This window comes from Onychostoma macrolepis, chromosome 12, assembly GCF_012432095.1.
Source record: "Onychostoma macrolepis isolate SWU-2019 chromosome 12, ASM1243209v1, whole genome shotgun sequence".
Classification (NCBI taxonomy): Eukaryota; Metazoa; Chordata; class Actinopteri; order Cypriniformes; family Cyprinidae; genus Onychostoma; species Onychostoma macrolepis.
The window spans coordinates 28,877,005-29,021,183 of record NC_081166.1 but is presented as its reverse complement, the minus strand read 5'-3'; the positions used below and the strand labels follow the sequence as shown (position 1 = coordinate 29,021,183).

The 144,179-nt window shown below is 35.7% G+C and overlaps 1 protein-coding gene across 1 annotated transcript; it reads right to left on the bottom strand.

Annotated features, from left to right (window-relative positions):
- Window positions 1–32,131: 32,131 nt before the first annotated feature.
- LOC131550580 (ras-related protein Rab-26) lies at window positions 32,132–139,021 on the bottom strand. Its single transcript, XM_058792755.1, has 9 exons — window positions 138,446–139,021; window positions 135,141–135,251; window positions 87,350–87,391; window positions 83,472–83,538; window positions 75,405–75,457; window positions 37,138–37,203; window positions 36,939–36,995; window positions 35,718–35,794; window positions 32,132–34,155 (listed from the first exon to the last, which is right to left on the bottom strand). The coding sequence occupies exons 1-9, from the start codon at window positions 138,614–138,616 to the stop codon at window positions 34,053–34,055; spliced, it is 747 nt and encodes a 248-aa protein (XP_058648738.1). The 5' UTR covers window positions 138,617–139,021; the 3' UTR covers window positions 32,132–34,052.
- Between the last annotated feature and the right edge of the window lie 5,158 nt (window positions 139,022–144,179).

The window sequence follows — 144,179 nt, the reverse complement described above, 5'->3', positions numbered from 1 at the left end:
CTGTACGGATCCAATTACTTCCCACTGATCGGTCCATTGGGATCCGGCTCTCTAACACGCGTCTGTTAATATTGTGATGCAATTGGCACAGTGTGTGTCGTTATCAGCTGAATATACAGAGTAAGATGAGCTGTGTCACATAGAAGCAGAGTGTGTTTCTGACCCGCGTGTGAATCATCAACCACAGGTGGCACAGCTAACATGAGATATGGGTTGAGCCCAAACTGTTATTATCTCGCTGTCTGTGAGAGTCGCTTATGTTGTGTCTGAGTTACGGTTTTTACAGACTTCAGGCTTCATAGCTGTAATTTTGCAGAAGGTAAATGCACAGGTAACAGGATGAGACAAGACAGATGAGACGTGACAGAGAATAGAATTATTTTGGTCCTGGAAAAGTAAAGTACTTGCACTTTTTAAGCTATTGGCTCACTGACAAAAAAACATGCCTGTGGCAACATTTCTGTAAAATGGTATTTTGTTGTTCATTGCACGTTTTGTGATACTATTAAAAAGAAATGTCTAGTGAATGGCGTTAAAAACAAGTTGCTCAGAAATTAAATACACTAAACCCAACACTAAACTGCCAGTTAACAAAAGCAAACATGAGATAAAAACACATTTGCTCAGGCAGCCATGCCATTTTCTCTTGTTTCTACAAGTCGCTGAGCTCTTTTACCGTGACTGGTGTTTGACAGACTCGTACCCGAGCACTTCACATCACAAGTGCATTGCTGTACCGGGTGCGCTTCAGAGCAAGTTTACTGGGTCAGAAAAGACAAACATACCTGTATGAAGCTGGTTATGAGATACAAACATCAAAAAGTATTATTTAATCATGCACTACAGTAAAAGAGTTTTTTGGGCACATGACATAGTTTTGTGTGAAAATAAGTTTTTATTAATCAATAATGCGACACTAATTATAATCTGTGCAAAAAGCAGTAAGTGATGTTAGTGTTTTACTGCCACTAGTGTTCCTTTCAGCTGGAAACTGCAGTGAATTGTATGTATAGATGTTTTTGGAGTTTTGCATAAATGTAGGTAGAAGCACGTTTTCCCCAATGAGCCTGGGTCGCAAAAAATACAGAAGCTTGTTTCCAATGGGATTTTTTTATTAAATAAATAAATACAAAATTAAAAAGGGAATTGCAACTTTTTTCAAAAGTCAGACTTGTGAGAATTAAACTTAGAACTCTGAGCTTTTTTATCTAATTTTATTAGACAGTTTATATCTTGCAATTCTGACTTTACTGTACATCTCACAATTTTGTGAAAAAAGTGAGAAAAAAATCTGAATTTTGAGATATAAATTTAGAAATGCAATCTAAACAGTCTGTTTTGTGAGATTTTAAAAAATCACCATTACCATTTTTTTATTTATTTTTATCCTGTGATTTTTATTTAAAAAAGAAAAAATGTATGAAAAATACACAATTACTGAAAATAAACAAATCCTAAACAAGATAGCATACAGTTTTTCAATATAAATGCTTAAGTATACTTCGTTTTTGTATGCGTACGCTAGCATACATACAGTCGAACGTGTAGCCTTTCAAAGTATACTCCATTTGAAGTTGTACGCGAACGCAGGCGATCGACACATGCGCACTAGGAAGCTTCATTCATGTTCAGTGTCTGCTCTATTTTCCCCCGTTAAGTCATGACTGATAACAAATATTTTTGAACTCTTTTAAACCAAAGCTGAGCTGTCTCATACCCTCTCGCTCACAAGCCCTCATCACTGTGAGCGTCTGTTGTTGCAGTCGCCGCTGTTTTGTTGTCGTTGTCCGTCTCTTTAGTTTTGTTTTTTACTGTGAAACAACGGCCAGGGACAGTGTTGCCACCATGTGGGAAAACCTGATTACTGCAAAATAACTTCAGTGCATGTGCGACCTGAGCGTACAAAGTACGCGTGGTTACAAAAATCAGGTGGTGCGCGCACAGTAGGCGTGTACTGTTCTGATGATGCAATTCGCGTCACGCACACTGCACGCTGTCCCTTGCGTACGTGTAAAAAGTGAAGTATACTTTGGCCTTAACTATCACAGTCAGTTGTTGGAGTGCCCAGCTTAGCCACCAGAGAGCACTCTCTTTGAGTCATTGGTTTGGCTCCTGTGGATTATGTTTTTTGGACTCTGAAAATAAAACTGCAAATGGATCTTTTTGTGTGAGCATCCGTGACAGAATACTGACCCCATCTACAGATCCAGCAGCTAGATTTTAAACCATGGGCATTCAAATCCTTCCTTCAGCTTCAAAGAAGGAGCGGAAGGCTCGGCTCCAAATGTTGGCGGCTCTTCGTCAACAGGGGATGGGAGTAGGAGGTCTGGCACAAACTTTTTGGACTTTGGCAGTAGGACTAGAACTCTAGAACTTCTGAGCTCAGCAAGATTTTTAATGACTGTCTTGATAACCCTTTGCCTCCTTCGGAGATGAAGGGGCTTAGGTCTCTCGATTTTTGGGAGTTCATTGATTATCTCCGTTACTGCAATCTAGTAATGTCATGTCAGTCTGAGTCCATTGCAGTGCCCCCGGAGATGCCTGACCCTGCTCCAGTCGATAATGAACCTTCGCTGCCTCTGCCTCTGTCTCTGACCCGACTCTGGTTGTCTCAAGGTCCTGGAGGACCTGACTCTAGGAATCTCAAGTCCGGTGGTCCTGGAGGACCCGACTCTGGTGGTCCCAAGTCTGGTGGTCCTGGAGGACCCGACTCTCGTGGTCTCAAGTCTGGTGATCCTGGAGGACCCGACTCTGGTGGTCTCAAGTCCAGTGGTCTGGGAGGACCTGACTCCGGTGGTCTCAGAGGTCACCTCAGAGTTGCCCGACTTCACTGCTGCTGTCATAATCAAGAAGGCCTTTCACCTCATGGCTGCTCTGCATGAATGGGCCGCTTCAGAGTCCACTGCAGAGTCTGCTCCAGTCTGGAAGCCCTCAGAGTCCACTCCAGAGTCCGCTCCAGTCCGGGAGCCCTCAGATTTCGTTCCAGAGCCCATTCCAGTCCGGGAGCCCTCAGAGTCCACTTCAGAGTCCACTCCAGTCCATGAGTCCTCAGAATCCACTCCAGAGTTCGCTCCAGACTGTGAGTCTTCAGAATCCACTCCAGAGTTCGCTCCAGACCGTCAGTCCTCAGAGTCCACTCCAGAATCCACTCCATTCTGTGAGTTGTCAGAGTTCACTTCAGAGCACACTCCAATTGAGGAGTTCTCAGAATCCACTCCAGAGCCTGCTCCGATCCAGGAGAGATCAGAGTCCACTCCAGAGCCCGCTCCGATCCAGGAGAGATCAGAGTTAACTCCAGAGCTGACTCCACTCCAGGAGTCCTCAGAGTCCACTTCAGAGCCTGCTCCCATCCAGGAGCAATCAAAGTTCACTCCAGAGCCAACTCCAGTCTGTGAGTGCTCAGAGTCCACTCATGAACTGCTCTCACTGCTGTTGCCACACGAGTTCACTCCAGTCCAGGAGGACTCCGAGTCCACTCCTAAGTTCGCTCTAGTTCATGAGCCCTCAGAGTTCACTCAAGAGCTCGCGTCAGGCCGGAGGTTCTCCGAGTCCACTCCAGAGCCTGTTCCAGTCCGGGAGCTCTCTGAGCTCGTTCCAGTCTACGTGTCCACTCCAGAGCCTACTCAAGTCTACGAGTCCACTCCAGAGCCCACTCATGTCTATGAGTCCACTCCAGAGCTCAATCCAGTCCAGTAGTCCACTCCTGAGCCTGCTCCAGTTCCTCCCGAGGTGGCAGCTTCTGCTGCAGAACCTCCCGAGGCAGCGGTGTCCACTTCAGCTCCTCTCTGGGTGGTGACGCCCACTCCTGAACACTCAATCTGCACCTTATTTTCTCTACTCAGAATGGTGATAAAACACTAACTCAATCAAAAGACCACAACGATCTTTTGTATTAAGAACTGAAAGAGCTCTGTGTCACAACGTATGTTCGAGAGAAGCCTTGTGACGTCTCGTGAAGCAATGCATGGACTATGTTATATCCAAGCAATGATTAAATTAACTGACAGCCCTCCGGCCTGCAACCACAGGATCTGCAACATGACTGTCCCATGACTCGCTTACTGCTCTTCTGCGTTTTCAACTTTTCTCTTACAACAACTTACATAGAGGATCTCTAGAGACAATCATTTATTTAAACAGACTCTCTGAATAACTTCAAGCGCATCATCCTCCGCAGTCAAGGCAACTTACTTCCGAAGCTACTCCATAACCAGGCAAGAGTCAATCACCAGAGGGTTTTTCCCACAAGACGTCATCCGAACGACAGATCAGCAGCCAATCAGAAGCGCCACAATTCCCTCAACCAGGAAAGAAAACCAGCCGAAAGATCAGCTGGCAACTCAATCGCAAGTAAAACAAACAAAATCTCTATATCTTGCTGAACTGGTTGAATTAATCTTTAAGCAGTAAAGATAAGCTAGGAATCTCTGCTAATGATTTTTCTCGGGATAAAATTGAAAGAACGACCTAGCAAACTAGTGCCTAGTGCTAGACTTTTACTTTCTTCAAAATGCAGCAACTCATTTCCAGAACGTGTGTATGTGTGTGTTTTAGTTTAGTTTACTGTGCCGTAGAATAGCAAATAAACATAACTTTTAATTTTACAGAGCAGTGTTTGTGTTTTGTGCTTGATCAGTTACTGCCTTGCGCTGTCGATCCTTTGTTACCTTGCTCATAACAAATAAAATACTAGTTTTGTGCTAATTTCGTCGGCCACGAAATAAGCAGAATTACTAAGATACACTAAGTGCTAGACGCTGGATGGACTAGTTGATAAGGTGTAATTGTAAATTTTGAGTCAGATCAATTTAATCAAATCAGTGTCGAATCTTTAAGAATCGATTCCCCAAAAGCTAAAATAAGAGTCTTAATTGTTCTTACACCTTTGCTGCCTGCTCTGCCGGCTCCGCCCTGGCCTACATCTCTGCCGGCCTGTCCTGGCACTCCGCTCTGCCACTATCTCTAATCCCTCTTCCATTACATGGACCTGGCCCGCCATCCCTCCCCCTGATCCACCTCCGTTCCACCTCCCTCCTGAACTTTCTTGACTTTCTATGGAGCGTCTGGAAGCCGCTTTTTAGAGGGAGGGTAATGTCACAGTCAGTTGTTGGAGTGCCCAGTTTAGCCACCAGAGGGCACTCTCTTTGAGTCATTGTTTGTGTGTTCAGGACTGCGTTTCATTAACTCATTAGCCTCACCATACCTTGTTCATTTTGTCTTTAGTTGCGTCAGTATTGCATGTTTTTTGGACTCTGAAAATAAAAGTGCAAATGGATCTTTTTGTGTGAGCATCCGTGACAATAACAGTAGTGAATGAAAATTTGTGTTTATAATTGACAATCTAATCTCATCTACCATCTTAGATTTACTTTTTAATTGAGCCTTTTGTGCATTCTTGGTTTGATTTGTTTGTGAAAGGTACATGCAATGTTGCATTAAATCAAAGGACGATATCTTAAAAGTCTGCATATCTTTAGGAATGCATTTGTATGCCGCCTTCATAGACAGTTACTAGTACAGAGACAGACTGATGAAGATACTGTTTTCATTCATTCTCTTCTAAATAACTGTTTTCAACAATGAACAAGTGGAGCTGGAGTGGAGTTTTCTCTTGTTTATCTCATTCTACACTTATACTCTATGATTCAAGGTTGCTGTGGAAATGATGAGCGGTTCTGCCATGGTTACGGGGAAGAGTGCAAGCTGCTATCCTTAGGCATAACTAACATCAGCGACATCGCTCTTTATGAGATAAACAAAAATACATTTATAACCACAGCACATTAGCAAACAACTATGGGTCATAAAGAAATATATGGGGATATAAATGCACAAATCAAACTGCTCTTTGTAAATGCATGCTAATTTTCTGATGGTGAGAAGTGGAGTCTTTTTAAACAAAATTATGCTCTTCACACACATTAATCACATTAAATCAAACTTTTAAAAGCTTTCAGTAGCTCCTCTGCAACCATTATGCATAATCTGGATAACATCCAGCATGTTTCATGCCAACTTTAAATTACAATATGCATGTATATTAGAAGCTGAAAATGTGCACAGTAACAACAAACATAATACACACTCGCAGAGATTCTGTAATCACAACATAAATCATTCAACATGCCCCGACAACAGCCTATAAAAACAGATAAGGTTAGTCTTTTGTTATGAGATCAATAAATCTTCTCTTACAGACTCTTACAGATTTAGAAATATCTCAAGTTCACAAATAGATATTTTCATTCAATTTAACTTGAGCTGAGAACAGATTTGCCTGGGCTACTTAATGAAGTTAAATTATTGAAATGCAAAATACAAATGAGGATAAATAAGTAATTGTCTGGATTGTCACAGTCGACTGTTTATGAACACTTGAGATGATGCTACTCCTGCCAAGTTTCCGTTAATCTCTATTTTTGTAGTGTGTGAAATTGAGCAGATATCAGTGATGTAGATCTGCAGTCTCCAGTCTATTTCTGCAGCATGACTTCATTTTGGTCCCTTTTTACTTCAACAATAAAACGGCATTCTCTGAAGACAGTGATTCTCGGAAATGTCATTACTTTTGGTTTCCTCAACTTGCTGTGAAACAAAGTCAATATTTTTGAGGAATGCATTTACAATATATTATGGTATAGTTCAGCATCATTTAACAATAGGATCCACAGGAAAGTGCATTTGCAAAATGTGCCATCTGTGTTTCTGCTGTCCATTTCTCCATCTCTCCGGATTACAGTGTGCATATTTTCTTCCATTTTGTTCAACAACACCAGATAAGTCATTCTGGGGAAGGAACTTTGCCTGTCTCAAAGAAGGGAGGAAGACCAAGAAAACATTAGGAACTATAAAAAGCATTGTTTAAACATGACAGCAATCCTCCAGGTCTGACATCATACATTCTTCCGTTCTTTTTTTAAGCACAGCACTGCTAATTTGAAAATGTTGGCAAATTACATTCAAAAGTAGCATTGTGACCGATGCAAAATCTGTCATTGTATTAGATATTGGTTTAATTTGGTTAGTTTAATTTAGTCCCCAAAGTCTAATTCTTAGGTCATTTCTATTGGATGAATGCATTTTCAAAAACAACAACAAAAAATAAATAAATAAAATAGATTTTGGACTCATTTGAATTACAGATTCAGACAGTCGGCTCAAGCCTGGACTTATTAGGAGCTTTTTATCTGGGTTACACTCGTGTTTGCATGAAGAGAGAAACTGTTTTAGAAAGACAGAAAGGACATGTATGACCTGCTCAATAATGACTTTCTATGATTAATAGTTAACCTGCAGTGTTGTATTATGCTACAGTATATTAGTGAAATATTTTGACATATCATTGTGAAATGAGAGGGGGAAAAAATTATCTGGAAATTAAAAAAAATTCTCAGGAGATCTAGAAAAAAAAATATATACTTTCGTTGCACACTCACCCTGTGCAAGGTTTCACATTTTTGATGTAGACTTTTTCCCCTCATTTTTTTGCTGTCTCATGGTTCAGGGGATATAATGGTTACTTTGTCTCTATAGTCCTCATAAACCCTTTAGGAGAAAAAAAAGGGGGGGACAACTGCTGACATGCATTCACAATAGTTAAATCTTTTCAACTGGTGTACCATTTCAACAGTAAAAAACAAACAAACAAACAAACAAAAAAACATTATAAAATAAAAATAAAACATGACACAATTAAAGGAATAGTTCACCCAAATATGAACATTTGCTGAAAACTCACTCACCCTCAGGTCATCCAAGATGTAGATGAGTTTGTTTCTTCATCAGATTTGGAGAAATGTAGCATTGCATCACTTGCTCAACAGTGCATCCTCTGCAGTGAATGGGTGCCGTCAGAATGAGAGTCCAAACAGCTGATAAAAACATCACAATAATCCACATCAGTTAACATTTTGTGAAGCCAAAAGCTGAAACAAATCCATCATTAAGATGTTTTTAATAAGGTGACCAGACATCACACTTCCCAGGGACACGTTCTGCCCAGGATTTCTAAATTGCCTAAAGTAACCAGGTTTTGGTTGTTTGCGCCGCACCGATCGATTGTTGTATGACATTAAAGTACCGCGAGAGCAGACAGCTCTTGAGGTACTTTGTTATTTTAGGCAATTAGAAATGTCCCCGGGAAGTGGCACGTCTGGTCATGTTAGTTTTTAACTAAAATACAAGTCCATATTCCACAATAACACTTCCTCCGGTAAAAAAGTGTTCTGGTCTGAATCAGGAGAGAAATCTGCACAGATCAAGCACCGTTCACAAGCCAAAACAGCTCTAAATAAATATGTGGCTGGATTTTAATGTGAGAGACAACAGCAGATAGACTTTTTCACTGGAGGAAGCGTTATTATAGATTATGGACTCATTTTGTACCCAGAAGAGACTGTTTAAAGTTAAAAATGTCTAAATGAATTGTTTCAAGACGTTAACCGATGGATTGGAGTGGTGTGGGTTACTTGTGGATTATCGTGATGTTTTTATCAGCTGTTTGGACTCTCATTCTGACGGCACCCATTCAGGTTCTGATGAAGAAACAAAACTCATCTTCGTCTTGGATGGCCTGAGGGTGAATAACTTTTCAGCCCATTTTCATTTTTGGGTGAACTACTCCTTTAACTCACGGTCAACCATTTCATTATCAATAAAACAGTTTATTGTAATATAAGAAATGTTTCATACTCGTTTGTAATTCTCATCGACACTTGCTGTGCCAATATGTGTCATTATGTCAGTTTTTTGAAACATGGGATGATTATCTACGTAATACTAATCAGCGTTCTTGTAGACAAAGAGCAAATGTCACCAGAGATGAAGCTGGTAATTGCCAACCAGAATATATGAATAATGAGTTTCCTTATAAGCGAACAAGAGTCCAAGCAGTCGCAGGCAGAACGAGATGCGTGTGAATCTCAGAACCTCCCGCTATCAAACCGACATTCAGCACAGACAGCAAACAGACAGGTGCAAACGAATGATTGATTCACATTGGCCTTTTCATCACTACAAGAGCCCCTGATGAGCGCGATCACATCTCATTGTGTGCCGCAGATAACGGATCTCTGCCAGATTGAGCAGTTAAAAAAATCAGGGGCTACGGCTGTGAATCATCTCATCCCAATTGCGGCGCTTTGTATGAGTTTTCTGTCAAATTACGCACACAGTAAAGCACACAGACAGAAATACTGGGAGGGAAGAGACAAACTGCAAACATTTCTCAATGTCTTGATTGTATAGCATATATCATAATGTTCTGGATCAGATTTTGTTACAGTCATCAATTCATTACAGCTGTCTATGTATTAAACTTCATGTTTATTCAATGCACAATGCATGTGTGACATGAACAATAGTGCAAATTAAATGTTTTATTGAGAACAGTAGTGCTATTACTTTTCTATGTGATCAAATTTTCACCGGGTAGATGATAAAACAAGTGAAAAATCCTATAAATTTATATCTGAACCATATGCATGGACCAAAATATCCCATTAAAATCTCAAATTTTCTTCGGTAAAAGGTCAGAAGAGATCGACTCTCACCAGGCATCCACAAATAAAAACACATATTTCCCAAATATTAACAAACCTTCATATTTATTTTAACGGACAGTTATTTAGGTCACTTTTTTTCCCAATATTCAATGACTGCATACGTGAAGGTCCTAAAAATATCTGCAGAAATGAGTGGCCGGCTATATCTGATTCAGTGGTTTGAGTCAGGGATCGTTTGTTGAGCATATTTGATGATTTTTGTCCCCGTTCTCTGTTCCACACCAGCCGTAGTGACTCAAATCGCTGTGTTTCAGGACAAGGACATCTTGTGGTCTGAACTCCAATCAGCTGTCCTTCTGTTTTAGAACATGTTCCCTGGACGAGGTGCTGTATTCCCCACAGAGAAGAACTGATTCTGAGAGACGCATGCATTATGTTACTGTAGTACTTAGAGTCACATTGTCAGCATGCAATGTTTAGGAAAGATAACTCAGGAACGAACATTTCTGTGAGCAAATGTAAAACAGAAAATGAAGCAGCAAATCAAATTTTGTGAATGTTAAGTGCATTTTATGAATGGAGAAAAAAGCAAAGCCTTAGTTAACATGAGTCAGGTTTGACACTTGATTATAGATTGGAAAAATTAGCGTAGAAATATTTTTTTCAGACCTTGATAACAATTAGTTACAGCAATGTCAAAATTTCACATTTGTCTTGCTGCAAGAATTTTTTATTTTATTTTATTTTTTCAATCATGGCACATTAAGGCAGTGGTTTATTTAGTGTTTTTCATATGATGTAAGATCAGTGATTATTAATGCATATCTGTTTTTTTTTTTTTTTTTTATGTAAAATTAATTCCTAAACAATCTGGGAATTTAAAACTGTTCTTCACTTCACTTTGATGCTATTTTCTAGCACAATGCTAATTTCACAAATGCAGAAGTAACACATTAAATTTAAATGTGAAATTTTCAAGAAAAAAAAATGAAATGTATTTTTACATTTTATTTTATTTTAACTTCCTTTAATCTTAAAAAAGTTTTTTAATAGTGCTGATGTATAGTTATTTATTTATTTATTTATTTAAATTTGACATGCAATTCTGTAAAATGTTAACTGCTTCATGTCATCTTAAACTATCATAAACTATATATTAATACACAAAAACATTTGGCTATAACTACAGTATGCCTTCAGAAAGTTAACAGATCTGACAGATTTCAGAAAATATTATACAAATAATACTAGATCCTAAACCTAACAACCGCAGGACCCTAAAACCCCTCGGAACACCTTATAGCAACCAATAAATTGCAACAAGGTGGACTGATGTCTTTAATTAGTCACATTTAACATCAATCTGTGTCTGAAAGAGTGCATTCTTCAAGCACAGAACAATTCCAAACTCACAGATCGGCTCTAGATAGATTTTACTAAATGACACACCTGCTAATATTAAGCTGAACAAAAGACACAGGAACAAATGTCTTCGAGGAACAATGTGTGAAATCTGAGGAACTCATTCATGAGGTGTGTTCGATGCACTGAATGCTTTGATACAAAGAGGAAAGATTAATAAACAGAAGACTGAAACTTTCAGAGTTCTCCGGATGTTAAGATATGAAAGGAAATTCAGTTGTTGCAGGATCAATAGAGCAGAACTGTTTCTTTCATACTGGAGTGAAATAACATGCATATTATTCAGCACGAAAGCAGTCGGCAAACCCATGACATTCACCAGACGCTCTTGTTTATCAAACCTTTATCCCGCCCAATTCAAAATAGTGCTTTCATTTGGTAATGTAAATTCTGAATAAGTCAACAAATCCCATTCAACTTATGCAAGCCTATCAACAAAAGCAACGGCGTGTTTCTGCAGAAATCTCTCAGACTCTTCCTCCTGTCCACGTTGATTTTCCTGTCCGAGTGACTCACTTCTTTGAGAAGCACGCAGATGTTCTGCAGGACTGTGATACTCGCCCACTAATGTTTAGATGTGTTGCAGGATGTTTCTTATGTAACCCTTCCGATTACTGAAGCTCAAGGCCGCAGGCTTGTTCTCCTTGTCCCTTCACCTGCTTTACACACACACAAGCTAAATGAACTAATTATTTGCATAGCTGTAATTGCAGTGCATTCATCCTCCCACAGCATCAGCAGCGTAAGAACATCAGCCAGAAGATCCAACCATCATAAGAGTGTCTTTTGAAGCACATTGAGTCGATTATTTCTGTAAAGCAATAAGATATTAGAAATGTGCAAGACTTCTTTTAGCAATGGCTACTTTGTTTGCTGCGTGATTAACACTCCATTTACATATTAATAACTTGAGGATGGATTCAAATATTTCACTTCATGTTCTTTTGATTTAATTGGTGCATTAACAGCAATTATGCAATCAAATGAGTCTCATGTACTTCTGAAGCCACAAAATAAACAAATAAATAAAGTGTGTGTGTGTGTGCATTTTTGTGACAAATGAGGACACAAATTTGTATAATTACAAGGGTATGACAGGTATTACAAGGAGAAGGTGACTTTTCAGGACATTACTCCATGTCCCCACTTTTCAAAACGCTTATAAATCACACAGAATGGAGTGTATTGAAAACCTGAAATAGCAGACAGTCTCCTGTAAGGGGTAGGTTTAGGTGTAGGGTTGGTGTAGGACAATAGCACATACAGTTTGTACAGTATAAAAAACCATTACGCCTATGGAGAGTCCCCACTTTGCACAAAAACAAACGTGTGTTTGCTTTTACTTTTGAAAATGTATTATTTCAATTATTGAATATTGATGGATCAACACTTTGTGCTCAAATAAATGATGAAACAAGTTTGTTTTGATTAAAATGTATGTAGAATTAGGTTTAATTTGTTTAATAATGAAGTTATAATAATTTATTTACAAATATAATTAATATATTATATATATATGTGTGTGTGTGTGTGTGGATGTATGTATATATATATATATATATACATATACATATACATGTATATAAAATGTTTAATTAATTATAATACTCTTATTATGTTGTAACAAGGCATCCAATTGTCCATAATCATGACATTTTAATATTTGATTGAATAACTGGTGTCCAAAAATCCTAAAATTTTATTATATATTGCAAATGATAATATTTGTTTTCAGTTAACCCATTTTTCTTACATGCATCACATATTTTTATATATGAAATGTGTAACTACAAAAACAATCAAGTGAGATAAGAGTTTATGAATTTGTGTTCAGCAAATCTATGCATTAACTACGGTGGCCGAGAGAGCCCAGCGCGCTGCAACTTCAGAAAACACGTGCAGATAGAAATCAAGAAAACATCTTCATCAGTTTAAGAGCAGGTGCTGCAAATGCTCACAGCACAACCAAATAAAGAATTTTATTTGCAGTGCGTTTCTTTATTTGTTTGTGTTGTGAGCATTTGCAGCACGTGTGTTGTCAAATAGATGAAGCTGTTTTCTTGATTTGCAGGTGGTTCTTCTATTTGCGGCGGGTTGAGCTCTCTCAGCCACCGTAATTAACTCATTAAACAGAAATTAATTGAGTTTCAACAAAGCTGTCACATGTAAAAATGTAGTGCAGTTTTGGTCTTCGTTGCTATATTTATGTATATGTACCATCAACCAGGCATGGTCTATGCATATATTGCAGTATATTGAAAAACTAGTAGCTTCCCATATATGAAAATGTTTTATTTAATGTATTGCATATATATCTTCCAGTATATTCTCAAATATTTTTATTTAGTCCACTTTCACTTCTACTGGCTGATAAAATGTAGAAACAAATGAAACACTCTGACAAGAAAATATATGAATCTTGGGAACTTCCATATTTATGAAAAATGTGAATTAGGGAGTTTTAGAAAAGCCAAATATTGCTTATCAAAATAAAAAGCAGGCCGGTGTTGTTCTTCTGCCAATCTGTGACAGAACCTTGACATCTGACTGTTAGTCATGGTGTTTAAGTGATTACCCTCATGCACTCGACTGACGCAGAGCAACACAACTGAGCGAGATCTGATCCCAACACCATTAACGTCCCGGACTAGATCCTCAATAGCGCTGGTGTTCAGACGCAGGATCATGTCGAGTCAGATGAAACACGACTGACTGCATCAATTGTTTCCTCGTCCGTGACATTCGGCTTTCTGAGATCAAAACATCACGCAGCAGACTCTTTGGTGTTCGCTTGGTGTAAAATGTAGCGTTTCAAAATGATGATGAAGAACAGGGTATGACAGTACCATAGCAATGCATTATTGAGGGGTTGATGATGATGTTCAAAATCTCTGACCCGCAGATTGATTTGATCCGTGAGGTCATGCGCAGCGACCAGAGGTTATTCTGAGCACATTTCACTCAACGTATGTATAGTGTTACAGATAGATAGTAAAATCATTACATTTATTTTTTAGATAAAACATCTGCTTGTGTGAAAGCTACAACTCTGACTGTAAACTTGTTGGGGTTCTTATCATAAATAAAGGATCTATTGATAATAAGTGGTTGTCTTGAATAAATGTGTAACTAAATAAATTGATTTATTATATATGTGACCCTGGACCACAAAACCAGTCTTAAGCAGCACAGGTATATTTGTAGCAATAGCCAAAAATACACTGTATGGGTCAAAACTATCGATTTTTCTTTTATTCCAAAAATCAATAGGATTTTAAATAAAGATCATGTTCCATGAAGATATTTTGTAAATTTCTTACCATAAATATATCAAAAGTTCATTTTTGATTAGTAATATGCATAGCTAAGAATTCATCTGAACAACTTTAAAGGTGATTTTCTCAATATTTTGATTTTTTTGCACCCTCAGATTCCAGATTTTCAAATAGTTGTATCTCAGCCAAATATTGTCCGATCCTAACGAACCATACATCAATGGAAAGATTATTTATTCAGCTTTCAGAGGATGTATAAATCTCAATTTTGAAAAATTTACTCTTAAGACTGGTTTTGTGGTCCAAGGTCACATGTGTATGTGTGTGTGAGTGTGTGTGTGTGTGTGATGTGCAGTGTTGCCAGATTGGAAATGCCCAAGTATCATACCAGAAGCTCACAATTATCGTATTTGGAAGAAAATTTTCATACACGAGTCAAATGTACAGAATAGCCTGTTATTTATCTAGAGCAACAACTTTTTGACACGACCTGCAAATTACCATAATGGAAAAATAACTAGGAGTATAGTCTCACGTAGCCAGACTGGAATCTATGGTAGCTTTCATTGGCCAAGGCCCGCCCATGAGGCCGTTTGACCGACATGTCAAACAAAGTGTTTCCACTTTTGTGTGCCATAAGCATCAGACGTTTAGCCAACGTTCTGTGGGCGTGACATCTGAAGCCCCTTTCACGCTATAGCTGTGAGGGGCCGGCGATGAGGTCGCTAGTGGGCGTTCCCACTATTGGTTGCCTTGACAGCGAATCAGGTTTCTTGTGTGTGTATTATATTTTTATGTATATTGTATATATTTTATATTGTATTGTGTGTGTGTGTGTATATATATATATATATATATATATATATATATATATATATATATACAGTGAGGAAAATAAGTATTTGAACACCCTGCTATTTTGCAAGTTCTCCCACTTAGAAATCATGGAGGGGTCTGAAATTGTCATCGTAGGTGCATGTCCACTGTGAGAGACATAATCTAAAAAAAAAAAATCCAGAAATCACAATGTATGATTTTTTAACTATTTATTTGTATGATACAGCTGCAAATAAGTATTTGAACACCTGAGAAAATCAATGTTAATATTTGGTACAGTAGCCTTTGTTTGCAATTACAGAGGTCAAACGTTTCCTGTAGTTTTTCACCAGGTTTGCACACACTGCAGGAGGGATTTTGACCAAAAAGTTCTATTTTGGTCTCATCTGACCACATGACTTTCTCCCATGACTCCTCTGGATCATCCAAATGGTCATTGGCAAACTTAAGTCGGCCTGGACATGTGCTGGTTTAAGCAGGGGAACCTTCCGTGCCATGCATGATTTCAAACCATGACGTCTTAGTGTATTACCAACAGTAACCTTGGAAACGATGGTCCCAGCTCTTTTCAGGTCATTGACCAGCTCCTCCCGTGTAGTTCTGGGCTGATTTCTCACCTTTCTTAGGATCATTGAGACCCCACGAGGTGAGATCTTGCATGGAGCCCCAGTCCGAGGGAGATTGACAGTCATGTTTAGCTTCTTCCATTTTCTAATGATTGCTCCAACAGTGGACCTTTTTCACCAAGCTGCTTGGCAATTTCCCGTAGCCCTTTCCAGCCTTGTGGAGGTGTACAATTTTGTCTCTAGTGTCTTTGGACAGCTCTTTGGTCTTGGCCATGTTAGTAGTTGGATTCTTACTGATTGTATGGGGTGGACAGGTGTCTTTATGCAGCTAACGACCTCAAACAGGTGCATCTAATTTAGGATAATAAATGGAGTGGAGGTGGACATTTTAAAGGCAGACTAACAGGTCTTTGAGGTCAGAATTCTAGCTGATAGACAGGTGTTCAAATACTTATTTGCAGCTGTATCATACAAATAAATAGTTAAAAATCATACATTGTGATTTCTGGATTTTTTTAGATTATGTCTCTCACAGTGGACATGCACCTACGATGACAATTTCAGACCCCTCCATGATTTCTAAGTGGGAGAACTTGCAAAATAGCAGGGTGTTCAAATACTTATTTTCCTCACTGTATATATATATATATAGGCCTATATATTTGCCTATTTGCTTAAGTGATCATTTGGAAGAAATGTGTAACTAACTAAATTAATTAATTAATTAATTAAAGCAAAATGTGTGTAAATAGAACTTAAGTAATCTGTGTGATTTATTTGTTTTACCATTTAAAAAAACATTTTGAATAATTTTGTGATTTTTTTGTAAATAAAAAATGGGCGCAAAAATAGTTGAACCATCGATCAATATTCAATAAAAATATCTATCTATCTATAGTCATGTGAAAAAGTTAGGACACCCTATTGAATTCCATGGTTTTCTGTATCAGGACATAATAAAAAATTATCTGGTCCTTGGCAAGTCTTTTGGAAAATTTGGAAAACAAAACCTCAGATGAACAACATCACATGACATATCACACTGTGCCATTATTTATTTAACAAAAATAAATCCAAGATGGAAAAGCCATGTGTGACAAAGTTGGGACACCCTATGATTCAATTGCCTGTAGATCCACTTTTAGCAGCAATAACTTTAAGTATTAATTTTCTGTTTGACTCTCTCACATTCTTCTGGAGGAATTTTGGCCCACTCTTCTTTACAATGCTGCTCCTGTTTATTGAGGTTTGTGGGCATTTGTTTATGCACAGCTCTCACCACATGATTTCAGTCGGGATGAGGTCTGGACTATGACCGGGCCATTGCAGAACCTTGATTCTTTTCTTTTCAGCCGTTCTGTTGTAGATTTACTTGTGTGCTTGGGGATCATTGTCCTGTTGCATCACCCAATCTTGGCCAAGCTTTAGCTGTTGGACAGATGTCCTCACATTTGACTGTAGAATACATTGCAATACAGAGGAGTTCATGGTCGACTCAATGACTGTGAGGTGCCCAGGTCCTGTGGCTACAAAACAAGTTCAAAATCATCAGCCCTCCACCAGCATGTGGGACTTTTGGCACGAGGTGTTTGTGCTGATGTGCTCTTTAGGTTTTCACCAAATATGGCACAGTGCCAAACATCTCCACTCTGGTCTCGTCTGTTCAAAAGACATTGTTCTGGAAATCTAATAGCTTGTTCAGATGCAACTTTGCAAACCTAAAACATGCTGCTATGCTTTTTTAGATGGAAGAGGCTTTCTTCTGGCGAGCCTTCCAACCACACCATACTTGTCCCATACTTTTTTAATTGTCCTGTCATGAACTTTATCATTTAACATGTTAGCTGAGGCCTGTAGAGTCTGTGGTGTAGTAGTTCTTGGGTTGTTCGCCATTTCTCTGAGCGTTACATGGTCTGATCTTGGGGTGAATTTGGGAGGACTGGTGTCTGTTTTGAATGTCTTCCACTTGTGAATTAACTTTGTAGAATGATGGACTTCACATTGTTTGGAAATGTCCGTATTACTCTTCCCAGATTGATGGCAGCTTGCTTCTCTGAGATCATTGCTGATGTCTTACCTCCTTCTATCTATCTATCATGAAATTAATCAAAAACCTGTTTTACAATGTATTTGTAAACATTGATGCTGATATTTTTTCCCCCATATACTTCGGGATGAGGAAAATACGCCCTGTTTTAGCCTCCTTCAGCTACAGTAGAGCTAATAGATCATCCCATATGTTTCCACGCTCTTCAACTTGATCTGCAGAGTAAATGTGCCTCGATCATCAGCTCCATCTGCCACATACAGCAGTGAATACACAGTGACGAGCTGAACTCGCTGGAGCGTGTCTGACCGCAGCGGCCGGCGTGTCAATCACAGAACAGACCCAGCAACATCAGCACAGGTCTCTGAGGTGGAAACGTCTGGCTCGGAGCCAGAACAGCTGCTCTCAGGTTACACATGAACCACCGCTAGTGATCTTGTTTGCTAATAAACCAGCTCGGGAGAAAACCTCACATACAATAAATAGTCATAATATTATGATATGTACACAAAGCAGATCAGTCAACAGTGACGGTTCTTTAGTCTTTGAGCTTTGAACTACAAAGTGTATTTAATACTTCCTCATTACATATTGATTTAGAGAGCTGTTAATGAAGACACTTATGTAATATTGTGTACAACACATTCATTTTATGCATCTAAATGTTCTCATCCTATGCAGTTTAGTAGTTTCTGGTTTGTTGCATTAAAAACTGACCTCATGGCTTATGATTCCAACATCAGTCCTCAATGGTTTGTTCTAGATTTTCACCATAAAACCAACAAAGAACAAATTTAGCATCCCCACGCAATACAGTTCAGTGCTTACGTTATGAAAAGCATGGGAAAATCCCACAAACGCCTCGATTATTCTTCTGATAAATAAAGATTATTGCTGTACGATCATGAGATCCTCCCAAACCTTCCAGAACAAAAGGCAATCAACCGGTCTGGCATCTGTGCAAAAAAAAGTAGTTTTAAAACCCAATGTCTACTAAACATGGGCAGAGATACGTTACGAGCCAGAAATGTCTGAATATGAAAGAAAGTCTGTAAATGTTTGTGGTTATTAGATTGGATGCTTCTAGATTTTGACAAACTTAATAATCCTGGTTCTGATTCTGGACCCTTTAATGATTCTTTTAGCACTTTAGATGAATCATCTCAACCAAAAAAATAAAAAGTTCTTTATTTTAAAATATTCATTCATTCATTATATAGTGTGATTTATACCATTTAAAAAAACTGAGAATAATTTTGTGACATGATTTTAATCAAAAACATTCATTCATTCAATTAACAAATCTTTGAACATTATCTGAAGTAAAGAATCACTCAATACAGTGATTCAAATTAATGTGTAAATCAGACTTTACAGGTCCCTGAATTATTCTGAATTTGCTGCCAAAAACAATGCTTTGAGAAAAAAACCCCAGTTATATCTTTGTACTATATTATTTTATATATAAAATTATACATGTATCTTTTTTGTGATATATGTGTATTAATGTTTGTGATATACATTTATCACAGATTTAGAACCATAAATGTCTGAATGGATGACCATATGATGTTTCTTATACAAAGTAATAAAATGTAATTAAACCTTGTGAATCCTTTAAAAGTTTTGTCAAACTTAACAATCCTATCTTAACAATCCGATTCTGAATGATTTTTTTTAGCAATTAAAGGGGGGTAAAAATCACAATAAATAAATAAATAAATAAAAAATCATTACTATACAAATTTACGAAAAGCTATATTATTATTATTATATTTTCATTTGTAGTTGCTGCCAAAGGCAATGCTGTTGAAAATTGTCAGAATAACATTTATAAAATGATCTATAATAATATCCAATTATTGTAAAATATAACTCATATTAATTATAGAACATGTATAATTATAAAATATTATAACAATTATAGAGTAATTAAAAAAAACAAAAACCTTTGTTGACGTAATTATGATATTGATATCATTAAAGAATCATTCAGTTCCAGTATTTTTGAGTATGAACCAGTTTTCATTTCCACTGATTACAGGTCCAATCCTGCTTTCATAACCCGACGCCTCCCGAGTCACCAATTTTATCCTATTATCAGCTGAAATCCACCGCCGCCCACAAGCGGTTTGGTGTCCTTTGAGACGCCGGCCAGCAGATTCCTCTGCTTCATTCTCAAAGCCATTTACAGACGTTTGCATTGCGTGAGAGTTTCATAACTGCAGCTGTGTTTTATGCAAAGGTAATGGCAGCTTTGGCCTGTCGTGAACATCGTGAACCCGTGGTTAGGGTGATCACTACCTGTTTGAGGAACAGTCTGGATTTAGCACAGTGTAAAGTTGTCGGCCATGTGATTTAGGTGACATGGATAAAACTGGCCATCGGTGCTACTCTCTCCTTTGTTTATCCAGTCTGGCACACATGTTCTCTTAGTGCCTCCTAATAGAAACCAGCGGCTTAGGTGTTCCTGGAAATGCCAAACAGACTCCTGCTTCACTTTTCCCGCACATACTCCACACACATAGCAACAGCTGCCATCTCTCACTGCAGCACCTGACCAATCAACCTCGACTACGCTATACCTCCGACCTCACCTCAGGGTCAGCGGGTTTGACCGCAGCCGAGGCCAGAAACATAATACACTCATCGCTCATATCACAATAGTTAAAATTCAGTGTTTTTACTCCCAGTGTCCGCACTGACCCATACGAATACACCTCACCTACTTACAGCATCTGACTGAATGCATGATTCGGCTTAGAAAGTGGAGGCAAAATTAATCAATCTTCATTTCAAAAGAAATAAATATATATATATATATATATATATATATATATATATATATATTCCTTTACTAATTCCTTGTTTAAGAGTGCATTCACAACATGAATGACACATTCAGACAGGAACATAACTTGTGCATTTGCATCATTTAGAGAAGATGTTGTAATAATATGCTTATGTTATGCATATATCTGATTGATCATGCATTGGATGTGTTTAGGTGAGTTAATTAACTCAGTCATGTGGATCAATCCAATAATGACAGATTTTTTTTTGTCCTCAAAAGTGCATTGATAAAATCTTGAAGTGTTTTTCTAGCAGTATGTTTTCTTTTTTCTTTGTTTTTTTTATCACGATATGCATGTTCTTCTTCATTATCATGGGTCAAATCAACAAACCCTCGGCTAACAAACATTTTCACCAATAATTTTATTGAGGAGATTAAGATGATTCCCACTGAACACACTGCAACTGAAACTAAACTGATGCAGTTATATGGCTACAATTTATGATAAAGCAGGGTGTGCCAGTGTTTAAACAGGCTTAATTTTTGATTAACTTTGTCAGGAAGGGTCTCAATTAAGTGACAGGAAAAATCAATAGCCTATCAGTGACTTAGTGAAACATTCAGTTTATGTAATTAAAACACACACATCTAGTCTGTCGTAACTTTCTGTGCATCAGTGAGCAAATGCATGCAGCTAAACAGCAAAATACAGTTTCAATCAGCTATAGATTCTCTTTGTGTTTTTACTGGTTGCAAACAGGAAGAAATGAAGTCTTTGACCTTTGACCCTGAGGGAAACGTCTGTCAAATAAATACGCTGCTGAAATGATCATCTTATGTGACTCTGTGAAAGTCTGTGAGTGTATTTGCATTTGAAGTCCTTTAGATGAATCGTGTATTTTGATTGAGTGCATTACTGTTGGTTACGTCGGAAAAACAAATATTCTTAGCGGCTCATTCCACTGAGCACGATGACCTTTACTCAAGCCGAATAATGGAGAGGAAATATGCGATGCCGAAGTGGACTCTCTCTGTGTGTTTTTGGTTAAAACCTGAGCACTCACTGGAAGTAGAAGATACGGATTGTTGGGACAGAAAAGATGAAGCACCTGGAGACCAGTTCGTATGAACCAGTTAAAATTAAACAAACTTAAGACGGTTATATAGTCTGTTTCGATGGTTTAAGAGGCCACTTTAAACCGGTTAAGACCAGCAAGCCATCTTCAGAAGGGTTTTTTTCCAACAGGGTTATATAAGCAAGCAATATTAGCCGTGTAAGATAATGAGATTATGAGGCGGTGCTAGTAATGATTAACCTTCTGTACCAGCGAAACTATCAGCTTAAATGAGGTATTTACGCAGCACGCATCGTCGCACCACTGATGTTTTGCAACAGACAAACATATGACTTAGCAGAAGAAACGTGCAAGAGCTTTCTTATTTGCAATGGCTGACTTTAAAGTGCATGTGTGTGTGAGGAATAAAAACAAAGCGCACGTGATCAGAGGAAAGGCAAACAGTGGTGTGTTATGGAGATGGAGAGCTCTGTGGTCATGCAGGGCCGTAGATAAGACCTCCTCCTCCTCATCAACCTGAGCAAATAAACAAAGCCAGCGCCAGTCCGACAGACAGAGTGCCACGGCTCATGTGCAAACACGCACACATGCAGACACACACCAAATGAATTTAATGTAACATGTTTATGCTTATGCATCATTAAAACTGGGTATAAAACATGCATAAACACTTTTGAATCCATACAACAGCATAAATGTATTCACAAACTCACAAACATGGTTTTGCATGCCATGTCAAACACTTCTTGCACCAAACTACAGTGTAATAATGCAACTAAACTTTTACAGTTTGAATAATAAAGAAAGAAACAATGCTGAGTGTGCACATCTGTGAACAAATTTCTTATAATAGATCACAGTGTATTACAGGAATACGAGCCATGCTGCTGGTTGTGTGTGTGTTTTCGGTGAGTTTCATCATGACATATGAAAACGTGGAGCCTCACGTCAGTTTCTCACGTGTGTATGAGTGTATGTTTAAGATGATAAGCCTCTCTTTCCACCACAGAAACGCTTGTTTCACGTTACCAGACAGGTGTAGTAGGGCTCACACACAGTAACCGGCCTCTCAACAGTAACTGTAATCAAACCCAACCTGACTATTGACGATTATTTTTTTTTTATGTGTGTGTGTGTGTATAATACACACACACACACACACACACACACACACACATATATATATATATATATATATATATTAGGGATGCACCGATACCACTTTTTCCAGTACTTGCCCGATACCGATACTTTTATTTTTGGTACTTGTCGATACCTTGTACCTATACCGATATTTTCATTGCATTTGTACATTTTTTCAATATTGGGTACAGAAACCAAAGGAGTATGTATAATGTTAGTTGGTTAACTTCATTTATCAAATAGATAGTGAAACCAAAATTTATTCAGACACCAACATTTCTCACATTATCAGTTTATTCGCTATAGTTTAGAAAATGGTAATAAAATATAACAAGAACTCAGAGTTGAACTGTGTCAGAACAAATTCAGCTTGATAATGTCAGATAATTTTGATAGAAAGGTATATAATGGATTACAATCAACCAAAAATTATTCAGACAGCTGTTAGTATCACAATATTTATACAACGATCAATACTTTGTCAGGCAACCCTTAGCTTTAATGACAGCCTGTAGTCTCCTGGGCATGCTGTCGACCAGGTTCATGCAAACCTGAACTTCAGCTTTTCCCCAGACTCAGCCTGAATAATTTTTGGTCCCAAATTTGTATCAATTTTACTGGTGGTCCACTGTATGAAGAATTTTTGGTTATACTGTAATATTTCACAGTTTTCTTTATTTTGCTATCCTCACTTACTTAAATGAACTATAGTGTCCTGCACCAATAGTAAAAAAAAAAAAAAAAAATTATATCTGGTGTCTGAATGATATTTGGTTTGACTGTGTATCGGTTATTTTCACACTTAATTATGCCCATTAAAATGTATTTTACAAGTTTTTGTTACTTTCACTGTTAATTTTTTTCTTTCTTTGCTTAGCCCATCAGCTCGCGCACATCAGCTATACAGGCGTTAATACTGAATGTATTTAATGAATGTACTTAAATTCATTGCATACATATACTTCGTAGACATTCTTAATCTCTAATATCTCCATTCTGCTGTCTGTTGTTCTGTTGTCGGTGTTTCTTTGTCTGAATATGACACTTATCGTGTGGTATCGGCGTTTGGTATCGGGGCATTTTAACAAGTAGGAGTACAGGTGCAGGAGCTCAGTATCGGGCCGGATAGCAGTATCGGTATCGTTGCATCCCTAATATATAGGGTACAACGGGGCTAAAGGCTCACCTTAAGAAAAAATGTGCTATTCACTGCACGTAAAATGTATAATTGCAGAAAAAAATATATACTTGTATTGAACATTAATGGAGCAACAGATTTTGTGTGAAAATAAATCATTCAAGTTTTTTATTTTGTTTAAAAATCTTTGAAATGTATGAGGTGGCAACAGGGGCCTTTTACCCTCACACACAGGGTAAAAGGCCCACGGTATTGATATAAATACTTCAGCTAAAATAATGTTTTGTTTAATAATGATTTTTTTTGTTTAAGTTAATACTTGTTCAAAACAATCACTTTAGCAAAGTTTGTACTGTTTTCTGCTTAATTTGAAAAATATATATATATATTTTTTTTGTTCAATAAATACGCTGTCATTAAAATATGTTAATATAAAAAATATATTTTAAAATACAGAAACAAAATCATTTTAATAAGTAAAGATTCTGAAAGTATTGAAGGAGATCCAATAATAATTGAAAATATATTTACAGTACTAACAACAAAATATATTTTATTATATGATATGATTAATATCATGTTTTGAAATATGATGGTTTCATTCTAAACATGGTGATAATCTCTAATATGGACACATACATAATGTATATGATATTTATAACAACATAGCCTAATATATGATATTTAGCATCTGAATCTAACCATGTCATGTGAACAAATGGAAAAGTCAACTGCTCATGAAACCCTATGTGCTTTTTCCTCGTGAGTACAAACAAGAGGAAAACATCTCCGCGGTCAGGACTGTGCTTCATCCATCATGAGCAGAACGACACAGAGAAGGTCAGCGTTCAGAAGAACACGTGATGACCGTATATGGAAGGATCGCAGGTAAAAGTGAACTTGACCCTGATCTGCAGAACAACTGACCAGTAATAGCATCTCTATAATGTCACCAGACTCCTCTCTGTAGATTTGTTCTCAGTGTGGCAAGATAACTGCTAACATGAAGAGCTTAAAGAAATAGTTCACCCAGAAATGAAAATTAGCAACAAATTTGCACACCCTCAGGTCATCCAAGATGTAGATGAGTTTCTTCATCAGATTTGGAGAAATGTAGCATTGCATCACTTGATCAGCAATGGATGCTCTGCAGTGAATGGGTGCCGTCAGAATGAGAGTCCAAACAGCTGATAAAAACATCACAATAATCCACAAGCAGTCCACACCACTCCAGTCCATCAGTTAACATCTTGTGAAGACAAAAGAAATAAATCCATCAAGACATTTTTATCCAAAATATGGATCCATAATCCAAAAACTGCAGTGAAAAAGTTCCCTCCTCTGAATTAGGAGAGAAATATGCATAGATTGAGCAAGCAAAAGAGTTCTAAACAAATAGCTGTGTGTGGATTTATATGTGAGAGGACAACATTGAATTTTTCACTGGGAGGAAGCGTTATTATCTAAAGTCAGCCATCTATTAATTATCATGTTAATTACTGTGCGCCTTTAGCCCCAACAGCAGGGGCGCTTTTTACCCCAAATACCATACTTTTACATATTCTTTCGTTATTTAAAAACTGCCGCTTTAATTATCTTAAACAAAACTGAAAATTGAAAACTGAAAATTGTTAAGAAGACCTTTGTCTCAAAATATATGCATTAATTTTAGCGATTCTCATTTGCTACTTAAATCTACAACATTTTATATATATATTATTTAATATATATAATTTTATACATTTATTTATATATATATATATACATATATATATATATATATATATATATATATACATACACACACTATATTGCCAAAAGTATTGGGTCACCCCCTTCTAATGAACTGGTTTGACTACTTTAGTAATTTCCATGAGTACAAATCTTAATGTTTAAGCATATAATGATATTCTAGGGAATTGTGTGCTTCTAATTTTAAAGCAACAGTTTGGACAGGACCCTTTTCTATTCTAACATGACAATGCGTCTGTGTATAAGGCAAGGTTCAAAAAGAAATGATTGATTTAGTCAATGTGGAAGAACTTGACTGGTCTGCAGAAAGCCAAGTCCTGATCCAAGCTGAACACCTCTGGTGTGACTGTAAATGCAGATCTTGAGCCAAAAACTCTTTACCAAACACCAATGACTTGTACATATGAGTACAGTCATTTTAGACACTTCCAAAACTGTTGCAACAGAGATGGAAATACAATTTTTAAATACATGAATTATGTTTCCATCTTTGTTGCCACAGTTTTGGAAGTGCTTTTTTCTGTTCTAAAGAAGGGGGTGTCCCAATATGTTTGTCCATATAGTGTATGCACAAGTCATTAGTGTTTAGTAAAGAGTTTTTGGCTCAAGATCTGCATTTAAAGTCACACCAGAGGTGTTCAGCTTGGATCAGGACTTGGCGAAGGGGGTGACCCAATACTTTTGGCAATATAGTGTGTATATATATACACACATATATTGTATATTTAAGTCTCTTCTGCACACCAAGGCAGTTTTTATGTTATTAAAAATACTGGGAAAATCAGCAATATCGTGAAATATTATTATAATTTAAAATAACTGTTTTCTATATGAATATACTATAAAATGTATTTTATAACTGTGATCAAAGCTGAATTTTCAGCATCATTACTGCAGTCTTCAGTGTCACATGATCTTCAGAAATCATTCTAATATGCTGATTTGCTGCTCAAGAAACATTTCTGATTATTATCAATGTTGAAAACAGTTGTGCTGCCCAATATTTTTGAGGAAACTGTGATATTTTCTTTTTCACGATTCGCTGATGAATAGAAAGTTCAAAAGAACAGTATTTATTTGAAATAGAAACCCTTTGCAACATTAGAAACGCTTTACTGTCAATTAAATGCATTCAAGTGTCTTCCAGTCTTTTAAGAGCTCTCATGTCTTTATCTGTAGATGCTTACAGTATTTCTGGGCCTGTTTGAAATTAGAGGTAGTAGTTCAAGGACAGTTGTGATTATTGAGCAACACTGCCCTCCAGTGTTTAACTGAAATATCACTAACTATATATATTTTTAAAAACACCAAAATAAACAGAGGGCTAGTTAATACACTGCCTTGCAATGCTCTCATCACTATTCATGGGTAATTCTGCTTAGTTACACAACTTTGCTTGAAAAAAAGACAAAAGTCAGCTAGACCAAAGTAAAATGACCAAAGTATCTACTGTAACTGCAGTATATTAAAGTGGAGGTTTTTGAACTATTTGATGTCAATTATAGAAGCAGCGTCAAAGGTCAGGTCAGAGTTCACAGGCTACCAGAAACAATGTCAGAAACCCCTTGAAATCTGACAAAAAAGCTCTGAGATGCAATACAGGATTTGAAGCAGGAACCTCTTGCATCATAAATCTATACCAACAAACCCATATGTGCTGTTATCATACAACTTCTTGCATGCTGATATGGTACATTTTGATGATTAGCATTAATTATTTGATTTGATTTGTTCAAACTCAACTTTTAAATGGATAATTCATCCAAACACTGTGGACAAACAACATTGGGCCTATTAACTTTTATTGTATGGCCCAATAAGTAAATAAATAAATATCAGTTTTTTCTGTGTTTTGTTGAAATAAATAAATAAATAAATAACTACAGGCTTTAGAGTGTAATTTTATTTTTGAGTGAACTATCTCTTTAAGAGCTCTGATTCCCTTGATGTTTTCTAAGGAGCATCTCAAATTCATCAAATACAGGTATGCAATTAAATTTTTTCCCTTGAACAGCGCAGTGAGGAGGGCATTTATATAGGAATCTACATGAACAGAAATGCCTACCGTAATTTAATAATAATAATAATTTCCTGTAACAACATATCCATCAGCCACTCAGCTAAAGGAAGAGGATTTGGTGTATGAAGAGAACAGCCACACGTGACGACAGTGTGACCCTGATGGCAGTATTTTGATGACTAGCTCTGAAATCATTGCTTCTCAGTGTGACGTGCTCATGAAACCCTGTTTTTTTTTTTTTCTCGTGAGTACAAACAAGAGGAAAACATCTCCGCGGTCAGGACTGATTAAATGTGCTTCATCCATCATGTGCAGAACGACACAGAGAAGGTCAGCGTTCAGAAGAACACGTGATGACCGTATATGGAAGGATCGCAGGTAAAAGTGAACTTGACCCTGATCTGCAGAACAACTGACCAGTAATAGCATCTCTATAATGTCACCAGACTCCTCTCTGTAGATTTGTTCTCAGTGTGGCAAGATAACTGCTAACATGAAGAGCTTAAAGAAATAGTTCACCCAGAAATGACTATTTGCTTAAAATGTGCTCATCCTCTGGCCATCCAAGATGTAGATGAGTTTGTTTCTTCAGCAGATTTGGAGAAATGTAGCATTGCATCAGTGTCTCAGCAACAGATCCTCTGCAGTGAATGGGTGCCGTCAGAATGAGAGTCCAAACAGCTGATAAAAACATCACAATAATCCACACCACTCCAGTCCATCAGTTAACATCTTGTGAAGCCAAAATAAATAAATCCATCAAGACATTTTTATCCAAAATATGGATCCATAATCCAAAACTGCAGTGAAAAAGTTCCCTCCTCTGAATTAGGAGAGAAATATGCACAGATTGAGCAAGCAAAAGAGTTCTAAACAAATAGCTGTGTGTGGATTTACAGTATCTCACAGAAGTGAGTACACCCCTCACATTTTTGTAAATATTTTATTATATCTTTTCATGTGACAACACTGAAGAAATGACACGTTGCTACAATGTAAAGTAGTGAGTGTAACAGTGTAAATTTGCTGTCCCCTCAAAATAACTCAACACACAGCCATTAATGTCTAAACCGCTGGCCACAAAAGTGAGTACACCCCTAAGTGAAAACGCCCAAATTGGGCCCAAAGTGTCAATATTTTGTGTGGCCACCATTATTTTCCAGCACTGCCTTAACCCTCTTGGGCATGGAGTTCACTAGAGCTTCACAGGTTGCCACTGGAGTCCTCTTCCACTCCTCCATGACAACATCACGGAGCTGGCTTGCGCTCCTCCACCTTCCGTTTGAGGATGTCCCACAGATGCTCAACAGGGTTTAGGTCTGGAGACATGCTTGGCCAGTCCATCACCTTTACCCTCAGCTTCTTTAGCAAGGCAGTGGTCGTCTTGGAGGTGTGTTTGGGGTCGTTATGTTGGAATACTACCCTGCGGCCCAGTCTCTGAAGGGAGGGGATCATGCTCTGCTTCAGTATGTCACAGTACATGTTGGCATTCATGGTTCCTTCAATGAACTGTAACTCCTCAGTGCCGGCAGCACTTATGCAGCCCCAGACCATGACACTCCCACCACCATGCTTGACTGTGGGCAAGACACACTTGTCTTTGTACTCCTCACCTGGTTGCTGCCACACACGCTTGACACCATCTGAACCAAAAAAGTTTATCTTGGTCTCATCAGACCACAGGACATGGTTCCAGTAATCCATGTCCTTAGTCTGCTTGTCTTCAGCAAACTGTTTGCGGGCTTTCTTGTGCATCATCTTTAGAAGAGGCTTCCTTCTGGGACGACAGCCATGCAAACCAATTTGATGCAGTGTGCAGCGTATGGTCTGAGCACTGACAGGCTGACCCCCCACCCCTTCAACCTCTGTAGCAATGCTGACAGCACTCATACGTCTATTTCCCAAACACAACCTCTGGATATGACGCTGAGCACGTGCACTCAACTTCTTTGGTCGACCATGGCGAGGCCTGTTCTGAGTGGAACCTGTCCTGTTAAACCGCTGTATGGTCTTGACCACCGTGCTGCAGCTCAGTTTCAGGGTCTTGGCAATCTTCTTATAGCCTACGCCATCTTTATGTAGAGCAACAATTCTTTTTTTCAGATCCTCAGAGAGTTCTTTGCCATGAGGTGCCATGTTGAACTTCCAGTGACCAGTATGAGAGAGTGAGAGCGATAACACCAAATTTAACACACCTTCTTCCCATTCACACCTGAGACCTTGTAACACTAACAAGTCACATGACACCGGGGAGAGAAAATGGCTAATTGGGCCCAATTTGGACATTTTCACTTAGGGGTGTACTCACTTTTGTGGCCAGCGGTTTAGACATTAATGGCTGTGTGTTGAGTTATTTTGAGGGGACAGCAAATTTACACTGTTATACATGCTGTACACTCACTACTTTACATTGTAGCAAAGTGTCATTTCTTCAGTGTTGTCACATGAAAAGATATAATAAAATATTTACAAAAATGTGAGGGGTGTACTCACTTCTGTAAGATACTGTATATGTGAGAGGACAACATTGACCTTTTCACTGGGAGGAAGTGTTATTATGGATTATGGACTCATATTTTAGTCAGAAATAAAAATACAAGTGCTTCTCATTTAACAAGCCTGGGAACTTTTACCTTTTTATATGAAATGATCCTCCACAGTGCGCTGGCTCCAGTGTTTAGTATCACACAACACAACAATGTCGACAACTCTTGTGTCACTGACATAACGTTAATTCGTAAACATGCCAACGAATCATCAAGTTTCAACTACAAGTTTCGCAACGAGAACTGTAAATAACGAGCGCCGTAATCACTCTGGAAATGCAAAAAGATGATGTCACGAAGTTCTGGTTTGAGTGTTTTGGAAAGATTGCATTTCATATAGGCTAGCTTACCTGTGAATGTTTTGAACTGTAAAAATAAACAATCATTGTATTTATTCATACGCGAGGTGACATGGTCGGTTCACAACATCATCATAATGTGTCGTGGCCATGAGATATTAATTCACGACACAACTAAGTGAACCGACCATGTCACCTCGTGGGCACCTTATATTCAGGATGATTCTGGGAAGTGTGATAGAAATGTGTAGCATTTGATGTGCTTTTTTATTTTTAGAATGACATTTCGAAATGTAAAAAATAAAAAAATAAAAGCACTACATAATGCAATTACATACAATGGGCTACTATAAGAAGTAGTAACCAAATTTCTTGCATTTGATTAATTACGTTATATAGACTATAATCCTGTTGGAACCAATAAAAAAAAAAAGTGCTGTTTTCAAAAACACTGAAATGTATGTCACTTTTTTTTTTGTCTTGCAGCTAATGTAGCCTACCATTCTTGTGGCATTATATAAAAATATTAAATGTCATTTATATTTTATATCGCAATGTCAATTAATATTAATAATAAATATTAAATGATTTAATATTAAAATATTAAAAACAAACTGATCCCGTAACTTGGGCTTGAACCTCTCTAAAGGAAGTCTAAACAAAAGGTCTTCAAATTAAACTCAGAAAACACAAAAGTTGAGGACTGAATGAAACACTGACAGCACAAATAGGCTACTGTCTTTAATCAGTAATATTTTGAAACCCTTTATACATACCACAAATATATCACAGAACACAGTTTTTTCTTAAAGACTGTCTTTTGCTCAAGATTGCAAAGACATGTTTTCTATGGAAATTCTATATAAATATGTATATATTGCATTTGCACAAAATTGTGTTTTTTTGTTTGTTTGTTTTTTTGACATTATACTGGTGTAATTGTCTACCAGCTGCTGAAACTAACCAGCTAAACCTTAACCCGTCAACCAAGAGTTTATTATGGCACCCGCCAATGTTGTTAAAGATCTCATGTGCTCCTGGTGTATAATACTTAAGATTTACCACTAAAAAATATTATTATTGAATATTACAGATAAAATGAACTGAGATAAGATGCACTGCTTGGACTTTGTATAAATTGCTTTGTATATTTTATTTTTGATATTACACTTGTCCCTGTAAACAGTAAAAGTTTCAAACACTGATTTTCATGTTTCATATATATGTGACCCTGGGTAGCACGGGTATATTTGTACCAATATCCAACAATACAATGTACGGGTCAAAATTATCCATTTTTCTTTTATGCCAAAAATCATTAGGATATTAAGTAAAGATCATGTTCCATGAAGATATTTTGTGAATTTCCTACTGTAAATATATCAAAACTTCATTTTTGATTAGTAATATGCATTGATAAGTGCTTCATTTGGACAACTTTAAAGGTGATTTCATTAATATTTAGATTTTTTTGCACCCTCAGATTCCAGATTTTCAAATAGTTGTATCTCAGTCAAATGTTCTCCTGTCCTAACAAATCATTCATCAATGGAAAGCATATTTATTAAATCTCAATTTCACAAAAATTGACCCTTATGACTGGTTTTGTGGTCCAGGGTCGCATATATAGAAAGAGCTGCAATGTGATGTTGTGTCCATGAGAGGTCACTGTTAGATCATATTATTGAGACACCAAGGCAGAATTCACTTCACTGTCCGCTTTATTGTTGGGAATAATACAATACACGTTACATAAAAACCTTGAAAAAAAAAAAAATCATGTCAACATTTAGATCAACACTGTGAGTTGACCTCTACCAGATAGAAAAAAGTTGCGTATATCATTGCTTGTCATTTCTGTGATATTACCTGTTCGTGTGATTTCTTCACAGGGGAAAACAAATTGAATTGAACTTATATACATCAGTTGATTTGTCATCAAAAATCTCTGAGCAGCTAAAAATGGCACATCAGTACAAATTTCTTGACCAACAAAATATTCATTTCAGGCCATATACTGGTCTTCCTTTAGTTTCAGATGATATAAAAAATATGAACAACAACAACAGAAAAACAACAAGAACAAAAGTGCAAAAGGCATAGTACTGAAAACTCTTCAAGTGAAAATATTTGTACAGCACGATATACTAAACAATCCACAGTACGCATAGTATTGACGTAACATCAAGTTATTAAATTCCGGCACATTCTGAACATCATTTAATGCTACTAATTCTAGTTAAAGCTTTCTATATATTTAGCGTACAGGACGATATTAAATCTTTAACAAAACATTAATTATATGTTATGCAAACTACTGTAAGTGCCATATGATGTTTTTCATATGTACAATACATACATTCATCTTTCATATTAGTTCATATTTCATGAGAAGACATTGGCAAATAACAAGGACAAAAGTGGAGAGAATATGGCATGAATATGAGCATGTGCTTCTGTGAGCGTAAAGAGGCCATGACAAATTTAACCAAACTTTCCATCTATCAACAGAATCTTGATTTGACCTTTTTTCTCTGATTTCTTTATTTACATCAACTTAATTGTGTCTTTTTATCTCAGAATTCAAACCTTCTTCTCTCACAATTTGGACTTTTCTTCTTAAAATAGCAAGTTTATGTCTCACAATTCTGAGTTTAAATCATGCAATTCTGCATTTTATACACACTTCTTGCAGTTCTTTATCTGAATATGACAGAAACAAGCTTCCATGGATTGTAGCGTAATGTGTGATGGCTTAAATTTGAAATGATCAAATTGTACATAACATAGAGAAGTCTGGAAAATTTAACCTTAAAGAGACACAATAAAAAGTTATAGTTACTTAGTTATAGTAAACGATCATTACCAAGGCTTTAAAACAGAATGATAAAAAAAAAATTAAAAAACAAACAATGAAAATCAGCTATATTCTTTTCATTGGGTGGTGATCTGGACAAGAAACAAATCAAGAAATGCAAGCTGTTTCATTAAAATAATGCATTTTTTTTTAATGTTCCACTATGTTTTCAAGGTCTACAAAGTGCATCAGGACTCATTTTGTAAGACGTTTACATAATGAGACTGAAACCACAGAAAAGCGCATGTTATAAAAAGATAAGTCTTTGTTAATTATGATTTTACACTTGTAATTATCTCTGTGCTGAACAGCCACGTTTTTGACACACTTGTGGGTATTTTTAACAGTAAAAGTGGTATATAATTGGGTTCAAGTGAAGCTGCCACAGAAAAGTACATCTAACTAAGTAATTGGGTGACTGAATGATTTTGACATGTAATAAGAGCACACTTTGAGACACACTGGTCATGAGTGTCGGACATACATTCACAGCTGCTTGGAGAGGTGGGTCTGTGTTTATTGAGGGTGTGAATATTTAAGCACATGCCGATTGCATTCTGTCGACTGCTTCTCTTTACGCCATGTTTGCTTTGTGTCGTTCGCTATTGTTTGCGAGCTGTGAAGTGCATGGAGGTCCAAAGAAAGAACATAGCGTTTGAAAATGAAAGTCTCCAGAGCCGCAGAATATCTGACAGGCATCCAATTTATGCGAGAGAAGAGGATGAAAGTGGAAAAACACACAAACAGACAGAGAGACGGGCTCGTGCGCACGCGGCTTTAGGAGCGACAGCAGCCGACTCCCTTCATCTCCTTGTTAACATACTCCTGCAGCTGAAACTTTGGCTCGTTAGGCTCCTTCATCTCCCTGTGCTTCAGTTCCCTGAGAGACGGGGAGGGAGACATCAGTTTCCTCTCTAAACTCTGGGGGGGAATTCACTGAAACAACCTGTGCCTGCTGATAACTGTGTTTGTTTGCATTTAATATCTGTGAATTACGCAAATCTGGTAACTGCGCAAACACGCCCCAAAATTAACACTGAACACATTCAGTATTTACACAGGATTCAAAATGTTAACAAATACACACACATATATATACATATGTGTATATATATATATATATATATATTTTTTTTTTTTTTTTTTTTGCATTTATTTATTTATTTATTTTTGCATTTATTTGTTATATTATTATTATTATTTTAAAATGTATATTTTTATATCTTTAAAAAATGTACAAATATTTTAACAAATGTAGGCTGCATATTTTTTATTTTTAATATATTTGTTATATTATTATTATTATTATTAAATGTGTATATTTTTGTAGTGTGTTGCAATGCGGTTACTAAGGTATTTTAAGTGTTTTTTTAATTTGTTGCTGTGCGGTTGCTATGGTGTTTTAGTGTGTTGCTATGTGTTTGTTAAGGTGTTTTAAGTGTTTTAATGTGTTGCTATGTAGTTGCTATAGTGTCTCAGTGTGTTGCTATGCAGTTGCTAATGTGTTCTGGGTGAAGGTGTTTTGAGTGGTTTTAATGCGTTGCTATGTGGTTGCTATGGTGTTTCAGTGTGTTGCTATGCAGTTGCTAAAATGTTCTGAGTGAAGGTGTTTGGAGTGTTTTTTAGTGAGTTGCTATGTGGTTGCTAAGGTGTTTTAATTGTTTCTAATGTGTTGCTATATGGTTGCCATGGTGTTTCAGTGTGTTGCTATGCAATTGCTAAAGTGTTCTGAGTAAATGTGTTCTGTGTGATTTTAATGCATTGCTATGTGGTTGCTATGGCGTTGTAGTGTGTAGTGTGTAGCTATGTGGTTGCTAAGATGTTTTGAAAGTTTTTTAATGTGTTGTTGTGCGGTTGTTATGGTGTTTTAGTGTGTTGCTATGTGGTTGCTAAGGTGTTTTGAGAGTTTTTAATGTGTTGCTGTGCGGTTGCTATGGTGTTTTAGTGTGTTGCTATGTGGTTGCTAAGGTGTTTTAAGAGTTTTTAATGTGTTGCTATGCGGTTGCTATGGTGTTTTAGTGTGTTGCTATGTGGTTGCTAAGGTGTTTTAGTGTGTTGCTATGTGGTTGCTAAGGTGTTTTAAGAGTTTTTAATGTGTTGCTATGTGGTTGCTATGGTGTTTTAGCCTGTTGCTATGCGGCTGCTAAAGTGTTCTGCATGGTTTTTAATGTGTTCCTATGCTTTTGCTAAGGTTATGTGTCTGTAAACTGTCTTCCAGTAAAGATGAATCAGTACAGATGAGCCCGCCGCACAGAATGTCCTGATTTTAGAATTGCGTGTTCGTTTATTAGATATCTGGGCTAATTTGATCATGCTTTCAGCTGCCAATAAGAGCGCGGTTCTCTCAGCTCCATTTAGAACACGTTACCAGGTATAAATCCATTCTGCAGATTCTCAGTAGAGAAAAAAAGCACAGATTCTGTTTGAAAATGAGGGACTTACTTGGCCACAGCAGTGAAGGCCAACTCCACATTCAGACCTGATTTAGCACTGGTCTCCATGAAGGGAACGCCAAACTCCTTTAGAGAGAAAGAATAAATGCTCTTCTTCCTTCTTTATAAAATCCAGACACAAATTAACATTTAACATAATGCACATTGCATTTGTAAAAAGTGGGATCAGTGCTTCAGATCAATGCACATATGAATAATTTCAATGAAGCAACCTCTCAAATACAATAAAAGAGGTCAAATGAGGCGTTAATTTTGCCTGCTGTGTATTTGCTGTGTTGGGAAGGTTACTTTGAAAATGTAATAGGTTGCAGATTACAAGTTACCCTATTTAAAAAGTAATAAGTAGCATAACTATTTCAATTATTAAAGTAATGTAACTGATTACATTTGATTACTTTTCTAAATTTCTAATAAATGTTTTCAACTTTTAATCATTTTGAAACATGAATTAAGTTCATCACTTGAATTAAGATTATAGTAATTGAATTGAATTTGATTTGAATTGAATTGAGATTGTTCTGAGATTAAATACAGACAAATCAACAAGAAATAGTTTAATAGCTATGATACTGTTTTTGAAATCAAATCTTAGTAGTAAATTCCATTTTTATGAATTCTGCGATTCTGTCCGTGTTTTCCGCATATTTTACAGCAGTCAGTGCAATTTGGGAAAGAAATCAATTAAATCTGTATGTGTGTGAAAATATTCAAATGTAACCCCCTTTGTAATCGTTAACATTTTCATAAGCAACTGTAATTTAGTTACACATTTTTTTCTCAGTAACTGTAACAGATTTCATTTACATTTATTTTTTAATTAAAATATAGAACACCATTAACTACTATTTCAGTTAATGCATGAAATGCATGAGTGAAAACTGCACATGCTGTGATGCCAGTTTTCCCATTTAAAGATGCATTCAGATATTTTTTCAGGTTTTACACATAAAGATGAGTATTTAAAAAAAATTGATGATTAGTATATAAAAACATGCTTACATCTCACATATGAACTATGAATAATTGTCCTCTTAAAGACAATAAAAGAGGCTAAATTAGGTGAGCGATGTGCATTTGTCTAGTCTGCAGTGTATTTGTAGTTACTGTTATAGGATTAAAGTTGCATTTTCCCTTTTTAAAAAGGTTTTACACATAAAGATAAAAAAAAAATGACTGCATAAGTGTGTTTGTGTGGTTTGACATTACAAACCTTGGCCAGTTTTTCACCCTCCTCTCTCTTCACAATCCTTTCATGTGTGGAATCGGCCTGAAACATCAATCAATCAATCGATGAATCAATCAATAAACAATGCATTATGCAGTAGCTTTGATTTCCAATCAATGTTTTCTACATAAATGATGTATGAATTAATGCCATACATGCATAAAGGTTCGGCAGGTTCACTGACCTTGTTACCCAGAAGCATGATCACTACGTTCTGCTGAGAAAACTCGTGAATCTCTGTGAGCCAGGCCTGCGAAAAGAGAACAGCGGACAGCAATTGTACTGTAAATTTACAGAAAATGACCACAATCTCACATGCGGGACGTGAATTATTCTGTATCTGGTTTAGGGTCCCGATAAAGTTCACACTTGAATCACTGAGCGAGAAAGAAAACGGCAATATTTTCCAACACGGTATGAGAGGGCAGGTCATTTCAAGGAGTGTTTAATCAATAAATCGTTGGCGGTTTTGCTAGGGTGAATTTGCAGTCACACTAAAAAAAAGAGCTAATAGGGAAAACCAGGAGAAATGGCATTCGGGAGAGAGGAGAGATAGATTAAAAGAGAAAGATGGTGAGAGTGATGAAAAAAGCCCTGCGGACACATGAAGCCTGACTTCAGGTTAATGAAAGCCTCCTGTTAATATTGAGAGCAGGGAATCATAGCAGTGATAAAATTCAATGGCACACCGAGTCAAACAGTAAGGGTTAGACACATCCCGAGTCTCACAATCATCTTCATCTCACACACACACACGAGCATCGAAAGACAAGCTGAATAGACAGAGATAGACTCTAATAAAAAAAAAGGTACAAAATCACTGTCACTGGCACAATCCCTTTTAAAAGGTACTAATATGTATCATTTAGGTACTCGCATGTACACTTTTGGTTTTAATATTTACCCATTAAGGTACTTATATGCACCCTTTAGTGGTAAATGAGGTGCAAAGGCGTTTCTTTTGAAAAGGTACTGACACGGTGACAGCTTTTGTACCTTTTTTTCTGAGAGTGTATACACCTTTAACACTGATGACAATGAGGCTGTGAGGAACACATGTACAGTCTTTACAGTGGCACGCACAGTATAAAGGTCATAAATCACATAGTTTTCACTTCTTTTAAAACAGAAAGACGATTTGTCAGCTGAACGATCGGTGTGTTGTTAATCAACAGTACAATACACTGAACGCACTGTGCTTCAGTCCCTCGCAGTACTCGTTTAATTCCTGTCAGAAATTACATATTGTGCTACACTGACTAATGTGTGTTGTTCATTCTGTCACACAGTTTAGGGACCAATTTTCATTATTAATTAATTACTGACTATGACTTTTGCCTCAATATTCTCCTAATTTGCTGCTTATTAATAGTTAGTAAGGTAGTAAAGGGATCTAAAATATGGTCATGCAGTAGCCTTTAAGACATTAATATGCACTTTATGCTGGTTATTAATAGACAGACAATATGCTAGTAATATGCATGCTAATAAACAACTAGTTAATAGTGAATGTGGCTAATGTTTTAGCACATCTGATCTCATCTGGAAGCTGTTTCCAGCTGCGGGCGGCATAATAGCTAAAAGCGGATTTCCGTTGTTTCGTGTTAATTTTAGTGTTAGTGTTAATTTTAAACTATTTTTGTGTTCGCATGTAATCTGTCCTGCACTGTTCATGACATTAAATATGCCTTAAATCAGGGGTTTGCAAATGTTTTTGTCAGCCAACCCTTAAAGGGACAGTTTACCCAAAAATACAAATTCTGTCAGCATTTACTCTGACAAGTTCTCAAGTTGCTCCAAACCTGTATGAAGTTTGATTTTTTGATTATATTTTGAAGAATATTGGTAACCAAACAGTTGCTGGTCCCCACTGATTTACATACACTGTAAAAAAAATAATAATAATAATAATAAAAAAAATTGAGCAAACTTAAAATTTTAAGGCAACCAGCTTCAGCAGAATTTTGAGTTTTCTCAACTTATTTTTTAGGAAATTTTTGAGGTTTCTCAACTTTTTGTTGTATAAACTTGAAACAACAAGTTGAGAAAACTCAAAAATCTGCTGAAGCTGGTTTCCTTAAATTTTTTAAGTTTGCTCAACTTTCTTTTTTTTTTTTTTACAGTGCACTCTCAGAAGTAAAGGTACAAAAGCTGTCACTCAGGCGGTATCTTTTCAAAAGGTACACTTTTGTACCTATTAGGTTCAAATATGTACACTTTAAGTACTAATATGTACCTTTAAGGTACCAAAATGGACAGAACACTGGAACAAAGGAAACAGGAAACAAAGAGAAACATACTAGACTCAACAAAAACACCTCAAATAAACAAGTTTAAGTTATTTAATTTGATTGCTTTTATTTTTAGACATATATAGTTCTGCACATATATATATATTATTTGTCATATATTGTAATTTGAACTGCAATATGAGTGATATTTCTACTGCTGAGACAGACAAAAATAATTATGCCTTAAATTCATTATTTTCAAACCTGGTGTCACGAATCCGGTCTATTAACTGTCCATTAACATAACGCTGTAAATTTCAGTCTACAAAAATACTAGAAATTCATATTTCAGTCAGAATATATTAGATGTATAATGTTGATACGTGGAACGATTTTGGAACATTGACTTTTTTGAAGTCACCGTGTCTCTTATCAGCCTAAAAGGGTTAATTATGTGATTATGGGTGACTGTACATCCTCTTGTCCAGACTGGGATTTGTAAATTGCTTAAAATGACCAGGTTTGGACTACAGTCCTCATATATTATATCATGTACACATATTTGCATTGCTTTGGATGTTCTCTCTAGATCCCACCTTCTTGCGCTGGATGGGCTGATTATGCACAATGCATGCATGCTATTTATCAACCTACTTTTCAGTCATTAACAAGTATAATCACAATGGATGTATGGCCACCCTATGCAATAACGACTGGCTGATTGCTCATTTTCAGGCTTATTTCACAGCTCTGTACCATGTAAAAAACACAAAAGACATGCAGATCTCTTCTCACAACACCTTCAGCTCTGCAACAAGTGTTTTCAGGCTGGGATTTATCACAGCATGGGCTTTTTGATAACATGCGTTGCCTCGATGCATGCAAAAGACAAAAAAGTGTGCAGCACAACCTATCTGTGTGAAATCTCTGCTGGATCCTCTGCTTTTGCATGTGCATCTCTTTGCCGTCGGTCTAAATGCAGCCGCACTCCCACGCTCTCGTACCCTGACTCACCATCATAGACTCTGAAAATGGGTCGCTCTCTCCACGCCTCTGAAACTCACTCACCCTCATTTGCATTTAAAAAGCATAACAGTGCTATTTAGCAATCTGTCATTAAAGCCTTGTACTATATCAGTGTGCATGTTTATTTCCCCCTCGGGCCCGGAACAGGAGAACGAAAGAGAAAGAGCGGCGTTTGATCGCTCTGCTGTGTTTGTTTCATGTTCTGCTTCCAGGCTTTTTTGAAAGTACAATCGACACCGGTCCACCAATACGCTTGATTTTCTTTCATAGGCCGAAAAATAATTCATTAAGGCAAGAAGGCCGTATTGAATGTTTGATTTGTGTTATTCTGACTAAAAGGCCACATTTCAAAAGCCCTCTGGCCAACAGTACAGCATCATATCTCAGATTACAAAAAACAGCTCACTTGCATTCACAGGCAACCAGGACCTGGTTACTACATATATACTGTACATTATTTAATGTGCACTGTAAAACTTATTTTCTTCAGTATTTCTTGTTTTCCAGTACAAATATCTAAACATTTTTAAATTAAGATACATTCATGTACAGTGGTGGTGATCTTTTGCTGTAGTGTGTCAGTGGGTAATATAAGTTTACATTTCCAAACATTCATTTTGCCATTAATTGTAATAATGCAGTGAGATTTTTGTCTGACGACAGACTAAATCCAGAAGAACTGTAGCAACATCTCCAAGATGCTTCAAGAAACTTACCTGCAAAGCTTCCTGAAAAACTATGGCAAAAGCTGCTTTAAAGGCAAAGGATGCTCACACCAAATGTTGATTTCATTTAGTTAATAGAGGTTAATTGATAAAGAAAATCTATTTATGACATTATGACATTAGCATCCTCATTTTACAGCATTTTACACAAGTGCCTAAAACTTTTAACAGTACTGTAGCTTTGCAGGTAGGTTTCTTGAAGCGTCTCGGAGACGTTCTCCACAGTTCTTCTGGATTTAGTCCATCTCAGTTTGTTCTGTTTCTTCATGACAGACCGGATGATGATCAGATCAGATCTCTGTGTGGAGCACTGGCTGCTGTCAGACAAAAATCTCACTGCATTATTACAGTTAATGGCAAAATGAATGTTTGGAAATGTAAACTGATATTTCCTACTGACACACTACAGCAAAAGATAGAAGTAACTGACTTAAAACCATTTTTTAGCTGCTGAAAATACTAGCGTTCTAATCATTTTAGCCACCACTCTATATGAGAAGGTTAAGGAGAAAATTATTTTATCAATTATTTTATTATTACAGTAATTCTTGTTTCCTGAAGGAAAAAAAAATCTAAATTAAGTGAGTTTATACTTAAAACAAGAAAAATTATCTGCCAATGGGCTCAGAACAATACACTTAATTCAAAGGGAAAACAAGTTTATTTTTATGAGCCCACTGGCAGATAATTGTTATTGTTTTAAACAAAACAATTTCAGAAAAAAGATTCCATTTTGTCTCTCAAGTAATTTCTTTGTTTCTTTCTTTAATTTAGACATATTATTAGATAGATAGATATATTTAGATAATGTTTAGATATTTTACTGAAAAACAAGCAAAATACTTGTTTTATTTGCATTTTATTTATTTTTTTGCAGAAAAAAATAACTAATGTGTGCCCACACTTTATAGAAAATATAGTATAGCAAACAATATCCGTATTTTACATTCAAAATGCACAAATATTACTTGAACATGAATTTTAAGAATCATTTTGTAATGTAATGAGTTTTGACAAATGAGTCCTGTCCGGATAATAGCAATGCAAATAGTCTATCAGTACTAGACTGAATATCTGCTGATGTTGTCAGGCCGATATCCGATATTAAATTTAATCCATACTCATTTTATTTACATGTAGATTACTTTTACCATCATCTAACACTCACTTAAAGTTAATCTGCAAACACTGCTAAATGTAATCAGCAGCAAATCTGAAAATGTTTATCTATTTTTACACTGTAGTGTTGTGATGCCTAAATTCAATTTTAGCATTTAAAAGACTAATGTTATTTATTTATTTACTTAATTTTTTGTTACACAAAATTGTTGAATTATAATATTTACCATTTATCGGTTATCAGAATAATAATGAGCTTTTATTGCCAGGTATGTTTACACATACAAGGAATTTGTTTTCATGACAGAAGCTTCCATAGTGTGGAAGAATGACAGCGACAGAACAAAAAACACAGATAATAAAAATAATAATTTAAAAAATAGAACAAGTAAATAAGGAACAACAAAATACAAATTGACAATTGTACGTACAGGTATATTACAATAGACAGTTTTGTATGTACAGGTATATTGTATGCAAATTGAAATGTAGACTAAGTATGTGTGTTAAATAAATAAGTGTATAAATAGTGTGTGTTCCACAATTATTGTCAGGTGTTCATGAGATGGATTGTCTGAGGGAAGAAACTGTTCCTGTGCTGGTCGTTCTGGTGCTCAGAGCTCTGTAGCGTCGACCAGACGGCAGCAGTTCAAAGAGCGAGTGTGCTGGATGTGAGGGGTCCAGAGGGATTTTGCCAGCCCTTTTGCTCACTCTGGATGAGTACAGTTCTTGGAGAGTGGGGAGGGTTGTACCATTGATTCGCTCAGCAGTCCGGACTACCCTCTGGAGTCTTCTGAGGTCAGATTTGGTAGCTGAGCTGAACCAGACAGTTATTGAAGTGCAGAGGACGGATTCAATGATGGCGGAGTAGAACTGTTTCAGCAGCTTTTGTGGCAAGTTGAACTTACTCAGCTGGCGAAGGAAGTATAATCTCTGCTGGGCCTTTTTCACAATGGAGTCTATGTGAATGTCCCACTTCAGGTCCTGAGAGATGGTGGTGCCAGGAACCTGAATGTCTCCACTGCAGTCACAGTGCTGTTCATGATGGTGAGTGGAGGGAGATCAGGGGGGTTTCTCCTGAAGTCCACGATCATCTCCACTGTTTTGAGCATGTTGAGCTCCAGGTTGTTAAGACTGCACCAGACAGCCAGCTCCTTAACCTCCTGTCTGTAAGCAGACTCGTCACCATCCTGAATGAGGCTGATGAGTGTGGTGTCGTCTGCAAACTTCAGGAGCTTGACAGAGCGGTCTTTAGATGTGCAGTCGTTGGTGTACAGGGAGAATAGCAGTGGGGAGAGAACGCAGCCCTGAGGAGCTCCAGTGCTGATCACACGGGTGCTGGATGTGTATTTTCCCAGCCTCACTAGCTGCTGTCTGTCTGTCAGGAAGCTGTTGATCCACTGACAGACGGAGGTGGGCACGGAGAGCTGAGTTAGTTTGGGCAGGAGGAGGTTTGGAATGATAGTGTTAAAGGCCAAGCTGAAGTCCACAAACAGGATCCTCACATAAGTCCCTGGTCTGTCTAGATGTTGCAGAACATAATGCAGTCCCATGTTGACTGCATCGTCTACAGACCTGTTTGCTCTGTAGACAAACTGAAGAGGACCCAGTAAGGGTCCAGTAATGTTCTTCAGGTGGGCCAGCACCAGTTTTTGCTTCATGAAAGACTTCATGACCACAGACGTTAGAGCCACAGGCCTGTAGTCATTTAGTCCTGTAATTTTGGATTTCTTTGGGATGGGGATGAAGGTGGAGCGTTTGAAGCATGAAGGGACTTTGAACAGCTCCAGTGATTTGTTGAAGATGGGGGCCAGCTGGTCAGCACAGGATTTCAGACAGACTGGTGTAACACAATCTGGGCCTGGTGCTTTTTTCCTTTTCTGCTTCCGGAAGACCTGGCGCACATCGTCTTCAATGATCTGAAGTGCAGGCGTGGGGGAGAGGGGGGTTGCTGGATGTGTTAATGGTTGTGTGGAGAGGTGTTCAGGGCGGGTGTGGGGTGTTTTTTCAAAACTGCAGTAGAACTCATTCAGATCGTCTGCCAGTTGGTGAGAGAATTGAATCCTTATTTTTTCAGAATAATTCCTCTTTGCCTCTCTGATCTCCTTTTCCAGTGTGTATTTGGCCTGTTTATACAAGACTTTGTCCCCCTTCCTGTAAGCATCTTCTTTGGCCCGACGGAGCTGTCTGAGTTTTGCAGTGAACCACGGTTTGTCGTTGTTGTAAGTTAGATGAGTCCTGGTAGGAATGCACATATCCTCACAGAAACTGATATAAGACGTTACAGTCTCTGTGAGCTCGTCCAGATCGGTGACAGCAGCTTCAAAATCAGTCCAATCAGTGAGAAAGAAATAGGTTTGTAAATCCCACTCTGCTTCATTAGTCCATTTTTTAACAGTTCTTAAAATAGGTTTAGCTGATTTCAGTTTCTGCCTGTAGGTTGGTATAAGATGAACCAAACAGTGATCAGAGAGTCCTAAAGCTGCCCGTGGGACATTGATATGCATCTTTTATTGCTGTGTAACAGTGATCCAATATATTACTGTCTCTGGTGGAACATGTAACATGCTGTCTGTATTTTGGCAGTTCACGGAAGAGACTGGCTTTATTAAAGTCCCCGAGAATGATTAAAACAGAGTCTGGGTGTTGTTGCTCAGTCTCTGTGATCAGATCAGCGAGTTTCTGTAAAGCTGAGCTCACGTGCGCTTGCGGAGGAATGTAAACACTCACGAGAATGAATGAGCAAAACTCCCACGGCGAGTAGAAAGGCTTACAGTTAATGAAAAGCACTTCTATATCGAAACAGCACATCTACTTTAACACTGTTACATCTGTACACCACCTCTCATTGATGTAAAAGCATGTCCTGCCGCCACAGGATTTCCCCGTTGATTCTGCGTCGCGTTCCGCTCTAAACAGCTGAAAGCCCGGCAGATGTAGTGCGCTGTAATGGCGTCATTCAGTCATTCAATACAACTCAATGAAGTCAGTTGTTTATCAGAGATTTTCTGATGTTTAGAGGTTAGAGCAACCTCTGGTTCGTATCAAAGGCGTGACGTCAACAACTCTCCAGCTGGATCACATGCGACTGATAAACCAGTCATTTAATGGCCTTTACATCACCGAAGTGCTTTCGGAGTTTTACCACAGCCAGGCACAGTTGGCAGAGCCTATAAAAATGCCATAAATTAATCCTATCTGATGCAAAATTTAAAACGACATTGCATTAGAGGGTAAATATCATGTGAATCGGCATTTATTCTAAAGAAAGACAAAAACTTGTTTCAAGCAAAGCATTTCCAAACTCAAGCCAATTCAGCCACTATGGTGCTGTCAAAAATTAGTAATAAGCAGTGCAAAGGATTCTAGAATATTTACTTATACTGACATCGAGCTGCACTTCTTCAAAGTTATGTTTCAAAGAAAAGTAACAATTTAATCTCATATTAAATTATTTCCCTTCACAACTTTGGTGATAACCGGAAAACTTACGACTCCTCCTCAAAATGTAGATGAGTTTGTTTCTTCATTAGATTTGGCGAAATTAGCCTATGTTGAGCATTGCCTCACTTGTTCACCAATGGATGCTCTGCAGTGAATGGGTGCCGTCAGAACGAGAGTCCAAACAGCTGATAAAAACATCACAATAATCCACACCACTCCAGTCCATCAGTTAATGTCTTGAGAAGACAAAAGCTGTATGTTTGTTAGAAACAAATCCATCAAGATGTTTAGACCGTTGCTTCTGGCTAAATAAAAAATAATAAAATTTCTTCACGAGGAAATAATAACGTGGCGTGAGGATATTTTCAGCAAATCAATAGTAAGGCTTTGTCAGTTATTAAACAAATCTTGGAGATTCAGCTGTTTATTCTTTAGAGACATGGGTCATGCACATCTCATTTATTGTAGTATGTTCATTTCATTACAAAAGCAAAGAAAGTGAGAAACGAAAGTTCAATCCTGTTCACACAATAGTGCTGGAGCTCCAGAGCCAAATCAAACCGCTGAAGAATCACTGCAGCAGCCACCTTCAAAACATCTGCCACGCTTCACCAGATCTGCTGCACAGAGACTCAAAGTGCACTTCACAGGTGGAATAAATGCTCTAGAGATAAGATTTTTGTTTATTTGCATGGAAAATATTTCTGATTCCATTCCACGTATTCTATTCTGTCCTACCAGCCCATATTAAAGCAATATTTAGGGTATTTTATTCTCATTTAGACCACTAGATGGCACAAAAAGTCACCACAGCGTTTTCCTAAACATCCACATTTTCATGTTGCACATGAAAATTTAGCTAATCCTTAAAGTTAATTCTGCACTAATTTGATTTTATACTGAATGTTTTTCAAAATGTTATATATTTATTTAGGAAATGAGAATCCAAAAAAATTATTGAATATATTTTAAAACAAAGGTCTTGTTAATTTTCAGATAATAACTTAAAAATAATAAAATATTAAATAATAATAAAATAATAATTTGAAGTAATTACATCAACAGCTACTAAAGTACTTGTGATAAAAGTGTCCCTGTTGGGGATAAAATCATAACAATTGACATTATTGATAATAAAGCTATCATGTAATAAAATATTGTATTATTAAATTATTATTATTATTATTATCTCCTTCAAGTAGTGTTAGAATCGGTACTTCTTTGAATAACTTTTTCTGAAATAAATTAATGACAGTATATTCACTGAACAAAAAATTATTTTATTTATCAAAATAAACAGAAAACAGTACATTTAGCTGAAGTGGCTGTTTTGAACTTATTAACTTATATATTATCAAAAACATATTACTTTAGAAGAGATAATAACAATAATCAAGCGCTGAGTTAAAGTTAAGCCTGTTTCTGTCACAGAATAAAAAAATAAAAGATTATTGCAACTTTTTTTATATATAGAAACAGAATTTTGAGATATAAATTAAGAATTCTGACTTTTTTCTCGGAATTCTGACTTTTCTCTTTGAATTCTGTTTAAATTATGCAATTCTGCCAATTTCCTTCTGCCACAGAATAAAAAATAAAGTTGTGACTTTTTATCTCACAATTCTGATATTTTTCTCTCAATAGCAAGTTAATATTTCATAATAGTCTGAACTGTTAGTTAAAAAACTAACAGTTCAGTTTTTTTTTTACGCCATGGTGGAAAACCGCTTCTATAAAAAACATCCCTTCTCACTACCTCATACTATTATATGATTTTTAAACAAAACAAACCACTATTATGATTTATTTCCCCACAAAATGTGTTGCTCCATCAAGTGTTCAATAAAACCTTTATTTTTTCTTTTGCTAAAAATATTCGAAATTTGGGCCCAATTTTCTCTAATATTACATAAATCCACACAGCACATCTATTAGAAATTGATGTTGAAATCCTCAAACACTGAGAGAGAGACTTCGCTCCAAACCATTTAATTGAAACGTAGCGCGGGGGTTTCAGAGCTGTGACAGATGAGGACGTGCATATCAGGAATCTACCGTAATGGAAGACGCAGACGCACTAAGCAAGAGTGATAAATGAGACTTATTTACCAAAACGTCCAATAAAACATGACGAGAAAATAAACAAAGGAGAAAGAGGATGTGGCGAGAATGAGGAAAGCTTTTTCAACAGAAGATGAAGGGAGAATAATGTGAAGTTAATCAAAGTAAATGGTGATAAACACAACTGAGATGAAGAGAAGAAGAAACAATTATGGCGAAGTAAATGGACTGGCATGACTGAAATTTCACTTTTATAGCAGAAGAGTGAAATGAAGAAGATAAATGGAGGAAGAAGACAGAAAGAGCGAATGAGTGAGCACCGTTCTAGGGCCAAAGACCTGTAGATACGGTCTGGTTTATTCAGTAATGAATAAAGTAATGGAAGCAGTTTGTCAAGCTATAAGCTACTCATGAAGCACTTCAACTACAGTCAAGATACTGACAGAAAGTTACTTAAGAGGCCAAAAACAGAGCAGAATATATCAGACAGTGTTTCTGAATGAATGAATGTACACAAAATAAAACTACACTGTAAAAAATAACTGTACACTGAAAAGTTCAGAGCTATTATAGTATCATTGAGATACTATTATCCTTTATATTAATATTTTGAAGTAGTTGTCATTCATTTGAATTAGTTTGAATATTTGAGTGTAAGTTTTAGTAATTTTGTTTTTTGTCATTTTCTTAGTTTTTCCTTATTCATGTATAATTTATAAAATTATAAAATGTATAAAATTTCCTTAAATTTGAATAACCCTAAGTTTACAGTAAAAACAGCAACATCAAAATGAAATATAATCACAAGTGATGTGTCACACAAGCACTTTTGGTAATGTTCTTTTACTGTTTTTGACTGTAAATTTTCAGTAAAATCACATTTAATATGACGTTAAACCATTTCGAGTCTTACAGTTAACTATTTATTTACATGTTTTTACAAAATTCTGTTACAAAATTACAAACATGTTTTATACTGTACAACATAATTAAGTTTTAACTAAATATTTTGCTAGGAAAAAAGATCCTCTAAATATTTTTGCATAGAGATTCAATCAGTCAGATCGCTCTGATCTACTAAATATTTCTATGCCACGTTTGACTTAAAATTGCAGCATTTTAATGTAAAACATCTGTTTAAAGATGATGTAGACATGATGTTTGTAAAATGTCAACCATATGCAAAATAAGACATAACAAAAGGTGCAAAAAAAGGCTGCAGAATTAAGTGCCCATAAGCAAATATGGCACATTTCAGATCATGTACAGTCATGGCCAAAAATATCGGCACCCTTGGTAAATATGATCAAAGAAGGCTGTGAAAATTAATTTGCATTGTTAATCCTTTTGATCTTTTATTTAAAAAAATGCACAAAAATCTAACATTTCTTTGGATAATAAGAATTTAAAATGGGGGGAAATATCATTATGAAATAAATGTTTTTCTCAAATACACGTTGGACACAATTATTGGCACCCCTAGGAATTCTTATGAGTAAAATATCTCTGAAGTATATTCCCATTCATATTCACAATTTTGAGCACTCCAGGATGATTATGAACATGAAATTATCCAGCCATGGCTTCCTGTTTCACAGAAATATAAATAGAAGGGAAAACAAAGCCCAAATTCCCTTCATCATCCATCACAATGAGAAAAACCAAAGAATATATTTCTGATGTGCAGCAAAAGATAATTGAGCTTCACAAATTAGTGAAGTGGCTTTAAGAAGAGCTAAAGCAGTGAAAATTCCCATTTACACCATCAGGGCAATAATTAAGAATTTCCCATCAACATAAAATGTTATGAAACTGCCTGGAAGAGGACGTGTGTCTATATCGTCCTAATGCACGGTGAGAAGGAGAGTTTGAGCGGCTAAAGACTCTCCAAGGACCACAGCTGGAGAATTGCAGAAAATAGTTGAGTCTCGGGGTCAGAAAACCTTGTCAAACAGCCCCTACATCAGCACGTGTTGTTTGGGAGGGTTTCAAGAAGAATGCTCCTCGCTCATCCAAAAACAAACTCCAGCATATTCAGTTATCAGACACGACTGGAACTTCAAATGGGACTGGCTTCTATGGTCAGATGAAACTAAACAATGAGCTTTTTAGCAGCAAACACTCAAGATGGGTTTGGTGAACACAGGGATAAAAAGTACCCCATGTGTACAATGAAATATACTGCTGTATTTTTGATGCTGTGGGCCTATATTTCTGCTGGAGGTCCTGGACATCTTGTTTAGACGCATGGCATCATGGATTCTATCAAATACCAACAGATAAAAAAAATCAATAAGTGACCGACTCTGTTAGAAATCTTATAATGGGCCATGTTTGGATCTTCCAACCGTACAATAATCCAAACACAAACCTCAAAAACAACACAAAACTGGGTCACTGAGCACAAAACCAAGCTTCTGCTGGCCATTCCAGTCCTCTGACCTGAACCCTGTAGAACATGAGTGAACTGAAGAGAAGAAGCAGCAACATGGAGCTGTGAATCTAAAGGGTCTGGAGTGATTCTGGATGAAGGAATGGTCTCTGATCTCTTGTCAGGTGTCTCTAACCTCATCAGGCATTACAGGAGAACATTTAGAGCTGTTAAACTGGCAAATGGAGGTTTCAAAAAGTATTGAATAAAAGGGTGCCGTTAATTGTGGCCAATGTGTATTAGAGAAAAACATTTATTTCATAATGATATTTCCCCCCATTTTAAATTCTTATTATCCAATGAAAGGTTACATTTTTGTGATTTTTTTAAATAAAAGATCAAAAGGATTAACAATGCAGATTAATTTTCACAGCCGCCTTTGATCATATTTACCATATTTACTCAAAACTGAATAAGAATTAGTTCTAGCAATTAACTGTATAATAATTATTAAATAAATATACAGATTTAACATTTAGTGTTTTTAACTTTTATTTTAGTTAAAAAAAAATTTTTTTTTAATGTTTTCTCTAACGATAATTTTTTAGTATATGCATGAGTTGTGATGGTCAGTTCATCTGTCAATCACTGAGCCAAGAATAAGATTGAGAGGAAGATTGAGTCTCGCTGGCCTTCTCAACTACTGACTCGATTGACTTTCCCTTACACCTCTATGGCCACAATCATCTCTGCATGACACAGGAGTGATTCTGCTGGCGCGTTTGGCAGGCTGGTCTCTCCCACACGTGTCACACTCTCCACGACCTCCCATCTGCTCCGTTCCTCCCCGTCTCCCGCTTTTGTTCCCGCTCGCGCTGCACGATTTCTCACGCGGCTGAGGTCCAGGACTCAAGGTTTCCGCTGGGCCTCCTGATGCCTCATCGCAGTGTTTGAATCGGTGTTGTGTGCTGTATGTGAGCAGAGCGACAGTAATTTCCTCTCTCTGTTCAAAGCTGTCTTCAATCATCTGCTCCAGCTTCAGTCCAGGGTTCCATTTCCTGCTCTCCTTCACTGCTAAAAGAAACCTCGCCAAATTGTGCTGTGTGACAATTGCATTTTCTCATGCAATGGCCTAATAAAACTAACTTCTAAAAAAAAAAAGTCTCTTCTGCTTACCAAGGCTACATTTATGCGATCAAAAATGCAGTAAAAATTGTGAAATATTATTACAATTTAAAATAGCTGTTTTCTATATGTGAATATTTGTTCAAATGTAATCCTGTGATCAAAGCTGAATATTCAGCATCATTACTCCAGTCTTCAGTGTCACATGATCCTTCAGAAATCATCCTAATATGTTGATTTGCTGCTCAAGAAACATTTCTGATTATTATCAACGTTGAAAACATTGATAATAACAAGCCTTATGCTACAGACTTCCACTCCTAGCTTCATTTGATCTCAATCGCCTTACCACTACTAGCACGCACAAATCAGGCATCCAACTTGATTTAATTTACACACGCAATTGTACTGCAGATAACATTCTGGTACAACCGCTACATATCTCGGACCATTTCTTCATTACATTTACACTACATTTTGCTACCCGTGTGCCACCAACCCCCCTATCGGTTACTTTTAAACGAATCCTATGCTCCCTTTCTCCTTCCCATCTTTCCTCTGTAGTATCCTCCTCTCTTCCCTCACCTACCCATTTCTCATCTCTGGATGTGAATACAGCTACTGACACTTTATGCTCTACTTTAACTTCTTGTCTAGACGACATTTGTCCTCTCTCCTCTAGGTCAGCACGGGCTGCCTCTTCTAACCCCTGGTTATCTGATGTTCTTCGTGAGCATCGGACCAAACTCAGAGCGGCAGAGAGAAAATGGCGCAAATCAAACAACCCGTCGGACCTGAGTAGGTATCAGTCTCTGCTCTCATCTTTCTCTGCTGAAGTCCACACTGCCAAATCCTCACATTTCCACAACAAGATCAACAGCGCTCCAGACATGCGTAATCTCTTCAGAACATTTAATTCTCTCCTCTGTCCCCCTCCACCATCTCCCACCACTTCTATAACAGCCGATGACTTTGCAACTTTTTTTACAGACAAAACTAGATCGATCAGTGATCAGTTCTCACCTCCACGCACACAGGACCCTCAACCAACCACATCCACTGCTAAAACTCCCATCTTCTCCTTCTGTCCCCTGACGGAGGCTGAAGTATCCAAACTTCTCCTCTCCAACCATCCTACAACATGTCCTCTTGACCCAATCCCCTCGCACCTTCTCCAAGCAATCTCTCCCACACTCTTACCAGCACTCACACACATCATCAACACATCCCTCCTCACAGGCATCTTCCCCACTGCGTTCAAGCAGACTTGGGTAACCCCACTGCTCAAAAAACCTACATTAAACACTTCTCTTATAGAAAACTATAGACCTGTCTCTCTCCTTCCATTCATAGCGAAAACACTTGAACGTGTTGTCTTCAACCAGGTCTCATTGTTTCTTTCACAGAACAACAAACTGGACGCTAAACAGTCAGGTTTCAGGAGTGGCCATTCAACTGAGACTGCGCTTCTCTCGGTCACTGAATCCCTGCGAATTGCAAAAGCCCAGTCCAAATCATCAGTCCTCATTCTGCTGGACCTATCTGCCGCGTTTGACACTATCAATCATCAGATCCTCCTGTCCACTCTCTCATCACTGGGCATCGCTGGAATTCCACTTCGCTGGCTTGAATCCTATCTCACTGGTTGGTCTTTCAGGGTGGCCTGGGGAGGGGAGGTATCCAAAGCACATAAACTGGTCACTGGGGTTCCTCAGGGATCGGTTCTTGGACCCCTCCTCTTCTCCACATACACTACATCACTGGGTCCCATCATACAGGCACATGGATTCTCCTACCACTGCTATGCTGATGACACACAGCTCTATCTCTCTTTTCAACCAGATGATCCAACGGTAGCTGCAAGGATCTCAGGTTGCCTGGCGGATATCTCGGCATGGATGAAAGAACATCACCTTCAGCTCAACCTGGCAAAGACTGAGCTTCTTGTCTTTCCCGCCGCTCCAACTCTACAGCATCACATCACGATCCAGTTAGGTTCATCAACAATTACCCCATCAACTTCGGTCAGAAATCTTGGTGTAATCTTTGATGACCAGCTGACCTTCAAAGACCACATTGCAAAGACTGCTCGATCTTGCAGGTTTGCACTACACAACATCAGAAAGATCAGGCCCTTTCTGACAGAGCGTGCTGCACAACTTCTTGTCCAGGCCCTTGTCATTTCTAGGCTGGACTACTGCAATGCTCTTCTGGCTGAACTTCCATCAAACACAGTCAAACCTCTACAAATGATTCAGAATGCAGCGGCACGACTGGTCTTCATGGAACCCAAAAGAGCCCATGTTACACCTCTCTTTATCTCATTGCATTGGCTACCAGTTGCAGCTTGCATCAAGTTCAAGACACTGATGCTTGCTTATAGAACAACCACAGGCTCAGCACCCGCCTACATGCACTCACTATTACGAATCTACATCCCCTCCAGAAGTCTGAGATCCGCTAGTGAGCGATGCCTCATGATACCATCACAGAGAGGCTCAAAATCACTCTCCAGAACATTCTCGTTCACCATTCCTGGCTGGTGGAATGATCTTCCCACCCCTATCCGGAGTGCTGGATCCCTGTCAATCTTCAAACAACAACTGAAAACTCATCTCTTTCGACACCACTTGACTTCACCCTACACGTAAAAAAAAAAAAAACTCTTTCTCCTTATTTATTCCTTCCCTTGCTAGCTTGTACTTATTTAAACAATGCCTGAGACTTGGTGTTACAAGCACTTCGTTTGTCGGATTGCCTCTTCAAGATGAATCGCTTTATGTATTCCCAAATTGTAAGTCGCTTTGGATAAAAGTGTCTGCAAAATGACTAAATGTAAATGTAAATGTGAAAACAGTAGTGCTGCTTCATACTTTTGTGTAAACAGAGATACATTTTATTTTTTTAGGATTCTTTGATGAATAGAAAGTTCAAAAGAACATTTCATTTGAAATATAAATATATTTATGTATTTATTTGAAATAGAAATATTTGTTTAATTATAAATGTCTTTACTTTTGATCAATTTAATGCATCCTTGATGAATAAAAGCATTGATTTCTTAAAAAATGTATGTATATATATTGTCTAGGTGTGTATATTTATGTCTTATTGATTCATTTTTGTCCTTTTAACAAAAATGCCATATAACTTTGCTTACAAAACATGTAAATCTGTAACAAACCAAACTTTCCAAAAAAAAAAAAACATTATTATCTCAAAATATATAAATTATTTATCAAAATAACAGAAAAAAACATTGTAATTGTATTATTATCAATATCTTGTAGTATTGCTTTTTTTAATCATCATATTTGACCCTGAAGCACAAAACCAGTCTTAAGTCGCTGGGGTATATTTGTAGCAATAGCCAAAAATATGGGTCAAAAGTATGGGTCAAAATTATAAATTTTTCTTTAATGCCAAAAATCATTAGGATATTAAGTAAAGATCATATTCCATGAAGATATTTTGTAAATTTCTTACCATAAATATATCAAAACTTAATGTTTGATTAGTAATATGCATTGCTAAGAACTTCATCTGGACAACTTTAAAGGCGATTTTCTCTAATTTGATTTTTTTTTGCACCAGATTTTCAAATTGTTGTATCTCGGCCAGATATTGTCTGATCCTAACAATGGAATACATCAATGGAAAGATTATTTATTCAGCTTTCAGATGATGTATAAATCTCAATTTCGATAAATTGACACTTAAGACTGGTTTTGTGGTCCAGGGTCACATATTTTCATCAACAGTGTCTTTTCATTTAAATCTTTCAATTTTGATGAGATTAACACTGACTATCAGCATTATTAACTTTAGAGAAAAAAAGATCATTGTCCAAATAATATTTCACAAAATCCATCTTTCTCTCTCACTCTTACAGCTAATACTGTTTATTACTACAGTTAATGAGGTTAATGACATGCTATTACATTATGAGCCATCTTATGCTCATGAATATCAAAGCGAGAGAAAACTCAGATGCTGTAACTTTCAAAACAACCTTCGTCTCTCCAAAATGGCAAAACTCTACCTCGCGCTGCTCACATATTCAGGTTAGGAGGATAAAGAGGATGAAAAGAGTCCTCCCTCACGACCATCAAACTCATTTTGTAGCTTTGCCCTGTCACACTCACACAATCCCATCCCCTGTTTCCGGATAATATAATATAATAACAATATATGCTCTGGAAACTAATATATTGTTATGGTATAACCTTTGGGCGAGACAGAATGAGGAAAAACAGTGAAATTAAGCAGTGCTGCTGTGGGTTTAATGGTTATTGTGTTTAATGGCTCTATCAAAGACTCGGCGCTACTGTAATCAGCCGCGTTGTTCAGCCACAATCGCACGGCTGATTGCGCGACATCTAAGAGAGCTGAACTGATTGCTAAAGTTGGTTTCATCCTCTGAAGAAAATTAGACTTTTCCATTACAACCTGGACAAGAGCGAGCCAGGAGAATAAAACTAATTAAAACTACTGAAGAAAACAGAAGTGAAGAAATGATTCAAAATATATGTATGAGAGATGAATTCAGTCTTGAATCAACATACAAATTTAAGTCTACATTATAATCATATGATATTTAAATCATAATCTGTGCTATTATAATTACTAATAGTATTATTAACTAAATACTCAGGCAAAGCTTGTTTTATGCACTGTGTTCAAAAGTTTGGAGTTGGTAAGATTTTTAATAGTCTCTTTCACTCACCAAGGCTGCATTAATTTAATCAAAATACAGTGAAATAAAGAAAAATATTTTCTGTGTGAATATATTGTAAAATGTAATTTATTTCTGTGATCAAACAGTATCATTACTCCAGTTTTCAGCGTTACATGATCCTTCAGAAATCATTCTAATATGCTGATTTGCTGCTCAAGAAACATTTCTGATTGTTGAAAAACGTTGTATTGCTGAACATTTTTGTGGAAACTGTTCATTTATTTAAAATAGATATATTTTGTAACATTATAGATGCCTTTACTGTCACTTTTAATCAATTTAATGCATCATTGATAACTAAAAGTATTACTTTCTTTCAAAAACTGACCTCAAACTTTCAAAAGACAGTGTATATCTTGCGATTCAGTCAACATCCTCAACCCAACCCAATAAAAACTCACCATCAGTCGCGTCAGGGTTAAAATCCCACAGCCAATTACACTATTCAGATTGACCCAGTATTCGGGGTTAATTATGAGCAGCAAGAGGAAACAGAAGAGAGAAAACCAATGGGCCGTTTTCATGCCAGGTCCAATAGCTCTTCTCTCTCAATCCTGCCGCTGTTCTCTTATCCATATTAATGCAAGCGTCCACGGCTCTTACAAGCCACTCCACTCTGCTTCGCAATAAAGGAGCCAGAGAGAAGCATTGATTTTCTTTTTTAAATTGCAAACAACGAAAAGCACAACAAATAGCACAATTTTGGCCTGCCCGTGGGGTTTGGAGCCAGAAAAATGTGGTTATGTTTACAGATTGGGAAGTGCAGATGTGGAACTCCAGCAGGCTCATTAGAGACCTGGAACAAACTCTATGCATGATTGCATTCGCATTTCACCTCAGCGGCCACTGCAACGTCCAGCGCAGTGCAGTTTATGGAACTTATGAGAAAATTAAACAGCGAGGAAGTGTTAGACCACAGGACACAGCAATGATGCAATCCACCTTCACACAGAAGACATTTAAAGCTTTACTTTATATGTATAAATGAAAATCTAGTCATAAAAATACACATCAAAGAGTCACGAACAGTGTTGGGCATGTTGCTTTAAAAAAGTAATTAGTTATAGTTACTTCTCACAAATAGTAACTGAGTTAGTAACTGAGTTACATCATTATAAAAGTAACTAATTACCAGGAAAGTAACTATTGCGTTACTTTTTTAAAAAATGTTCAAATGTCAAATAACTTTGGATGCCCCCAAAATTAAATATGTTAAATTAATGAAATGGACACTAAAAAGAATAAATTATTATTATAAAACATTGTACATTAATCTATACTATTTATCTACTGTCACTTAGTATCAGTCAGTCAAGCATTATAATATAATATTATGATAATTTAATATTATATGATGATAGAACTTTAGTAATTAGAATAACCAAGTATGAATGCATATTTGTCATCAATATAAAAAATATAAAACGCACTAAGGATTAATGAGCTGCTGGGTTCATGAATATTAATCACATTGTCTGCGTTCACTCGAATTGATTTGCTGAAATCAACACAGGGACGATAATAGGTGAGCGCCAGCCAATGAGATTGTCGTTTGCGCATTAGCTCCGCCCACTACCAGAGAAACCGGCAGTTCTTAAAAGCATCCATTCAGATGAACTGAAAAATCTAATTGTAATAATATAATATAGTAACGCCACATTTTATTGTCAGTAATGGTAACGGCGTTGTAACGGGGGAAACAGTAATTTGTTTGATTACTCGTTACTGAAAAAAATAACGCCGTTATTCCCATCACTGGTCACAAATCATGGCCGTGGACTTCCGTCCGCTTGCCACCAGGTTCGCCTCCCATTACATTGATTCTCACATTACACAGACTGTTACATGCCACTCCAGACTACATTTCCCATGTTCCATTTCACTGCTTACGTTTACACCTGCAGTCAATTACACACACTATAAAAATCAGTCGCAAACAACCATTCAACGCCGAGTATTGTCTGCGTTTATCACTCTCCTAGTGATAGCACTTTACGGAGCCAGTTTCCTGTCTGAGTTTTGTCTAGTTCACGTCTAGTTTTGCCTGATTGTCTGTTTCCTGATCACCTGCCTGTCTTGGATTTCTCTCTCGTCTTGTCGTTTGGACTCTGCTCGTACCTCGCCTGGATTGTTATCCGTCTGTGGATTATTCGCTTGCCTCATCCTTTGGATTATGTTCGCTGTCGATCGGCCTACGCCTGTTTATCGGAGTACTCTTCTGTCTCGCTCTCTGAATACCTGTTTGCCATTGTCCGACCCTTGCCTGTTTTGACCATGTTTGAGAATAAAGCTTGGCATATGGATCCGCACCCTTCCTCTGTTGACTCAGTTACACAGAAAACTGGTCGCATGATTGTAACAAATTAATATAAAATTATATGTATGTATGTATGTGTCACAACACACACAGGAGCCAGGAACGAGGAGGTGAGGCACTTCTTAAACTCAGATCTTTATTTACCAAACTCAAGGATCACTGGAGACACAGAGAAACACGGAATGACAATTAAGATCGGACACAGAGGCAGGGAAGCAGAGGACTTATAAAGGCTGGGGAAAACTAGATAATTAATGACAAACGGCTGGGGACTAATAAACTAATGAACCTAAACGGGGACAGGAACATGAAGACCAAATAAGGGCATGAGGAAACAAGAGGGAGGAAAAACACAGGACACAGGGACACAAGACTGACAGTATTTATGTATTTATTTATGTATTTGTGTGTGTGTGTGTGTGTGTGTGAGAAATTAAAATTAATTATGTTTCAGATTTCTGAATTGTTTTATGCGTTGTTACTAAATTTTAATTTAATTTAATTTAATTTTCCCTAAATGGGCATGGGCACACAATTATAACTATTATAACTAATACTTATTAAAATTAAATAATATTTAATTACTATTTAAATATTAATATAACTACAACACAACATAGATTATATAATCTATCATTAAATATAAAAAAATAGATAAATATTTAAAGCTGCAAAAAAAAAAAAACCTCTTGATTTGTACTTTTTGCCAACAGTATCTATCTTTGAGGTTCTGCAAAATACTCTTCGGATATAAAAATAAAAGTGTACTAACAATATAACAAAGAAAACTGGTCACACAATTAACTTTACTTGATTTATTAATGACATATTACATATGACATATTAATGTATTTATGAATTTACGGCAAAATACATAAATATGTAGTTCCATACTGCAAAGCACTACAAGTGAAAAAGTGATTATAAATAATTAATTCAATAGCCTATCAAAAAGATGACAGAAAAAATATTTACATTGTCATTTAGCACACGCTTTTATCCAAAGTGACTTACAAATGAAGACAATGGAAGCAATTAAAAATTATAAAGAGAAGATTTGCAGTAAGAATTTTGTTACCTATCGTTTACTTTAAATCTCTATATCTTCAACAAAATGTGTTTGCATGTGTAAGTATGCTTACTTTGTATTAACTATTATACTTAAGCCCTTTCATTTCAGGTTGAGTATGTGTGTGTTGCAATATTCTTCATCATAGATGTGTTGTAATGTCAGTCAAAATTTCAGGTTGGTCTAGACTATAACAGCTTAGATGCAATATAGACTTTATTTATATCTCATTTAAAATGGACTGTTTTAACATTTGTGTATTTTATGCGCTATGATTGTGTAAGCAAGCATTTTCCAGAGTTCATCTGAACTCAAATGACAAATAAAACAAGAAAGCGCAGACAAAACATTCAATCTTTCTACGACAGGCGTTTAATTCAGTCCGTAGGCGTCAGGAGATCAGAGAGAAATATCGCAGGTAGTTGTTTAATCTGTCAACCAGCAGAAATACTTGTTCTGTGTCTCAAACACAGCTAAATCATCTGAGCCGCCGTCAGTGATCCAGCCCGAGGCGGAGAGAGAGAACAAACCCCACACAGATCGTCCCGACTGACCGCTCTGACACTGAAATACGGCTGACCATAAATCATATCGTATTGAGATCGCGACAGAAAGTTTACTTGATATGGATCAATCTAACAGCAGAAATAAAGGCGACAGCAGCAGTCAGTGTATGTCTCTGTAAGTCTGCGAGTTCTGCGTGTCTGTGTGAATGAATAGCGCGGTTTCGTCAGATACACAAACTCAAACTCATGCGGCGTCTCAATATATGAGGACATAAACACTTCAACTTCATCTTCAGAGCTGCTCTCAGAGTCACATGGACTGAAACTGAAAATAAAACCGAAATACCTTTTCCGACAACCCAGCAAAATCCCGTTTAACTTGAAGAAATTATGACAGAAATACATTACTACTGTATACTAAAATATAATTTTCAAATTAATAATAATAATATTATTATTAAGGAATATCATAAATCAAGATATTTTTCATCCACTTTATACAGTTCTGTCATGCAGCATCTTATTTGACAAAAAATAAAACTGCAATGTTTTGTTGTAATTTAATTATTATATTTTCGGTTACATTACATTTTAAAAGATTAATTCAATTGTTAAAATGTGTTCATTATTTTAATTAGAGTCCATTTTTTATGATAAATTTGTTTTAAATAATAAATCACAGAATCCAGAAAAAAATTAAATGGAGAACAGGGAAAAAAATAGAAAAAATAATAATTTCATGGGGTCCTAAAATAAAAGGTAGCTACTCGTGAAGTTTAACTGTAAACAAAAAAGTTTTGTTTATATTTATTCTCAAGGTCTAACAAACAGTAATTAATGCTAAATGAATATCGCATGGTGTTAAAAGAAATACTGCCATAAAAAAGTGTGAAATATTGTGATAAAAAAAAGTTTTTACGTTTAATTGCAAAGAAATAGAATTAAATGTGTAAATTTTACAGTGAGTGTGAGAGAATGATAATACAGCAGACTGCCACTTTCATCTCAGTTCCATTGAGATCAGCGTTTTAAATAACACAGCTAAACAAAGATTGTTTCATTCAGAAAAAATTGTTTGTTCTTTTCTATATCTGGAACACTGAGTCTCTCTGAATCCCCCGGCGTTAAACAGAGAAGATCGAGGAGTAACGTGAGCGTGCAATCATACGATTACACAATGGAAACAGATGAATGACGACCTTCAAAACGGATTATAATCAGAGCAGGTCCAAATGACTCTCGGGCTCGTGTTCGACTGATCTCAACGCTCATCTGAAGCATCGCAACGCATGCAAAAATATCTTCAGGATAAAGCTTTCTCATGTGATGTAGTGCCATCATGGCGTCATTTTCCAGTGATCATTCACATGACATTTACGGTTCAGGTGATTGGCTTAAGAACTTCAGTGGTTCCTGTGAGCAAAAATGTGAAAGTGTGTCAATCAGCCCACTGAGATGAGCTAACGGATGCCTCATACAAGCAGATATGCTTAAAGTCAGGATGAAATGAAAACTCATGCTTTTTTGTTAATGCATGTTATTGATCCTATTGTGCATATGGTTAATTTTTTTACCTTGTTATTTTTCATGAAAATATTACATCAATCGTATCATAAACTTACTAATTTTGTAAAAATGCAATGGTAAAAACATATTAAGTGGTGAACTGTAAGTTCTCTATACAGGGGTACTCTATATGGTGAAAACTGTAGAAAACTGTAATTAGCAGAAAAAAATACTGTTAAATGTAGTTTTTGGAAGTAAAAAGAATCTCTTTTTTCATTTAAATAGCTATGTTTTATCTTAGTTTTTCTTAAATATATGTTAGTTTTGAACATTAATGTAAATTCATTTTTATTGCATTATTTTAATGTCATGATAGTGTGCATTATGAAACTGTGCACCTTCTATATATTATTTTCATCAGCTTTATTTTTTTAAACTTTTTTTTAAGTTTAAGTTTTTCTTTTTACTGTAAAGTTTAATCTATAAAACGTAAATATATTATAAAAAATATATACCATATTTTTCATGGTAAAGTTTTTTTTTTTTTTAACAGTGTACAGTAACCAAATCTTCTCTTCTTTCTGCATACCGTACTACAGTATTTCAGTGTTTTAACTTTATCTTTAAAAAAATCTGAACAAAAATTGCACATTCAGATACACTGTAAGAAAACAACAAATAGTAGGAAAACGGTTTAGACATTTCCTCAAACCCTTAAACACAATGCAATGCATAATTTAAAACACCTGTGAGAAATCAATGCTAAAAAAATCCTACATATTGATACGATACATTTTTTTACACAAGTTCATCTTAGAGTGAAAACTTGTAAAATCCACAGGATGCCAGAATACTTCTGCATTTCAATGTGACAGTGCGGTTTTATAAATATTTGATTATGTCAGCTCTGCTGTGTGTCAGTCAAAGGATGTGTGTTCTTCAGTTGGCCAAACACTTCAAAAGGTGTCAGAAAGTGTGTCTCTTTCCTCCAGAGTCCCAAAGCCTTGCACTTCTTGGCGTTTGTACTGCTGAGAAGTACTGATACTGGTCACAGGAATGAAACGGGAGAAAACTCAATGTGCCTGTATATCATTTCAAGAGTGTTGAATCAGAATCAAGAAATCTGGATTTCTGCTGTCCTGTAATGTCACAAACCCAGAAACGGTGAAAGTTTGGATGGTTTAGCATCCTGTTAGCAGCTAAAAAATAAATATAATTATAAAACAGACTCTTTTATTGGTTTCTTTGTTCTCTCCAGTGCAGCTTCAATTCTGGTTCATGTGATATTTGTTGCTTTTTATCCTCTAGGCTTTTAAAACTTTTTATTTGTATTCTAAGTACATTTGTATGTTGCAGTTGGGAACGAGTGGGCCATAACAACTAGATATAACACATAAAACAGATGCAAATCAAGCAGTTTTCCCCTGGTGAGCGAGAAACAGAAGAACTCTCCGGCATGAATCACTGTGATTGGATGTATTTGCACAACGCTGGTTTTGGTTTCAGACATAAAGCCTCTAAATGATCAACACGATCAAAACTCTGCTGTTAAACCTGTCGCACACAATCTACTCCATGCCTTCTGTCTCTGATCGAAAGTTAAAAGTTTTTTTAATCAAGTAAAAGGTCTTTTAGTGTAATTGTACAAAAGTCCTCCTTCAGCTGGTGCTTCACGTATACATAAGAATAACTCAAATCATATTTCCAGATGAATAGTACTGGACTGAAGCAGCTCGGCTTTACTTGATTCTCCATAATTCATTTTCTAGAAAAATCAGTGCGTCTCAAATCTCATCATCAGGATCTTTTGAGAAGCGTTTGTTCCCAGAAACTTTCACTTTTCCTCAGCGGAGGAATGATCTTCATCTCACATCTTCTGAGGAGCATTTATTTCTTCATCATTGCATTACATTGCATTATATGTTTGGATCATTTCAATCTCATCTTACTAAGACACATTATTAGAGATATAGAGCGGTGACTGATATTTATATCATTTTATATAAATATCTGCTATATTTTTATAAAGATCCCATTACATTACAAACATCAGAATTGCATCACTTTTTGGCCATATAAATATCAGGAGGATTAATAGAGAGGCTTAATAAACTGTTCCATTTTCAGTTTTTCTGACTATTATTTCTGAATATGTCAGGCTTTACTGGGTTAATATTGAATAAGGGAGTGAGAAACCTCCCCTGAAGAATGAAACACAGCAACTGTCTCTATTGATTTAGTTCTCTGTGGTTTCTCCTTAAGCCCCTCATGAAAAATGCATTGACTAACCAAGACACCAACATTGAGCTCGGCCTGAACTGCTTACAGGTATTTTCAGGTAACATTGATCTGCTTGTTATGCGTGAGCATGAATGTGCAAAAGAGTTCAAATCATCGACAAAGTAATGGGACCTTCCAAATATTACAAAAACGACTAACATTACCATCACCATTTGCACGCTTTATATCATACATCTTTCCCCTCAGGGTTTTCATATGCAATGGCAGTGGATGAGAAGAAATAAAGTCTGGTAGAGTCTTTCCATAGCTGGAAACATTAAATGAGTTTTAAAGGCAGTAACTGACTCGCAGTATAGACTTTTTTTCATTTTATCACTGAAAATAAACCTGAAAGTTTGCAAGAGTGCAGAAAACCTCAAAAAGCATCATTGCAGTGATGATGACAGTGTATAAAATCTCTCGGGCGAAGCATTAGGTTTCCTTCGACCTCTTGCTAAAAGGGTCAGAGCACACTCACTGAAATCTACCCTTCACAGACGTCTGCAGTGATTGTAAGAAATACAGCGGCTCGTCAAAGAGACCGACGCACTGCTTCAGGATAAAACACGTTGAAATACTGTTTGATATCGGTGGGAATTGTGTGTCATCTTTCATTTCAGCCCACTGAAAATGTATCCATAGAGGAAATTAAAAGATTTAGCATGTGATCTTTGGCTCGAGGGTGTATGAGAGTGTAAGTGCGTCTTCAAACGGACTGTCAGCTTCAGTAATGGTCGGAAATAATGGACATAATGCAGACATACTTCATCCTCAAAGAGTCAGGCTCTTATCCTTCTGGATGACTCCTGGATGGAGTGAAAATGGCTGAAAGGTGTTGTCTAGTAATTCCTACTGCATACTATGCTATTATAAAGATTTCAAAGGGTTTTTTGCAGAAATGCTATAGAAGAGCCATTTTTTGTTGCCCAAAGAACCTTTCAGTGGATTTGTTTCTTGCAAACACACAGCTTTTGTCTTCACAAGATGTTAACTGATGGACTGGAGTGGTGTAGATTATTGTGATGTTTTTATCAGCTGTTTGGACTCTCATTCTGACGGCACCCATTCACTGCAGAGCATCCATTGCTGAGACACTGATGCAATGCTACATTTCTCAAAATCTGATGAAGAAACAAACTCATCAACATCTTGCATGGCCTGAGGGTGAGCACATTTTCAGCAAACTTCCATTCTTCCTTTAAAGGTACTTGATGGAAGGATCAATGCCAGTAAAGAACCTCCATTTACTGCATGAAACTACATAGAGTTTGAACCATCACACAAGTGTCTGACCACAGACTGTTCTTCATTACCCATCCTCTAAAGCTCCACAAAGAGCCATTGTTTCCTGAAAAAGGCTTCTTCTGGTGGTAATGCTTCTAACCAGATCCATTTGTCATCCAAACAACCCTTGAACTTGTTTTTTTTACAGTGTTTGCAAGGCAGTATTATATTATGTCCCTCAGACTTTGCGGTTCTTGGGGTTTGTTCTAAACTTCTAACACTGTTCCAGTTCACATACTTCTACTCAATTATATGCCATATGTTTTTTCTTCTACTGAAAAACCTGTTTGCGCGTAGTAAATGCATTCAAAGTTTCCTTTGAAAATGCTAGCAAAGTGGGCAGAAGCCTTTATCATATATTCATTTGCTTTGCAAGCACTGGTGTTTGCTTTAACAAATGCAAATCTAGACTGTAACCCTAAAAAAATCAGACTGGATAAGCCTACGTGACCCAAGGATGTGCGTATTTTACATATGCAAAAAGATTGAAATCTATTAATAACTACAAACTGATGAATGGCCCGCATTGAAAGTTACGTTTGTGCAATTACATGAAAACCGTGAAGCAGAAGTGGCATTGTGCCAAACATCCACTGGCGATGAAGGGGGGTGAAGCTGGTCAATTAGGTGGTTTGAGCCTCGAAGAGCACTGATGCATTGCTGTGGGTGTCTCTGCAGACAGGAGAATCACTCTTCATGGCCTATTTAGAAGAACACCGAAGACTCTCTTAAGTGAACGCTTGTCACTGAGGGTCAAGACAGCAGAAACTTTGTGTCCTCAGATGACTATTTCTGCATTTTCACTTGAGGAGAGGCTTGTGCTCAAACACAAATCTCAGATGTCTGAAGTTTTCTTTGTCGAAAGTACAGATCCAAAATCAGTTCTAGACAAGTCTTTCTGCTGTTTCCAGCATCCACAGTAAAACACAGGACTAGTATGAGGGACGAGTGTCATTTTGTGTCCTAATCACTTGTGAAGTGATAAAAGCTATACCTGAGCTGCTCTAAGTGTTTGTTCTAACAGCCACAATGACAACAAACAGCGGTCAGCAGGACATTTACATGTCATTTCTGCTCAGATGAAATCTCATTCGACAGTCCAAAATCCCATTCCACATATTTTACACTGTAGAATGTTTGTCATTTTTACAGTAATAAACGATACAGTAAAAACCTGTTAAATGTTCAACTGTTAATACCCTACAATAAACGTACAGTGGGAAAAAAAATGAAAATGGTTTGAACTGTAAAATATATGGTAAATTATTGTATAATTTATGGTGAAAACAGCAATGTGACATGACATATGATTGATTCTATTTTATTTAAATACTTTAGATTCTTATTTTTGTTACCAGTGATGTACATGTGGGTGTTATGTGTTACATTTTATGTTATTAGTTAATGTTTATTATTTAGTGTAATTTCCCTGATAGTTTTTCATAAAAAAATAAAATAAAAAAACCTTAGTTTGAAGTAGTATATTAACATAATATCACTTCAGTATCAATATATAATGTATGTACGTGTATGCATATATATGTATCAATAAATGTTACAAATAATAATTAATCTTTGTGTATTGCCACCGTATAGGCTTTTTCTCTGATTCACTTGACCTGTAAACCAGTAGCTAATGATTATATAAAATGGCTCCACCAAACAATCATGAATGCATGCTTTAATCAAAGACATTGTCAGTGATTGTGCATTCAGGTTGTGCTTCGCTACAGTTCAGGAGAAGATTGATCAAAACAATAGCAGCTTAGATTGCACCCACACAATTAATCACACACAAACACACCGATAATAACCGGATCACAGTCACTGCAGAAACAAAGGCAGCCGGCGAATGGCGCAGCGGGAAACTTTCACAGAGAAACGCAGAGAGCTGAAGGTTTCAATCATACGGTAGCGAGGGCAAAAATCCAATCAGGGATTGAGTGACATGCAGAGCTCGGTCGCCGCTGGTGGACTCAGAGAGAGCAAATAGAGTGAGAGCGGCTATTTCTCAGCTCAGATCACAAGCTGGACGAACCGCTGGCACACACTACAAGACCTGAGTGTGTGTGAGAGACAGAAAACAAACCCGAAGAGGAAAAAGAGCTTGTGATATGAGAGGAAGATCACATTGTGTGAAGTGGGAGGAGGGCAAGAGGAAATGCCACTGTGTTCCATTAGATATAAAGTGCTAAAAACAGACTAATAGTTGAGCTGCTGTTTGAACAGACAAAGAAAAACAGTGTTCGGAAAATGCACCATTAAAGCCAGAGAATAATCTGAGGTAAATTAGTGCTGTTTATGGCCTTATAAGGCAAAACAAACTCAATAACCAACTCGACTAGACATGAATAAATATGCATTTTGCAGGGAGATTACGATACAAGTTAATAAGCAAGAAGCCATGCGAAGCTGTGCGTTACCATGGTAAAAGAGTGTCATTAAAAACTGCACAAATCCTGTGCTCTTATAAAATTGAGGCAACTGCAATGATGAAATACACACCAATGTTCAAGAAATATTTACATTTATTATTATTCAATGTCAATGCCAATGTTAGTTTATATACTGTGTGTAGCACCATTAATCACAACAAGAGTTGACAAATGAGCTGCATCACAACACAGAAGCACTTAAAGGGTTAGTTCACCCATTAATTGCTCACCCTCATGTCGTTTCAAACCACGTTTCTGGACCTTGATCGTGTAAGGACCCTTGCTGTCTATGGAGAGTCTGAGAGCTCTCAGATTCCATCCAAAATATCTTAATTTGTGTTCTGAAGATGAACGGAGGTCTCACGGGTTTGAAACGACATGAGGGTGAGCAATTAATGACACAATTTTCATTTTTGGGTGAACTAACCCTTTAAACGGTTCAACATAATTACTAAAATATAGAGCAATTAAACGATCTCAGCGATTATATGTCTAATGGAAAAAAAAGAAGTAAAAAGTAAAAAAATAAAAATTGATTTAGAAATCATTGTTAATAGCTGCCAAGCAACCTGTCAAATGGCATGGCATTCTCCAAATTATTTACATTCATTTTTTTTTTACCAAATGCCACACAAAGACAAAATAAATAAATAATTAAATGAATCCATTAATTTATGAACTTTAATTCAATCAAAATAAATACATAAGAAATAGATAATAATGAATTGTAAATACATAGTACATAAATAAATAAATAGTACATTTGAATAAAAGCTGAATTTGAATTAATTCAAATAAATACATTTGAATTAAATTAAACTAAATAATGAATTTGAGATAAAAACAAATAATTTAAGAATTAGAATAAATTTTAAATAAATAAATTATGAATTTGAGTAAAATTGAAATTAATTAATTAATTGAATAACATTTTAATAGAAAAACTAATTATAATTTAGAATTAAATTGTAATAAATAAATTATGCATTTGAATACAATTGAAATAAATCAATTATAATCAAATTTAATAAGCAAACAAACAATTTCATTAATGCAATTTTCGCAATGGCTGGAGATGGAGTTTATTCAAAACCCTATATGCATTTATATTGGAATGCATCCATGTCTTCACACTTGAAAAAAGTACATATGCTCTTGTGTGATTAATAAATCAGCACTGCTGCCAGTCTAAACAGCGTCTCAATAGTGCGTAACCGCGCAGTGAATTCAGCCAGAGGTGCTTTTGAGTTTGCAAGTTACGGAGTGGAAACTGTTATCGCGCTTCTTCAGTTTATGTCTGAAGCGCCAGTCTCATGAACCACAAGTCACTTGGGCAATATTTCAAAGCTGCTGACACTCCGCAGCAAAAACGACAGAGACATTCACAACACGAGAGCCAGGAGCCCAGAGCAAGAGTGAGGGAGCCAGATGAGGAAGAGTCGGAGGGAGTGATGAATACCAAGTGAGCGTTATATGACTGCAGCATGCAATCTTACGGACCACCTGCTTCAAGGCGGCACCAGAAGGCTTATAACACTTCAGAAATAGAAGACAGAACATTCAGGCAAATTGAGTGTTTCAGCAAATAGCAGACACATGCTTACAATCTTAAATATAGATCTACATACTCAACATGTGTAGAAACTGAAAGAAGCATTACCACTGAGCCCTGCAGTGCTCACTAAACTAATCAGAATGTCCAAGAAACAGCAGTTCGGTTGCATAAAAACTGACACCTGTTTGAAATCTTGTTTTTGGTGCGAGTTCAATTCTTATTTAAATGATCTTTTTAGGTTTATCAATACTAGGCTGGGTGATACAGCCAATAAATATTTCTATAAATATGCCAGGATATATGTGATTTTTCAGTGACTCTTTATGCAGGTTATATCACCTTTGTAAGTGAGTCATTGAATCATTCATTCAGCAGATTTGTTCAAAATGCTAAATCATTCAGGAATCAATCAAGTGATTGTCTTTGAGTCAGTCATTGAATCATTCGCTTGATCGATTCGTTCAACAACACAGATTCATTCAGGAAGAAACTAAATGACTGTCTTTATTAAGTGAGTCAATGAATCATTTATTCATCAGATTTGTTCAAAATGCTGATTCCATCAGGAAACGAATCAAGTGTCTGCCTTTATGAGTCAGTCACTGAATTATTTCCTCAATCAATTTGTTCAACAACACAGATTCATTCTGGAAAAAACTAAATAACTATCTTTTTGAGTCACTCATTCAACAGATTCATTCAAGCGCTGATTCATTCAGGAACAAATCAAGCAATTGCATTTATGAATGAGTCTTTGAATCATTCGTTCAACAGATTTGTTCAAAACTTTGATTCCATCAGAAATGAATCAAGCAATTACCTTCATGAGTTCAATGAATCATTCACTCAATTTATTCAACACAGATTAATTCTGGAAAGAACTAAATGACTGTCTTCATAAGTGAGTCATTGAATCATTCATTCAACAGAACTGATTCAGGTAGGAACCCTGCTCAGAGACACATTGGATTTGTTTGGAAAATCGATTTATAGAAATTGAAAAAAAAAAAAACAATTCTGTCATTCTTCTTCAAAATGTCATGTTTAATTTAATGTGTTACTTGTCATTTCTATGTAATTATTGTTTTAATTTACTAGTAATTTCTGAGTGGAAATTGTTTCAAAGTATTCTCAGTTTTTGTTTTCATTGAAGGATTGTATGGCAGTATTTAGGAAACTTTATAACCAAACAAGTTAAAATCATTGTAATAGTGATTAATTTCATATTGCCAATAAAATCATCACAATAATTTCATCACTTATCCGTTCATGCAAAACACCTCCACACTCTCAAATCCTTAATTTATTTATCTTTTGATTATCGATATCTCTTGGTTTAAACATTCAGCCTAATCTTATGCATCTTTTACAACAACGTTCATTATCTCACCGAACCGCAAAACAATTACGTGTAAATTACTGAAAGTGGATGAAAAATTCAAACTTTAATGACACTCCAAGGTGCCACAGGAAGAGATTTAGCATGTGCTTATTAGTGACCATGTGGCTGATTAAAGACCCACCTAAGATGCTGATGCAACCATGTGAAATTCATTTCTCCTCCCTTAATCCAGTGTAATTCTATTTAGCACTGAATGTGTCAATTATCTGCGAGAGTAATGAAAACGATGCTGCCAGCAATAGCGCAGCACTTCAGCGCCGCATTCCAGACAGAAGCTGATGTTTATTCAGCACGCCACATGCCTTCACAATAAAGAGAAAACTTAATGCGATGCTGCGCTCGGCTTGAATCATGGCTGCATGACGGTACATACATCAGTGAAATTATAAAGGGTAACATATACACTACCTTTCAAAAGTTTGGGGTCCATATATATTTAATACTTGTCTTCAGCAAGGCTGCATTAAATTGATCAAAAGTGACAGTAAAGACATTTATAAAGTTACAAAAGACTTCTATTTCAAATAAACGCTGTTCTTTTGAACTTTCTATTCATCTGTGAATCCTGAAAAATAAAACTTATCACAGTTTCCATAAAAATATTGGGCAGCACAACTGTTTTCAACATCGATAATTATATCAATAATATTAGAATGATTTCTGAAGGATCATGTGACACTGAAGACTGGAGTAATGATGCTGAAAATTCAGCTTTGATCACAGAAATAAATTACAGTTTACAGTATATTAAAAAAAATAGTTATTTTGTAGTAAACTGCAATATTATTTCAAAACAGTTTTACTGCATTTTTCACAAAATAAATGCAGCCTTGGTGAGCAGATGAGACTTCTTTCAAAAACATTAAACAATATACCAACATTTAAGTGCATTTAGCCTGGTTTATTCTTACAACAACAACAATAATAATAATAATGATAATATTTATAAATAATTGTAATAATATAAATGATTATTACTATTATTATTATTATTATTAATAATAATAATAATAATAATGAATGTATTTATTATTTCTATTAAGAATAATATTAATAATAATAATAATAATATTTCCAACAGGATAAGAAAAATTATTTTAATAATTAAATTGTTTATGGTATTTTTACCTCCCAACACAAAAACCCTGCAGATTTTTTTGCGGTGTGACGTGAAGGCTTTGGCTTTCCGTATCTCAGGCTTTTGTTCCTGGTTCGTCACAATGATTAGCATGAATTTACGCTAATTAACCTGAGCAGCAGAGTTGAGGCTTGAGTGCCTCTGTGCAAATGAACAGGTGCTGCTTTACACACACACTCATAAAGTCCCTTATGGTTATGAGTCTGACGGCAGACAAAAGCTTCTTGAGATGCAAATGTATGTGGGCGTGAGCCGCAACCTTTGGTCTGAGGAACGGCACATGTGAACATCTGATATTTGTTTGTTTGTACATGTTTATGTGTCTGTGAAAGAGACAGAGAGAGAGAAATGTGTGTGGGAGTGTGAGGGGGATGTGTGTTTACATGTTCACATATTAATAAGGATCTTTAAAAGCCCGGGGTGAGATCTGTCCCCCTGCGCCGCGGCTAATGGTTATAAATGGTGCAATACTTCATGATGTATTAATAACTGGGCCTGCAGCTGTAAACCTGTAGGACAGATGGCCTCAATACCTCTCTTTGATGCTCAAGTCATTAAACTCACATCTCATTTCCAAATCATTAGCCCAAAACTTTCTGTCCCCCTCGTTCTCCCTCTCCTAAAATCACTGCATAGCTGCGAGAGTTCATGTGTTTTGATCAATGTGAAATAAACACACATACAGTACAGATGCACAACGAACATGTAGTTGAAAGTGTGGTTAAAGTCTGGCCTTTTCTTACATATCTGACAGGGTTTAGGCAGACTAAATGACAGAAAAATGTTGTTTTGCTTAAAAATTAAATATGCATGGATGAATTGCTCACAATAAAATCAATATGAATTTAGAACACAGATTAACCCAAAAAAAGAAAAGCAGACCTATCTATCTATCTATCTATCTATCTATCTGTCTGTCTGTCTGTCTGTCTGTCTATCTATCTATCTATCTATCTGTCTGTCTGTCTGTCTATCTATCTATCTATCTATCTACACATTTATCCATATACATACACTCTAAAAAATGCTGGGTTATGTTTGTTTTTTTTAACCCAAATGCTGGGTTCAGCCCATAGGGTCATTTCACTGGGTTATTTTTAATATTTATACCCAGGTGCTGGGTAGTTTTTCTGTAACTAAGTTGCTGGGTCATTTTTAATGCTGGGTTATTTTTTTTCCACCCAGCCGCTGGGTTGAGCCCGTCTCTGATGAAACAACCCGGCCGCTGAGTTACAATCAGAGCACGGGCTTATCGAGACCTCTACAGGAGAGAGCTTTTCTCAGTGCCGCCGATTTGGTGCACTTCTTCAGCAAAATAAAGGTGTTTTATTCCATTTATAAAGTCTTTACTGTGCTGTAAATTATGTTATTTTATGCAACGCAACATAAGGAGATGTCAGAGAGCTGCGTCAGCAGCCGTCGTTTTGCGCTGGAAATGCCTTTTCCCTTGCATAACATAAATGGATTTTATTCGTAATAATACTGAGTTTAATTTAATTTGATGTTAAAATATGTTCTCTAATCTCAGTACTGTTTGTTTATGGGCAGGTTATGGAGTCAGTCACGCCATCTCTCAGCTATGAGTGAAACACGAGGCCATGCTCACCGGCTCAGATTTCACAATATTAGCGCTAGAATTAGCGCTATTTCCATAAAAAGGGATTATAGAGAACGGTTGAATACACTTAAATTAAAATGCCACTTTTAAATGTTACATTTTTTATTTCTAAAATGCATGTTGAATGAGTTTAAATATATCCTTTGAATATTCGGATATACTTCGTCCTTCGGTTGAGACGTTAAACCGAGGTCCTGACTCTCTGTGGTCATTAAAAATCCCAGGATGCGCTATATAAATGTAACAAATTATTATAATTATTATTATTATATGTAATATTGTAAACTATACTGTATTCACCCAAATAAATTCAATATGTCTTGTATTTTGTCCATGCGTTCTTGCTTAATAATAAATGTTCATCTTTGATTATTGCTGTTGCCTACAGTAATTCCGTGTGTGATTTTTTTTTCCAGCCCATTTTTAAGGCAGCAATATAATACTTTTTAAACAATATTTAAAATATTTTTCAAGAATTTAAAAAACAATTTAAATAAATTTTAAAACAATAGTTAACTTAAATAAAACAACCCAGCATGTTGGGTAAAAACGTTTAACCCAAGCTGGGTCAAAATAACCCAACATGTGTTCTGTCCAATATTTTCTGAAAACAGCTTTGAAACAATGTGTATAATGGAAGCTTGTGTCTGCCTCGGGATAAAAAATAAAGGTAACTGCGATTTTATATCTTACAATTCTGAGTTTATATATCAGAATTCAAACTGTTTTCTCAGAATTGCAAGATATACATTTAGAATTAAATGAGTTTACTATAAAACTGTGATTCTAAGAAGAAAAGTCCAGATTGTCAGATATAAACTCACAACTGCAAGAAAAAAAGTCAGAATTGTGAGCTAAAAATTGCAATTACTATAGTTTATAGCAATAGGAATTGTAAACTCAGAATTGCAAGAAAGGTAGAATTCTCAATTCATGTCACGCAATTACTTTTTATAGTGCTGTCAAACGATTAATCGCGATTAATCGCATCCAAAATAAAAGTTTTTTTTGCATAATATATGTATGTGTACTGTGTATATTTATTATGTACATATAAATACACACACATGCATGTATATATTTAAGAAAAATATGTTACGTTTATATATTAAATATATTTATATATTATATAATTTATATTAATATAAATATATACATGTAAATATTTTCAATTATATTACGTAAACAAAACTTTTATTTTGGATGCGATTAATCGCGATTAATCGTTTGACAGAACTATTTTTTCTATAGTGTATTGTAAATAGCACTATAGAAATAAATTTTACTTGATATTAAAGTCAACACGAAATGCCATTCACAACCATAATCTGTCTGACATTTGTAAGGCAAAACACAATATAAATAAGAAAAAAAAGTAGGGAAAAACTTTTATTTTATCCATCGAGGATTGATTACATCATGAAAATTGGGCGTTATTCTTCCAAACCGAGTCAGATAACTGGAGGAGAGGGGATGAAAAAATAAGAGCCATTCATGACATCAGCCTAAAAGGAAAATCATTTCAGATGCTGTGCAAGATATGCCATTTTCATGAAATTATTTCATATTTGTAATGTTTTGAGTAACATGGATTGATGAATCATAAACAATAAGACCAGGAATGTGCATTATAAAAAGTAATAAATAGGGTCTGATTTCATGTTGGCATTAAGGCTAAATAAGATTTTATCATGACTTTATAATAAAACAGGATTGGTCTTTTGAAGTTTAAGAAACAATGCCAAAACAAACAAACAATATGACTAGTCAGATTCAATTCATGAACAAATGACTCTTATGAGCCAGTTCTTAGTGCGTAAGTGAATCAACAACATCCAGCCTGACCAGTGTAGCCTGATTCACTAAACAAATGAATCAAACATTTTAGCTCAAAAAGATGAGTTACTGATTTGATTCAGTTTGAAACACAGCCCTGTATAATTTACAGCATTAGTTGAGAAAGAATGATTTATACTGTACGTGACAAAACTGACATTATAACAAAAAAAAGCACAAATGCATCAAAACTGAGTCAAACTGAAATTCCATTCAAATCAAATGTGAACTGTGAATTTGAATCAAATGAAATCCATTAAATCTGTATTGATTCTCTTATCTTATTGCAATGAAATGTTTGCAATCACAAGTCGCTGCAAAGACGCAGAGCAAATTATATTGCACTCCAGCAACCCACTGTTATGCATTTCTTATGCATAATTACAGAGAAAATATGCAAGTAATTACAGGATATTTACGTGTAGTCCTAATGATAAAATGGAAATGGAAAAAGGTTATGAAAAACTAAATTAAGCCTGATTTGGGGGTAAGAAACCTTGACTCACAGTCCTCAGGGAAACATTAAAATGCAACAAACATGCAGAAAATTGCTCTTTAAGATAAACGAACAGTGACTTTCACAGGTTTATTATAACAAAGAAACTCTTAAAATGAAACTGCAATATAAAAAGGGGTATTGACCCCTAAATGCACACGAGTCTTACCTGTATGTTGTCAAAAGAAGCTTTATTTGTCACATCGTAGAGCAGCAAAAGAGCTGAAAAGACAGACAAGACATTAATCACATATATGGAAAACCTCAACATCAACTCAGACATTGGTTGTTTCTAAACACAAAAAGTCCTTTTGCACTCTGTAAAATCTTTTATTACTGGAAGAGAATGGAGTATGAGTCCTCTGGCTTTACAAGCATGTAATCTGAAGCACTCCATGCGCCGTGTGATGTGTTTATGGATTCAGTCCTTTATTTGGGGTTTGGGGGAGATGAAGGTCCGTGAAGGGCAAACATTAAATGATAATTGCCATCTCTGGTACGAGGGAAGCGGCACAGACGGAGGAACAAACAACGTCTGGCTGTGCATTCTGTCTCTCTCACACACACACACACACACACACACCGTTATTCAGAATGGAGAAGAGACGGTCTGAATGGAGATTGTTTTATCAGCTCTTAACAGCTAGAGTTTGCATGCAAGACGCTTTTAATTAAATCTTAGTTTTTTTTTTGGTAAGACAATGCAACGCTGAAGTCTTTCAAAGCTACTTTTCCTAAAGACCACGCGAGGCCTGCGTTGAGTGACAGGAGCCGAAGCGCAGAGGACTGATGGGAAGCGACAGCAGCGTGTCGGGGTCCTGTACGATCACAGTCTTGCTGTGTCTGTGCGTCTGAAACCAACGAGACAGCGATTCAGCTGTGCAGACGGAAATAATTGACAGTTTGTTTGCGAGCATATCAAAAGCCAGGTGTTCTCCATTTACAATGTCTGAACAAATATATGTGAAGGGGAATTTTCAATAAAGCAGAAACACAAACCGCTGTAACCTTGAAACAGTTTCTGCTCGTGGGAGTGAGATCGTGCATCAGAGACTGTAGACGCTGACAGGTTACATGCGCTCGCAAAAGACATTCAGAGAATCTTTTACACAACATGGTTCAATTTCAAAGAACTAACTAACTAACATTATTTTGATGAGTTCTGTTTTTTTGCAAAAATTTTTGTAAAATCTTTGTCCAACCTGATCTCATGAAAGTGTGTATAAACAGTACGCCAAATAAAAACTAAAATTCGTGGTATTTATACGCAAAAATTGACTTTGGCTTATGTATGCTATGGAATGGGAAGGATTAGGGTTGTTGGGTAGATGCGTATCATGTGAATGCGAAAATCATTTCGTATCATATGCATGCAAAAACTGAGTATTATATGCACACCAAACATGTGCGTATCATATGCACGCCAAAGTCAATTTTTGCGTATCAATGCCACGAGCTTTTGTTTTTATTTGGCGTACTATTTATACGCATTTTCATGAAACCGGGCTCTTTTGTCACTTTGGATAACAGTATTATTAATAAAATAATAATAATGACAAAAATGCAACTTTCCTCAAAATTTTAAGTTGCTATAATTCAGTGTAAGTTGTTAATTGAAAATATTTTCATTAGAAGAGGTCAAAACTCAAAAAGACTGATCCAAACTGTTGCATTTATTCTTTTCGTTAAGCAAAACTTTAGTTTTAGAGTGTGGCATGTACAGATTTCTGAACTCCAGAAACTTCCTTCACTCGTCTCACAGCGGGAGAAACAGAGAAATCGTCCCCCTGCTGCTTCACAAAACGCCTGCATTTTAATTCTGCAATGCTCATTATGCATAGTATTCAGCTGTGTATATGGAGAAGTTGGGAGCATTTTACATAAACCTGTGAAGCAGTTTTAATCGCACAAATTGTATTTTCAATGCAACTAAACAAGGAGAAAGAGAAAAAGCTGTAAAGCTAGAAACATTTACTGTTACACAGGCCTTGTTTCAAAACCACTGTACCATCACACACCACGTGTGCTGTATATTGTGTATTTTGATGTATTGCATTGCATGTTTCTTCAACTATAGAGCCCTGTGGACTTCATTTAGAAAATAAATTTATTTATTTAATCAGTCTAAAATCTAAGAAAAAATCCCTAAAAATAAGTCCCAATGTACTGTTAATATTAACAAATTTTCTGGATTTTTTATTTATTTTTTATTTTTTACCCGTATTGTGAATTATGCATTGAATTTTGTTGTGTTTTAGGGTTAAAAGAAGTGTCTGTAAACATAACAGAAAAGGTACTGGTCATTTTCTGACTTTCTGACTTTTATATACACTATAAAAAGTGATGAGTTGACTTAACTTAAAAAAATTGAGGAAACCCGTTGCCTTAAAATGATTAAGTAAATAATAATAATAAAAACAAAAAAAAGTTAAGTGAACTTGACAATTCACTTTTTTTTTTAAATTATCATTTACTTAAAAATTAAGGTTTCCTCAATTTTTTAGTTAAGTCAACTTATCACTTTCTACAGTGTATATTTATATCCATAAAAAAAAACTGAAAGTCAGAAAATGATTTTCAAATGCCTTTCATGATGATTTTTTCATTTTGCTCTTGTCCCAGACTTTTATGAAAATAAAATGAATAAAAAAATAACATTTAAAAAATTATAATTATCCGAACAGAGTGAAATAACCATTTCAATATATTTGTGTAAAAATGTTTTAAATGAATTTTAACAAATTAGTCCCAGTCATTTATACCTTTTGCCTCTAATAAAAATATTTGATCAATAGTTGTTTCTCAAGAAGATGGCAGTGAAGATCTTGTGGTTAAATTTGAGATGCGTGAAAAAAAAAACAAGGAAAAACCCAAATGTCACTTTTGTTGTGATTTTGTGTCTTTTCCGATCAAGCCATAAATGCCTATGAAATTAAGATTATAGCAAGACAAATGAGTTTACCGTTTTATCCTAAAGATGTTTAAAATGTAATTTCCATCACAGATACACGTAACTTGAGATGTGGTGAAAATGACACGGTAGTGAAAATGTCTAAAAGTAGCGATTCAATGACTTAAACATGTCTATGTTGCCTCAAATCCTCACTAGATTTTGAAACAGCCATAATTTCGTTCTTAAGAAGCTTGAATGTTTTGTCACCTGCTACGTCACTAATTAAGTAGGCGGAAATATCAACCGCTTCATGTCTCCATATAAGATGTGACGTCTTCACTTCCCCATAAGTCAGTATAGCATATGCAAAAGCTGGAACAAAAGATGTAAAATGCTGCTTTGAATGCATATTGGCCCGAATAAACAATCAAACTGGAGCAAAGGAACAAAGACTCATCACAAAGTGCCTTTTCAGAGCCCAGTTAGACTGACACATGTGAGTGGCACTTCAATAATGACTGCAATTAACAATAATCATGTCAAAACCGTTTCTGAAGCCCATTATTATCTTGCTCTCAAAACCCTGCCCAAAAATACTATCATTTATTATTGACCCAGAAAGGTGGAAGAGAGAAAGTAGATGAGGGAGAAATGGAGGTGGAGGTGGAGAGAGAGAGAGACTCAAGCAAAACAGTCCACAAACCACTGCACCTTTAGTTCTGAAAGACATTTCATCATTCACATTACCTTTGCATTTGGTTATAAAGTGGTTGAAAATCAAATTAGGTAAATAAGGCAGAGCGTTCAAATCAATACAGACAACTCACACATTCAACTGAATAAAGCTCATACATCATTGATTTCATCTGAATGGCTTTGAAAGCTCCTCTGAAGAGCGTCTGTGTCCTTTTCCCTTCACGTTGTGTTTGTTTTATCTAATGAGCAGTGTAGATAATGAATATGCTACAGATCTGCTGATAAAAGAGATCTGAGGGATCATCATTTCTCATTCACGATGTTTGATTGACGTGTCAAATGTTTCAAACTTTCCTTTAAATCTGGAAACATGTTCAGGTCACATTTCACCCTAAAATCAAGGTGCATTACATTTTAAATCATGAAAACAAAGCCTGTTTTTAGGTCAACCCACCCAATTCTCACTACCATAATTTTGACGAGGATTTTATTAGAAGGTTATTATTTTTAAAGACTTTTTTATAGACAAGAAAGAAAAATAAAGAGACAAAGAGACAAAGAAATCACAATGAAAGCAGTAAATTAATTTTGACAAATATTCATTCAAGTAAATAACAAATAAAACATTTTCAAGCTAATATGTTTTATATACTATTTTTTTATTAAATTAAAATAATTTATTATTATATTAAATGGTAACAGTTTAACAATTAATAAATGCTTCTGAATTAAAGACTTTAAATGCTTACATGCATACATAAATATTTTATTTTTGAGTTTTTGTTTTGTTTTTTAATTTCCATGAATGGAAATAATGGTGGTTTCAGACCAGGGTTGGAAAAAAAAATTCCACCAAAATCAATAAAAATGGCCAAAAAAATCTTTTTATAACATATTAACAGTGTTTTTTTTTTTGTTTTTTGTTTTTTGTGAATATCATTTGCAAATGGGATTGAGTTTATACAACAGTTTAATAAACAAGAAGTAAATATTAAGTGGCTAACATTTTAGATGCAATATTGTCAATATTTTCTGTGTTTACTATGTTTGCCAACTAAAATAGACACGGAGCCATTGCTTGAGTCAATGAATAAATACTGTACATACAAAGACAACATTTCTCATTTTCATTTAATTCAACTTGATATATAACAAAAACTAAAATTGAATAAAAATTGAATAATAAAAATTTATTAAAAACTATAGACATATTTGAAAGACTAATAAAAATGAAAGACACAACAAAATTTTCTTTCACTTGGTCCATAGTACTTTGATATGTATAATGGAACTGAATGAATAGCATATTCATATGCTATGGTACTTTCAAAGAATACCACGGTACATGCTCAAACAACCTTTATAATGCCACAATTGCATTTCTGAAGACATGGTGATACTATGCTACTTTATTGATGCTGAAAACACACATAAGAGCACCGGGATGAAATATGAATCATCTGAGAAACATTCAAACACATCCATCTCCCAGTTCTCATATTTGATGTGATCTGTGGTGCAGTGCCATGTCTCTCGGTGAGCTGATGGCACACAGGCACGGCACAGATGGGAGAGGCAGTCTGTGGGCGTCAGGAGTACAGTAGATCTGCTCAGACTCACATGCACCCTAATAAAGCTCCACACACACAGGACAGCAGCAGCTCCACCAGCCCTGATGTCTAAGGAAACTCTCTGGGATGTGATTTGAGGATCTGTATGCGTACGGCGCGTGAGGTTACGACCGTTTGCATGTGACAGGTTCACGAGGGGAAAACGGTCGGCCGCAAAAAGCGTGCATTATAACATCGCTTCGCATCAATTTAAACGTCAATCACTCCCTGCTGGAAAAGTGCGGTGAAAGGGTGTCGAGTGTGTGTACGTGCATCAGAACCTCATTTAAAAGGGTCATAATAGCTGCTCTTTATGATCCAATCGGTCTCGTTTGAAGTGTAAGAGTGTGGGCTGGTGTGGGCGGGTCCCACATGCTCTCGGAAAGCTTTAGTAATGCTTTAAAAACAGAAAAATTAACAATGCATTAAAACAGTCTCGAAACTCAAAAGCTACTGCGGGAACGCAAAACAGCTACTCTGCATACAAGAACGCGGATTTTGTTATGAAGATCTGTCATTTGGTTTTGCTTTAGATGGTCGGTACGTCAAACCAATTGTATTCCGCTGCAGCTCTAAGTGGCTCTTTCTGTTCCAGGTATACAGGCTGAAATGGAGCACAAAAGCCAGCTTACATAATTTAAATTCAGTGGTGCATCGCTCCTAAGGTGTATGTTTGGTACAATATATCACATATCTTGAGAGATGTTCAGGCTAAACTAAACTAAAATACTAAACTAAAATAACACTGTTTTGAACAAATCAGATGAATGAATCAATCAGTGACTCAGGTTTTAGTTTCATAATATAATTTAAATCATCTTTCAGTATTCAAAACGTTATATTTAAAACATTACTTTTTATTGAATAAAAATATATATTTCATTTTTTTAAGACAACATTCATTTTATTTATTTATTTATAAAAATATTTTTAGTTTAGTTTTAGTTAATAACACTGTGCCAAACATGCCTTCTTAGTTTGATGTGCGTCACTGCAAAATCTGCACATAAACACCATTTTGCATGATGTTTTCTGTTGGCTACACAAAAGGTTCAGAATAAAGTGATCTTCGCAACATCTTAAATGAACTGAAATGAAATTAATATTATGAGATTAGTATCAAAAACAAGCCAATCGCTGGGTTTGTCCATATTTTACCCACTGCTGGGTTGTATTTACCCCAGCATTTTTTTAGAGTGTACTATGATGGCTTTTTAGTGCTGTGTGCCAATAAAAAAGAACAATTTCAAGAAGAAAGCCTTATCATTACAGAATTCAAACTTTAGAGAATAAAAGTGCAAGAAGAGTAACACTACAACACTCAAAGTGGTTTATTCTTCTTATTGTTCTTGTCCATGAACTGAGTTTCTCTCTCATTTTTTGTGTCAAAAATATTATCTACTGCCAAAACAACAAGACAAAGAAATAACAAAAATTTTATAACTGATATTTTCTCTGCCATAGAAAAGCATTATAAGAAAAAAAAAAAAAAAAAAAACTTTGCACTTCATGCATAGCCCCACTACCCATCTATACGCAAGTTAATGGAACCAGGATATTAATGCAATGTTCGTAACATTTCTCCATAATGGTTTTCTATGAGTGAGAAAAACCTTAAAATAAAAGCATTGTTTCTTCCTTTGGATTACGCTGTTGTTGTTTTGGCTGGAGATCATGTTTATGACATGGGAAATGTGAGAGAAATTTGGTAGTCACATATGAGTGAATCTCAACTGGTGGGTTGCGAGGTCTGTTCTGGACGCAGACAAACAATGCTGAATGCAATTGATGAAATGCTGCTAACCATATAATCATGCGCAGTTAGGATGGCAAAATAAATAGATATTAGAAAAACGCTTCCCATTTCTTTTGTTGTTAACATCAAATGGTGCAATCAGAAAGTATTTTAGCACAAATTCATCTGACATCTTTACAGAAGCATCCAAATAAGACAGATGCGTGACATGCCCTCATCCTCACAAACAAACAAAAGAACACAACATAAAAGAAAATATGACGCACACTACATCAAAAAGGGTAAATTGTACTCCTGCTGATGTTTATGCATTTGCAAAATTTATATTTTCTTTTTGCTATTCAGTTCAAAACAAAACTACATGAGATAAAAGAAAATATGATTCAGATTACATCAACAATGGGTTCACTGCAAAAAATTATTTTTATAAAATTATAAAAGTATTTCTGTCTTGTTTTTTTCCAGTACAAATATCTAAACATTCTTAAATCAAGATACATTTACTTGAGAAGCAAAATTACTTAAAGGCATTAAGTCTCGTTTTCGGAAAAAAATAAAATAAAATAAAATAAAAATCTAAAATGAAGTGAGTTTAAGCTCACATAAATACACAAGATTTTAAAAAAAAATGACTCAGACATCAAAAATTGGTTTATAGTAAATCACCTTCTGCTGCTGTTTGTGCATTTAAAAAAAATGTATATTTTCATATTCATTCCTATTAAGTTATAAACAAGTCAGTTTTTGTTAGGCCTGTGCAGTTCATGGCAACATGATTTTAATTGTACAACAATTTGCAGAGTTGGGTCACCACTTAATGTCTAAAGAAAAATATTATCAAATCTGATGTAATGTGCATTTAAGTCTGGAAGAAAGAAATAAAGTGAAGGAGAAATAGAGCAAAATAGAGTGACAAACGGCTTGGACGTGCCATTTTTAGAATTCTATTAATAAAAGCATCAAATACGTGTTAGCAAAAAACACTGGCAAACTATTTCATATATCAGAGACCAATTATAGCATTGCAATTCCTACTCAGAATCTGTTTGTAACTTTAACTTTCTTAATATATATATATTTTTTTGTCTCATTTTCCATTAAAAATATAATGAAGACATTACAAGTAACTTGATTTTTCTTGCTCCATTTGCAAGGCAATTAATTTTTCCTGTTTTTTACTCTTTTTTTCTTTTCTTATTTTTTCTTCAACCTCACTTTTTTGCTCTATTTATGTAACTTGTTTGATAAAGAAAATGATTTTTGCAGTACAATGCAACTAACCATGAGCATCTCGGTAGTAGGCATGCGTCACACTCCTGAATCGCTCCTGTCCCGCCGTATCCCAGATCTACAGAGCAAGAGGAGACACAAACTTTACCTGCTTCATTCATACGTTCATCACACACACGCGCTATCATATCAGGTTTCACTCTTCACTAGAAAAGCACTTGAAATGAAGCAGAGGAGCACAAGCTTTAATTAGCCAACGTGGTAATGGCGTGAGGTAGAGGACAAGAATGTAGATTTATGGCTGAGGTCGAGACCTATTACACCATCCACGTCCTGATAAGAGCACCTGTCACACACACGCAGAGACCTGTCGGCCAGGGTCATGTTTCACACTGATGAAACTGAGCGAGAAGACACGAATGCTGATGAGCAGAACAGCCTGACATTAACAAAGACTGAGAGATAATGCACACACACATACAAATAAGCATTAAAAAAGCATCATAAATGGCTCCAAGTCATATGAAGGCATGCAATAATTTTGTGTGACAAACAGACTCATTATTTACTCTGTGATTTTTAATATGCACATACAGTATATCTATTTAAATTTTTAAAGGAATGGATTATCCGAAAACGAACATTTGCTGAAAATGCGCTCACCCTCAGGCCATCCCAGATGTAGGTGAGTTTATTTCTTCATCAGATTTGTAGAAATGCAGCATTGCATCACTTGTTCACCAATGGATGCTCTGCAGTGAATGGGTGCCGTCAGAATGAGATTCCAAACAGCTGTATAATAACAGCAACAATAATCCCAATGAGTTCGGCCAGGAATCTTGGGATGATCCTTGATGATCAGCAGACCTTTAAAGATCATGTTGCAAAAACAGCTTCTTGTCCAGGTCCTCGTCATTTCTAGGCTGGACTATTGCAATGCTTTTCTGTCTGGACTTCTGATAATCAGACCTCTGCAAATGATTCAGAATGCAGCAGCACATCTTGTTTTTAATGTGCCCAACAGGGACCATGTCAAACCGCTTCTCATCTCTCTGCACTGACTTCCAGTCGCGGCTCCCATCAAGTTCAAGTCATTGGTGCTTGCCTACAGAACTGCCATAGGCTGCACACCACTTACTAACACTCTCTTCTATGCATCAACATCCCCTCCACAAGCCTGTGGTTGGTAAACGAGCAGCGGCTTGTGGTCCCATTGCAGAGAGGCACAAAATCACTCTCAGGACGTTTTCTTTCACTGTATCCTGTTGGTGGAATGACCTACCTAACTCCATCCGGACAGCCAAATCCCTCACAATCTTCAATAAACAACTCAATACTCATCTCTTCCATGAGCATCTAACTGCCTCTTCACAAAAAAAAAAAAAGAAAGAAATTCTATGCCTTTACTTTTTCTATTCACTTACTATCCTTTATCCCTTCCTGTCCTAGCTTTTACTATTTTGTAAAATATCTTATGATCATCTTTGGATAAAAGCATCTGCCAAATGAATAAATGGAAATATTAATGTATTATGGACTCATATTTTAGTTAAAAAGTCTTGATGGCTTTGTTTCTTGCAAACACACAGCTTTTGGCTTCTAAAGCATTAATTGACTGGAGTGGTGTGAATTACTTGTTGATTATTTTGATGCTTTTATCAGCTGTTTGGACTCTCATTCTGACGGCACCCATTCACTGCAGAGCATCCATTGGTGAACAAGTGATGCAATGCTACATTTCTCCAAATCTGATGAAGAAACAAACTCATCTACATCTTGGATGGCCTGAGGGTGAGGACATAATAGTTCATTAATAATGGTTCACTAAAAATAGTTCATTAATGGCATCACTGTGAAAATCCTCTTTTGGAATCTATATTTTAAATAGTACAGCACTTGCAAGGTCATAGGTTTGATCCCCAGGGTATGTAAAAAACTGATAGAAATGTATGCAATGTAAATCGCTTTGGATAAAACTGTCTGCCAAATGCATAAATTTAAATGTTAATTTTTTACATTTTAAATAAATAAAAATAACAACACAATGGTGAGTCTCTGAAGCCAATGTGAAGTGTGAACTTATGAATAAAAATGAGTGATTTCATTTTTAATTCGGATGCCGACTCTGTCTATGCTTCTGCATCTCAGAAATCCAAACTTGTCAAGACAACATTAAACTAAGATACTATATTATACATATTTTCCAAAGTTTGTTTTAAACATTTTGAGAAAGATAAACATGCTTTTGTGCCTCAAACTCAAGCAAGTTGCAATAAGAGTAATTTCTAAAACAATCAGAGTCACCAAAGAAAAAGAATAAACTGTTTTACATCTCATTCAAACAGAATTTCTTTTCTCAGCTTTTTTTTTACATAATTATTTTTTTTATTGTAAGTATTTTGGGGTGAACTATCACTTTAACACAGCCTCAGTAATGACGCCCAATCTTGATGTGTGAAAACACGGATTCACAACGTAAGCATGTGGGAGGATTAGTTTCGCTTTGAGATGTTTGCACATTTGACCTGACACAGCGTTCTTTAATAATCCCTATCAACATTAATTCACCTATCAACCACTCACACTGTTCAACGGTCCACAATAATTACACTGACGACCTTAAAAACCATCTACTGTAATGCTATTCTCTGATTATGCGTGCAGGTGAGCGGGTTATGAAGCTGTCTGTCTGGTTAAATCAAACACGCAGTCGAGTCTGTGTGTTTCCTTTCACTAGTGCGAGGCATGCGGCTAATGGAGCGTTAAAGATTAATGACAGCCTCGTTAAACTCTCATTAGAGCTGATCCTCGAGATGCGCGCTCATTGTTTACTTAGTCAATATTAGCCAGAGGGAGTGAAGCAACATGGGAACATCCAAATGTATCACCTAAGTATTTAAAACAGCACAGATAATAGGAGTTGCTTTGAAATGAGGTAATTAAATCACCTAATTGCTCAAGAGTTTATTGAGATGATACAAATGCCGACAGATGGTATCAAATTTAAAAGCTTGTTATATTGAAAGTATGAGCATTAGTAACTGATTTCTTTCGTAATATTCACAGTACTTTACAAAAATTAAAAATGGGACATGTTACATTTAAAGCTTGTAGAAAAGACCAGCTTAGACCAGCAAGAAGATCTGTTCTGGTCTACGCTGGTTTGACAAAGCTGTTGACCAATTTGTTTGGACCAGTTTGTTACTTCAGAGGAACAGATTTGGAGAAATGTAGCATTGCATCAGTGAATGGGTGCCGTCAGAATGAGAGTCCAAACAGCTGATAAAAACATCACAATAATCCACAAGTAATCCACACCACTCCAGTCCATCTTGTGAAGCCAAAAGCTGCGTGTTTGTAAGAAACAAATCCATCCTTAAGACGTTTTTAACTAAAAATGTCCAATAATCCATAATAACGCTTCCTCCAGTGAAAAAGTCCATCTCCTGTTGTCTCTCACATCAAAATTCAGCCACATATTTGTTTTGGACTTGCTTCCTTGATCTGTGCAGATTTCTCTCCTGATTCAGATCAGACCACTTTTCCACTAGAGGAAGCGTTATTATGGATTATGGAATTGAATTTTAGTTAAAAACGTCTTAATGGTGGATTTTTTTTTTTACAAACATGCAGCTTTTGTCTTCTCAAGATGTTAACTGATAGACTGGAGTGGTGTGGATTACTTGTGGATTATTGTGATGTTTTTATCAGCTGTTTGGACTCTCATTCTGACGGCACCCATTCACTGCAGAGCATCCACTGGTGAGCAAGTGATGCAATGCTACATTTCTCCAAATCTGATGAAGAAACAAACTCATCTACATCTTGGATGACCTGAGGGTGAGGACATTTTTGGCAAATGTTCATTTTTAGGTGAACTATTGATTTAAGCTATCATTAAAAAGTTGCATGCAGAAAATGATGCTCACCTGTAGTTTGACTCTCACACCATCAATGTTCAGCACCTTATTCTGCAATAAAAGAGAAGAGAAAAGAAAGATCAGTCTTGCAAGTCATGGATTTGAACAGCTCCCTGCTGATGTCTCATTACCGTTTAACTTTGGGTCACTGAGCACAAGCGGTTCTGCTTTCCTGGAAAGCACCGCAGATCCATCACGCTTTGAAGGTGAGATGTCAGCAGAGAGTGTGGCGCTTCCGACTTTGAACTTTTATTAAAATCTCCAGAGATGCTCCTGCCATGTTACACAGCTCTGTTCGGCTTCAATATGAAAGTCCAAAAATAGGTCTTTACTTCTGTGAGTGAGTGTTCATTTAAAAATAAATCAATATTTTTATTCATCGAGGACACATTAAATTGACCAAAAGTGACAGTAAAGACATTTATAACGTTACAAAAGATTTCTATTTCAAATAAGTGCAGTTCTTTTGAACTTTTTGCTCATCAAAGAATCCTGAAAAATAAAATATATCAGTTTCCACAAAAATATGAAGCAGCATAACTGTCTTCAACATTGATAATAATCAGAAATGTTTCTTGAGCAGCAAATCTGCATATTAGAATGATTTCTGAAGGATCATGTGACACTGAAGACTGGAGTAATGATGCTGAAAATTCACAGGAATAAAATGCATTTTGCAATATATTCACACAGAAAGTAGTGTTTTAAATTGTAATAATATTTCACTGTTTTTACTGTATTTTTGATCAAATAAATGCAGCCTTGGTGAGCAGAAGAGTCTTTAAAAATCTTACAAACCCCAAATTTTGAATGGTAGTTTTATTATATGATTACATATGTTGCCACTATATCCAATTACAGTTACTGTTCATTTAAACATTTATTGCATATGTTGAATTTAGGATTTTGAAATAGGATTTTAAGTTGAATGTATAGCTACTTTAAAATCTAAATTTAAATGTCAACAACCAGCAAAACAGAAAAACATAATTATTTGTTTAACAATGATATACATTTAATCACACACTTATTTTTGGATGTGTTGTTTGCAAAATGAAAATGCATTAGCAGTAAATATTTTCTTTTCTTAGAAAGTTCACGGTTTACTTTACATTCTCTGACAGATTTTCCCAGTGCACACTGCAAAATACTCAACTAATCGATTATAAAATTTGGTGTCATTTATTTTAACTATCATTTTATCCATTAGTTGTTGCATCTTTAATGAGCATTAACAGAAACCTTTGAATTTCACTTACTAGCATCTTTCTAGCAACAAAACCTGTTGAAAAATGCCACCATGATGGGCATCATTTCCTCCTGTCACGCTTTAATTGAGTAAAGGTCTGTTTATAGGCCTTCTGGGAGCTGATCTTGATCTAAGCGGATGGAAAAGAGGTGATCCACACATCCTAATGAGTGTGAATACTATATGCTCTCATTAAACCATCACTGTCACACCTAATGATGAGTGAGAAAATTAACAGCAGCATGTTTAAACACACACCAACATCGCACAAACACACAAAGAGTTGTTTGCTGCCAGCAGTTTACTGACACGGTGAGATCAAGGCTAATAAAGTCACGGCAGGTCTGTTTTATTTCCCTTTTGTATGTACTGTTTCTTCCTCTGTTGTAGCTGTAGAGGACGATAGGATTTTCTGCTTGAGTAGTGCTAAAACCTTTAAAAACAGTAGCTAACAACTGCACTGTCATCTTCAGCGCCAAGGACAAACTCCTGGCATGTCTTGACATCAAACCGCCTCACGCTCAGCGCTGAGCACACACTAAATTGGAAGGTGTGACACTTTCCTAAAAAAGCTCAGTTTTGGTCTTTCTCTGCTAAAGCAGTGGGCCGTCAGGACTCGGATCAGTACAGCTGTCATTGCATCAGAATATGACGGTAGTTGCTGGTGATGCATCATAATAAACCTGCTGTCACACCGAGCAGCAGAAACTCACATGACACACCGAGAAAGTTTAATTCAGGAACAAACAAACCTTGACCGACGTGAGAAGCAAAATGCCACACAGTGATTTAACACAGTTAAGAGAGGAGTCACAACTGTAAAAAAAAATAAAAAGTATGGTTAAAAAATAAAATAAAATAAAATTCCAATATTAAGATTATATAAGACTACTGTTTTGTCACAATAAATTATATAAATGACATAGAAATACAGTAATAATAGAATAATAATAATGATTATAGCTAATACATTCAAATTGTTTAATTAATATATATACACACACACATACATATACATATATATATTGCATAGATAGGCCTACTATTTTGTCTACATAAATTATACATATTTCTATATAAATTAAAATGACACAACCTACTATTTAAACAAAAAAGTATGCCTATACAATTTAAATTTACTATCTAATTATTTAATTTATTAATTTATTATCTGTGTGTGTGTACAGCAAAATGAGTTTAATAAAAAATTATTCATTTATGACAATTATTGACACAATATTAAAATTATGCAATATTACAACTCTGACTGGTATGATAAAACAACAATTATTTTCATGTTATGGCCAAGAAAAAACATTAAATATTAAAATTCTATAGGCCTCCTACTATTTTTGATATTATTCATTCATTCATTCCAAGAAGCATACATATAAAATATGAAACCATTGGTTTACAATATGGTACTGATATAATATGCATCCCTAATAAATACACAATTCTTTCACAATATAATACAGTTATGTAGGAGTACTTGCATGGCTCATTAATAACCAAAATATATAATATCAATATATAATAGCATGGCTCATTAATATATAATATGTGGTTACAGGTATGTCATTTTGCAATGGCCTCAAACTAAGATCATCCAATTATACCAGAGTCAGAACTCTTCGTTATATAATTCATCACAGTCCTACTCTGACTTCATGTGATAATAAGCTGACGATTCATTGTGCTGCTTCTCTCTCCGTGATGGCGATGATGCTCAAGGTGTGCATTGTTAAGGAAGAGGGTCTCCGGGCACTCGTTAGTTTGGGTCATAGAAAGGGAGGACAGAAATCAAGGGACTCAGTGAACACCTACACTTCTGCCGTCTGAGTCTGAGAGCCAATTACATCCGCTTATGTAAGACTCTGGATTCACTGTGTCATCAGATCTGCAGAGAAACGGCCACAGCCTTCAAGACAAAGACTTGTGAGAACCGAGTTGTAAACGAGCTGTTTTTAGACCAGAAGTGTGATTAAACCCGGCGACAGGAAAGCAGACCCACATTATAAACAGTCTCCAGAGAAAATCGTCAACAGAACGAGGATCTGATTTAATTTCCGCTCATTTCAAATTAAGCACATGAGTGGATTTCGATTATTCATCAGCATTATTATTAGATCCAAAACAATGTTACTGCCAAAATCTCAGAAGTGTTGAATATATTGTATACTAATTTAGATTATTAAAAAATATATAATATGTGACCCTGGATACAGGGCCGAGATACAATTATTTGAAATTCTGGAATCTGAGGGTGCAAGAAAATCATCTTTAAAGTTGTCTAAATGCAGTTCTTAGCAATGCATATTACTAATCAAAAAATAAGTTTTGATATATTTACGGTAGGAAATTTACAAAACATCTTAATGGAACATGATCTTCACTTAATATCCTAATGATTTTTGGCATAAAAGAAAAATCAATAATTTTGACCCATACAATGTATTTTTGGCTATTGCTACAAATATACCCCAGCGACTTAAGACTGGTTTTGTGGTCCAGGGTCACATATAGATGATATATATAAATTAGATTTAACATTTAAAATTTTTGAATATTCATCTGCATTATAGAGGGTATGCATTGACATCACTTTCCCGCCAGAACACGCCCCCTCAGCCGGACTGGGTGGCAAAAGAGCCTGCTGCATGAATGGATTTACTAGGGAAGCTGCAAAAATGTGAGTAAAACAAACGATAAACAGTTTAAACTAAAGGTTGCTGGATATCGATATGCAGTCAGGAATCGTGTTTTCTGAAATTTATGTGTGTCTGATTTTGACATGGGGGAAACACATAAAGCAAACTTGCCTGTGAACGCATTTTGTAAATACAAAATAGGTTGGTCTAAATCCGGGTGATCACTTATATCAATGTTATATAAATCATAATATCATCCAGCCCAAAAACATACATTTACATTTCTTTATTTAGCACACACTTTTATCCAAAGTGACTTACAACTGGGGAATACATCAAGCGATTCATCTTAAAGGGGTGAACAGATTGCTTAGTTTTTAGCTCCAGGTCGAGCTCCTTGAGCCTGATCGCTCGCTGGATTTCAAGATCAACTGTGTGCACATGCAACAGTTGGCTATAATATTGCTATTTGCTCAACTCCAACTCTTTCAATCTGATCGCCAGCAAAGGATAACTAGGAGAAGGAAGGTTAGCGGGATCCATGCTAGTCAACTCCGCGGGTTTGGGTTCCACCCCCTCCCTTACAGAAGCCGACACTTGAGCTGCAACACCCACCTCACCTTCACCGTCTTCAGACAAAACCCCACGTTCAACCAAATGCTTGTAAATCACTTTCTTAATGTCCTGTTTCCTAGCACCACGAGTAACCTGGATTTGATATAAATCCACGATGGATAACAAATCCTCTTTGCGGCAAACTGATGTACTGAAGGTTCGATCGCGAACTTATCTAATTCAAATTTTGAAGCCATTCCTAATTCCCTCCGCCTTAAAATGAAAACCACCAGGCAAACAAACAAACACAAAGCCAATTTCATGAGTTTCTTAATGTCTCGTTCACGCGGGGGTTTGAGACGAGCCCCCAATTTCTGTTACGACCTCTAGGGGTTAGCCGTAACAGAAAAAGAAAACTGAGTTCACACCAGAGAGATGCCAAATAAGGAATTTCATTTTCTATATACAGGAATATCTTCAGGGGCAGACAAGGCCAAAACTATATAAACAAACTTGTTTTGATAACTAAATAACCTCAAACGAAAATAAAATAAAGAAAACAAAATACAGACCAACTTCCCTACCTCCCTCAACCATAAACAAAGTGAAAATATACATAAATAAAATGGCGTCTAGCCCCCTACATCCCTTAATTTGGCAAACGTGTATTTACAAGAATATTTACAAAGTTTCTGGGCGTACACAAAGCAGAATCAGAATCCAAGTCATACTCAAAACAGGCAATGTTCAGATAAACAGGAGATACAGAATTTGATCTCAGAACATCAAACACTCAACAGATTTACTACACTCAGAATATCTCTCTCTGGCACGACAATTCACAGGACAACAGCCAATCAGAATTCTAGCAAAACACGGCGACACAAAGTCAACAAGGCTCGAAGGCAGAAGACGAGTGTTTGGGGCGGTCCTTATTTCTGGGTAAAGTGCATAGTGGGACCAATCACCACCTCCAGCTGGTTAACAGAGGCCACACCCATCTGGAACACAAACATGTCTACACACCACAGCAGAGAGATCAAATATATACAAAAACAATTCAGATACATAGAATAACTCAAGGTCACAACAGAGGCAAATAGACACAGGAAGTGCTCGTAATACCCAGTTTCAAGCATTGTTCAAATAAGTACAAGCCAGACAGGGAAAAATTAAAGAAAGGATTTTTTTTTTTAGGATGCAGTCAGATAGTGACGAAAGAGGTGATTTTTCAGCTGTATGGGTGGGAAGATCATTCCACCAGCCAGGAACGGTGAACGAAAATGTTCTGGAAACTGATTTTGAGCCTCTCTGTGATGGTACCACGAGGCATCGCTCACTAGCAGATCTCAGACTTCTGGAGGGGATGTAGATTCGTAATAGTGAGTGCATGTAGGCGGGTGCTGAGCCTGTGGTTGTTCTATATGCAAGCATCAGTGTCTTGAACTTGATGCGAGCTGCAACCGGGAGCCAGTGCAGGGAGATAAAGAGAGCTGTGACATGGGCTCTTTTGGGCTAATTGAAGACCAGTCGTGCCGCTGCATTCTGAATCATTTGTAAAGGTTTGTTTGAGCATGATGGAAGTCCAGCTAGAAGAGCATTGCAGTAGTCCAGCCTAGAAATGACAAGGGCCTGGACAAGAAGTCGTGCAGCATGCTCCATTAGGAAGGCCCTGATCTTTCTGATGTTGTGAAATGCAAACCTGCAAGATCAAGCAGTTTTTGCAATGTGGTCTTTAAAAGTCAGCTGGTCATCAAAGATTACACCCAGATTTCTGACTGAACTTGATGGGGTAATTGTTGATGAACCTAACTGGATGGTAAGGGGAGTGGCAGGGGAGACAAGAAGCTCAGTCTTTGCCAGGTTGAGCTGTATTGTTCTTTCATCCATGCTGAGATGTCCGCCAGGCAGCCTGAGATCCGTGCAGCTACCATTGGATCATCTGGTTGAAATGAGAGATAGAGCTGTGTGTCATCAGCGTAGCAATGGTAGGAGAAGCCATGTGCCTGTATGATGACCCAGTGATGTAGTGTATATGGAGAAGAGGAGGGGTCCAAGAACTGATCCCTGAGGAACCCCAGTGACCAGTTGATGTGCTTTGGATACCTCCCCACCCCAGGCCACCCTGAAAGACCAACCAGTGAGATAGGATTCAAACCAGCGAAGTGGATGCCCAGTGATGAGAGGGTGGACATATTAACATGAAATGAAAACTGCAAATCTGTGTTTTGCTGCCTGGAGTCCATTTGTTTCTTTGAATTGCAGCAAATTAATTTGCTTCTCTCTTCTGTAGCTTTCGGCAGTCTGTAAAAACATACCACAGATTTCTTGTCAAATCTACAGTATTTGTACAGTAAGTCGCAAAGCTCTTTCTCGTTTTAGATGTGTTTTGGGTATTCTGTCACAGCATTCATGCTAAAACCAATGCTGCCACTCAGTGGGCGGAGCCGCAGCCACTCCAGCTGACCGTGACGTCACGTGCATACCCTCTATTCTTAGATCCAAAGCGGAGCATAAGCAGTGTATGCTATTACACACATCTGTGCATGTTTACATTGAGAAGATCTGGCCTAATGAATCTAATTAATTCACACAGGAGCGTTTGTGTCAGTGTGTGTCTGTAGGGAAGTTTCAGTCGATCATGCGTCTCTCTCAGCAGGTGACACTATATTCAATCTTGACAGCTTCACCAGCAGCACTGAAAGGTTCATTTATTTAATGACAGTTTTGCCTCTTCCCATCATCAGACAGGTTGATTGATTGGAGAAATGAGAGCCGTTCTGACAAAACATCATAGCGAAAGCAGACTGATACAAACACAGGGATGCTGCGCTACACTGATGGATTGATTCAAGTGAACTTATTCCACACTTTTGTAGTTTATTATACTAGTATTTTTCTTCGGTACATTATCATCACATATGTATTTCTTATTTACCCACACTACAAGACACTCAAAAACAAAAGTCTTAATCATTCATGTATATTACAATTAAACATATTATTTTGTACATATAAATTAATAAATAATTAATTTATTAAGGCAAAACGGTATGTTTTTTATGTTATGTCCAAAACCAATAAAATTACATTGGCCTACTATTTTGTCTTAAAGTACATATATATTTTATTAAATATATACTATTATGTCCACATTAGTTTTTAATGAATATATACTATTTTGCCTCAGGGTTGTTATAGTATAGTTAACTAAATTTGATGTACTAAAATAACTAAAATAAAGCTGAAATACAAAATAATAATAAAAAATTATAGACATATTTAAAAGCAACAACAACTAAAAAAAAGACAAAAGCGCAACAAAATTACTAAAACTTTAACTAAAATTAACATGAAAGCAAAAAAATGTTAAAAATAAAATCTTATTCAAAACAATAGTATCTCAGTAATACTAAAATAACACTGTTTTGCCTACAATTTTGTCTAAATAAGTCATAAAACTAAATGATGAATATATATAATTTATTTAGAAAATAAAATGTAGGCAGAAGAGAAACGCAGCTCAGGTTCAAGTGTATACGTCAAACTAACCCTCATATAAATGATTAATGTCACTGAATAATATTCAATAGTCCATCATCCACAGCACAATAATGTTCATCTTTAGAAAGGTGATTAAATCCATTAAATGAAGAGGGTCTTGATAATATATTTAAATGCCCCACATATAATGATAATGAGTCTGTTAAGGGTAAAGGATTGATGTATAGAGTCCCCGAGACAGATTCACTCACAGATAAAAAGCCTTATAATCAAAAATCCAAGATGGCAGCTGTGCGTGTCTTGTAATCTTTTGTTTGTCGTTTTATGCCCCTTTTTCGCTTGTATTCTGCTGCTATAATGAAGATATATCTCTTGTTCGTTTGCCTGCTTGGCTGCCCGGTACAGTGGATTCCAACAGACTACGTGCCTATAAGCATTGAGGAAGAGAGACCTGACAATGTGCCGTGTTTATGGATTGTTTCAATTCTTCCGAACACTGCGACTTCCTCAGAGCAGGTTGTCGGAGATACCACCGTTTGAACCTGGGTGTTCATGAATTGTCTTACTCGTCGAGCACTCTCTATTGTGAGAGTAGGACCGAGAGGTCTGCGATGGCTATGGGCCTACGGAAAAATAATGTTGTCTCCTTATGCAACGTCAGTGACTGTCCGACCGCCGGTTCTGTGAGAAAAAACTGGTTTATCTTTCTTCTGCTTTTAATATCGGGCAATATTTACCCTAATCCAGGTCCAGAGCAGGTGCAGCTGCAAACTCCTGATGAGTTCAAGAATAGCGATGGTTTGCGCTTCTTTCATCTTAATGTACGTATTTTGATAAATAAAATAGATCTCATTAGAGTATGGGCTCAGTCAACAAACACTGATATCATTGTTCTCTCCGAGACATGGTTAAATAAATCTATTACAAACATGACACACATCGAGGGATACAATGTTTACAGATCGGATCGCACAAAAAAAAAAGGTGGTGGAGTGGCAATTTATGTTAAGTCGACGTTAAACAGCAGCAAGCCAAATTGTTTTGAACGTCTGACAGTTAAATGATCATTTTCAAATGGCCCCGATATCATTGTGATTGGAGGTTATCGTCCACCGTCAGCGTCAAGTGAAGCTATCACTTCACTTACCGATCTTCTTCACAACTGGACCAACTCGGAGCTGATTTTACTTGGGGATTTAAACTGGGACTGGACATCAAAAATATCTGATCCATTCAAGGATATTTGTGACTCTTTGTTTGGAGCAATTGATTAACTCTCCAACCCAGATAAATCAAAAAGATCCAAATAAATCTTCACTAATTGATGTTATTTTAACTAATGCTCCTCATAGATTTTATACAACTGGAGTTTTTTGTACCGATGTTAGTGATCATTGTGCAATAGCATGTGTGAGAAATTGTAGGATTTAAAAAAATTCACCACGTATTATTTTGAGGTGTCAATTTAGTTTACCTGAATATTTAAAGGTTAAGGAAAAAATTATTAAGGGAAAAGAAAATATTGTTAATGCTTTTAATAGTCATTTTATTGCTGCTGGTTTAACTCCTGATGTTAGTAATTTAGCAGAACATAAAATAAAAGGGAGTGATGATTTATACCATCGTACTCAGCTTTTTACTTTTACTCCTATTTTAGTCGCACAAGTTCACAAAGCTCTATTAAATATAGATTGTAAAAAATCAACAGGGCCGGATAATATAGAGCCTTATTTTCTAAAAATTGTGGCAGATTTCATAGCGGAACCAATTACTGCTGTGTTTAATTTAAGTTTAACTTCAAATGTAATTCCATGTGCATGGAAATCAGCTATGGTCCTCCCTTTGAATTAGATAATTGCAGGCCTATCTCAAGGTTATTAGTTATTGCGAAAGTATTTGAATCTCTTGTAAATGACCAAGTGATTGTAAATGACCAAGTGATGGTAAATGACGGTCAGGTCATAGTACTATTACAGCTGCTATGTTGACTACAAATGATATTATTACATGCCTAGATAATAAACAATACTGTGCTGCTCTATTTGTTGATCTCTCTAAAGCATTTGATTCTGTAGATCACATTTGAAATCTTATTGCAGAGACTCGGTTGCTTGGGTTTTAGTAAAATGAGTCTAAACTGGTTCAATAATTATCTGACAGAAAGAATGCAGTTTGTCTCAGTTGAAAATCTCACTTCTACAGAATTAAAAATAAATAAAGGAGTCCCACAGGGATCTATTTTAGCTCCTGTTTTATTTTCACTTTATATAAATGACCTAGGTCAAGAGATAAACATGGCTAAAATCCATTTATATGCTGATGACACAATTATTTATACAGTGGCACAGTCTATGGATCAAGCCATAGAGCTGTTATATGATTCCTTTCGGTCACTGCAATTTTGATTGATAAAATTGAAATTGGTTTTAAATGCAAAAAAATATATATATATGGTTTTTACCCATTGCCATAACAAATTAACGGTTCCGCCTATTCTAACCTTTACTGTAAACTGTATTGAAAGAGTTAAATAGTTATAAATACTTGGGCATATGGCTTAATGAATGGTTGGGTTTTAATATTCATATTGAAAATCTGCTGAAGCTCGCTGCCTTAAAATTATTTATTTTTTTTACAGTGTACATCTTCATGCTCCCATCACTGTATTTTGTACAAAACGGTTGGCTGGTCCTCCTTGTACCAAAGGAGAAAAATGCATATGCTACTATTTACTGCTAAGGCATTATTAGGTAAACTGCCAACTTATATTTGTAATCTCTTATCATATTATACCTGTAATTATAGCACTAGAAATTCTTATAAATTACTTTTGATTGTTCCTAGAGTATGCTCTGAGTTTGGCAAAACTGCCTTAGGCAGTGTTATGATGCTAGAAACAATTCCATCTCTAAATATTTTTAGAAACCCTTTGGAGTTCTACCTGGAAGAAACATGTGAATGTTTTATGTAATTTTTTTATATGATGTAAGATGATATTTTATTTTTTACTATTTTCCTTGTTCTATGTGCGTCTAATCTGTATGTGAAACTTTCCGTGCTGCCATTTTGGCCAGGACTCCCTGGTAGAAGAGATCTATATCTCAATGGGATAATTCCTGATAAAATAAAGGATAATAAATAATCAGTAATGTCAAGTTACCTTACACTGCAGAAAATATCCCACTACTTCAACTCAAACACTTCAGTTCAGCTACAGCTTTACATTTTTAAGCATATTTAAATTGGCCGTAATTTCAACTCATGTTTTAAAGTTCACTTAAAAACAAAGTTGAAAATGTTGAAATTATTTTGAGGTAATGTAATCATATATGTTGCCATGACTTTTATCATTTTTTAAAATTCTAATCATATGGCTGCACACTATTTTTCAAAGTTGCAAACAAAACAAAGATTACTATATTTTACACTTTATTTTGATGGTCCCTTTTGAACATTCTGTTGACACTAAGTAATGTTGCAACTACATGTCAACAAACTCTCATAAGAGTATTAGTAGACTGTCTGCTTCATATCTACTAACTTCTTATTGTGTTTCTCTCCCAGCAGATATTCTACTGACTATAAGTAATTTTGCAAGAACATGTCAACTTATTCTAACCCTAACCCTACCAGTCAACTAATACACTACTAACACTCTAATGAGAGTTCGTAGAAATGTAGTTGCAACATTACTTATAGTCAATAGAATGTGTTAAAGGGACCATCAAAATAAAGTGAAACCCAAAATATTATTTCAGTTGTTCAAAATTTTATGTTTATTTCAGTGTGTTACTTGCCAATTCTTTGTAATTGTTTCTGAAATTTACTGGTAATTGTTTCTACAAAGGTTTTTTAGTGTACAAGTTATTTCAACTCATTCTTATCAATTAATTTTAATTATATTAAACTGACTTTAAAAATCGTGCTGAATCTCCTATAACTTAAAGTTAAAATTGGTTAAATTATTTTGAAGCAAAATAATGGAAAACATTAGTTGTGTGTCTTATTTTTGTTTAGAGTATGTTACGTTTTACAATAAAATACTTTTTCCCTTTCTACAAATGTTTAAGTTAATCAAATTGTTTGTTCACTATATATACAGTGGGTACGGAAAGTATTCAGACCCCTTAACTCTTTCACTCTTTGTTATATTGCAGCCATTTGCTAAAATCATTTAAGTTAATTTTCTTTCCTCAATGTACACACAGCACCCCATATTGACAGAAAAACTCAGAATTGTTGACATTTTTGCAGATTTATTAAAAAAGAAAAACTGAAATATCACATGGTCCTAAGTATTCAGACCCTTTGCTGTCCATTTCTTCTGATCATCCTTGAGATGGTTCTACACCTTCATTTGAGTCCAGCTGTGTTTGATTATACTGATTGGACTTGATTAGGAAAGCCACACACCTGTCTATATAAGACCTTACAGCTCACAGTGCATGTCAGAGCAAATGAGAATCATGAGGTCAAAGGAACTGCCTGAAGAGCTCAGAGACAGAATTGTGGCAAGGCACAGATCTGGCCAAGGTTACAAAAACATTTCTGCTGCACTTAAGGTTCCTAAGAGCACAGTGGCCTCCATAATCCTTAAATGGAAGACGTTTGGGACGACCAGAACCCTTCCTAGAGCTGGCCGTCCGGCCAAACTGAGCTATCGGGGGAGAAGAGCCTTGGTGAGAGAGGTAAAGAAGAACCCAAAGATCACTGTGGCTGAGCTCCAGAGATGCAGTCGGGAGATGGGAGAAAGTTGTAGAAAGTCAACCATCACTGCAGCCCTCCACCAGTCGGGGCTTTATGGCAGAGTGGCCCGACGGAAGCCTCTCCTCAGTGCAAGACACATGAAAGCCCGCATGGAGTTTGCTAAAAAACACCTGAATAAGATTCTCTGGTCTGATGAGACCAAGATAGAACTTTTTGGCCTTAATTCTAAGCGGTATGTGTGGAGAAAACCAGGCACTGCTCATCACCTGTCCAATACAGTCCCAACAGTGAAGCATGGTGGTGGCAGCATCATGCTGTGGGGGTGTTTTTCAGCTGCAGGGACAGGACGACTGGTTGCAATCGAGGGAAAGATGAATGCGGCCAAGTACAGGGATATCCTGGACGAAAACCTTCTCCAGAGTGCTCAGGACCTCAGACTGGGCCAAGGTTTACCTTCCAACAAGACAATGACCCTAAGCACACAGCTAAAATAACGAAGGAGTGGCTTCACAACAACTCCGTGACTGTTCTTGAATGGCCCAGCCAGAGCCCTGACTTAAACCCAATTGAGCATCTCTGGAGAGACCTAAAAATGGCTGTCCACCAACGTTTACCATCCAACCTGACAGAACTGGAGAGGATCTGCAAGGAGGAATGGCAGAGGATCCCCAAATCCAGGTGTGAAAAACTTGTTGCATCTTTCCCAAAAAGACTCATGGCTGTATTAGATCAAAAGGGTGCTTCTACTAAATACTGAGCAAAGGGTCTGAATACTTAGGACCATGTGATATTTCAGTTTTTCTTTTTTAATAAATCTGCAAAAATGTCAACAATTCTGTGTTTTTCTGTCAATATGGGGTGCTGTGTGTACATTAATGAGGAAAAAAAATGAACTTAAATGATTTTAGCAAATGGCTGCAATATAACAAAGAGTGAAAAATTTAAGGGGTCTGAATACTTTCCGTACCCACTGTATATATATATATATATATATATATATACACACACAGTATCTCACAGAAGTGAGTACACCCCTCACATTTTTGTAAATATTTTATTATATCTTTTCATGTGACAACACTGAAGAAATGACACTTTGCTACAATGTAAAGTAGTGAGTGTACAGCTTGTATAACAGTGTAAATTTGCTGTCCCCTCAAAACAACTCAACACACAGCCATTAATGTCTAAACCGCTGGCCACAAAAGTGAGTACACCTGTAAGTGAAAATGTCCAAATTGGGCCCAATTAGCTATTTTCTCTCCCCGGGTGTCATGTGACTCGTTAGTGTTAGAAGGTCTCAGGTGTGAATGGGAAGCAGGTGTGTTAAATTTGGTGTTATCGCTCTCACTCTCTCATACTGGTCACTGGAAGTTCAACATGGCACCTCATGGCAAAGAACTCTCTGAGGATCTGAAAAAAGAATTGTTGCTCTACATAAAGATGGCGTAGGCTATAAGAAGATTGCCAAGACCCTGAAACTGAGCTGCAGCACGGTGGTCAAGAGCATACAGCGGTTTAACAGGACAGGTTCCACTCAGAACAGGCCTTGCCATGGTCGACCAAAGAAGTTGAGTGCACGTGCTCAGCGTCATATCCAGAGGTTGTGTTTGGGAAATAGACGTATGAGTGCTGTCAGCATTGCTGCAGAGGTTGGGGGTGGGGGGGTCAGCCTGTCAGTGCTCAGACCATACGCTGCACACTGCATCAAATTGATCTGCATGGCTGTCGTCCCAGAAGGAAGCCTCTTCTAAAGATGATGCACAAGAAAGCCCGCAAACAGTTTGCTGAAGACAAGCAGAGTAAGGACATGGATTACTGGAACCATGTCCTGTGGTCTGATGAGACCAAGATAAAGTTATTTGGTTCAGATGGTGTCAAGTGTGTGTGAGATACTGTATATATATATTTGAAGTTGCAAAGATGTTTTGCAAGAAAATACTTGCAGTTTCTTAGCAATATTTGCGAAATTTACTAGCAAAAATGTTTCTTAAAAAATGCTGAAATTGGTGAAATTATTTTGAATTTAAGTAATGGAAAAGCATATGTTGCCATGACTTTCTTCTCATATTTTGTGTGCACAAGGTCTAGAATGATGTTGACTTTCCTGATGGAGCGGCTTGGTTCACTGTTAGGAAGCACAGATGAGACGCTGAGGATGAGCAGTTCACGTCACACTGACATTACAGCTGCAGGAGGCAGAGAGCAGCTCAACACACTCCTGATTTAATTACCATCAGACACCTGGGCTTCCCAGCGGCAGACACACACATACTGTATACACAATTTATGCAGCTCCACTTCAGCCTGTCATAGATTTCAGACAAACTAGCCCTCACACGCACATTTTTCACTGTAGCTAATACAGTAGGATCTATGCAGGGATTCTTTTCTCATAATTTTACTCGTGCATGCAGCTGTGTATGAGTATCACAAGATACTATTGTAGTTTTTATTTGTATTTTGAATTACTTTTCATTTTAATTTTAGTTAAAGTTTTTTGTTTCTTGTATCTTTTAAAGTAGCCTAATTTTGTGTATTTTTGCAAGTTTTTTTTAAGATATATCTTTACAGGTTTTTTTTTTTTTTTTTTTTTTTTTAATTGTAGTAATTTTAGTATAGGTTAGAATAAGTTTACAAGTTAAATGAAAATGAGAACTGATGCCTTGGCAAGCTGAAATAAAATAATAACTGAGATATTCATAGTTTTTAATCATTTAAATCATATTAATTACTGTTTTAAAATTTGTTATTTTATATTAGTTCATAAATTATTTCTTATTTTACATATTCTGCTTTCATACTAATTTTAATTAAAGTTTTAGCGATTTTTTGTCATTTTTATTATTATTTTTTTAATATGTCTATACAGTATGTTATTTGTTATTTTATTGCAAGTAAAAGTAAACGAAAATGAAAAATGTTGCCTTGGCAACTAGCTGAAAGTTTTTTTTTTATATTTATTGCAGCAGTGCTATTTATAGTATCGTTAATATACTATTATAATTATAAATATTTTAAATTAGTTTCTATTTTATATTTTCTGTTTTATTTTCATTTTAGTTCAGGTTGTTATTTTGTTGTGCTTTTGGCATTTTTATTAAAATGATCATTTCTATTTGTTTTTGTTTTTTTTACTTCAAATATGTCTACATAGTTTTTTGATTTATTTCTTTTAATTAAACTAAATGAAAATGAGAAATGTTTCCATGCCAATTGGCTGAAATAAAATAAGTTTAATATATTTTAAAATAATGTTTTTAATATTTTATTCCATTTGGTTAACATTTACTTTAATTTAAGTAACAAAACATTTTTTATGGTTTAGTTTTAGTTGCCTATAGTAACCCTGTCTTGCATCTCTCTGTCTCTCTGTAGAGGTGAGCAGGTTTAAAACTCCTCTTTGAAGAATGAAGTGGTAATGAGAGTCTCAAACTCTGAAAGCTCAAGCTGTAATTTCACTTCTTTCTCTCATGCAACAATGGCAGAAGTTTTTCAGCATTTTTGGTCTTTCTTCTTTCAGGCTTTTCCTATGTCTCATTTTCAGTCCTGCCTTTAATTCATTTAAACAAGTAAGACAAGTAAATTTGCTGAAGCCCTATCATTCTCAATCTTTTTCCATCTGTTTTGGGAGACTATTAGGGCTGGATGACAAATATTTAATATTCACAACGATTTGCTGGTAATACAGAGTTAAGCAACATCATGAATATCGTAATGCATGTAATGTGCTTTTCATTTGCCCATTAAATTTCCATAAGAGCACGTCATTACACTAGTTTTGTGACTCATGAGCATGTGATCACATTTTAATGTTATTCATTTTAATAATGTCTGGGGTTTGAAAGTTGGTAAGTTTATTTGTAAGAAAATTAGTTCAAATTGACAGCTTCAAAGAATCGATTCAGTGAACACTGATTCATTTGAAACACTCAAAATAATATTTGGGTTCAGTAAGATTTTGTATGTTTTTTTTATATTTACCAAGGCTGCATTTATTTTCTTAAATATATTTTTTAATAATTGTATTAAAATTATTCAATATTGTGAAATATTATTCCAGTTTAAAATGTTTTCTATTTGAATAAATGTTACTTTTTTTCTATAATGGCAAAGCTGAATTTTCAGAGGCTATTCTTCCACTCTTCAGTCTTTTTTTTCCCACTATGTTTTGTTTGTTTGTTTGTTTTTTGTTGATGTTGGGTTTTTTAAAAATCTATTTACATCATCTGTACATGAAAAATACACTGAAAAAATAGCAACAGAACAGTGTGACTCATCAATCTTTCATTTGACTCATAGTTCATATGAAGATCTGTGAGCGTTAATAGGTTAAGCGCTTTGTTCCAGTTTTCTTAAGTCTTCAGCATATCCTGGTCATCTGTTGAGTAACGTTTGTTTGGCAGAGTCTAAACGAGAAGACGGGTCTGTGATGATCTGAGCTTCACCCAAGATGCTTCAAAGCTCAGCCTGAGAAGATGAACAGATGCCTGACTGACACAGACTCACTGCAGACAAACACAGCTAGGAACAATCTTCCACACATCTTATATATATAAAGTAACGCATTTTGAAATACGTGACATTGTTTTGATTACAATTAACATTTCCATAAAACAACACATTACTATAATGTCTTCAGATGTCACTAAATTATTTGTCTGTAATTCCAGCAGTAATATTTTAGTACAATTGAGATGTTAATAGTATTTTTAGATTTTTGTCTTTTTTAATTGCATATTTTACTTTTAATTATTTTAGTACAAATTAAACTAAATAAAAATGAAAAATGCTGCCTTTAAAGTGTAGTTTTTAAAAATATTTTATTATATTTCTGTTGAAGTTTTGAGTTTAAGCCTCAATAGAGAATTTTAAAAAGTGATCTACAACATTTTATAATTATATAAATACACACAATGTCACTCTTACTTGATTAAAGCTGATTGAAAAATATTCTTATTAAAAAGTATTCATTCATACGTTTTACTGAAAATATCAGAGTTGTTTAAATTTGTTATTTCCAGGCATATAATGAATGAATTTTTAAAAATCATGTAAAATACTGATAAATGTCATATGGGGTCAATAATAATTTAAAACGTATAATAATTTATAATAATACATAAATTATAATATGGCATTCTTTTTCAAATATATATATTTTCTTTAAACAGTTTTTTCATTAAACCTATTTTTAAAGTAATTTCTTTTACACACACACACACCAATAAAAAAAAAAAATCTATTAATTAAATAAAAAAAATAAACAATAAATTAAAAATTATAGTTTGGAATTATTACTATTTAAATTAGCGCTGTCAAACGATTAATCACGATTAATCGCATCCAAAATAAAAGTTTTTGTTTACATAATATACAGGTGCGTCTCAATAAATTAGAATGTCGTGAAAAAGTTCATTTATTTCAGTAATTCAACTCAAATTGTGAAACTCGTGTATTAAATAAATTCAATGCACACAGACTGAAGTAGTTTAAGTCTTGGTTCTTTTAATTGTGATGATTTTGGCTCACATTTAACAAAAACCCACCACTTCACTCTCAACAAATTAGAATATGGTGACATGCCAATCAGCTGATCAACTCAAAACTGAGCCTTCAAAATGGTCTCTCAGTTTGGTTCACTAGGCTACACAATCATGGGGAAGACTGCTGATCTGACAGTTGTCCAGAAGACAATCATTGACACCCTTCACAAGGAGGGTAAGCCACAAACATTCATTGCCAAAGAAGCTGGCTGTTCACAGAGTGCTGTATCCAAGCATGTTAACAGAAAGTTGAGTGGAAGAAAAAAGTGTGGAAGAAAAAGATGCACAACCAACCGAGAGAACCGCAGCCTTATGAGGATTGTCAAGCAAAATCGATTCAAGAACTTGGGTGAACTTCACAAGGAATGGACTGAGGCTGGGGTCAAGGCATCAAGAGCCACCACACACAGACGTGTCGAGGAATTTGGCTACAGTTGTCGTATTCCTCTTGTTAAGCCACTCCTGAACCACAGACAACATCAGAGGCGTCTTACCTGGACTAAGGAGAAGAAGAACTGGACAGTTGCCCAGTGGTCCAAAGTCCTCTTTTCAGATGAGAGCAAGTTTTGTATTTCATTTGGAAACCAAGGTCCTAGAGTCTGGAGGAAGGGTGGAGAAGCTCATAGCCCAAGCTGCTTGAAGTCCAGTGTTAAGTTTCCACAGTCTGTGATGATTTGGGGTGCAATGTCATCTGCTGGTGTTGCTCCATTGTGTTTTTTGAAAACCAAAGTCACTGCACCCATTTACCAAGAAATTTTAGAGCATTTCATGCTTCCTTCTGCTGACCAGCTTTTTAAAGATGCTGATTTCATTTTCCAGCAGGATTTGGCACCTGCCCACACTGCCAAAAGCACCAAAAGTTGGTTAAATGACCATGGTGTTGGTGCGCTCGACTGGCCAGCAAACTCACCAGACCTGAACCCCAGAGAGAATCTACGGGGTATTGTCAAGAGGAAAATGAGAAACAAGAGACCAAAAAATGCAGATGAGCTGAAGGCCACTGTCAAAGAAACCTGGGCTTCCAGACCAGCTCAGCAGTGCCACAAACTGATCACCTCCATGCCACGCCGAATTGAGGCAGTAATTAAAGCAAAAGGAGCCCCTACCAAGTATTGAGTACATATACAGTAAATGAACATACTTTCCAGAAGGCCAACAATTCACTAAAAATGTTTTTTTTATTGGTCTTATGAAGTATTCTAATTTGTTGAGAGTGAATTGGTGGTTTTTTGTTAAATGTGAGCCAAAATCATCACAATTAAAAGAACCAAAGACTTAAACTACTTCAGTCTGTGTGCATTGAATTTATTTAATACACGAGTTTCACAATTTGAGTTGAATTACTGAAATAAATGAACTTTTCCACGACATTCTAATTTATTGAGATGCACCTGTATGTGTGTGTATTGTATATTTATTATGTATATATAAATACACACACATACAGCATGTATTTTGAAAATATTTACATATATTTACATGTATATATTTATATTCTCATAATTTATATTAAATATAAATATATTTAATATATAAATGTAACATATTTTTCTTAAATATATACATCCATATGTGTGTATTTATATATTCATAATAAATATACACAGTACACATACATATATTATGTAAACAAACTTTTATTTTGGATGCGATTAATCGTGATTAATCGCTTGACAGCACTAATTGAAATTATGAATATACATAATTTAAAATAGTAATTTTTTGTGGTAATGGACAAAAATAAACTTTCCAGCAAAAATAAAAATTAAAAATAGTGCGGTCAAGTTGTTTGGCTGGCAGGTGTGTGTGGTAAACGTGTGTTTATGGTTGTCCATGTGTGTGTGTGGCTGTAAGAGCTGCACGTCACTGCAGTAAGTGCTGTGTGAACGGACACTCTCATAATCAACCCTAACGACCTGCTGTGTTCAGATGCTGACAGGTGCTTATTAATATTCATCACCAGCAAATGCAAAAAGACGTAAAAGCTGCTGGGCAGGGCCAGCTGTCACTCAAACTCTCAAAACCTGACAAAGCAACTTCTCATGAATATTCATCCGCACTCGTCTGCAAAAAACTCCAGAAGAGCTGAGCGAACACCTCCACCACGCATTTACTGATTTCCTGCTTTATGTGCAATTAAAATAATAATTCATTTAGCCACTGAATGTATTAAGGATACACTGTGAACCTCTGAACGTATCTGTTGCTGTGCCATTTGCTTAATCGTGCACAAAATAGTGTAATTGACCTTTTCAGCAGACCTTAAATGATTGATGAAATGACGCATCTGACACTTTGCCTATAAACAAGCATGCGGCTCACTGCTAGTCTGTGCATTTACATCCACATCTTTCTTAAAGCATAAGCAGGGCTCAATAATAAGGATGACATATTGATGTGCTGAAAATTACAAACCTATCAGTGATATTTTGAATTAATTTGCCATTTTATTGTGAATTTATAGTTGTTTTGAAGTTGCATTAGAGCTATATAATTTCAAAATATTATTTGTAAACTTAACATTTATTGAAAAATAATTAAAATAAAATAAAAAAAACTACATTGTAAAAAATGATTGGTCAAAATTTTATATTTAATTTAACGTATTACTAATTCTTTGCAATTTCTGAGTGAAAATGGCTCCAAGTACTTTTTTCCCCCATATTTTTTAACCCCAATTAGCTACAATAATTACATACATTTTATACCATATATGTATATAAATATGTAGTGTATAAAATGAATAATATGTTAATAATTTTATATATCATAAAATTATAAATATAAATTTTAATCATACTCAAAAAAACCTGTTTCTACACACTTTTCAATGTAAAATTATTGCATAATTATAACAGTATAAAGTTATAATATTTTAAATTATTAATTAAAATAAACTAAACAAATAAAATAAAATAAATATATACATTAGATAAACATAATAAATTAAACATTTTTTGATGTGTATGTGTGTGTTGGGGGGGTAAGGTCAGTAATGAATAAAATTTAAAAAACTACTACCAGCAAAATAAAACAACCAGCATAATACTTGCAAAATATGAAATCCTAAAATAGGACACCATCTTTGCACTTTCATTTTAAACGTATATTCAGCCCAATCTATAATAATACTAGATTTTCCAGAAGGCAGAGCACTGAAGTGAACCATGCAGCGACTACACTTTCTCATTAGCCTCAACAGCACTGGAAGCATTTCTCGTTAACGGACAGAAAATTACCTCTGTCATTAGAGTTGGTCGTTGGGTTAGTTGCACCTTTGAGTAATTAACCATTTCCCTTAAAGAGGTAATTATGTGTATCAAGGCAAATATTCACTGTATACGTCCCTGTCTATGAAACAGGAAGAGCGAGCTACAAACACGCGGCAATAACTAGCTCTCATGACATTTGTGGGTTAATGGATTGACATGCATTAAAGAATTTGAAGTCAGCTTATTCTACTAAGCTGAGTGTGAAACATACTCTGTTCCTTTGTGTTTTATCATATAGAGTCCAGTCTAAAAGATTATGTACAACAAGCCAGAAAACACAGTTAAACACATGATGACAATCAAACCTACTCCCATGTTTAACATGTTGCTAACACATTTTAGCATGTTATTAACATGATTTGACATATTGTTGGCATGTTCTAACATGTTACTAGCATTATTTAACATGATAACGTTATAGCATGTTGCTAGCTTCTATGTTGCTAGCATTATGTAGCATGCTGCCAGCATGATTCAACACATTAGCATGTTTTAACATGTTGCTAAAACATTTTAGCATTTTGCTAGCATGATTTGGCACATTTTTAACATGTTTTAACAGGTTGCTAGCATGATACAGTCTGTTTATTCTGCTAAGCTGAGTGTGAAATGTACAGATGCATCTCAATAAATTAGAATGTCGTGGAAAAGTTCATTTATTTCAGTAATTCAACTCAAATTGTGAAACTCGTGTATTAAATAAATTCAATGCACACAGACTGAAGTAGTTTAAGTCTTCGGTTCTTTTAATTGTGATGATTTTGGCTCACATTTAACAAAAACCCACCAATTCACTCTCAACAAATTAGAATATGGTGACATGCCAATCAGCTGATCAACTCAAAACACCTGCAAAAGTTTCCTGAGCCTTCAAAATGGTCTCTCAGTTTGGTTCACTAGGCTACACAATCATGGGGAAGACTGCTGATCTGACAGTTGTCCAGAAGACAATCATTGACACCCTTCACAAGGAGGGTAAGCCACAAACATTCATTGCCAAAGAAGCTGGCTGTTCACAGAGTGCTGTATCCAAGCATGTTAACAGAAAGTTGAGTGGAAGGAAAAAGTGTGGAAGAAAAAGATGCACAACCAACCGAGAGAACCGCAGCCTTATGAGGATTGTCAAGCAAAATCAATTCAAGAATTTGGGTGAACTTCACAAGGAATGGACTGAGGCTGGGGTCAAGGCATCAAGAGCCACCACACACAGACGTGTCAAGGAATTTGTCTACAGTTGTCGTATTCCTCTTGTTAAGCCACTCCTGAACCACAGACAACGTCAGAGGTGTCTTACCTGGACTAAGGAGAAGAAGAACTGGACAGTTGCCCAGTGGTCCAAAGTCCTCTTTTCAGATGAGAGCAAGTTTTGTATTTCATTTGGAAACCAAGGTCCTAGAGTCTGGAGGAAGGGTGGAGAAGCTCATAGCCCAAGTTGCTTGAAGTCCAGTGTTAAGTTTCCACAGTCTCTGATGATTTGGGGTGCAATGTCATCTGCTGGTGTTGGTCCATTGTGTTTTTTGAAAACTGCACCCGTTTACCAAGAAATGTTGGAGCACTTCATGCTTCCTTCTGCTGACCAGCTTTTTAAAGATGCTGATTTCATTTTCCAGCGGGATTTGGCACCTGCCCACACTAGAGCCCTGCACGGGCCTAAAATTTAGGCCCTAGCCCGGCCCGTGTCCGACAGCTCTTCAGAATTCTCGGCCCGAAACAATTGTACAGTCAGTTATTCCCCTTTGAAAATGTGCATTCCGGCCCGGAATGTCTGTGTTTGTTATGGTTTGCGAAACCCGCCCACTGCCAGTTTACCCAATAGTATTTCGGGTTGCCAGTTGGCGGAAAACACAGTATATTTAATTTCATTCATCCGCATGTGCGCTCGTTCCTGTTGGTGTCGTTAATCTGGCAACCTGCGTGTGCGTCAAGTCTGAGGAAGAGGGGCCGGGTGGAAAAAAAACCGTCTCCAATATTTTGAATTTGGACTGCAATACCTAGTTCAACCACTGAGTGTCAACCCTACATACAGCACCTTTAAGGCCATAAAAAGTCTTAAATTGTACAAGAAAGTCTTAATTATGATTTCTAGAGGTCTTAAATTTGGGTAGGGTCCAGAATTGCGATATAGCTTAATGTGACGATTAAACTTCAAAAGGCTATGATTTTATTAAATAAACATGAATGCTGCACGTTTCAAAGTCCAGTGCTGCTGCTTTGTGTTCTGCCGTTACCGCAGAAACAGTTCCGAAAGCGCCTAGGACCCTAGTTTTTGTTATTATTATTATTTTATTTTATTTATTTTTTTATTTTTTGTATGTATTAGCGGCTCATACAATTTTATAGCACTTGCTATTCAATTGTGTATATTATTATTTTTAAGGAATTATGTAGTTGTTTAATTGTATACACTTAATTATTGTCCTAAACAACTCCTAACCCTAAACATACCCATTGGTAACCCTCTTGAAATATTTAACCTAATTTATTTCAATATATTCTATATATATTTTCTGGTTTTAAATTCAGTTTTCTTGGAAAGAAAGACTTGTGTATGTGCGAGACTTCAGTTCATTAGCTGCAGCACTTCACGTCTGATGATGTGTAACCCACTTAAAGTACAGTAAACGATAAAACAATTGCGTAAAAATTAGTGTGATTATTAGTACTTTAATAAATGTAAAATAATTTGAATACAAATACTAATTTACAACATCCAGCAGCACAATGAACTGTTTTGCACAGCTAAAATAGGCTAAATGGAGATTGCTGACACCCCTCAAAACTCAAGTTCACGCTAGCTCTTACATTAACAATAAGATGGAAAGATATAAAATTAATAGTTTCCATGGATCTAGGCTTTGCATCTGTTTGTCTGATGTTTGAATCAGGTCTCCTCTGTTGGAATAGAATTGGCTAAATGGTGCTGTCCCAAAAAACAGGGTCCTATGCAGTCCTAGAATGCAGCCTCTGTTATTGCAGGAACATTGAGTTGTTTTTGTTCAGACCAATGGGAAATCGACTCATGTTTTTACCCTGCAAACACGCAGAGCTGTAAATGTGAACTGGTGGATTGATAAGAAGATAATTCATTATAAAAATCTAAGCAGTAAAATGCGTTTGTATGTTATTTAATTAATATAATAATTTATACAACAGTTTGTTCTTGTTCACAAATCTGATTGGTTGAGAACCGTGAGATATTGTACTGGTATCGCTAAAGTAACGCCCTTTCACAATTTTGTATCACTACACTTGTTCTAGCCGGGTCTATGTTTTTTTTTTAATTATTCACTGGGCTAACCGTAGAGTACGTTAGGTAATCCAGGAATAAACAAACATGGCAAATGACACATTTTTTATGAATATTTCATTTGACATTAACTACAAAAGCTCAACAGATAATGAAGATGCAGGGGAATCTTCACTAACAGGCCAAACAGCAAGAAGTACAGCCATTACATCTGAAGATTTGGACAATTTAGAAAAAACCGACATGAAAATAACACAGTGCGTCAAGCAGTTTTAAGTCATGGTTATCCGAAAAACAGCTCAATATCGGCCTCAAACACATCGAGAAATCACAATTGAGCTCAGTTTTGCGCGATTTCTATGGCTCCATTAGGACCAGTAAAGGTGAACTGAATAGTATCAGCAGTTACTTGAGTCTTCGATCGGCGCTGAATCGCCACATCAATGAACCTCCTCTTAGCCATGCATGGAATTTAATGCAAGACCCTGAGTTTACGTCCGCCAACAACGTTTTTAAAGGAGTTGTCAAACAGATCCGACAATCCGGTACAGACAGAACATCACACTACCCTCCCATTTCATCTGAAGACCAGCAAATACTGAAACGATCTGCTGCACTTGACCCTTGCAACCCGAAAGGTTTATTAAACAAGGTGTGGTATGACATTCAGTTACGCTTTGCAAGAAGAGGGAATGAGGGCAATCGACAACTTATGCCAGACTCGTTTGAACTAAAGAGAGATGAAAATGGTACGAAATATTTTAAGTTGACATTTAATGAGGAAACGAAAAACCACAAAAACCCACTGGAGGTCGACAGGGAAAATCGGAGGGGTGCTATGTTTGAAAAGCCCGGTAACCCCATGTTCCCAGTTTCTTCGCCAGAGAAATATCTCAGCAAACTCCCACCTGACGCAAAAGCACTCTATCTGCACTCTAAGAGGAGATGCTAACGACAAGATGGTATAGTACTGTTCCTTTGGGCATTAATCAACTGTCACAAATGCTCCCGAGAATGTGCAAAGAAGCTGGGACGCGATTGACCTACATGAACCACAGCATCAGGGCCACTGCAATCCAAAAACTGTCTGATGCAGGGCTTCAAGCGAGAGAAATCATAGCCGTCAGCAGACACAGGTATGTTTCTGATTTGTTTAACCCATACAGTGGAAATGAAATGATGCAAAATACATGTTCTTATTTAAAACTTTTTTTTTAGGTCAAAAAGCTCACTGAAATCCTACTGGAAACCATCACTAGACAACAGAAAACGCTGGAGTGCAGTACTAGCATCAGATCAAACGGAAACCATACCATAAAAACAACAAAGACTTTATCTCCGGATAACTATTTAGCGGGTTGTACGATATACAGCAATGCACAAATAAATGTGAACAGTGGTTCCGAGACCCATCACTCGCCATAAATCAGAAATGTAATCGATTTTCAGCAAATTGTAATTGTTTAATGAAAAACTAAAATACATAAATAATATATTTTATAATATGCTTATGACTTTTTTTTTTTTTTTTGGTAAAATAAAATAAACCTGCTTTGAGATAAAAAAAAATTTTTTTAAAACTTAGGAACAAAAAAATATTAATATATTTTATGTTATGATATGCTGATGACTTTTTTGAGGGAAATAATAAAAATCTTTTACTCTGAATTTCCATCTCCCAATCACCAATCTGTCTGAATCGCTAGAGAGACGCAGCTGATGTTATCAGACAGACCTTGACATTCAAACTTGCTGTTTGAAAGCAGCTGCAGGCTCGCTAATCTGTCATCTTTCTCTGTGTTAAGGTAAATCGAGAGACCCTGACAGATGAATGAGAGTCCTTGACTGAAACAGAAGTAGGATTCTTCTGCGTGAATCTCTCACACTTCTGCAGTAGTAATCTGTAAGGAATCGATGCACTCAACAATTCAAAGGAAAATTAGGAATGCACCAATGTATCGGCCCATAAAAGCAATTATCTGCACTACCAAATTGTTTCAAAATGGCCAATAATCAGGACTGATTTTATCTTATCAATCACAGAGGTGGATAAACGTGTCAGACTGAAACTCATGTGTGAATGTCTCTTGCTAGGGCTGTCAAAGTTAAAGGGTTTGTTCAAAAATGAAAATTAGCCCATGTTTTACTCACCCTCAAAGCATCCTAGGTGTATATGACTTTCTTCTTTCAGTTAAATAATAATAATAATAAATATATTTTTATATAGCGCCTTTAAAAGTTAATTCTCAAGGCGCTTTACACTTAAGAGGGTACAAAATATATAGAGGGAAAAATATATATATATATAAAAAAGGGGTAACAATAAAAGCACAATGAAGGAAAAAATAGCAGATTTGATAAAAAAAAAAACAATACCCTTCCCCTCAGCACCTAAAAACTCACAGATAAGCAAGTCTAAAAAAGTGAGTTTTCAAAAAAGATTTAAACATTAAAATATTCTGCATTTCTGATATTATAAGGAAGAGAATTCCAGAGTCTAGGAGCAAGGGAGGAAAATGCCCGGTCACCCATAGAGCGTAAACGAGTTGTAGGAACAGTCAAAGGCCAGAATCAGAGGAACGGAAATTCCGTCTAGGCGAGTAAACCGTTAGAAGTTCTGATAGATAATCTGAATGAATGAATGAATGAAGCATTTATATAGCGCTTTATTGTGTATTGCTATACACCCAAAGCACTTTACAATCATGTGGGGGGTCTCTCCTCAACCACCACCAATGTGCAGCATCCACTTGGATGATGCGACAGCAGCCACAGGACAACGGCGCCAGTGCGCTCACCACACACCAGCTACAGGTGGAGAGGAGAGAGAGATAGAGCCAATCAAGTGGATGGGGATTATTAGGAGGCCATGATTGACAAGGGCCAGAGGAGGGAATTTGGCCAGGACACCGGGGTTACACCCCTACTCTTTTACGATGAGTGTCATGGGATTTTTAATGACCACAGAGAGTCAGGACCTCGGTTTAACGTCTCATCCGAAAGACGGTGCTTTTTTACAGTATAGTGTCCCTGTCACTATACTGGGGCGTTAGGACCCACACAGACTGCAGGGTGAGCACCCCCTGTTGGCCTCACTAACACCTCTACCAACAGCTACCTAGTTTTCCCAGGAGGTCTCCCATCCAGGTACTCACCAGGCTCAGCCCTGCTTAGCTTCCATGGGCAACCGGTCTTGGGCTGCAGGGTGATATGGCTGTGGCAAATTTTGGCAAATTTGGTGCCAAACCTTGCAAGGCCTTATACGTAAGCATAAGAATTTTGAAGTCAATACGAAACCTAAAAGGGAGCCAGTGTAGGGATTCCAATATTGGAGTGATGTGCTCCCTAGTTCTGGTCCCTGTCAGGATTCTAGCAGCTAAGTTTTGGACATACTGTAATTTATTTAGGGTGGTTTTTGAAAGATGCTGGCACAACACCAGAGCACAGGGAGGTTATTAAATTAAATAAAAAATTATCCTGGTTCTTCCAAAGCATTGCAGTAATCGATGCGGGAAAAGACAAAGGTATTGATAAGTTTTTCGGCCACCGTAAAAGACAGCATGGGGCGAATTCGTGCAATATTTGAGATGAAAAAATTACGTTTTAACAGTGTCCTGAACATGGGGATCGAATGTTAAAGGAGCGTCAAATATCACCACCAGGTTCTTTAGTTTTGTTTGAAATTCCAAGACTGAACCATCTACAGTTAGTATTAAAGGTCCAGCTTTAAGAAGTTGATGTGTTGATCCAATAAGCATAACCTCCGTCTTATCACTGTTAAGGCAAAGAAAATTTTGAGACATCCAAATTTTTATCTCAGAGATACAGTGCTCCAAAAAAGCAACAGCAGGATAGTTACCCAGTTTAGAGTGAATGTACACTTGTGTGTCATCTGCATATAAGTGATAATTAAGACCAAAAGATCTCAGGAGATGGCCAAGAGGAAAAATATACATACAGAAGAGTAATGGACTCAAAAGTGCTCCCTGTGGTACCCCAAATTTGACTGAGCCAATTTTAGACTTGTGTCCTCCCATGAAGACAAACTGTCTGAGATTTAAGACTTAAACCAATTCAGTGCTGTCTCTGTAATACCAAACACAGATTCCAACCGCAAAAGTAAAAGAGAATGATCAACCGTGTCGAAAGCTGCACTGAGATCAAGAAGGATCAAAATTGACAGGCAGCCAGAGTCCACAGCAAGTAACAGATCATTAGTGACCTTACGAATCCAGATTAAAAAGGCTCAAACAAATTATTAAGTGCAAGATGGGTATGTAATTGAGATGCCACAATTCGCTCCAGAATTTTGGCTAAAAAAGGGAGATTCGAAATGGGCGGTAATTATTTAAATTGTCCAAGTCCGAATTCATCTTTTTTGGTACAGGGGTGACCGAAGCAATTCTGAAAGATGCTGGCACAACACCAGAGCCCAGGGAGGTTATTAAATTAAATTATCCTGGTTCTTCCAAGCGTTAGAATGGAAGTAGGGTATTTTTGTTCAACAGTCCAAAAGTAGTCAAATAAAGCACACACATTCATAACAAGAAGGCCTCACACGGCTCCGGGGGGTGAATAAAGGCCTCCTGTAGTGAATCCATGCATTTTTGTAAGAAAAATATCCATATTTAAAATGTTATAAATACTTTTTCCTCACTTCTGCTGACTGTCATATGTGCAAGCCGTTCACATGGATTCGCTACAGGAGACCCTTTAGTCACCCCCCGGAGGCGTGTGAAGCACGTTTTATTATGGATGCGCTTTATTTGACGACTATTGAACAGCTGAACAAAAACACCCGCCTACTCCCATTCTAACAATTGGAAGAGCCAGGATAATGTTTAATAGAACTCTGATAGGATTCGTCTGAAACAGGAAAGTCAAATACACCTAGGATGCTTTGAGGGTGAGTAAAACATGGGCTAATTAAGATTTTTGGGTAAACTAACCCTTTAATTCGATAACACATTAATGCAATCTAGATGAGTAAAGTTCGTAAACAAACTTTGATATTGGCGTGACAAAGCCTTGTTTGAAAGTTTGAAACAACTTTGAAAAGGTTGAAGATTTTACTTGACGTCAATAAAATATTATTAATATGTTCTAGCACACTGATAAAATGCTTAAGCAAATTGCTAACATGATTTAACATGCTGCTAACATGTTCTAACACTTGCTAGCATATTTTAACATATTGCTAACATGAATTAGCATTTTAGCATGTTTTTTTAACATGTTGCTAGCATTAATTAGCACAATGTTAACATGTTTTAACATGATTTCCACACTGCTAGCATGTTTTAACATGTTGCTAACACATTTTAATATGTAACATTAGCACATTGCTGACATGACTTTGCTAGCATATTGTAACTATGCTAGTATGTTTTAACATGTTGCTAGCATTATTTAGGACATTGTTAGCATGTATTAACATGTTGCTAACATAGTACACAGTTAACATGTTTTAGCATGCTTATCATGCTGCTAGTATGTTTTAACATGCTGTTAATTATTTAGCACATTGCTACCATGTTTTAACGTTTTAAACATGTTCCTAATGTGTTTGAACAATTGAATATGTTGCTAACATGATTTAACACATTGCTGACGTTAGCAACATAGCATGTTGTTAGCATGTTTTATCATGTTTTATATTTACTGTACAATGAAACCAGAAAACTTCAGTATTAATAGTTGGCCTGCAGTAATATTGTTGAAGTGTTCGTCTTGTATAATATACTTCATACTTCAACTTAATAATAATTAATATTTCATGTCTAATTATTTACTTATGTGGCAAGTAGCCATGTAATAAGCAGCATAATGTACATTCAGCCAGTTGTTATCAGTTAATAAATAAAGGTTAATAAATGCTGTAAAATATATTGCTCATAGTTAGTTCATGCTAATTAATGCATTAACTAATGTTAACAAATGACATCTTACTGTAAAGTGTTAACACAATTCAGTATGTATAACTATTCAATATAAAGCACCAGTGAAATCAATCCTAAATCAATGCTAATATCATGCGTTTCTGCCAAAACATCACGATTACAACTGCAAAATCTTTATAATGAATGCGGGATCTCCCAAAGTGATAAGCTTTTGATTTATTTTTGTTTTGATAACAGTTGTTGCTTTAGTGTAATAAAAATAACCTCAGTAACTACGGTATTCAGATGGAAACTCTGCATATGCGTAAAAACGCTTTATCTAGGGACAAATTAAGACATAGCCGACACGCAAAGAGACCTGAAATCTAGTTTCATTCAGTCTCAAGTGGATTTTCAGCCCTTTTTTCTTTTAACAGAGAGAAAATCCCTTCAAGAACACATATGATTAATAATAATAATAATAATAATTAAAAACAAACCAATAGTTTCACTAGTTTTAATAAAAATAATAATAATTGAAAAACTATTATAAAATAGTAGTTTTACTACCTTAATAATAATAACAATAATAAAAAATAAATAATAATATTCAAAACAATTAGTAAAAATTTTCACTAGCTTTAATAATAATTTATTATTATTATTATTATTATTATTATTATAAAAAGCAATTATAAAACAGTTTTAAGAACAGTATTATTATTATTATTATTAATAATTTAATAAAAATAAAAACAACAATTATTTTTATTTTATCATTTTTACAATAAATAATATTAACAATAATAATAATAATAAACAATAAACTGTAGTTTCACTAGCTTTAATATTAATTAGAATTTAAAAGCAATTATAAAACAGTTGTTTTATTAGCTTTAGTAATTATAATAATTTAAAAAGCAATTATAAAACAGTACCTTAATTAACTTTAATAATAATAATAATAATAATAATAATAAACAATTAGGTAGCAGTTTTACTAGATTTGATAATTATAAACAAATAAATTAAATAATAATAATATTAATAATAATCAAAAACAACAAATTGGTATCTTTACTGTTACTACTACTAATAATAATAATTTTAAAACATAATAATAATTTTTCCAAACTTATTAAACTCCAAATCGTGCTTATATTTGTGAGAGATAGCAGGCAACATGCAGGTGTGCTTGTGTGATTCATGCCACTGCTGTGACAAAAGCAGTATAGGTAATTGATTTAAATGTCTGAGTACACTGTCTTCAGAAGAGCGTGTTCTACCTCAATCCCCAGCCCAATTAATCAACAATCAGATTATTACAGGATCAGCCAATCACCGAGAACTGGTGCGCTGTGCCCAGGGACTCGCTCTCGTCTCCTTTCCTCCCTCTTTTGCCCTAAAAGCTGCTTAAATGATGTACGGAAATAGGCTGAAGCTCTGCGCTCTGATCTCTATGCAGCACTGAATCTCTTCTGCTGATCTTTCAGCTCAAATGACTGAAGAAAGAGCTGATCACACATGTGCTGGAGGACATAAGGGAATAGTGAAGAACAGCGTGTAGTGCTATCTGTGGAAATCAAGAGGCTGCTGTGTTTAATGAGCTTGTTAGAACATGAGGGTGCGACCCACACCGGGTCAAACTACAAGGAGCATTTTCAAAAGATGCCAACATGCTGGAAGTTTCTGCTTTCAATGCCGAGGCGAAACACATAAAAGACCTATACATAGCACAAACTTCCAAGGCTGTCAAAACCGGATCACCTTGGTCACACTTTGACCGTTTTTCAGAGACAGCCGTGGCACAGAATCATGGGAAGTTTCTTTTTTTTTTATACTAAGTTAAAATAAAGTGGAAATTTTCGCAGGACCAGCTTTCAGCTTCCAGCTTGTTGGTATCACGGGTCAATGGTTCTCAGTGTTACACAGAAACACAGAAACGTATCCAAACATTGAAACACTTTTATATAACAGACACGGGTCGGGGTCTCTTGAAACAGACCACTTTTAAATCTCGAAACACATTCGGATCTTTTTTGACCTGGAATAGATATAAAAACTGCATAGTTTCTAGTAAGGGCAGGAATCTTTGCAAATGCACCCTGAAGCAGTGGTGGAAAGAGTACTGAAAATTTGTACTCAAGTACAAGTACTGTTACATTGCTGAAATAATACTCAATTACAAGTAAAAGTATTGGTGCCAAAACAGTACTTAAGTAAAAGTACAAAGTACTCGTCTCAAAAACTACTCAGAGTACTAGTTACTAGTTACTTTTTAGCCGGTGATATTCAATGAAAAAAAAAAATTCATTCATATCAAAGATCTATTTGGATAATAGCTACTTTGAACAAAATCCACTTTTATCTTATTGACTGAAATTAAATATTGGATATTGAATACTCCACCTCTTGCTCATAGCAGATTCATGTTTGGATAGGAGTGGCTAAGAATATCTGCTTGTTACGTCTGAAATCACGCTTCACCAATTCTGGGTCCTAACGCTCTGCCAGACACCCCCCAAAAAACACCAAACTGTGCTAATATACACACACAATGTCATGTAATACTGAAAAATGATAACCCTAACCTTTATCTCCATACTGAAATCCCAGATGGCCAGACAGTGATTCAGCTAAAATATTAGTGTCTGGGACACTGTGAGCACGGAGACTATAGTGTGCACAGCAAATTTTTAAATGCTTAGCTTAAATATGTAATGTTAATTAAATAGTGCTCATAAATGGTTGTTGAGATAGTATTCTCAAGTGAAATAAGTAGAGGCATGGACCCGGAAACAGCAGTCCTTACGTCACGACTTAACAAGAGGTTTCTCCCCAAGCCATCAAACTGACGTCATCAGAGCGAGAACGCCATTCCAGAGTGGAAGCAAATTTTTCAGTTTTTGATTAAAGATTACGACTGTAGACAATTTTTTTCCCAGTGTATTGCACGGTTTAATTGTTCACCACAAGACTAGTAATGTGCATTAAAAAGTTGTTTCATGACAACTAATCATTTTCAATACCATTGGCAAAACTACAACATACTGTATACTGCCATATAGATATTTTAATATTTAAAAAAAAAAAAATTGTCCATCCATTTTTTCAAGGCAATCATTATTTCAAGCTTTGAAACTGATTTAATCCAAGTCTTCTAAAAAGACACATTCGCTTTATATGATGAACAGCTTTTAATATAGGCCTTCATGTACATACATATAAATATTGATCAATTACCGTTACAAAAATGTAAATCTTAAACATTTGCTCATTCTGTGTATTTGTGTCTTTAAAATAGGGTAACTTTGTTGCAAAAGCTTACAACACAAGGACGCTTGATTTCAAACTGAATTGAATTTACAAAAAAAATGACAAGTACAGTCAGTAATAAAATTATAAAACAAATGACCTCAATTCAGTTGAGGTATTCGAAATATGACAACATTACATTTTTATAAGCAGTGATTTAAGAGCCATATATTTTAGGCCTATTTATTTAGGCTAGATAAATGGAACATCAGATGGCTTTGACCTGTAATGTCTGTACAATGTAGTGATGCAGTTAGACAGACTAGGATATTTATATGTACAAATCAGACAAATATCCCATTCCAAAACATTTCTAGCATAAACTTACATTGTAAAGAAATTAAAGGTCCATCTTTGATTGTTGGAAGACTTTCTGGTGCATTTCACGTACAGACAATAAAATCTCCAGTAGCATTTCCATCGGTCAGGCGTGGATCTATTCTGAATGGTTGATAACTTTCTACAAAATTTAATCTAGGAGCAAAGAGAAATAATTTCTACTTTAAAAGCACGGAGAGATCGCGATAGCACACAGTCTGCGCACAATATCACAGTGAGAGGACAAGCAGTTCATTTGTATAAATTAGGCCTATTTGAAAGCTCGCATCCAGTTTTCTGCGACTACATGACTGTTCTCATGTTACAATAAAGCGCTCGCCACATTTGCGTGGAAATGATTAAAACTATGCGGAATACCTGCAATCCCGCGCGGATATTCAGACTCAGTAACTGACAGCAGGCTGATGCTGTCAAACTCGCTGTCTGAGAGGATGTGTATCGGTGTATATACAGTAGATACTGTGGAGAATGAGTAATGGAAATATCGATAACAAAATATAGATATTTATGATAACGCTACCATTTGTTTCTCCAAACTTTGAGTCCATAAACCATAAATGTGCTCCCTCACTGTTCGATCAGCTGCTCTTCACCTGCTGCAGCGGCGGCTTTTCCCGGGACTCGGTTCAGATATCAGGGCTTTTATTGGTCCGTTTACGATCGGATATCTTTATTGGCTACTGAAGTTTCGTGAAAGGTTTGAATATCAATTCAAATTGTGGGCGTACTCAGTAACGAACTATGATTTTAAAAGTAATGAAGTAGATTATTTTGCTTAATTTGTACTTAAGTACAAGTAAAAGTACAGCTTTAAAAATATACTCAAAAAAGTACAAGTACCCGAAAAAACTACTCAATTACAGTAACGTGAGTAGTTGTAATTCGTTACCTCCACCACTGCCCTGAAGGTACAACTATTCCACATCTTCTTTTTTTCAGATTTTTTACAGTTACTTGTAAAGAGATATAACCATTTAAAAACATGTTTCAAGTGTGCATTGAGTAACATTAGGTGTATATTTTAGGTATACACTTTTAAGGCTTTTAAAAGTTTTGTTGATAACCATGAATTATTATTATTAAGTCGAACAGAATACATGTATGGAAAGTTGTTTCCACCACAGAATAAAAATAAATTAAAAGATAATTATGAATTTTTATCCCAAAAAACAAATTTTTATTTGTTTTTTTTCTTGTAACAGAGTTTATATCTAACAATTCGGTCACTCTTTATGCTAAGGTCCAATTCACGCTATTAACAAAGCATTAACTATACAACTTTTTTTTTCTTTTTTTTTTTTAATCAGAATTGTGTTTATATGGCAATTTTTTCTCACAATTGCGAGTTTATATCTAACAATTCTGTCTTTTTTCTCAGAATTGTGTGTTTATATTTCACAATTTTAACTTTTTCTCAGAATTGTAAGATATGAACTCACAATTGTGAATTGTAAAGTCCAATTCTGAGAAGAAAAAAAAAGTCAGCTCACAATTCTGATATTTTCTTTCAATTGCAACTTTTGTGAGTTTATATCATGCAATTCTGAGAAAAAAAAAAAGTTATAATTGGGAGTCACATTTTTTTATTTTTAATTCAGTGGCAGACGAGCAGTAAAAATAGCTGTGTAAAAAACAAAAAACAAAATTTGGAATTCCATTTCTTTTACAGCTAAATTCCATGTCATATCAGAGCTGCTAAACAGATTGCACACGCCGTCACAATATCTTTACCCAACTCGTAAGTCTCTGTCTGCTTCAGAAGACACATGGTTTAAGACTGAGACGGCAGCTTTATCTTTGGCTCTGACAGGATGTCGGTTTCGAACACACTGTCTGTCTGACGAATGACACTCGTGATAGGATTATTTCAATCTGCAGAAGAGAGATCCAGAAATTACACAGCATATGTGAGCGGAAGCGTCTAGGTTTGTCAGTAAAGAGAGCAGTGAGGCTCACATATGCAGAAACAGATGCACAGACCTTCGACACACGCATCCGGCCTGCACTCGACTGGTTAAACGCCGCAAGCGCTCGAGCCAAAGCTCTGCCGCCAGTTTCTTTAGCGCACATTAAACACCCATCAGGCTCTCGCTGATGAAGTCCATTAATTCCTGCGAGATGATAAAAGACAGCAGTCACACAACGCTCACACTGAACAAAGACCGCTAGAGAACCATATACTCTCATTTGCAATGCTGTACTAAATCCAATCTTCCTAAATAAGGACATTAAACACTTTTGTCACATTTTATTTTCCCCACTTATAATGCAAATCAAGGTTTCTTGAATAAAAAGCTCACAATTTAGTTTTGTATGACTATTTTCCACCTTCTTTCTGAGTTAAACTGTCTGTTTTTTCCCGATACACTTTTTCAAAGGGAATTGTGCTTCATTAACAAAAAAATATATTTATTTATCTGTTTTATATAACAAACAGATAATATTCACTGGGGGAAAAAATTAAATTTCTAGTAAATTTCACAAATAATTACAAAGAAACTGCAAGCAACATTTATATATAAATATGAAGTTTTGACGTATTCAAGAAGGTTTTGTAGTCTTTCTTTACAACTTTTTGAACTAACAACCATTTTTCACAGCATAATAATACTATACTGCAGTACTATAACAAGTAAAACCTTTTGAAATATATATAAAATTATAATTAATTAATTTTTATAATTTTTAAAATTAAATAATTTTTACCCCCATAGTTCTCAGAAAATAAACTCAGAATTGTGAGATTTATGTCAGAATTATGACATGCTGACTTTACAAATCACTATTGCAAGATATAAAAACTCAATTTTGAAAGAAAATGTATAAATGTATAACATGTATAAAACTTCGTTCTCTGACCTCGTCCTCTGAATCAGCCAATAGTGAGGCTGCATCATGTAAAGTCACAGCAGCACAACACCAGTCATTTAATGTAACTACAATAAAATCATTTAATTAAGACACTGAAATATTTTAATATTTAAATGTTTTTTTTTTTTTAAATGCTTTGCATTGTGCAAAATTATCAGAAATTATTACTGATGCTTTGTTTTCTATTGGCACGTCTCCTCGTTTACAGTTGGAGCAATGTACATGAGTTCCATCAATGGCTCCAACAACTCCAGGAAAGCACACAATCCTCATAAAACCGGCTTGTTTTTGCAATATGGTTTGGCGGTCAGTTGGAAATTCAACATCCAAAAGTGATGTCCGTCCTAGGAAATTTCACATCTTCAACCTTAATAAAAAAAAAACGTGCAAGGTTTTGTAAGCATATTGCATAGTTGCTTAGAGTCAATTGTTTTATTTGTGATAATAATGCAATGAAACATGCCAAATTGTGTGGTCATCATTTTTGGCCATGCTGTCATATAAAGAAATTATGAACACATGCAAAAACAAGATGACTAATGAAATATTTATAACTTATGTTGTAGTCAATGTGCCAATGTTGCCAATTTAGTGATTTGTCTCTAGATTGAGTGACTTCCTCACCCCTTTAGAGACTTTTTTTTTTCTTTCAAAAGCCTAGCAACAAAATCAATTTCTTGGACAAACCTTATCTACATTCCGAGACTCTCCATGACGTCATAACGGCGAGTTCACTGATCCATATAAATATAAATATAGATCAATGAACTCACCTTTATATAGTCATCTAGCAACATTAAGTGACCAGTTTTAGCTACTTTCAATTGAAAGCAGTTGGCAACACTGGTCAGTGTTTTTTTTTGTCCTTTGTATTTTAATGGTGAAATGTGGGGTCATAAATTTTTTTTTAAAAACCTCTCCACACATCACTTTTGGCCACTGTTGTGTTTGGTGGGGTTAGTGCCACAATATGCACTGCTTACAGTGTCATCACCGGTGCTTTGCTGGATTTTTCCAATTTTCCAGCCAAAGAAAAATGTAATTACATTCATTTTTGCAGTTTGAGCATTGACTTGTTGAGTGGAAGAGGTTATTAAATTTCTTACTTTGTCGGTTACAAAAAAAAAAGACTTTTTGATCTTGACAATTAAGTTTGTATCGTTTAATCAACTCCATATCATCATATAACTCCAGTATGTCATATCTTCGCTGGACAGCGTCTGTCTCCTCTTCGCTGCCATCTTGTTACTCCTAACTAGGTTAGGAGACCTCTCCAGCTCTCTTAAATAATTTAGGAGCTGAGACCTAGTCTTAACGCTTTATGACCTTTATGAATCATTCTTATTCTTAAGTCCAGGAATAAGAGTAAAATCACGTCATTCTTAGAATTTTGACACACTTAGGACTAAATTTTTACTCTGAGTGGCTTTATACATACGGCCCCAGAATTGCAAGATAAAAGTCAGAACTATTCTGAGAAAAAATGTATAGACTGGCAATTGGGAGAAAAAAAAGTCACAATTCTGTGGCCAAAAAAATAAATAAAACAGAATTGCAAGAGATCAACTTAAAAATGCATGAAAAAAGTCATAAAGCCAGAATGACAAGTTGTTAACTCACAATTATGAGACCATAATGCACAACTGTGAGATATAACTTGCAATTCTGAGAAGAAAATTTGGAATTGCAAGATATAAAGTCAGAATTGAGAGATATAAACTGCCAATTGCGAGAGAAAAAAGACTTGTGAGATAAAAAGTTGCAATTACCTTTTTTAATATTTTATTCTGTGGCAGAAATAAAACAAACAAACAAAAAAAAACAACATAACAGAACTGTGATATAAATTCAGAATTGCAAGAAATCATCATTCTTTCAAGAGTTTATATCTCACAACTCTGAAAGAAAAAGTCAGAATTGTGAGATAAAAAAAAGTCACAATTACCTTTTTAATTGTTTTTTTATTTTATTCATGGCAGAAACCAGCTTCCATATACATAAAAATCAGCTTTTTATTTTGGGTCACACTGCCTCATAAATCTAATAAAATCTCCTAATGGTGTTCACTATAGCTGAATTTCTGTTCAAGTTTACATGGTAGAAGAAACACCAGCTTTACAAGATGCGTACACAGGTGCTGATGAAAAGACGTGCGCACACACACACACACACACACACACACATGGGAACCCGCCATCTGGGCTCGTCCCGTAGAGAGATCCGCTGACTAGCCCTCATTAGCTCCAATAAAGATCAACAGCGCTGCTATCAGACACAATATTGGGACATTCTCTCACTGTCTGCTGGAAAACCTTCAAAGTTTCACTGACGCAAACTTTCTGGAGAGAGAACCGGTGAAATTTATATCTGCTGAAAAAAAACTGTATGGTTAAAAAGTTATAGGTATTGCTGTCTGAACTCATTTCCACACATGCACTGCATCAAACGCAGCTGAAGCCGAGGCCTGTGTTTGATCCGACTAAATGTTAGTGTCGCTCTGATCCATTCTGCTTTAGAGAGAAGGCCAGGTGGCACAGCCACACACAAACACGCCAACTACATACAGAACACACAGGAAAATTCATTAAAACCTGGACGTGAACACAACATTTCAAGATGTAGATAAACTATGAAAAATTTGGAAATGATAATAACAACAAATAAATAAATAAATACTCTTTTATGTTTTGGTGTATTGTTGACTAATTGGTATTAATTACTTCTTTTTATTAAGGTTTATTATTTAAGATTAAGGTTTTTTGTTTTTGTTTAACTGTGTATTATAACATTTATTATAATATAATATACAGTTGATTGTAACAATATTATAACAATTTTTATATATTTTTTAAAGCAATTTAAACAAGAAATGTGTTTTCCTGAACACCAAGATCATAGGTTTGATTCTCAGCCAACTGAACAAAATACCTTTGTAGCTGTTTTTAACCATGAAAGCACATCATACTTGTAATAGAAATATTGTACTCACGTTCTACAACACAGTGCGATGACACTTTACAGACATGTGCATGAGAAAAAAAATCATCAAATTATAAGTAAAATTTCATAAGTTACCTAGTATTTCAGATAACTCCAAAAAAAAAAAAAAAACATGGAAACAAGTAAAACAATTACTGTAGATATAAGAGTTACTCAAGAGCTTAAAAACAATAAAGAGAAAGAAATATTTTTGTTCTTTCCATTTCCATTTTGTGACAAACATATGTAAACCTGGAGAAAATAGCAAAGAATGAGAGCCATGCATTCTCTATGTGAATAAGCAGATGATCCACCATATTGTTTCTCCAGGTGATTCTGTCCGATGGCCAAAGGCAGTTAGTTGATATGCTGAACTGCTTCTGGAGCTGGAGGACTGATAACAGAATGATTTACTGTCTAAACAACACTTCAGCAATACTTAATGAGCATTTATCCGTCTCTTGGCATTGCAAAAATCATATTAAAAAGCCAAGAGCATATCTAAAATAAACAGTTTTGTGGTTATGGTGCTGAAATGTTTACTGAATGTCTGCTAGACTCAAGGGCAGAGCGCAAATCTGCTGCAATAAACACTGCAGGGACTCATTCGACTTCAACACGGCACAAACCAAAACACTACGTGCCAATCAATGAGACGCGTCAGCAAAACCTGTTACAATCAGGCAGATCTGAGCTTTTACAGTAATGCAAAAAGTTCAAAACTGCTAAATTTACTGTGCCATCTAAATTGTATTAAATGAATATACTGTATCAAAATAATAGCCCATTCATAAAGATTTTACGACATACTTCACAAATTATGCATGGATTTATTTATGCATTCTTTTAATTATGCATTTATGCATTTATTTACTTACACAAGTATTTATAGGTGTTTTATTTATGCATTTATGTATTCATGTATGTATTTATATTTTTATGCATTTAGTGGTGCATTTATGCATTTTGTTATGTATGTATTTATGCATTTATTTAATTGTTTTTGTATTTTTATGCATTTATGTATTTATGCATTTATTTAATTATTTTTGTATTTTTTATGCATTTATTTATTTATATGCAGAGAGGCTCTACAATGAAGAGGCTAGTTGTAGATAATTGGTATCCAGACTGATTCACAATAAGAGCCTCTCTAAACATCAATGAGCCTCTGGTGAAACAACAACATTATATGAGAGAACATCGTGTCACATTAATCAACAGCAAGTGTTTGGGGATTTAAAGCATGAAAATGGGACACGATTTGTCATTTTATTTTGCTTTGTCATTATGGTTAGCAAATTTATTTTAAAAACAAATCTACAGTGTTGAGATTGGAAAGCAGTTGTTTAAGGCGACAAATCCATAGTCGTTATATGTTGAGTGAGTGTGAACACAGCAGCGAGATCACTCAGGTCTTACAGAGGAAACGCTGAGGAAACAAAGCCCGCATGATTTTCAAGCTGTGATTTTTAACTGATTCTTCACAGCTGAACAAATCTTGGGCCAGAAAGTGAATTAATAAATAAAAGCTATAATTACTTTTTAGAGAATCATTCGTCTGCTGCAGTTCATTCGCAAAGTCAAACATTTTTAACAGAGAATCAGTCATATTCTCCAGTAATCACAACAGTAACAAAAAGTATCAAAAGTACCATGGTACTTTGTAGTAATACTGTGGTATTGCCATGGCACATGTCCAAAACAACCATGGTTTAAGCAGTGGGGAGCATAACAAATCTTAGGGTAATACAACCATCCTGATAACATAAAAAAAAAACTTCATTTAACTGATAAAATGTACACCATGATTACAATGGAAGTCACTTTGGGTAAAATGCACAAATGTAAATGTAAGAAATGCATAAATGCAAAAATGCAAATGTAAAAAGCATTAATGGCTTTTAAAATAATTCAAGTCTCTTAAAATATCAGGTAACGATTTTATAACTAGTTTATTACTTTTATTAAGACAAGTATTCATTAAATATTCATTAATTAATAATGAATGATATATAAAATAAAAACTTGTTACCCTAAAAAAATATATATATATATATATTGTGAAAATTTTAAATGATTACATGCAATAAAGGTTACAATGAAAATATTATTTTATTACTTTTTGGAGTTAAACACTTACTGAGAATAATAGACAGGACATGCTATACAGACATAAGCTGAATATAGAAAGTGGTTTTGTGAGAGGTTTGAGTCAGATGAGAATAAAGACAGGGCAGAAAGTAGTAAGACTCTTTATACAGTCTGCATTATGATGAGTCAAGGTCATTAATGTGGGTGAAAACAGACAAAATATCACTATATGAGAAGTATAAAGCTTTGTTTGTGTGCAGGAGTCACTCCATCTCTTCCTATCTATAAGTGTGTGTGTGTGTTTTGTTCTTTCTGATGTGCTTCGCTAGTGTTGTGTGCTCGGGTTCCTCTGTGAATGTGTGATTGTGTGTTTGTCCAAGCGGGATTGCGTGTGTTTTCCTGCAGCAGTGGATCAATAGTCTGAAAGCGTTCTGCGATGTTTTCATACAGGCATGACGAGGACAACGAGGACATCCATTCTTAGCTCCAGCGGGGAAATAAAAGGACCGTTTCTGCAGTCTGTCAGACAATGACTAGTCTCAAAAGAGAGTTAAAGACTCGCAAAACTTAAATAATAGTGGAAATCTACTTCTGGCTACTATACATGTATTTCTCATATTCCCTTCTTTCTATTTCTTTTCATCTTTTACTGCAGGAATGTTTCTAAAGCAGAGAACGCAATTAATGAGCAGATACAAAATGACAGAAATATTATCTGTTGAAAGTATCTGTCAAGTGTTTTTGTAATTCTGTAAATGTTTTTCAGTTAACACATCTGACAGCTTTTAACGCACTATCAATGTAACAAATGCAAAACTCACTAAAATGCACTGTCCAATACTGCGAAATCAACTAGTTCTCAACCAGTATGATTTGTTACATTAAGACTGTAACCTGCAATTATGTACAGTAACTAGATTGCAATTATGTCAAGAGACACTGTACCACAATGCAAAACCCTTGTTTCAGTCTAAGTTTGAAACTGTAGATGCGTTAAATTGCTCAAAAGTGCCAGTAAAGGCATTTATATTGTTACAAAAGATTTCTATTTCAAATAAATGCTGTTCTGTTGAATTTTCTATTCATCTGTGAATCCTGAAAAATAAAATGCATCACAGTTTCCACAAAAATATGAAGCAGCACAACTGTTTTCAACATTGATAATAATCAGAATGTTTCTTGAGCAGCAAATCAGCATATTAGAATGATTTCTGAAGATCATGTGACACTGAAGACTGGAGTAATGATGCTGAAAATTCAGCTGCGCATCACAGCAATCAATTATATTTTAACACATATTCACATAGAAAAAAGTTATTTTAAACTGAAATCATATTTCACAAGTTTTTAAGCATTTTTGACCAAATAAATCCATCCTCGGACAGTATAAGAAATTTATTTCAATGCATTAAAAAATCTTACACAATCAACAATGCACAATGGATTTTAGTTCATTTAATGCATGCATATGTAGAACTATATCAGTGCATTTCATAATCTGGAGTCTCAAGAGTGATTGGTGCAAAGTAGGATTGGATTGGGCTGGATATTTTATGTTTTATGCATCCAGACACAGAGGAAAAAATAGCCTCGGTTTCTCTGCCGATAAGAAAGCACAATTTCAGCCCTGATGAGTGTAAGCCACGAGACACAATCCGTGACTCAGGACTCTCAAATACTGGCAAATGCAATCGAGTGGTGCGAAACCATTTTTTCCAACACCATTCAGATGCAAATAAGGCGCTCTGGCATTTCAGCAGATGTAGCACTGAAAGTGTCCTACACCTACAGCTCTGCTATAAGTGAGCTTCATGAATACATTGAGCTGGAGATCACACCGGGCTCCTGTGTTCAGATTAAATCAACTAAAGGACAGGACTATCAGTCATTCAGGACGGATGAGGAATTTCAAAAGAAAAGCTGCATATTGTAGCTCTGCTGCAAAACCTATTGAGCTGCACAAACGCTAACGGTCAACATCATTAGTGACCAATCTGGACGCAGCAAATCTGAACGGCACACAAAAACGAAGCGCCCGGGAGACTTGACTCACAACTGATGCCAATACAGGTGATGCAATACTGTAATAAGCATGAATATACGTGACACACACACACAGTATGAATTATATTTAGAATCAGCAATTTCATCATCTTAGATTTATTTTTCTACTAAATTGGCTTATTAGATTAGAATAGGTCCAAAAGTAAGTCTATGATGCCTTAAAACGCAACCTCTGTAGCCATTTACATTAAATTGGATATAAGATTGCATATAATCTTGCGCAAACAAGCAGTTATATTAGATTTTTCGAGCAATGCTCTGGTGAGTTTCTCTCAAAGTTATGAACAAACATTTTTCTAGTAACATTCATTCAATGTTATCTGGTCTTTTATAACATTCACAAAATGTTAGCACAAAAACATCAGGGAATGTTTTTCTGAAAAATTTTAATTGGATGTTCATCTAGCTTTTTTATTTTTATACTTAATACAGTATTTCAATGGTTCAGAATGGGATTAGCACAATTAACTAAAACTAAAAAAAAAAAAAAGAAAGAAAGAAAAAATACTTGAAATAAAATGAATGTTAACTGAAATGAATTAAAAAAATATTTCAGCTATTTGATTAAGGAAACATTTCTCATTTTCATTTAGTTTCTTCTGATGTACTAAAATAACTAAAACCATAACTGAAATAAAAATGAATAAAAACTATAAACACTTGAAAAAAAAACACACAACAAAATTACTAGAGCTTTAACTAAAATTAAAATGAAAACTGAAAATATAGAAAACATTCAAAATATTAACAAAAACTTCAAAAATTCAAAAGTGACATTCTGACCATGAATAAAAAATTCCCTATCATTGACATAACTCCCAAAAAAGCTTATTAAACATAAAAATATTTCATTACTTAATAAGAGCATATTTTGCCAGCTGGGGTGACAGTTTCATTCTCTTTTACATTTACAGTTCTGTTCCTCCCTTTCCTTTATGCTCACAAACTGACTGTCAAAATTTATTTTGGTGATAATCAACAGCGTGCCAAGGATATAGTTGATCAATAACAAAGATGAACTGACTTTATTATAATCACTTATTAGTCCGACAGACTATTATACACTGGGAAGACAAGTATGCATTACTTATATTAAAATCAATTTACAATTAACTCCAAGGACAGAAAGAGCACAAATGACACATGAACAGCTTCTTTTCATTCCACATTCAGTTGTAATATTACCATCCTGCATGCTTTGTCAGTGCAATGCACAGTCAAATCAGACTGCACATGACAGCAGCGCATGTTTTATTAATACTTCATGTCCATTTATTTGACAAAGTCATGTAATATGCAAAATAATGTACAGTTAACACAAATTAAGCCCATTTCTCCACTCCAACTCAATGTCCTGGGTGTTTATTTGGTAGTAATGACCATCTGACTGCATATTTTATAGTAATTTCAGTTGGACAAGTTTGAATTCTGTCAGTAACTTTTAGCTCGATTCAAAGACAATGAAACAGATCGCAGGTCTAAAGCATTGCATCCGGCAGTCAGTGTGAGAGGATAACGGGGATTACAGATGAAACGGCTCAATTACAGCACAAAGTCTCTCCTCTGTATCACTGTTTACAGAGCACAGCCTCACAAACGCTGCTTCTGCAAATCCGACAAGCCAATTACTGCTTCAAACAATGGCAAACTGGAGTTTTGGGACTATAGATGTAGACAGGAGTGTTTGGGAAACCTGTCTACCAGTGAAATCAGAGTAAAGACATTAACCCTCCTTATGCATTCAGGTCTGTTTTGACCTGGAAGAGAGGCATGTAAAATTTCTAAAAAAAATTTACAAAAATACATAGTTTTTAGTAAGGGAAGAAAACTTTGCAAATGCCTTAAGACATTCAAAGCACACATTTATTTCACACATTTAGGATTCATGTTCGGGTCATTTTGACCCGGGTATCTATGAAGTAGTGTTGGGTGTCAAAAATACTTTTGCTAAATGATCTATGAAGTTATATTAGTCTCAAAAACCTTTGTAAACTATATTGTGCCTTTTCCCCATATTTCACACATTTTTGGGACTGAATTTTGTTGATAAACATGTATATGCATAGTACGTCTATTAATAAACCATTGCAGCATGAAAAACTGATGACTCTTTTAATCTGAAAGTGAAAGTTTATGCAAACAAAATGAATTTATGAGTAGTATTTATGTTATTTTGATCTGGTTTTGTTAGAAATAAATATGTTAGTTTCAGTTATAAATTCAAAGGAAATTCTCAGATGAAATGTTTGTATAAATTTCATATGATGATATATCATATGATATATGTGGTTCATGTGTCATTTGAAAAACTGACCTTTTTTCCCACGTTTACTCTTGTCAGAAGTTGCTTGTCAGATACAATGTGGTTTAAATTGAAAAATATTTTATGCCCGTTTTACAAAATAATTCTGTGAAATGCAAATATAGCACACCGATTTTGAATGCACTATAAGAATTAAAGTATTTGAAGATAGAGAGTGGGAATATGATTGAAACAACAACAGCTCAATCTAGCATATAGCTATTGATGTCTGCGTAAAAATTTAAAAGCTTATGAAATATGAAAAGATCTGTAAACTCCAGCCACTCCATCCTTCTACATTGACCAAAGCAGTCTGAACACAAAGACACTGTGTCCTGTCCTCTAGATTAGTTCAATGATAAAGTACTGGGTTTGTGAAAAGCTTTCATTGCCTTTGGCTGTACTGAAGTAATGGAAGAGCTGAAATGATGCACAGCTGTCTCACGATGCCAAATCGTTCATCAGTTCATGTTGTCTGTCTGTAGTGCTCTTAAAAATTGTTCTGAAAATAAAAGCCCCGAAGAGCTTTGATAGGTAATGATGGTTTCTTCTTATTGATATAAAAGAAAAGAGACGAAGAAATGGGCTATTTTATTGCCAGATGTAACATCTTATGGTTTTGCTGCTTCATAGTAGCTAAGAACAAGCCTTTAGTGCTCATAAGGCCAAAGAAAATAAAGACAGAACTGTCTGCCTTCATTTCATTTTATGATCTGATTGATTTTTACTTAAATGAGTCCTACTGGACATAATACAACAGAGGATTGCATTGAAAAAAAAAAATAAAATAAACTATGAGTTAGAAAACTGCATACATTTATATGCATTAATCCATGTATATTTTGCATTGCATTGGAATAATAAATGACTATGAATTCTAAAGCTTACATAAATGTATGCATTTATATGCATTCATGCATGGTTTGGCTACAATGCAAAGGAGGTTTGCATTGAAATAATAAACAACTACTCTAAGGCTGATTAAAAAATGCATGCATTTACACTACTAGAATATTTGTAATAATACAAGTATAATTAGAAACGTTTATGTTTTTTTTATGTTTTAATATAATTTTTTTATGTTAAAGTCTCTCATGCTAACCAAGCCTGCACTTATTTGATTAAAAATACAGTAAAAATAAATATAACGATATAACTTTTCAACTTACAAATTTTGAGTGTTTATTAGTCTATATGCATTAGTGCATGTATATTTGTCTACTCACCCTGAAGTCTATACCGACTGTTGAGATGAAGCTGCCAGCCAGAAACGCTCCATCTTTAAAGCGAACCAGCAGACAGGTTTTCCCCACCCCAGAGTCACCAACCAGCATTACCTGGAGAGAAAGACATATGAAAGATGGAGCAGAACACACAATCTATCCCAGCATCTCTCCTCTTGTCTTCCCTGCCTCTTATTCATTCTATTAAGAGACAAACAACCTTTCATCTTTCCATCAGTGCGTCAATCAAACTATGTCTCATTCCCTGCAGCGCTTAGAAAGACTCTTTCAAGACCGTAAAGATTAAAGGCAGGAATATGCTTGTGGAGAGATGAGATTAGAACAAAACACTTAGGACACCAAACCAGTGATTTTCCCAAAATCTCATTTTCATTTAGTTTAACTTGATGTATTAAAACAACTATAAAAACTATATAAGCTGCATGTAAACACACACGTTTACATGAAGCTTTAATATTTTTTCGGAGCAAAAAATAATTAGTACACTGTAAGGAAACCCGTTGCCTTAAAATTTTTAAGTAAATGATAATTAAAAAATAAGTTAATTGAATTGTCAAGTTCACTTAACTTTTTTTTCTTTTTTTTTTAAATTATGTACTTAATTTTTTTAAGTTAAGTCAACTTATCACTTTTTACAGTGTATGATACATTCGTACCATGATTTACAGGACAAATGCTATTCAGTGTAACAATAGTTTGTATACCGAAAATGTCAGGCATATTTAGAACAAGAATTGTTAGATAACGTAAAATTTAGTCACAAAATTAAATTTTTATATATTTGAATAACTTCAGGTCAGAATTTTGACATGTTGTTTTCACAAAAGTTATTTGAAACATTAAAGCAGACACTATTCTTGCATTTAATATGCTTTCCGTGCAGATAAAAACACTTCTGTAAATTGAATCTGACGCAAACACCAGAATGGGACGTCTGTAATAAAACTCTGATAGCATATCAATGATACTAAAATTACACTGACATGAAGTAAATGGATTTTGCTGTATATAAAACTATTTCAACTCAAATTTAATTTCTAAATAAATTCAGAGTTAGGCTTTTCGAATCCCCTCAGACCTGTTAAAACTTTGTGATGCACAAACAAGCTCAGGTGTCTCAATAAAGGAAGCAGCTACTTGATCATTTTTCTGACATCAGTGCTTGTTTTTGGTTTAAATGAGAATTATTTTTAGGAACATTTATAACCGCTGGTGGTGGTTGAAGAGATTTCCTCCTAATGTAATGAATGAAATGAAATGCAGCAGAATATGAGCAAAAAGGAGCGCATTTCTGGTTTGGGGTACTTGAGTCTCCCTGATGGAGTCATGGGGTATAAAACCGGGTTAGGAAACATTGGTTTAAATGTATGGAGCTGCAGGATTAGTTTGGGAAAGCGGGAGGTGCTCACACTGTCCACTGTTGAATGACTGCTGACCATTCCTGACTGCATTTGATGAAAAAGCTATGCATATGATTCATCAAGGAAGGATTCAAACCGTCTTCCACATCAGAGTCACCTAAACATTTCAGCTTAAACATGCAAAGCTCAAAACACCTTATTATGCAGAAAGTGGCTGGAGAAAACAGAATATGTCAGTGTTGGATGCTAGTAAGTGAGCGTACGTGCGTCAGGCTGGATAACCCAGTTGCTGTGCTCTGGCTTATCTGTATTGACACAGCTGTTCAATTAGAGGCCGCGCTAAACTTCAGTCAAACAGAGCGCGTAATTCTCACCCACATGGGATGGCTGGATAGTATTGCATTGTTTTTAAATACTGCTGCAGCGTAAATAAAAGCTTCAAACTAGTGAAGCTGCACACAATCATTAGAGCTATGAAATCTAAATTATATAAGGCAATTGGCAAATATTTACATTCACATATTCACATGTATGGCAAGCCATTTTAACATCCCCCCCCCCCCCTTTAAAACATAACAGAAGGCCTATCTATTAAAACGTATTATTATCTAATTTTAATGTTATAATGCTTGTTTTTTTTTAAATTAAATAATCCAAAAGTAACTTGTGCCTATTCAGCAAATTAAATACTTGCGAGTCTGAAACAAATAGCTGACCAACCTCAGATGACCAAAGAATATCAGTTACCAGTAACAATGGAATAGTTACAAGTAATAAGTACAAGTATGCAATGGATTAAAAATAGTGACAAACTGAATAAATACTAGTTAGAATGGGAATATCAGACTGATTGGTTTGTCAAATTCAAATATACTAAGAGTCACTGAAATTACTTGCAAATATAAAAAAAATACTATTACCATTAACAATGAAATATAATTACTCGATACTTTTGAAATAGTGACTAGCATTACATTAATAGTATGTAATGAGTATGTAATTATATGTAATTGTAACTAGTATGTAATGAGTATGTAATTGACTAGAAGACTAGTAAGAATTGGAATAATTAGCATCTTCTGAATGGTTAGTGAAATTCAAATACTAATATTCACTACAATTACTTAGTAGTAAACATAAAATAAAATAAAAAACTTAAAATTGAGATACTGACTAGTAGAAAGGAAGTACTGGCATGTAATGAATGAGAACTAGTAACATATTAAGTAGATAATAGTTAGAATTGGAATGTCAGACTGAATGGTTAGTGAAATTCAAATATACAAGTAGTCACTAAAATTACTAGTAAACATAAAACATACCAAGCCTATTACCAGTCAAGGTGGAAAAGGGAATAAGTACTAGAATGTAATGAATGAGAACTAGAGAGAAACTAAATAGATGCTAGTTAGAATTTGAATAATTAGCATCTTTTGATGTTTAGTGATCGTCAAATGTTTAAATTGCTTAGTAATAATTATTTTAAAATACACATACTATTACCAGTTACAATGGAATAGTTGCCTGCTACTATTTAGATCGTGACTAGTATAAAGAGAATAAGTAGCATCTTCTCAATGGATAGTGAAATTCAAATATACTATTAGTCACTGAAATTACACAATAGTAAGTATAAAAATTAGTCACTACTAGTACTTCTACTTTTTTTTTTTTTAAACACTATTACATAAAACCATTATCAATTACAATGGAACAGTTATTTTTGATTCTATAGAGATAGTGACTAAAGGGAATAAATAAGTACTAGTATGTAATCAATGACTAATTTACTAGTTGGAATAATTAGAATCTTTCAAATGGTCACTGAAATTATACACACACTAGTAACCAAAAAAAGGAATAAATGTATAGGCGGCTTGCCATACTGCATTGGGTTCGCGTTGTTCAAAGCGGCTTGTCATGTACCTTGAAGGCGATGTCGTAGAATTCTCCGCTGTTGCTGAGAGAGGGTCTGCTGGGATGCACCACTCCGTTGCACTGGGTCGGGACTTTCTTACCCTTCTCTTTATCGCTGCTCGGAGATGAGCTCGGTGTATTTGAACTCCCCTTCCCTTTGACCGCTTTTTTCCTCGACATTATGATTGTTTATTCCCGGTGCGAACGTACGACGAGTAATTAATGAGCAGCGAAACGCGCGCTCTGTGCACTTCACTTCTCCCGCTGTCTGTGTCTTAATACGCGTGAATTAACTTTTCATCAATAAGCGCGCGCATGACTTCAGGGTTCCGTCAAATAAAGAGTGCAAGCAGCGCACCTGCTTCTGTTCTTCGCGATGCCGCTCCGTTTTACGCAACTGGTTTGACAATTTGTTGTTGTTGTTTTGTTTGTTTTTTTTTCAGAAAAGAAAAAGCGTCTCTGGTCCCTGCCTGTGAAGCTGCTCCGTCAGTGTGAAGAGAAAATTCACCTCACTCCTCTGAGCAGCGTAGTAGTGCACGCGCGCAGGGTGCGTTGTCAACAATCAGTGAAAGTGATGGCCACGCGCACACCGAGCGCATCCTCACTCTCCACTTGTTGGAATACAAAGCCCTCTTAAAGGCGCAGTCTTATTTTGAAAGCACATAGGGGTTAGTTTTGGTTAAGATGACTTGACGATGAATGAACTCGAAGTTAAAGAAAAATTAAAACCTTGAATGCAGTCAATTTGGTATGGAAGGCCAATCTGCTACGGAATAAAAAGTTTGCGACTTTATTCTCACAATTTTGAGTTTGCTTCTAACAATACTGGATTTTTATTTATTTATTTATTTATTTTCTCGTTACTCTGAGAAAATAACTCAAACTCACAACTGTGAGAACAAAGACAGAAATGTGAAATGAAAGGTTGATTTAAAATTCTGTGTGGGGGTTGCAAGATGTAAACTCAAAAATAAAAAATAATAAAAAAATTAAGAAAAGCTAATTCTGACTTTTTAATCTGATAATTTAGATTTTTTTTCTTACAATTTTGAGTTTACTTCTCACAAAGTGTCTCACAACATTTTTCTTGGCTTATATTTTGCAATTCTGACTTTTCAATCACAGAATGAAAAAAAATAAATAATTATTTGTATTTTTTTTAACAAGGTAACTGCAACTTTTCTCTCAATTCATACATTTTCTCATAATTGTGAGGGGAAAAAATCCAAATTGCGAGATAAAAGCCATAACTGTGAGAGGAAAAACGCAAATTGCGAGATAAGTTACAATTAACTTTAGTTATTTTTATTTTTTCATGGCAGAAAAAGGCTTCCATACTTTTGGATAAAATCATCTGCCAAATGCATTATTGCAAATTTAAATTTGATCAGACAGCTGCCTGGAAAATTAACAAAAAAACAAAACAAAAAAACTTTCTCATTCTTCAAATTGAACTCAAGGTCATTTCAATAATACAGCACTCTCATTATGTGACGGCAACAGAAAAATAAGATTTTTAGGTTGCATATCATCATACAGACAAGCAAGCATAAACATCTTGGCAGGAATAAGCTATAAACAGAATCAGACTTTATGACGACAGTCAAAGTCTGACTATGCGACTCGTTGTGAAGTGCAGATATGACTCACGGTGAAGTGTGGACAATATAATGCCAGTTTTTCATCATAGAGCCTTACATAAGCTTCAGTCACATATAGCCACTAGTGACTCACAGAGATGAGCACATGACTAAAAAAAGCTCTCATTTGTCTCAATCATAATAAGAAATTAGTCCTTTGAAAAATAAATAAATAAATAAAAGATATGCCTACTATACTAAGTATATGTGCTTATTATCTGCCGCCTTGAGATTTCCTTCTGACCATCTGCTGCTTTCATGAATTGCATGAATCGCACAAAATGACGATGATCCCACAAAGGTCATTTTTAGCCTACACCTGTCACTCGGATCAGTTGCTATAGTTACCCTCTAATTGATTTCTTCTTTTCTCAGGCTCCGTCTCGCATATCAAACTTAACCTCAAGGCCTTTATGGAGACATGCTGCCCCTCCCCAATACAATTACTGACCACGAGTCCTTCCTTACTGTGCTGGTGCAAATAAAGGATCTGTCCAATGGCTACAGTATAACAGCTCCACCTAAATGAGGAGGAATAATTAGCAGAAACAGATGCTCAGAGTCTGTGAGAGATGAGTTAAGAGATGGTCAGGCCGCACTGATGGTCAGTCTTAACGTCTGTGGACTCCAGCGATGCCAACTGACGCTCATTAAATTCAGCAGTTCAGAACTGCAGCTTATTCCTGAAGATCTGAAGAGCTGCTCAGAGAATATAGATTTAGAAAGGATGTGACACGTTTTAGCAGGATTATTATATTACTATATTATGCATTTAAAGAACAGTTCATTATCCATATCTAGATCCAGAAATGATGTTACATGCTGCAGGAGGATTATATATTTTATTTTAATGTATTATAAAGAGCTGTTGTTCTTCTATATATCTATCTATATCCTAATCTAAATCCAGAAAGGATGCAACCCACTTTAAATGGATATTATATTATATTATATATGTATTTAAATTGCAATAGTTTTTACATATTTTATCCAGAAAGGATGCAACCTGCTTCTGAAAGATGATTATTATTATATTATATTATATTATATTATATGTATTTAAATTGCAATAGTTTTTACATATTTTATCCAGAAAGGATGCAACCTGCTTCTGAAAGATGATGATTATTATATTATATTGTATTATATTATTATGTATTTAAATTGCAATTGCTCTTACATATTTTTTCCAGAAAGGATATTCTATTCTATTCTATTCAGAGAGCAGTTATTCTTCTGTCAATTTCATATATTGTCAAATTAGTACTTTAAAGCTCTCTTAAAATGTATGACTAGTCTTAAACAAATAAATAAAACTTTGACAATTTTGCATAGTTCTGTGTACCTGAAAAATTACAAGACAGGAATAATACACTGAACTTAGGACTGTAAATTTTGTGTTAATTTAGTATAATTTATTTTTATATTATATTTTATTTAAAATGTAGAATATAGTATAATTTATTAATGCAATAAAAATTAATGTTTAATCATGCCCCCTGACCTGTATATTCTATTATAAGGTATAATAGACCTTTCTCAGCAAATACAGTACTGATAAATTAATGAGTATATTATTTTATACTATTCATTGTGATTAATTTATGATTTAGATTTGATTGACAGGCCTATTTGAAGCATGCTTTGGGAGAAGCGAGGAGTTGTGTGCTGCAGGAGCTGATGACGTTTGTCAGCGGACTTCAATTTATGTTTCCATGCTCTCTGTGTACATATTGTCTATTTTAGGTTTTCTATTTTTACACTGTTCTTTTTATGTGTGTTTTATCCACTACAGTCTCCACCTCAAAGCGACACCGCATCACACACCTATCAGTACTGTACATGCCCACATCCCAATGTATTGTCTGTATTTATTATTGATTTGTTAAAGTGTTTGTATTTTGGTGCTTGTCTTTCAAAAGTCTCTTATATTCTCAGCACCAGGAGTACAAGAGACACTACTGTATGCTGCTCTTCTATCACACAGGAGCAAAAAACATTTCAGCACCAGCATTTCCAAACAGAATAGCAAATATAATGATTTCAAACAGCTTTCCAAACACTCCTCTCATCTGCCAACTGGAGGAAAACAGATCTAGCTGATTCAATGCTGCTGCATCGGACTGGAAAGAACAGTCAAACAGAGGAAATTACAGTGTTTATAAGTCAGAATTTTGCCGTAATACTGTTAATTGAATATTTGACCAAAACAGAAGGAAATTGTTTTTTAAGAAATAACAATGAAAATAATACCTTTATTATTATTGTCTGTATACTGATTTGTTAAAGCATTTGTATTTATATCCTGTGTTTACTGGTGCTTGTCTTTCAAAAGATTTTATTATTATTATTATTGTTGTTGTTATTGTTATTGTTGGAAATGGGATTCATTTAATTAGTTTTAAGGAATAAATATTAAAATAAACATTAAAACGTCATTAAAATAAATATAAAAATGTTATTTAGGAATAAATATAAAAATGTTATGATTATTATAATTATTATTGTTGTTGTTGTTGTTGTTGTTATGTTAATTTAAATTTTGCAATTTTGACAAAAATGGCTAGAAATGCGAATAGTTTTAGGAATTTAAATTATGAGAAAAGAAATTGAATGAAAGAAAATGAAATGAAAATTTTAATTATATTGTTATTATTATTTAATAATGATAAATATATAAATATATAAATAAATAAATATAAATATTATATATATATATATATATATATATATATATATATATATATACATACATACAGTGGGTACGGAAAGTATTCAGACCCCCTTAAATTTTTCACTCTTTGTTATATTGCAGCCATTTGCTAAAATCATTTAAGTTCATTTTTCCCCTCATTAATGTACACACAGCACCCCATATTGACAGAAAAACACAGAATTGTTGACATTTTTGCAGATTTATTAAAAAGAAAAACTGAAATATCACAGTGTATTCAGACCCTTTGCTGTCCATTTCTTCTGATCATCCTTGAGATGGTTCTACACCTTCATTTGAGTCCAGCTGTGTTTGATTATACTGATTGGACTTGATTAGGAAAGCCACACACCTGTCTATATAAGACCTTACAGCTCACAGTGCATGTCAGAGCAAATGAGAATCATGAGGTCAAAGGAACTGCCTGAAGAGCTCAGAGACAGAATTGTGGCAAGGCACAGATCTGGCCAAGGTTACAAAAACATTTCTGCTGCACTTAAGGTTCCTAAGAGCACAGTGGCCTCCATAATCCTTAAATGGAAGACTTTGGGACGACCAGAACCCTTCCTAGAGCTGGCCGTCCGCCAAACTGAGCTATCGGGGAGAAGAGCCTTGGGAGAGAGGTAAAGAAGAACCCAAAGATCACTGTGGCTGAGCTCCAGAGATGCAGTCGGGAGATGGGAGAAAGTTGTAGAAAGTCAACCATCACTGCAGCCCTCCACCAGTCGGGGCTTTATGGCAGAGTGGCCCGACGGAAGCCTCTCCTCAGTGCAAGACACATGAAAGCCCGCATGGAGTTTGCTAAAAAACACCTGAATAAGATAAGAATAAGAACTTTTTGGCCTTAATTCTAAGCGGTATGTGTGGAGAAAACCAGGCACTGCTCATCACCTGTCCAATACAGTCCCAACAGTGAAGCATGGTGGTGGCAGCATCATGCTGTGGGGGTGTTTTTCAGCTGCAGGGACAGGACGACTGGTTGCAATCGAGGGAAAGATGAATGCGGCCAAGTACAGGGATATCCTGGACAAAAACCTTCTCCAGAGTGCTCAGGACCTCAGACTGGGCCGAAGGTTTACCTTCCAACAAGACAATGACCCTAAGCACACAGCTAAAATAACGAAGGAGTGGCTTCACAACAACTCCGTGACTGTTCTTGAATGGCCCAGCCAGAGCCCTGACTTAAACCCAATTGAGCATCTCTGGAGAGACCTAAAATGGCTGTCCACCAACGCTACCATCCAACCTGACAGAACTGGAGAGGATCTGCAAGGAGGAATGGCAGAGGATCCCCAAATCCAGGTGTGAAAAACTTGTTGCATCTTTCCCAAAAAGACTCATGGCTGTATTAGATCAAAAGGGTGCTTCTACTAAATACTGAGCAAAGGGT

Excerpts from the sequence above, each read along its gene's own strand:
- LOC131550580 (XM_058792755.1), bottom strand. The coding sequence starts at position 138,616 with ATGTCGAGGAAAAAAGCGGTCAAAGGGAAGGGGAGTTCAAATACACCG. Across the intron at positions 87,392-135,140 it reads CAGTCGGTATAGACTTCAGG|AATAAGGTGCTGAACATTGA; the intron begins GTGAGTAGACAA and ends CTTTTATTGCAG. Across the intron at positions 35,795-36,938 it reads AGGGTGAAAAACTGGCCAAG|GAGTTTGGCGTTCCCTTCAT; the intron begins GTTTGTAATGTC and ends TTCTCTCTAAAG.